Source organism: Trachemys scripta, chromosome 1 (genome assembly GCF_013100865.1).
Source record: "Trachemys scripta elegans isolate TJP31775 chromosome 1, CAS_Tse_1.0, whole genome shotgun sequence".
Lineage (NCBI taxonomy): Eukaryota > Metazoa > Chordata > Testudines > Emydidae > Trachemys > Trachemys scripta.
Genome location: NC_048298.1, coordinates 111,267,688 through 111,411,866, shown reverse-complemented (window position 1 = coordinate 111,411,866; position 144,179 = coordinate 111,267,688). Strand labels below are relative to the sequence as shown.

The 144,179-nt window shown below is 42.7% G+C and overlaps 2 protein-coding genes across 2 annotated transcripts; both read right to left on the bottom strand.

Moving 5' to 3' along the window:
* Nucleotides 1-24,207: 24,207 nt before the first annotated feature.
* On the bottom strand, nt 24,208-113,467 carry DERA (deoxyribose-phosphate aldolase). The gene is made up of 9 exons (XM_034781929.1): nt 113,304-113,467; nt 98,459-98,556; nt 83,509-83,656; nt 80,042-80,137; nt 78,666-78,800; nt 68,137-68,265; nt 29,944-30,056; nt 25,166-25,315; nt 24,208-24,312 (listed from the first exon to the last, which is right to left on the bottom strand). The coding sequence occupies exons 1-9, from the start codon at nt 113,332-113,334 to the stop codon at nt 24,256-24,258; spliced, it is 957 nt and encodes a 318-aa protein (XP_034637820.1). The 5' UTR covers nt 113,335-113,467; the 3' UTR covers nt 24,208-24,255.
* A 2,813-nt stretch (nt 113,468-116,280) lies between these two features.
* Nucleotides 116,281-129,984, bottom strand: STRAP (serine/threonine kinase receptor associated protein). Its single transcript, XM_034781916.1, has 10 exons — nt 129,589-129,984; nt 127,824-127,959; nt 123,986-124,067; nt 123,673-123,745; nt 122,600-122,696; nt 120,645-120,782; nt 119,351-119,487; nt 118,312-118,461; nt 117,597-117,662; nt 116,281-117,204 (listed from the first exon to the last, which is right to left on the bottom strand). Exons 1-10 carry the CDS (start codon nt 129,698-129,700, stop codon nt 117,143-117,145), a joined length of 1,053 nt encoding a protein of 350 aa, XP_034637807.1. The 5' UTR covers nt 129,701-129,984; the 3' UTR covers nt 116,281-117,142.
* Between the last annotated feature and the right edge of the window lie 14,195 nt (nt 129,985-144,179).

The following is a 144,179-nucleotide window of genomic DNA, read 5'->3' as shown; positions in this document are numbered from 1 at the left end:
CACACTTTGGGGGGAAAAATACACCATCTAAAATTATTCCTCTTCCTTCTTGGGTGATCACTAAGCCTGGTCAAAAATTTTCTACTGAGACTTTTTTTGATAGAAAACTGTGTATTTGACAAACAAATGTTTTCACCCAAAGCATATGCTTTTTCTCAAGTTTTAGATTTTAATCAGACAACTGAAGTTTGGAAAATTTTGGCTAAAATTTAAAATGTTCACTTTCTGTAATGAAAAATCAAAATTTTCTGCTGAAAATTACAATGAAAATGAAAAAAAACACAAACATTGATTTCAAAGAAAGGTTCCACTGGGGAAATAATCCCATTTCCTGACCAGCTCTAGTAATGACACCCTTTGAATATTTGTTAAAGGTGATCACATTTCCCCTTAGCCCCATGAGGTGGCAGTAAGTATGGCAGAGGATGCTGGAAGCCGCTCCTTTTTCCCAGTGTACATGCTCAGGAAGTAGCAGGGATACAGTAATGATTAGTGTAGATAGCAATTACACCAACAGATGCTGCTGGATTTTTATCTTAGTGCTAAATTGTAGTCTTGTTTTGATATTATGTTGTTGTATTTAAGGCAGGGTGGGAGGGTGTTGAGGAAGTTTGAAGTCCCACCTAGTGCACTGGAGTTGTTACTTGCAGTGTCCCAGTACATTTGTTGGTTTCTATATGTGACTATTCAATGCATTCCCTTCAGCTCTTAATGGTTTAGCCAGATCATGAGTCTGGTATTGCTCCTGGCCTCAAAGTGGGTGTAACCAACTAGTGTGTACATGTATTAGGGAACTACTCGTGTACACTTGCTGGCAACCAACTGAAGACAGGCATGGGGAGGCTTATGTCATTGTTCACTGTGCTAAATTAGTGGCCCCTAATGCAAGTTTTATGCATTTAGCCTGTGCTGGAATATCTGGGGCCATGTCATCTGTAAAAGCTTCAGAAAGGAATAAGGGATTGCACATATATAATTTACAAAACAGTGAAGTTATGATGTCCCTTAGGTCTGCCTGTACCTGGGAAATTGTTCTTCCTATGTTCATATGTCCATGTTGCAATGGAATTCTGAGACTTTAACAGGAGATTCAATGCCATTTTGTACACTGCAAGGTGAACCAAATGCTTTCTGTCCATTTCATTGCTGAGAGATGGATCGCTTCCATGTTCTTGCAATCACATTCTTTGCATCTGGAATGAGGTGTGGACACATGTCTTTGTAGTGATTCTTTAAGTTAACTGGAAAAAATAAATCCAGTTTGTTTTAAGGCAAGTTTATCCCACTAATTTGCATAATTTGTTTCTTAGCCACAAGAATTTAGAAGGAAATGTTCAGGATCACAACATATGGAGAAATAATTGCGTCTTATTATTTATTGTTTGTTCTGTGGTAGCACCCAGTCCTGGACAAGGACCCCATTGTGCTAGATGCTTTCCTGAACTGCTTACAGTCTAAGTATTCATACATTCTTTCCAGCAGCCAGTTCTTCTGGCTTCATCATTACTGCACTTCACTTCTCTGAATTCCCTCCAAGTTGTCTACCACCATAAGGCCTGATGCTTCATTCCTTGCACACCCAAAACTCCCACTGAATCCGATGAGAGACTGGAGTGTGCAAGGAATATAGGCTCAGGACCTTAATCTATTTATATTGAATATACTCACCCCTGAGATGGGGAGCTCCACTAGAACAGAAATAACTAACAGTATGACTACTTGAAAGCCACATAGAGGGAGGGCAGGAGGGAGGAGATTTTATTCACTTCAGCAGTACAAATAAAGCAAGAGCTTTCTTTCTAAAGGCATGTGTGGGAAGGGCAGCAACAGAGCAATTACCTGGTGGGTGGGAAAGGGGATTTTGTCACTTTGGCAGTGCTGACAGACAGAAATAAACTGCTTCCAGGGGGGAGAGCAGGATAAGAACATGCACATCAGGAGCGTAAGCAGAATTAAAATGGGCCCGTAAGGGGATTTATTGAGGGTTGTTTATTTTTTAAGTGCCAAAGGCCCCTGCCATTTCATCGTGTGCATTAAAAAGAAAGCGAGCAAGTTACATCCAAATCAGTAAGGAAAAGTGCAAGAGGCAACAAAAGGATTGTGCCCCTTATGCAGCTATCACAAACATGGGGAGGTGGAGAGCATACACTGCAAGTCCTGTGGTGGTAAGATGCATGGTTAATCAAAGCCAAAACCCTTCCTTAACCCCACTGGAAACAAGGAGTAAAGACAAAGCAATTTAAAACTTCCCAAGGCAGTAAGAAAAGGCTCTTTCCCCCTTCTATGCATGAAAATACAGACCTTGGTTGCAGTGCTGTGTCGGGCATAACTACCCCTTAGGGGACACAGCATATTGACAGGGTGAGCCAGTTTTGACAATCTGAGAGCTGTTTGAACCAGTGTGAATTTGGATGGCTGCTGTTATGTATTCAATTTTTAGTTAGTAAGTGCTAGGGCGCTGTATCTGTGATGCATTTTTCTCAGAGGGCCAGATTCTGTTACCCTTACATTGAGTAGCACCTCGCTCTGTAAATAGCTCCATTGATTCTCATGGAATAAGGTGCTACTTATTCATGAGAACGAATGGCAGAATCGGTCCCATAATGACTAATGCTGAGATTGCAATAGGGGGGTGAAATGTGGCTATTTTGTACCCACAGTTATGGATTATTGAGATTGTTCTGCTGGAAGGGATATTATTATGGGTTATATGAACTATAGATGATTGGTGTGTGGCTTCTGAATATGGAGATGGTTCTACTTCTTTCATCTGGTCCAAAATTCTGCAACTGATAGACATGAAAAATTGCAACACAATTCTATATAATTCACAGTTAGAAAGATTAGATTGCTGTATATATTTAAACCCAGGTATTGCATATGAATATTCATTGACATTATAGGGAAAGTTAGGTCTTTTCCAGCCCCGCTTGCCTCTTATGCCAGAGGCAGAGGGACACACTCAAGATATGAGTTCAGTCTCTCTCTGTCTCCATAGAGGAAGCAACCACAGCAGCTGGGAGAAAGTGCCAGGGGGTGGGCAATGGAAACCCTCAAGATTCTCCTTGTATTTCACTAACAGGTCTCACCGTAGATGCCTAGAACTAATTTTGAGTTAGTAAGTGGTTGAGTGCCAAAGACTGGGAAACTCACTACATTAGTTCAGCACAATATCACTTCTATTAACAAATGTGCTTCCATATGGTGAAAATACAGCTGAAAAGAAAGCATGCACACCTACAGCAAGACAGACAGCCTAGAGATTTTTCAGCTAATATGTGATGTCACATGAAATTGACATCTTCTCAGACAAAAGAAAAAAGCTTGACTTAATGAATTCTATGGTGGGTGTAAAAGAGAGAGATTTCTCTGTGCATTATCATTATCTGGGAAGGCAATTTTGAGTTAAATTGGCATGTCGGTAATTAAGGGCCAAGTTTATAACTCTTGGTCATTGTAACTGTTTGAATTTTCAAATTGCTTATTTTAGAATTACTTTTGGTTGAACTGCCACTGACAGTCCCATCACTTTTCATTCTTAGAAAGCTTGAGTGGCAAATTGATGAGGCTTGTATCGAAGATCCATAGTTTCATGTTGATACCAAACTTACGCCTCTAAAATAGAAATCCACCTACTAACATCAGATAAAATCCTCATTCATTGTGATTTGATATATTATTTCTTGATAAATGTAACACCATATGCTAAATTCATTCACTTAAGCACTATGATGTCACCATCTTTATTTTGCTTTCTGTAACTTATTTAATTTTAAATTCTATTTTGAGTAATAAAGCATATACATTTACAAGACTTTCTCAGCAAATTTCATTATTTCCTGAAGCAACCTTACCAGAGCTTTAAAATGATTCTTAGCCGCTCTTCATTTTATCTGCCAATTGTTTTAATTCTCTTGTTATCCCATAAAGTCAAAGAGAGTGGGAGAAAGGAACCATATTTTTATTTTAACAATTTAGGAGTGTGGCTTTTTCTGCAAGAATGAAGGAACTGGATCTCTTTAGCTTTAGTGGGTTGGCCTCTTTTTTTTTATCCCCTGTACAAATGTATTAACTTATCATGCACTTTGTACTACCAACTCAGAGACAAAAAATTTTTTTAAGTCTTTCTTCCTCTGTACTGTCACTTTTGATTCACAGTTGCTAAGCGTTGCAAGAGCTCACCAGAGGGACACTCTCCTAGTGTGATTTGCAAACTTTGAAATAACACCCACCAGCAGAAGTACCATATGCTACAAAGTTTCACAATAAACTGACAGGAGCATTTAATTTATAATTTGAAATTCAAAAAGTGTCAGGGTTTTCATACCAATAAATGCCTCTCCAGTTAGCAATGGATGATACTTCCCTCTAAGTGGACATTAAGTAATATTAATTTCCACTGTAATTCCTACAGACTTTGATGATAATGATAGCCACATTTAAAATTAGATCATTTCATTGTGGTAAGCAGTGGCATTGCTGCAAGGTAAATTTGTAAATTTTCCAAATGTGTATCTAGCTCGTTGGGTTTATCTATATATGGTTTATGGCATGTGGACTATTTCCTCTCTGTAACTTTGGTATTTCAGTGTACCCTTTTTGATAATAAAATATGGTACCAAGGAATATTTTTTCTAATAAATCAAAGGCAAACTTCACATAAAACACAAGCTGTTCCCTTTGTGATTAATTTTCATCCAGCTGCACTTAACTACAACAGAGCCAGCAGAGAAAACTACTTGGCAACACTTCCTAATTAGGGGACGTTAATTACTGCTAAATACTATACAATTTCTATGTTATAAGAGTTCATCTAAATCAATGTTATTACAGTACTAAAGGAATTAATAATGATTTCATACTTAGAAGCTGTTGCCAAACTACCCATTAGTTCAGAGTTTAAAAATGACTTTACAATGAAATCTCTAAATCTGCATTGCATAAAGTACTGGAACAGTCACAGCCAATCACACTTGGCATTTCTATTATGTATTAATAACTGCACCTGGTGGCCTCCCTTTTTCATGATCGTGCTGATGGGGTGAGTAACAGGGAGAGGAAAAAGGAGACATGCGGCAAAGTTTCTCCTCCTCCGAACTGAGACAGTGATGACTATCTCATATGAAAACTGATATTGATCTAGCTCCACTAGCAGTTTTGCCATACACTTCAATGGGTGGAGGAGCAGGACCACTGACTGAAATACAGTTAAAAGGCCATTCACCGCTCACCCCTTAGTTAAGGCACCGGTTAACCAAAGCAGGGTTATCTAGCCCTAAAGCAGGGAGCACAGCCCCATTCGTCTAAAATCTTGTTTGGCCACCCACTTCAGATGTTCCCTGAACAGTTAGGTAAAGGACTTGTATTGCCTTTGTTGCATTATAAAATACCCCTAAAGAGATTTCCCTTATATTCTTTTTAAATATATCTGTAAAGCTTAAATCATCTGGCCTCTTTGAAAATATTATTTAATACAACCTCCAGAGACTTCAAAGCACTTTACACAGGAGGACAGTGATATCACCCCCCTTTTACAAAATGAGAAACTGAGTGGGGGAGGGGGCATGAAAATCATTATCACAGTAGCCACTAACTGGCAACCTTGGTGGTGGGGGTATCATTCTATTCACCACTGGTAACAGACTTTCAAAGGGAAGAACCACGGGTGCCAAAGTCAGTTGGACCTGCTAAGGGCCTAGTCTAGGAGCAGTAGAATTGTGTGATTCCATCCCAGAAGAGATAAAGGCATGCAGCTGGACACCTCAGGGGATGCACTTGGAGACCAAACCAGAAATCCACCAGAGAAGCAGCTAGCCCCATAGCTGTGACATCTGGCATAAAGGAACCAGAGCAGACCGAAAATCTCACCCAGTCTGTCCCTGTCCATGATGAGGCATAGTGACTTGAACTGCCACTGCCTTTGGTTTTCTGTGGATAGATGGTCGACTTCAGTTTCCAGGGCTGTCAGTCTGTCATCTTTCATCACTTTCTGTTTTTAAATATGAGAAATATTTATCCTAACTATGAAGATATGCAGTCAGACTGTTGTGTTTTCTGTGTGCAGAGCAGATATCTGACTGTTGTAGGACTACTATTTTGATAAGAGTACCTTATGCTTAAGAACCAGGGTTAAGGTTATTTTTAAAGAATTATTCTAAATACACATTATAAAATGTTTATATGTGCACTTAGGAACATAGTTATGGTTTTGTTTTGTTTTTAAAAATAGTCTCTTTGCACATACTTAAGATGTCAGAAATGATTTGTGGTTCCCTCACCCTAAGGCTGTGCAAAAGAAACTCTTAGAACCTTAAGAGTGCTCCTAAAGTGCACATATAAACAAATCAATTGGCACATTTCTGCTGCTCTTGCCTCTTCTCATGTAGTCTCAGGGCATGACGAGAAACTCTGAGCAAAGTAGAGTTTTTCTGTCACCTTTAGAATGTGAGAGGAGATGCTCTTGTGACAATAAAAGCACTGCTAAGTGCACCTCCAATCATAAATCATTTTCAGAATTGCTCCTGGCTTTTTAATTTCTTTCATTTGTAGGATTTATAACGCACTGACTTGTTAAAATGTTTATTCAATGCTTTTTGCATCACATGGGCACTGTTGGCAAGATACCAGATTCTCATGTGCATTAATCTAAATCTCTGCAGCAATAACCTATGTTTTTAATAAATGACCAATAATTGTGTGCAGGGAAGGGGGATTTTTTGCTATTCCTGTACTGATTAAAGTTACCACCAGTATGGATGGTTAAACTGGATTGGTCCACTCTTCCCTAACTAATATTCACCATTCTTCCTTTGTAACATTGTGTCATTGAACCAGAAAGCTTCTTGCCTGAAAATTATTTATAGAGCGTTGCAGAGCTTTATAAGATTTTTATATGCTCCTCTGCAAGCCAGTCTCCTTTTGGAATAGAGTTTGCTTTCAATTTTAGTTCATGGAAGAGAACTATTTGATTTCTTTTCATAGTTCTCAGCTCCAGAAATGTGTATGAACATATATCATCTCTTCTGACAACTTCCTTATTTCTGCTGGCTTTTGGGGAAAGCTGTATAGAATCCTAGAAGTTAAAGAGAGATTGGATGATCTAATGGTCTCTTCTATCTTACTCCCAGTGCAAAATTGTGCCCTTACAGTACATGTCTGTCTAGTGTTTTATTCAATCTAGTCCCAAGTGATGGGAATTCTGCTATTTCCTCTGGGAGACTATTGAGCAGTCTAACATCTTACTTTCAAAAAGATTTTTTATATTCATCCTAAATTTAACCTTTGTTAGTTTAATCTTATACTCCTAGTTCTAGTCCGGTGTTTAACACTAAATCAATAGATGTTAGGCACCTGAATACTTTTGAGGATCTGGGCCAAAGTGTTTGATTCTTCAATGTATTCTGCTGTTTTATGCTGCTGCACTAATTTGACTTCAATGGGCTACATTGACACAAAACTGGAGTAACACAGTGGGGAATGTGGCCAAAAGTAGTTATACCTGTTGCATGCCATTAGTGTGAAACTCCTGAGTGAGTGCCAGGGTATTACTCCTGGGGGAATTCTGCTCCACCACGCATGCACAGAATTTATGTGCCCCTCAGATTTCTTTGCTGCCCCACAGAAAAATTACTTTCTGATGGGGAAGCAAAGGGAAGCCACAAGAGTGGTTTTGCGACCCTCCCCAGCAGTATGTTCTGGGTGCCCAGGGCAGCCGGTAGAGAGGTAAATCACTGTGGGGTAGGGGGCAGGACTGGGGAAAGCCAGGCTGGTGGCTCCTACCCTGCGCCAGTTTCAGCTGCTAGCCACAGCTGATCTGGGGAGGGTGGGACTTTCTCTTCCCCTGCACAGCATTCAGGGCCATGTTAAACCCACCCCCAAATTTCTCCCCTTGGTGTAGGAAGCTCTGTAATCTCTTCTCTCCCCACACTCCCCCCTGCACTTCCTGCACCCATCACTCCTCAGATGCGGGGGGGGGGGAGTATCAATGTACAGGGAGCTACTCCCCTATCCAGCCAACCCCTGTGCATCCAAATCCCCTCGTACCCAGACCCTCCCACCAAGTCTCACCCCCGCATACCCAGAACACCCCCCCCACAACAAGCCCCACTGCACCTGGACCATCCCAACGAGCCATCCACACCCGGATCTCCCCTACCATGCCCCAACCAGCTGCGCCTGGATTCCCAACCCACTGAGTCTCACTCCCCCAGCATCTGGACCCCCTCATTAAGCCCCCCACACCCAGACCACCCTTCTCTCTATTCCCCACACCCAGACTGCCCCCTGCTGAGCCCCAACCACCTTCATCTGGACCATCATGCAGAGTCCCATTACCATGGCACCCAGAACTCTCCCACAAGCCCCTGTGCATCCAGATCCCCCCACTCCCAGATCGCCCCACTGAGCCGCCAGCACCCAGATTGCCCCCAAACAAACCCTCTCAACTCACACCTGGATCCCATACACTAAGCCCCTCCACACTTGGATCCTGCCTTGCTGAGCCTGCCTGCCCACACCTGGCGCACCTGGCACAGAGAGGCAGGGCCCTGGGGTGTTTCTGGGGCAGGCCCAGTCCTTGCGCTGTGTCAGGGTTGGGTGCAGCCTCACTGCTGAGTCTGTGTCCTGGAGGGGGGAGCTACACAGTGATCTCCCACCTCTGTGCAGCCAGTGGCCTGTGCTCCCCAATGCCATGCTGGAGCCTCCACATTTATTTGACAAATAAAATTTGCAGAATTTTAAAATATTATGCTCAGACTTTTTAATTTTTCGGTGCAGAATGCCCTCAGGAGTAGGTACTGTTAACAAATCTATACCACTGCCCTCTAGTGAAGAAAATGTCAGACTTTCTCAAGAAAATGAAATTAAGTCACTGCTCAACAAATAAGCAGGCGAGCATGCTGTACCTAAGGTCATAACACCCGAACTTCTCAGATGCACCACAGGGCCCATAAGTGTAGCATTATACCAACTTTTTGTCCAGGCTTGGACTTCTGGAAAGATACCAGCAGAGTGGGAGGAAAGGATCATCATCCTGCTTTATAAGGGCTCAGTTCCACACTTGCAGTATCTACAGGCCAATAACTCTGCTTTCTGCTCCCAGAAATGTTTTTACAAATGTCCAACTCCAGACCCTTCTTGTGAAATGCTCTTACTCAGGGTTTCACTGCTGCATGATCTACAACAGAGACTCTACTTTTTACTCTTCATCTTTTATCTGAGCTCCATTTGACAGCAGCATATGTAGATCTAAGGGCACCTTTTGATTATGTCAACAGAGCTTCCCTATGGAAGACTCTCTGAGGCACTGGATTCAACATCCTCCTGAAGTTAATTCAAGATCTACACAATGACTCAGGGGCACAAGTGTGATGGAGGACCCATAGGCCTGATAAGATTACATTAGATCTGGGGTGAAGGAGGGATGTATCCTAGTCCCAGCCCTGTTCTTCCATGCAATGGATTGGCTGCTTGAACAGGTCTCCACAAATACTACTGTAATTGTCAGTTCAAACCTGATGACATCATCCGTGTAGTCCTCTTTGGCCAGGATGCAAAAAGCCTTAAATAAAGATTAGGGCTGTCAAGCGATTAAAAAAATTAAACGTGATTAATCACGCTGTTAAACAATAATAGAATACCATTTATTTATCTATTCTTGGATGTTTTCTACATTTTCAAATATATATTATAACACAGAATACAAAGTGTACAGTGTTCATTTTCTATTTATTTTTATTACAACTAGTTGTACTGTAAAAACAAAAGAAATAGTATTTTTCAATTCACCTAATACAAGTACTGTAGTGCAATCTCTTTATCATGAAAATTGAACTTACAAATGTAGAATTATGTACAAAAAATAACTGCATTCCAAAATAAAACAATGTAAAACTTTAGATCCTACAAGTCTACTCAGTCCTATTTCTTGTTCAGTCAATCGCTCAGACAAACAAGTTTGTTTACATTTGCAGGCGATAATGCTGCCCGCTTCTTGTCACAATGTCACCTGAAAGCGAAAACAAGCATTTGCATGGCACTGTTGTAGCCAGTGTTGCAAGACATTTACATGCCAGATATGACGCTTTAGCATATGTCCCTTCATGCTTCAACCACCATTCCACAGGACGTGTCCATGCTGATGACGGGTTCTGATCAATAACAATCCAAAGCAGTGCAGATTGACGAATGTTCATTTTCATCATCTGAGTCAGATGCCACCAGCAGAAGGTTGATTTTCTTTTTTGGTGGTTCGGATTCTGTAGTTTCCGCATCGGAGTGTTGCTCTTCTAAGACTTCTGAAAGCATGCTCCACACCTCATCCTGCTCAGATTTTAGAAGGCACATCAGATTGTTAAACCTTGGATTGAGTGCTGTAGCTATCTTTGACATCTCACATTGGTACCTTCTTTGTGTTTTGTCAAATCTGCAGTGAAAGTTTTCTTAAAATGAACGTGCGGAGTCATCATCCAAAACTGCTCTAACATGAAATATATGGCAGAATGTGGGTAAAATAGACCCAGAGACATACAGTTCTCCCCCCAAGGAGTTCAGTCACAAATTTAATTACCACATTAATTTTTTAACAAGCGTCATCAGCATGGAAGCATGTTCTGTGGAATAGTGGCTGAAGCATGAAGGGGCATACGAATGTTTAGCATATATGGCATGTACAGGTCTGTCACATCTTACGCGCATTTAACATGCGCGATTTCAGCTTTACGCGGTCGGGGGGGGAGGGGAAGTGTGGGCGATTCCACCAGTGTGAGACACGAATCTAAAATATTTTGGGGGGGGGGACTTGACAGCAACAGCATGTGTTTAAGCCTGTGATAAGGTTCTCCCCTATAATAACCCTGGAGGGTTGGCACACAAAAAAAACCAACAGTTTAAATAGTGCGTATGCCCCGGAGTGAGTGTGAGATGGGAGAAGTGAATGTGCTGTTCCCACTACAGTACTCAGTCCCCCTGTGCCTCTCATACTGTGCGCATCTCACTGCGCTGAGTGAGATTCTACTGTACCTGTACTGTTTAAAGATACAGTACGTATTTTTCGTATAACATGGCCCCTAAACACAAGCCACCTACTTCATCTGGTGCTCAACCAAAGAATCAGCGATCTGTTCCAACGCTGGAGGAAAAACTGGCTGTGTTGGACTTATTGAGAGACGGTATGTCCATAGCAAACGGGGCACGTAAATATGGCCGCATTGAATCTAGCATCCGTGCCATCAAGATTCGAGAGAGAGAAATTCGTCAAGCTGTGGCATCAAGTGCTCCAGTAACTGCTAAGGTGACAAGTCAAGTGTGTGATAAGACTTTAGTGAAGACTGAAAAGGCATTACATTTATGGCTGGAAGACATGAACTGTAAACGCATGCCTATCAATGGCAACATGTTGCGAGAAAAGGCTCTTAGCATCCACACGCTGTTCAAACCTCCTGCCGAAGATAAGAAGGAATTCAAAGCCAGCCAAGATTGGCTTAACAGTTTTAGGAACCGCTTCAACCTCAAAAATGTGCAAACTACTGGTGAAGCTGCATCTGCCAATGAGGAGGCAGCAAAAGCCTACCCCGAACAATTAAAGAAAGTCATAGAGGAAAGGGGCTATCTTCCAGAACAAGCTTTTAATGCTGACGAGACTGGGCTCTTCTGGAAAAAAATGCCCACCCGCACTTATGTTTTGAAATCAGAAAGACAAGCCCCTGGCTTCAAAGCAGCTAAAGACTGTGTGACTGTGTTGTTTTTTGGCAATGCGGCTGGGCATTTAATAAAGCCATGCTTGCTCTACAGGGCTACAAATCCCTGTGCCCTAAAAGGCAAGAACAAAAATCTCCTGCCTGTGTTCTAGCAATCAAATAAAAAGGCGTGGGTGACATCCTCCAACCTCTCGAATAAGGCGTCATTAGCCATTTCAAGGCCACGTACACGAGGCTTACATTCTCACGGATCGTTACCGCTATGGATGCTGATCCCAATGTTAATGTGATGGAGTGTTAGAAATCCTTCAGCACTGCTGATTGCATCACTTATATTAAACAGGCAATGGTTGCAATCAAGCCTGAAACAGTCAATGCATGTTGGCGAAACCTATTGGAAGACAGTGTGAATGATTTTAAGGGTTTCCCGACCATTGACAAAGAAGTGAAACTCATTATTCAGGTGGCCAGGCAAGTGGGTGGTGATGGCTTCATCGACATCCTTGAGGAAGAAATTGAGGAATTAATTGAGGGCCATAGAGAAACATTGACTAACAAAGAGTTAGAGGAACTGATAGAATCGTCTACAGAAGATGAAGATGACGACGACCAGGAAGAGCCAGCAACTTGGAATCTTTGTAAATTTTCTGAAGTGTTCCAAGCAGCGAAACACTTGAATGATTTAATTTCTGAATACGATCCTTCTATGGAATGAAGCCTCAAAATCACACATAGTATTACGGATGATTTGAGACCGTTCCAAGAAAAGTTTGAGGAGCTCAAGAGACAACAGCGACAGTTGCCAATCACCATGTTTTTAAAGAAAAAACAACCAGCAGCAGCAAAGCCTACACAATCAACTTCTTGAGCTGAACCAGAGCCAACCACTTCGTCTACGACTCGCTCTCCGTCACCCAAACCTGGCCCATCGTCTCCTGGATCGACATCAAGCCCTGACGACTCAATGATAGTGTTGTCAGGGGAAGAGGAAGACTAATCATTGGAGTATGTACAGTACAAGAATAGCAAGAATGTCCAGGATGACTGGTGACTGTTCAGGTTTACAGTACTGTACTGTACTGTTTTCATTTTTTATTCTTTCATTCTTCCGTCTCTCTGTTATATTATTAAAATACTGTAAAATTATATTTGGTATATGTAGTCTTTATTATATACTGTACTGTACATTGCTGTATACAATATATAGTACTGTACAGGGTTGTATACACAAAACTGTACTTTATGGGTGATTTAAGGGATTTTCAAGGGTCATTTTGACTATACGTGATTTTCGCTTTATGCGCTGACTGCAGAACATAACCCCAGCGTAAGATGCGACAGACCTGTAAATACCTTGCAATGCGGGCTACAAAAGTTCCATGCGAATGCCTATTCTCACTTTCTTGTGACATTATGAATAAGTGGGCAGAATGATCTCCCGTAAATGTAAACAAACTTGTTTGTCTTAGCAATTGGCTGAACAAGAAATAGGATCGAGTGGACTTCTAGGCTCTAAAGTTTTGCATTATTCTGTTTTTGAGTACAGTTATGTAACAAAAAAAAGCTACATTTGTAAGTTTCATCTTCACAATAAAGAGATTGCACTACAGTACTTGTATGAGGTGAACTGAAAAATACTATTTCTTTTGTTTATCATTTTTAAGAGCAAACATTTGTAATCCAAAATAATATAAAGTGAGCAGTGTACATTTTGTATTCTGTGTTGTAATTGAAATCAAAATATTTGAAAATGTAGAAAAATATAAAAAAAATTGAATACATTTCAATCGACATCCTATTGTTTAACAGTGCGATGAAAACTGCGATTATTTGCAATTAATTTTTTTATCACAATAATTTTTTTGAGTTAATCGCATGAGTTAACTGCGATTAATCGACAGCCTTAATAAATATGCACTAGAGAACTTCAGCACGTGGTAGTTGCTCTTGGACTAAGATTTCTTGGGCAAAAACAAAATCCAGAGTGTCAGCGCAAAGGTTGTGATACAAGACATCTGTGCCGCTGGACAAACCCTGAAAGTATTGGATGAGTTCATCTGTCTGACCAGTAAATTGTCATCAAATGGGCACAGCCAGTGAGACATCCAAAGGAGAATCAGTTTAGCAGCCCCGGCCATGAAGGACCTGCATAGTATCTGAAGCCAAAAGAAGGTGAAATTATATACAAAAGTACAGATTTATCAAACCTGCATACTTCCAGTCCTCTTATATGGATCTGAAACATGGAAGTTGCTTAACTAAGACAGGAGGTGGCTGGAGGCATTGCAAATGTATTGCCAGCAGTGACTTCTGGGCGTAATATGATTTGATTTTATCAGTAATAGGGATGTATTATTGAGGACTAGCTGGAGAGGATTGAAGTCAACTGTCACATCTTGGTCATACAGCCACCTTGGAGATAAAGCCTCTGCACATTGAGCTCTAACAATCTGACTTGAGGTCAGGAAGAGATATTGTCTGGCCACTGACTGGAGGTGGCCATGTGGTCATTCACAACTAACCTAGTTGCACCAGATCAGTAATAACCCTTTGGAGCTTTTAGACACCTGGAATAAAGCCATACAATGTGGCCAACCATGGACATTTGGAGCTATGGACCTCTGCTGTCTATACATGTTGTTCGTTGTTAACAAATGATGATGATGTTGCCCTTTAGGGGCTGACCCAGAGAGCACATGTACTATTAACAGTGAATAAAGATTTTTTTCTTTAGCTCAAGGGAAAGGGGTCTTTATTTTTTTAGCAGGAAGTCTAGGGTTTTTTACTATTGAGAACCATGAAGTTCTGGTACAGACAGATTAATGGGAAGAATGCAGGCAAGCCATACTGGGGACGTTAGCTTCACAACAGAAGCTCCATTTGTATTGATGGGAAGTGAGTTCTGCAGGGGAGCAGTCCACATCAGTGTTTCTTCCTGGTGTCATGGAGAGACAACCTTCTGATGATTATGGACAGAGGCAAGACTTGATCTCACAGTGATCTTTGACACTTCTGTGCCTAAGATGCTGTTGACTCACCCATGAGACCTTGCATGGATGGATGGAGTTGCATTAAGCTAATTCTACTCATTCTTCTCTGGCAAATACCAAAGAGTCATGATGGGCAACTGCTTCTCCTTCCTGAAGGCTCTCACCTATAGATCTCAATCCTGTCACTATTCAACATTATATGTGAGAACACTAGGGATGACTTTTGTGACAATTGGGTCCCCAATGCCCTCACTCCGCCAGTGACACCAACTCTGTTTTCCTTTCACTTCCCTCACCATCACTGTTTTCTCCCAGCTATCCCAGTGTCTGAAGCAAATTCCATCATGTGTGGAAAGGAAACGGTCTCAAGATATATTTAGGAGAGGCTGGAGCGTTGCTGGAATAAAAAAGAAAATGCCCAGAGAAGTTGCAGAAACTAGACCACATTCCCTCTCTGGGAGGGCGGGGGAGGATCTGTACCCTCACTGGAGAAGAAAGTATGCAGTGCCTGGGTGCAGCTGGATTTATCAGGTCTCCTGAACACATGTTACAACATTAGGCAGTGTCAAGACTCCTTCCCCCCTCTGAACTTTAGGGTACAGATGTGGGGGCCTGCATGAAAACTTCTAAGCTTAACTACCAGCTTAGATCTGGTCCGCTGCCACCACTCCCAATGTGCTAATTCCCTTCCCTGGGTAGCCTTGAGAGACTCTCCACCAATTCCCTGATGAATACAGACCCAAACCCCTTGGATCTTAAAACAAGGAGAAATTAACCATCCCCGCTCCTTTCTTCCACCAATTCCCTGGTGAATACAGATCCAACCCCCTTGGATCCAAAAACAAGGAAAAATCAATCAGATTCTTAAAAAGAAGGGTTTTAATTAAAGAAAAAGGTAAAAATCATCTCTGTAAAATCAGGCTGGAAAATACTTTACAGGGTAATCAAACTTTAAGAGCCCAGAGGAACCCCCTCTAGCCTTAGGTTCAAAGTTACAGCAAACAAAGATAAAACACCCTAGTAAAAGGTACATTTACAAGTTGAGAAAACAAAGATAAAACTAACACGCCTTGCCTGGCTGTTTACTTACAAGTTTGAAATATGAGAGACTTGTTCAGAAAGATTTGGAGAACCTGGATTGATGTCTGGTCCCTCTCAGTCCCAAGAGCGAACAACAACAACAACAACAGCGAGCACAAACAAAAACCTTCCCCCCACCAAGATTTGAAAGTATCTTGTCCCCTTATTGGTCCTTTGAGTCAGCTGTCAGCCAGGTTACCTGAGCTTCTTAACCCTTTACAGGTAAAAGGATTTTGGAGTCTCTGGCCAGGAGGGATTTTATAGTATTGTACACAGGAGGGCTGTTACCCTTCCCTTTATAGTTATGACAGGCAGCTTCTGTCATTTTTAACTAGCCAGGAGATTATACTCTTGTCTTTAAAATGAAGCCCAAGTCACAGTGATTTGTGCTTTTGTCACCTTTGTGCTGGCCTGGTGTAATAAACTGCCTAGGATTGAAGGGGGATATCAGGCAAAAAATTGCATCTGTTTCATCCCCTGAAAGCGTGCCATCTAAGTGGGACAGATGCACACTAGTGCTCTGGGAAGTTCAATGGCTCCCAGAATCTCTTCAAGGTGTAGGTCTTTAGCTTTAAACGGCCCCAGTCATCTCACAGACCACATAAGTGGTCAATAAGCCATTACTGACGAAAACTACAGCCACCTGACAGAACCCTGACTGAAGCTCTTGTAGGATGGGACAAGGCATTCTCAGTGGGGTTGCCTGCTTCCAAAGGTCACTATGAGTTTACGATTTGGAGGGAAACATTTTAAGGTTCCTCTCTGTGCAGGACCTCCCACAACAGCAAACAGGCCTAGCAATGCCTTTCCTCTCATTGAACAAAATAATCCCATTGATGAAGTCATCATTTAAAAAAAAAAAAGAGTAGGGAGAGGAGTAGCGTGCAGTCCTTTGTTCCTAGATCCTACAGTTACAAATGTGTCACAGCTCGGTGCTAGATACAGTGTGATCCTACCCCTTTACAGGATTTTGTTTTAAACATTAGAGAACTCATCCAAACCTGTAATTCAGGATTAAAGGATGCTTGGGAGAAAACCTCCTGGATATAGTGTACTGTAGCTTTAGAGCTCCAATTCCCCAACCTTGGCACTCTCACAGTGCATCTGTTTAACATCCTGCAGGTCCTGGAATTCACTCTGAGAATTGTTCTAACACAGCATTCCACAGAACCGTCCCCCTTGTGCTCACATTACACTTCTCTTCCAGTTCAGAGAGAAACAACACAAGTTCTCTTTTTCCTACACTTTTTCTCTTATCTGCTGCCTAATAAAGGTGGAATATGAAATATTGGAGAAAAAGTAGCTGTTTTTCCCTACAGTAGAATTTCTTTTTCAGTTATTTTTAATCTGACATCTATTTTAACATGCACTCACACTACATTTATTTAAATTTCTCCCTTCCTTTTGTTTTATTATTTACCTCCTGTTCCAAAGAGATCACAAAAGATTTTATTTCTATGAGCAAGTGGTGGTGGTGGTGGTCTTCTTTACTTTACTCCCCACCTTTCTTTTTTCCCTTTCCAATCATCATCCATCCAGGTGCTTGGCTGAAATCGTGATCAGAAAGGGTGATTTCATCCATATTTTTGGAATTGGATTAGATTTCTGCTAACCAGACAACTAAGTGCTTCTTGCTCAGAGGCTGGATCACTATGCTGTGCCTTGATTGAATTCAGTTCCTGAAATAAGTCTGAGCATGAAAGAGTGCTTTGGGTTAGACAGGAAGACCAAGGTGCAGCCATGGAAAGTGGTAATGCAGATTTTAGTTGTTCATGCTGTTAGTATCCAGACAGTACCCCACTACAGTGCTGCTGGATGCATTCTCTTCTGGAGCTGAAGAGAACATCCACAGTTACATTATGTATGATTTAAAAATATTATTTAAAAAATATAAAGCCTCATGCTTCTAGTCATAAGTCAACAACTAACTCAGGGGTGTAAGGCAGAAACTTCCTCTATCGGCAGCTAACTTCAGCATAAGGTTTTAGCACCTTCCACTGAAGCATCTGGTGATGATTGCTGCCAGAAACAATTTACTGGACTAGATAGACCACATGTTGGATCCAATTTGGCAAGTCCTACACTGGATCAGGCCAGTTGTATTCTTACCTCACAAGTAACAGGGAGGGAGAAGGAATGTGGCCAGTTAAAAGTACTGCTCTTGAGAGTATGCAGGGAATCCAAGTCCCAACACCACAGATCTCCAGGTATCCAAATGGAGTGTCAGTCCATCCATGCAGTGCTATAGACTCCTTTCCTGTGGTAGAACATAGCCAACAACAGTATAATCACACAGTAGGTTATCTGGTCTTCAGCTGTGGGCTTCTACTGCTTCAGAGAAGAAAAACTGGTTGGTCTAATGTTGCTTCTGCCAGAAGCAGCATTAATTTTCAAGGAGAAATCTGTATTTCTCCTGGAAAAACATCCAATGCAAAGTACACCTTTACCCCGATATAATGCTGTCCTCGGGAGCCAAAAAATCTTACCGCATTATAGGTGAAACCACATTATATTGGACTTGCTTTGATCCACCGGAGTGCGCAGCCCCGCCCCCCTGGAGCACTGCTTTACCGCATTATATCAGAATTCGTGTTATATCGGGTCATGTTATATTGGGGTAGAGGTGTAACTACTTTGTGGCTCTTCCACCCCTGCAATCTGGTTACATCCTCCCTGAAATCACAGTCAACCTCAGACATCATTGGGTGTAGGAGCAGCTGGTACTTCATGAGGGTAGGTCCTGCGCTATTTCATATTTAGTGCATTTGTTCCTCTCCACACTGACTGGTGAAGGGGAGCTCTTGCCCTCCCTCTTTTTTTTTTTAAACCAAGGTACCCTTGTTATCAGCATGTGAGAGCTGTTCTAGCTCAAACACATGATGCAAACCCGCTGTGGCTTGTAAAACTCTGCAAACAAATTTCACACCACTGGTGAAATGGAGAGGTGGTATTTTTATTGGTTTTGCAGAAAAAACATTGTGCTTTTGTGCCTCCAATTTTTACAACTACATTAAACAGTGCTCACTGTGCCTGCAAACTCCCTTTTCCATGCTCCCTAAATAGGGAAAGACAATTGGGCTTTTGTGCACCTACACCCTGTAAATAGAGCAGTACCAAATGATTTCTTTTGAAGCATCTGGTGTATCTACCAATGCCAAGGGCAGCCTAGTGTACACGATGGAGCAATATTTTGATCTGCTGAATAGTCATTTTGCTTTGGATAGAGACAAAGGAAAAACTGTAATGCAGGCCAGAGAATGCAGTAACTGCAATCTCCAAATAAATAAAATAGATGACTATCAGATGATCCATCCATAAACAATGTGATGAATGCATGCTGAGTCTGAGTCACTGGAACTGATGGGAGAGGATGAGAAATCAGTTTGATTTCATAATAATCTCTCTAAGGTCAAGTGAAAGATAAGGGACATAAGGATGGCCATACTGGGTCAGACCAAAGGTCCATCTAGCCCAGTATCCTGTCTTCCAAAAGTGGCCAATGCCAGGTGCTTCAGAGGGAATGAAAAGAACAGGTAATCAAGTGATCCATCCCCTGTCTCCCATTCCCAGGTTCTGGCAAACAGAGGCTAGGGACACCATCCCTGCCCACCCTGGCTAATAGCAGACATCCCCTTCCTTTAATTTTCCTCTAATACAGGTGCTAGCTGCATTAGCTATTATTAATCAGCCATTGTTTAGCATGAACATGTGATAAAACTGGGATACGCTCAGTACTCTGTCACTTTTTGCATGATCTATAGAGCCACTGGGACTTAGGTACTTGTTTGTCATGGTTGGTAAGGAGGGAATCCAAATACTATTTGCCAATATTACTTTTTAAAAAAATTTAGAACATAGAAGTTGACTGGCATGTCAATTCCAAAACCAACTCTAATAAATCCTAATAACTGTGTTTCCATGAGTTTGGTTTTCTAGTATTTCTATTTGGTAGTAAAATGTTTTGCTTTTTAGTCCATCTAAGGCAGTAATTCTACAATGTTCCCTTGAGCAAACAGGTCAACATTTTGAAAAGTGACTAGTGATTTTAGGTGCCGTACTTGAGACACCTTAAAGAGGCCTGATTTTCAGAGGATGGCAGTTCAGCAATTTCTGAGAACTGTCACCCCTAGGCTATCTCAAGCTAGGCACCCAAAACTGAGGCAGTTAAAATCACTAGACATTGGAATAACCTGACCAGCACTGGATCTCCTTGTTTCAGCTGCTAAATGTCAATAAAGCTAAAACTGGAATAAATTATTTGCAAATATTAATTTTCCAAATAAGCAGTTGCTGTAGTTCCTAATGGGAGGGGAGGTGTCTGAACAATCTGTCCATTAAGATGTGGTCTCTACTATGTAAAAGTTCTTGATTGTCTGATCTAAGGTATTTCTAGGCCACCCATCAAATGCCTGCCACAGCTTGAAAGCTGTGCTCTCTCCAACTCCCTGACAGTACTACTTTATCACTCTTAACCCAGTTTAGACTATCTGGGATTTCAATGCAAATGGTCAGTTGGCATTTTATATACTACATCTTTGTACCAAGAATAGTCTCAGTCTCATCTGCCCTATTAAGAAGTGACCAGATGGAGATTTTTCTGTCTTTCCCTCCTGGGTAACTTGTATCTAATTAAAAATTATTCCCTCCCTTCCTGCTACCCTCCTACACATTTTATATATCATCTAGAGGTTACCTCTGGTTATTTCAGCAAAGGATCATCAGGTCTTGGATAAAACTTGGGGACTTTCTTTGGGGAGGCAAGAAGCCAAAGTTCTAACTGAGCAAAACAAAATTAAAAGTAGATCAGGTTGTCCTGATATGTTTTACAATGTACAGGGTTGGTTGTTTACTTTAGAAAAGGGGATGGGTGGTAGACTTCTGTTATAAGGGCATTGCACCTATCAAAATACAATTTACACAATCTGAAATTTACACCTGGGATATAATCCCGATTGAAGTTCCTTCTTTGTTATAAAATATAACAATTGAACACCATCTCCTTTTTTCCCCATGCATGTAGGCACGTGCAGCATCTTAGAAAATGTTCTGAGCTTGGTTTGTACAGTCTTTCACTTGATTCCCTATGGCAAGAATTTTTTTCTTAATAAAGAAACTAAAATGCTTAAAGAAAGTACACTAAGATCCCAAATCAATAACAGGGCACTGAAAATGTCCTCATTTAAAAATAATGGTTTTGCACGTTAGAACTACAGCATGACTTGAAACCAACTTTGCATCATATCATCCCATGAACTCTGCGGAACTTTGTAGTTAGAGCTGAACTGCACAGTTGGCTGCTATGTCTCTAATGGGCAGAACATAACCTTGGATCTGAAGTTTCCCAAAGTTTGGAGTTCTTCAAATATGATGCCAAACTTTCCATGCAGGCTATCTCCAGTTAGTAACTGACTTCAGGCACTCAGTCTGTCCTGTGTTTCTTGGGCAGCAGCTGATACCATCACAATAACCTAGGCAGGGACTCATCTTCCTCAGGGATTTATTTGACAATAGGACTTTAATATCCTTCAAGCAGTTGACGAAAAATGGGAAATGGCTGTAGCAGTGGACAGGCTGGAGAAGGCAGTACAAACCTAGGGCCAGTCACACAACACCAGCAGACTGTTTATTATTAAAAAACAAAGCACAAAACAGTTTTAATATAATCACTTTTATTTTTATTCATTTTTCCTCCTTTCTCAGTATATCACAAATTCCAAGACAGAAGCATTTAAAATGTGAGCAGATGATGCTTTCTAGAAGTTCAGCTTTTTCAAAACATTGATTGTCCAGGAGTTGCACAATATTTTAGTTGGGTCATTTTTTTTTTAACACCTTGAAGAAAAGACATGAGGAGCAGTGGATGGCTCAGAGGAGTTGCAAAAGGCTGTGTTTAAATCTAGGTTTACCTCAGTGGCTGTATAATGGGAGTCTAAAGAAGAAGAAAAGAACAAAATAAAACAAACCTGGGACAATAGGTGTTGCGGGTCAAAAATTGGGAGTGCACTGGCAGAAATGTGTGCAATTTTGCTTGGCACCTAACTATGCTATGTGGCATATTCTGCCCCATTTATTCAGATTAAGTAATACATAATTATAGGAGTAGCCCCACTGAAATCAATGAGATTACTTGCAAAGCAAGTTACTCATGTTGAGCAGTGAAGGTGGCAGCAACTGGTCCTTTAGCCATATCAGCACCTATACAGCACTCTTCGTCTATGGATCTCAGAATGCTATTAGTCCCTATGTTGTACATAAATTCTTACAAAAATGTCTGAAATTCAGCAATTAAAAAAATAGCTTTAGGCCAAAATATTGGGATTGGAAGGTCTTAGCACAGGAGCTACATTTTTACTCCTCTGAAATGATCCTCCTCTGAAATGGTTTGGTATAAAAATACAAATATATGCTGAATACATGTTATGGTTGCTCTTCTCTGACTGTGACTTAGGCCTGGTCTACAGTGGGCGGGGGGAGGGGGAGGTCGATCTAAGCTATGCAACTTCAGCTACATGAATAGTGTAGCTGAAGTCGACATACTTAGATCTACTTACCATGGTGTCTTCACTGCGGTAAGTCAACGGCTGCCGCTCTCCCGTCGACTCCGCCTGCGCCTCTCGCCCTGGTAGAGTACCGGAGTTGATGGGAGAGCACTCGGCGGTCGATTTATCGCGTTTAAACTAGATGCGATTAAATCGACCCCCGCTGGATCGATCGTTGCCCATCGATCCAGTGGGTAATGTAGACAAGCCCTTAACAATTGCAAGGGATACTAGCCTGCCACCTATTCCTGTGAAGTGGCTGCATTGGGCCATACCTTTGCCTCCCTCCATGGCATGGGCGCTCAGGCACAGGAGCAGAATTTTGCCACAAAGTTATTCTACCCAAGAACCGGAATTTTCCTTCTTGCAACGAAGTCAGAGAGAAGCTCTGTGATAAAAAGCACCACCTTCATTTTGAAAAAGAATATATGCAAACATGGCTACACAGCTCAGTCTAAAAGGCTCATTCTTGTGTGCTGCAGGAGTAAACCAGAAAAGGTCAAAGGCACTTGGACTCTATTGCCTGCTAGGAAATCAGCTTAAAACCTATTTTCTAGTACCAAGTATTGCATATAGGATTATATTCTCTGCAAATACCGTACTCCATTTTTCCTACTGTTCAGCATATCCATTTGTCTAATAGTACAGTACGCTACTTTCAAGCACTGGAACTCTGGTAGAACTTCAATATTAAATAAACCAAATCTTGATTTTTACATGACAAGAATCTCCTTGAAACTAGCAGTTTGATATGTGGCTAAATCCCTCCCATCTTAATCACATGATTTGTCCCGTTGAAGTCAGTGGGACTAGTTACAGTAATGAGATAATCAAGATTTACCATATTTCTAGTTACCAAGAAGAATGCAGTGATGACATAGTACATTCAACTCTCTGAAGTTTGATCAGCAGATGTGTAGTGAGTTGGGTATTATTGTTACGGTGTTGTAAGTGTAAACACTACTTTACCCAATGTATAAAAGACAGGGAGCAGCCCTGTATAGGATACCTCTCAAATAACTGATCTTTTTACATATACATTTTAAAAATGTCAAAAGTAAGTTGTTTTTAGACAGACAAAGTCGAAAACTCAGCCTGTAAGTTCTTGTACAGCAGCAACATTCAGACACGGACACTCTGAACCTGTACATTAAAATGCAAAGTTCTGCATGAACGCGTTTAAAAATTAGGTTTTTGCCAAGCAAGTTAGGCTGAAATTTTCATACTTGAGTGTCTAAAGATAGGCACCTGAATGTATATTTGGGCATCGAGATACAGATTCCCTGATTTCCAGTGGTTCTGATCTCATTAACATCAGTAGCAACGGTGGCTGCTCAGCTGTTCTGGAAATCAGGGATGTAGATACTTAACTATAACTACTCAAGTTTGAAAAATTTGGCTTTAGCTACAATGACATTTTATTTAAAAAAAAAATAGCCAAGTTTCATTGTCTCCGATTACAGTGTCTGAAATATAATTAAAGTAACAATTAATAGAGCAACATGTCTATGGCTAAAGCTGCAGACTAACTGACATGGGGAAAAAAGGCAAAATCTGTAGCTCTTGAAAGTAATTAGAGATCTGTAGCATTCCACAGATACTTCATATTCGGCTCCTGGAAAGCATTACTAGGCGATTTAAAACTTTTTCCTAGTATTACAATGTTATCATTGCCACTGATATGCTTTTCAGGCTGGTCTGAGGAAGACTTTAAGTTATTAACACTGCAAATCTTTACTATTTCAGATTTACTTTCCACCCCTCCAAATCCCCCCATTTTGGCTCAAGCACCACCAACTAGACTTGAACATATTTTTAAATACAACAAAAATATGAAGACAGAGAACTGGTTCTTTTATATGCACTTTTGGACTCGGTTGCAGGAAAGACTTTAGGACACTATTTTCTTAAAATTCTCTTAATAAAAGTCATCCTGAATTTCTCATATGGCTAAGCCATTGGCAGGTCATGGTAAGCTGCATATCTGCCAGTCACATGATGGTAAATCTGCAAGGAAAAGGAGAATTTATAATGGTATCATATACAACTAAAAATTAAAAAGGTATCATTAGCCAACAAATTAATGACATGTTGAGGGGCAGTTGGGTGTTAATATATTTTAAAATGTGTGTGTGTGTGTAGAAAGATTTCTATGGACTACGATGGACTTCAGAACAGACCCATGTTGAATATAAAATGTACTTTTTATTTATGTCCCTCTCCCCCACCTATCATATGCTCCTGGTTGCTTTAGAGATTGTAAACTCTATGGGGCACTAGAAGCAGATGACTACTCTAGAATGGGTGTAACACAGCCCTCTGTCCCCTATGGCTGTTCAGTAGCAGGAGGCAAAATCTCCTACTGTATGCTGCTACTACTGCAGAGGGCTGAATCTTACATCATTGGCATGGCAGGCAGGTACCAATATCTGGCCACATCCCTCCTTTGCTAACACATTCTCACATCCTGAAGGGTGAGAAACAAACATGGCATAGCTGCAGGCTTTGGAGCTCAGCAGCAGCAGAGTGACTCTGAGTGGCTGAAAGCCAGCAGAGCAGATTCTCTCTGCTCAGCACTGTGAGCCTGGCCCAGGTAGCTGCCTAGGGAGGCAATGCAGATAGATTAGATCATGGAAGCCCCCTAATGACTCCCTGCTAGATTTAAAGAAATCCAGCATGGAAGCAAAATGGTAGTTCTTAAGTCATTAGAATCGTGCTCCATTATCCTTGAAATGGTGTGGAATACATATTTCATGAAAGCAATAAGCAAACATTTTCTATAAAAATGTTTTCTCTCAACCAAGACTGGAAGGAACCTCCCGGGGCCTCAAATCCAGTCCCCTGCTATCACAGAACTAACCTGTCTCTCGATATCGGACAGCAAAGTACTGGCACCTAGGCGAAAGAGGTCTGGTTTCAGCCACTCATCTCCTAGCTCCTCCTTCATCAATACGAGCCAGGTAAGAGCATCCTTTGCACTACGAATGCCTCCAGCAGGTTTAAATCCAACCTTAAGAAAAGTGCAATACATACAAAATACTATTTATTTTCAGTGATTTGTCTTCATTTTAGGAGAAATGAAAATCTGCATATCTCCAGCTGGGAAATGTCCACAATGTACAGCCAAGACTCTGTTCTGCATTAGGTTCTAACTTTAGGCAAAGCCTTGAACAAGCAATAGTGTGTAAGCTGCACCAACTCAGGAGTAGTCCTGGAAGGCTTTGTGCCTCAGACACCCCTGTGAAAGGTACAATTCCCTCCCTGCTTCCTCCTTGCTTCTGGAACCCCAATGAGAGAGTGGGGTAGAGGCAAGACTGTCCATTCCCAGCCACCCCCTCATCCCCCATTCACATGCTCTGGGGAAAGAGGGAGAGGGTAGGTAATGTCTCCAACTCTTACATGCCTGTTCCCAAGTTCTGGGTAGCTGACGTAGGGGGTATAAAGGATGATTCTTATTCCATTGCACAGGCACATAGTCACCATCTAGTTCTAAATGTCTAATAATAAACACACACACAAACATCTCCGCAAAGATGTGGAAGTGAAGAGGTCTGTATGGAATGGGAGTTATCTGTCAACAACTGAGAGGCTTCTATATTTTACTGAAAGCGCATGCATGATAATTATATGCTACCAGTCTGTACTTTTAAGCTATATTTAGTACACTAAAATTAATATTCAGTTAATTGCCTAGATATAATAAATCTTTCTACAGGGATGCACCAAGTTGGGTCCGTCCCTGCTAGACATATGAAATTTTGTGTTTGTTTGTTAATTTGGCAAATACTGTCATTCCAGAGAACATCCACAGAATGTGTTTTTTATCAGAACTGAAATGTAGGGCCTGCAATATACACCGCTACCTCGATATAACGCGACCCAATATAACATGAATTCAGATATAACGCGGTAAAGCAGTGCTCTGGGGAGGGCGGGGCTGTGTACTCCGGTGGATCAAAGCAAGTTCAATATAACACTGTTTCACCTATAAAGTGGTAAGATTTTTTGGCTCCCGAGGACAGCATTATATCCAGGTAGAGGTGTATGAAACAATCTGAAGTTAAACAATGCGTGTTGTGTTAAGAGAACACATTCTGGGTCCTATGTCAGCTGCATATCCATACACTTTTAGGATTGCAGTATCCGTCCACATCACAGTCCTTAAGAGCCTAGGAGTTCCTACACTAGAATGGACCATTTATCCATCAAGTTCATTATCCTGCCTTCAGCAGTGGTCTATACATATGCCCTGAAGCTTGAAAAGCAAAGAGAATAAGAAGCAGGCTTGCTGGTATTTGATGTAATGCAGGAACAATCTGGATAGTCTGCAGTGTAGTATATAGTGGTGCTTTCACAATTCCCTCCACCCCAGGAAGATTCTCCTAAGAGAGCCCTGAGACCTTCCCTGTTCCATTTTTTTTTCTTTTATTCTGCTTTCTCCTTACGCCCTCACTCCCTGAGAGGATTATCAATCTGCTAAATATTTGAAGCAGTTATAGCCTGGAAAACATGAATCCCATTTTCTAGAGGATACAGTGAGATCCGTAAGAAAATTTACTGGAATTAAAAAAAAAAAATCATTGAACTACGTATTTGGTAAAGATTATAGTAATTTAGCAAAACAAACTTGTAGAAGAAGTATGTTTCTCTCACACTGAAGCATTCTAATAACACTATTTCTAAAAGATAAAAACAGGAAAAGCAGCTGAATCTGAAATGCAGAGAGAAAGAGAGAGAGAAAAAGAGTGAATGTAATAGCTCTAGTTTTCCAAAAATAATTCAAACCACAGCAACTGGAAAAACATCTGCAATGCAAAAAATTAAAGCAAAGGGTAAATGGTGTCAGTTTTTCTTTCCCAAAGGAAAAACTAATGAAAATCTCATTAGATTATTCCTACAAGTGTCAAAGCTCTTTGAGATAATCTGTGGCTAAAACAAGTAAACTTCAGTTTTTTTAAAAAAAGGGTGGGGAGAGAAAAATTAAAAATAACACTTGCACAATTTTTCCTGTTCAACATGAGTATTCCAAAAAAAGTTTTTATTTTTGCAAAGAGCTGGCAAAGACTGGCCTATCCTCACCTTCATTGCCCAGCTTTCCAAAGAGCACATCTGACTGCCATAAAAATGGAAAAAAAAGATATTTAATTCAAGAGCTGCATAAAGTCTAGCTGCTTTTTCCCTGCTGTTTCACAGCATTTCATTATTTTGTTTAATAAGTTCATCTCCTCGAGAATTTTCTCTTCACCTTATATTATTAAAAGTAATATGTTTTTCTGGACTGGGGGTTTCCCAACAGAAAAACCAATTTATGTGTGTCCTTCAATAATGACAGGAAAAGATTATTTCCCATTATACTGCACACTTTTCATATCACTACCACAGCTTATCATTCAATAAATGTTACTCTGCAACCTGTTCCTTTCCTTGAAAAAGTTTAATTTCTGTATTAACCTGTTTTTGCCGGCTCACGCCTTGCTAGAAAGCTTCTGTACAGCAGCAGAATTAGTTTGTTAAAGAAACCATTTAGAAATCTCTTGTCACTGATAAAATTGTCTTCAGTTAATAGAAGGATATAAAGTCAGTTTACATCTAATTCTCTCTCTCTCACTCACACTCTCTCAAGCACACACACACGCGCACACACACACACACACACACACAGAGAGTCTCTTAATAGCACATTTTAAACTGTGAATGAATTGTGTTAAAATGAAAGATAAATTAAACAATTATATTAATTAAATGTAAAAATCTTATAGTAATGCAATGCGAAAGGGCAAATCCTACTCTAGTCACATGGCTGCAGGAGCCCCCATAGCCGTTTTACACACACACACACACACACACACACACACACACACACACACCCCACCCCCCTCTCTCCAGGGAAATAGTCAATGGAGTTAAAATCCTAGTCTAGCCAAGGCCAGGGTTGTGGATAAATGGACCAGATTCTCTGTTACACTAATGCCCATGGAGGCTATTCTGGCAGCCTAAATGGACATTAAAGCGAGTGGAAATGGCCTCTTGAGACTACTGCCTGTGCTGGGGGCTTCCCAGCTGACATAAGGGCAGAGGGAGAGAGGGAGGGGCAAGCCAGAGATGGAGAGGAGATGTCATGGGAGTACTGTACTATAGGTGCTTTCTGGGGACCATGGGAGGAGACGAAGCATAAGTAAGAGCAGGTCTGAGGTTGTTCCAACTTAACCTGGGGTTTGCACAGGCCCCCAACTGCCCCAGAACGCAGGAAAGGGAAAGATGGCTTAGAGCTTTCTTTGGCCACCTTCCCCTTCCATTACTGTTGCAAGTACAGGAACAGATAAATGGAAAATTGGATCTGCACCAAGTCTCCCCTCCAAGTGATATGGAAGGACAGTAGTAGTAAACATCCTGTTCTCAGAAGCCTGTTCCCCACACATACTAGTTCTGCTGCAGAACTTACACACTGTCTTTCATGGCTGGTGGGAAACCCTACATCAGGGTGGGCAAACTTTTTGGCCCTATGGCCACATCTGGGTATGGAAATTGTATGGCGGACCATCAATGCTCACGAAATTGGAGATTGGGTGCGGAAGGGGGTGAGGGCTCTGGCTGGGGGTGTGGATTCTGGGGTGGGGCTGGGGTTGAGGGTGCAGGAGGGCGGGAGGGGGATCAGGGGCAGGGGGTTAGGGCACGGGAAGGAGTTAGGGGTACAGGCTCCAGGTGGCGTTTACCTCAAGCAGCAGTGGCATGTCCCCCGCTCTGGCTCGTACACGAAGGCGCAGCCAGGTGTCTTAGTGCACTGCCCCATCCACAGGCGCTGCCCCTGCAGGTCCCATTGGCCATGGTTCCCAGCCAATGGGAGCTGTGGGGCAGCACTTGGGGCAGACGCAGCGTGCAGAGCCCCCTGGCTGCCCCTACGCATAGGAGCTGGATGGGGGATACGCTGCTGCTTCCGGGAGTCGCACAGAGCCATGGCACGCACAGAGAGGGGCAAGCCCCCGTCTGAAGCACCGGAGCAGGGCAAGCCCTGGACCCTGCTCGGCGGTGGGAGCTCAAGGGCTGGATTAAAATGTCTGAAGGGCCAGATGTGGCCCCCGGGCCGTAGTTTGCCCACCCCTGCCCTACATGACCAAGACGAAAGCAGTAGAATTTGTACTTGGGGTGAGAATATAAATTAATCAAGTCAGAAGATACAACATTTTACTTACAAGTATTGCATGTATTGGGTCAATTTTCAACTGATGTAAATCTGTGTTGCTCCATGAACTTCAATGGATCTAGGCCAATTTCCATCAGCTGAGGATCTGCCCCATTGTTTATTAAAATTCACATTTAAACAGCCTAACTAGTAAACCAAAACTCTCTATATATGCAATGGGGACTGAATGGATGCTGCACAAATTTTCCCAGGGGGAAAAAATTCCTCTTTAACTGAGATTTAACATAGGAAGTTTCAGCCAAAGAGGAACATTTTTATAAGCAATTAGAAAGAGGCAGCTATAAGGAAAGTTGAGTTGCAGCTTGATCTATATGAAAGCTAAGATATATGTTAATCAATCAACCATATGTTCTGTATTTTGCAAATATTCAGGTTTTACCTCAACTTCTCAATGACACTGTTTTTATTTACACAAAAGATTCCAATAGTAAGAATACCTTGTTGCCAGTTTTCCAGTAGAAATCTCTAACAGCTCGTACCATGACTATGCCTACTGGAAGGGTGGCATTAACTGCTTCTTTTCCTGTAGAGGTCTTAATAAAATCAGAACCTTAAAAGAAACAGAAAACTCCACGGTAGTTTTATAATAACAGTAATTCTTTGCACGTGTATATATAGCTCCTTTCATGTTTTACAATCATTATTAAGCCGTACATCATCCCTGTAATGTAGGAATTATCCCTGTTTTACAGCTGGGGAACCTCAACCACTGTGAGGTTAAAAGTCCTGTTCAAAGTTTCAGAGCAATTTAGAAGAACAACCAGGGGATAGAAGCTAGGCATTTCTACGATTGGTTCCTGTCTCTAGCCATCAGAACACAATCTGTCCTTGCTCATGTGCCAATCAGCTAATGTTATGATATACAACATTTAAATGCATGGTCAGTAATATATGTAGGCATTGAAGAAACATTCCAAAGAAGCGGACAGTTAGCCTTGGTTCCTGGCTTATTTCACTCTGCATTTTCATTTGAATACAATGTTATTCTTCACTTTGTGGCCTGAGCTCTTGTGAAGTGTTGGTTGTACCCGGCTGCATTTCAGTGTTGTCTTAAGTGAATCCTGCAACACAGTACTTAGTTCGCAAAATACTACTTTTTTTTGGAGGGGAAGGGGTGTGAGCATAGCCAGGTGTCTGATGTTGCTCCCATACAGATCAATGACATCACTCCCATGGACTTCAATGCAGCAGGCTGGAGCCCTGGGAACTGCAGGCTCTTTAACTAGCAAAAGTAGTCCGGGAGACCAATTCAACCATAGGGTAAGACTGCCGCTCCCATTTAAATCAAATTACATCTGCTTACACCTTGACATCAAATTTAGCTCAGGGTTTGTTTTATATCTCATCTGAACGGTGGCATCTTCAGCAGCACAATGCCTTCTAGCAGTAATCTGGAGCAGTTTCACTACAAGAGCAAAGCAAAGGAGGCCATCTCTTGAATCACACCACCAGGGGCGGCTCCAGGAACCAGTGCACCAAGCGCGTGCCTGGGGCAGCAAGCCTGCCGGTCGCTGTGGGGGCGGCAGTCAGGGAGCCTTCAGCGGCATGCCTGCGGGAGGTCCGCCGGTCCCGTGGCTTCAGCGGCAATTCGGCAGCGGGTACGCTGAAGCCGGAGGACCGGTGGACCTCCCGCAGGCATGCCGCCAAATCTGCGTTACCAGTGTACCTCCCGCAGGCATGCCGCCGAAAGCCGCCTGACTGCCGTGCTTGGGGCGGCAAAATACACAGATATATATAATACACAGATATATAAAATATACAAAATACACCCTGCACATCCCACAACACCATGGGTTTCCCTGTAAGTTTCCCATTCAAGTACTGAACAGACCAATCGCTGTATAAGCTGTGTCATCTGATGAAGATTACATTTTGACCAGATGGGGCAACATAGAAACTCTTCTTAACACCACGGGCATGCAATTTAAAGTAAAGGGCAATTAACAATTACTGAACTTTGCATAAAATTAAGGTGGAAAAGGTAATCTCTTTCATTGGACCAACTTCTGTTTGTTTTTTCCAACAACAGAAGTTGGTCCAATAAAAGATCTTACCTAATCCTTCTGGTCTCTCTAGTATCCTGGGAACAACATCGCTACAACAACACTGCAAACAAAGAGTTAAGGTCACCCAAACACTAAACAAGTTATATACTTTGGGGCCACTCCCATTGAAATCAGAGTTTTTCTTCTGATTTAAAAGCGAGCAGGATTGAGCCCACTGTATATACTTAATGGTCACATCCTTTTTTAAATGGAAATGAAACTTTAACATTATCAAATGATAGTTTTTACAGTTTTTCTTTTAAGTGCAGAATTTAAGTCCTTCATTACAATACTTCCTCTCCCCGCCACAGTACAAGGTAAGTCAAAGCTTTTATAAGTCTTATAATTACAAGTCTCTATGGTACAGTTTCATTAAAAACTTTCATTAAACAACAGCTGCCCTTGTATATGGTCTTCTAATCAATTTGGTCAAACAGAATGACTTCTAATCAGCTGTTGATAAAAATAGAAGATGAAATTTTAATTCTAATAGATTAACCACAAACTCAAGATAGTCTTCAAAATCCATCTAGCTCCATTCTCCAGTGGATTTAACGACTATTCAGCAACTCATTACTAAATAGAACAAGATGAACATTTTCCAGTTCATTAAAGAAATGTACTATGTATTTTTGCATTGTCCTCATGATTCGTTACAGGGAGTCTTAATTACAAGATAATGGATAATGGTTATTAAATGCAGACTCCAGTAATGAAGCTCTATTCATTTGCGAGCCTCAGAGACTGCAAAGAGGGGGAAATAAAATTACTAGCTTCAAAAGATTAACGGATCAAATTATTATTCAATTTTGAAAATTTCATTGACTTCAGAGAAACAAGAAGAGATTAAAAACTATTATTAGTACAAAAGTAATGCATTTATTTATTTATTTATTTTTAAATAATATCTTAAGGCTATTATCAGAATAATCAGCTTTTGGATGTGATTATTAGACAAACATACAGCCAATTTAGCATCATCTCCTAACAATGAAAACAATACATTTTTATTTCATGAACAAATTCTATTTATGATACAAGAGTTTGCTAGCAGGATTCCATAAAGAATCTTGCGGAACCCAGAAGATGTATGCTACCAGAGAGCACTACAGGGTAAGGTATTATTAACATTTTATATTTCGCTTATGAAAAAACGGGATTTAAAAACCAACCACTGCTTTAAGGAGCATGTCATTAAGTGGAATTCATGCCAACCTTGTAATTGGAGTTTCTGGTGACATTATTCACCAGCCCCGTGTTTTCTATACTTGTAAAAAACAAAATAAAACAAAAAACACGCTACTGACAAAAATTCAGCAAATTTTATCTGGTGATTCAGATCATTTTGAACCTATAACCATCACCCAGCCCCCCTTATATGAATGCACATACACAAAGGCAAGTTTTCAAATACATTTCTAAATAGTTTGTGAATTAGAAAGTGACTCAATGATATACTAAGACTAAGCTCTTCAAAAATGGGTGTCTAAAATTAGGCTTCTAGGTCCTGATCCTCAAACGTATGTAGGTGCCTAAATCGTTAGGCAGCTAAATATCTTTGAGGATCTGGTCCTTAGGTCCTTATACAGGCCCTGATTCCAGATCATGCAGAGCACAGGTGGAAGGCTGTGCCAATGCAGAACCATTTTGTTTAGGTTTTTCAATGGAGCTTGAAGGGAGTTAGGCACCCAATTCCCATTGCATTTCAATGGGATTTGGGTGCCCAAAATCTTTAGCTAGCTTTGAAAATCCCAGTCATTGACTTCAATGGAGTTTTGTGCATTCTCAGTAGTATGCCTGCATGCTATATTATACATAGGGCCCTACCAAATTCATGGTCCATTTTGGTCAATTTCACAGTCATAGGATTTTAAAAATTGTAAATTTCATTATTTCAGATATTTAAGTCTGAAATTTCATGGTGTTGAAACTGCAGGGGTCCTGATCCAAAAGGGGGTTGTGGGGGGGATTGCAAGGTTATTGTAGAGGAGTCACGGTACTGTCACTCCTACTTCTGCGCTGCTGCTGCTAGCGCTGCCTTTAGAGCTGGGTGGCCAAGAGCGGTGGCTGCTGGCTGGGAGCCCAGCACTGAAGGCAGTGCAACTGCCAGCAGCAGTGCAGAAGTAAAGTTGGCATAGCATGGCATTGCCACCCTTACTTCTTCATTGCTGCTGGCGGGGCACTGCCTTCAGAGCTGGGTGCCTGGACAGCAGCCGCTGCTCTCTGGCCACCCAGCTCTGAAGACAGCGCAGAAGTAAGGGTGGCAATACCACAACCCTCCTACAGTAACCTTGCAACCCTCCCACAACCCCACTTAGGTCGGGACCCCCAGTTTGAGAAATGCTGATCTTCCCTGTGAAATCTGTATAATATAGGGTAAAGTACACAAAAGACCAGATTTCATGGGCTGTGAAGCATTTTTCATGGCCGTGAATTTGGTAGGGCCCTAATTATACAGAACAAGGGACTATGGTGCTAACTAAGTGTCCTAATTTACAAAACACTGAGTACCCAGAACTTTTGAAAATCCCATTGGCTACACTGGGAGATGCTAGATCATGCCATGTATTTAGGTTCCTCCGTGTGGACTTAGGAAACTATATGTTTTTAAAAAAAAGATTGACAAAAGGGTTCAAACATCTGTTATTAGAATGGAATAATTTGCAACACTGTGGTTACAAGAGAGAGATAGCCCTGTAGGGATCTCTTTCTGCAGGATTTAATTATTTACTTTGGGGGTGTAAGGGGAGTGTGATGGGATGTCTACCCCACACAAGACTGGAAGGGGTTAAGAAGGCCAGGCAGGACAACTAACTCCACAGGCTGCATCTGGAAGGTGAGCCAAGCAGCAGGGAATTGAAAACAGGTTCATTTGGGCAGGAACAGACAGGGCCTATAAAGCCAGGAAGCTGTCAACAGACAAAGGAAGACCGAAGGAAGACTTTGGGACCCTGGAAGGGGGGAAACACAGGTAATGACCTAGACAGAGGGCTGACTCATGAGAAGGAGGCTGCTGTTTCTGGAGCGAGAGGGTCCACAGGAGGAGAGGTCGGTGAGAGAGACACCACCGGAGGAGGGCACAATGCCTGGCTAGAGCTAATCTCTAGGATGACCAACAGAAGGTGCTACCAGTGGTGAGCGGACCCTGTGACAGGGAGATACTGCTATTTAGTACAATCTGGTGCATTTCAAAAGCAAAAAAGTGTACTTTTCAGAAGAAAAGCTTTGTGAGCCAGAAATAAATGCAATACCTAGTAAGGATGGTTTAGCAGCATCTAGACATGAGGATGAGCTCTACCAGAGGTAGAGACATCTATACTGTCTATCTTAGGTACTTATGTGGCCCTATTACTGTAGTAACTTATCTTCAGAGTACTCCCGTGAGGTAGGGCAGTGCTATTACCCACATGGTAGAGATGGGAACTGAACAGAGAGTCTAACTCACTTGCCTAAGGCCAAATAGCCAATCTATGGCAGAGCAGGGAGTTGAACACCAAGACTCCCAGGTACCAGGCTAGTGGCCTAACCACTGGACCATCCTTCCATACTTCCCCAATTCACTTCACATGGCAAAGATCCCTTGTATCCAATGATGAGCTCCCAGAATGTTAATAACTGGTTCCCTGCTGGGTCTTCAGCGACACTTTGGCGGCGGGTCCTTCAGTACCGCCAAAGACCCGGAGCGAGTGAATGACCCGCTGCCGAAGTGCCGCCGCCAACCCAGTAGGGAACTGGTTATTAAGCGCCGCCCGGTGAGTACAAGCCCGAGACCCCCCACCCTAACTGTTCCCCAGGGCCCTATCCCCTACCCAACTCGCCCCGTTCCCCATCCTCTGACCGCCCCCCCAGAACCTCCGCCCCCTCCAACCACTCCCTGCCCCTTATCAAACCCCTCCTCCCAGCCCCGGCCTGGCCCCCTTACCATGCTGCTCACGGCAGCGTGTATGGATGCTGTATGGCCCGCTGGCGCTCACAGCCCCTCCCCCTCACCATACCGCTCAAAGCAGCAGGAGCTGCAGAGCTACCCAGGAGCAGTCCAGAGCACTGGCGCCGGGCTTTGCGAGAGGGGGGAAGGCGGGGGAGGGCCAGGGTAGCCTCCCCAGCCGGGAGCTTAGGCGGGCCGGACAGGACGGTCCTGAGGGCCGGATGTGGCCTGTGGGCCGGAGTTTGCCCACCTCTTTTACAACCGGTTCTAAACCAGCTTCTAAATTTAACAACCGGTTCACGCAAACCGGTGCGAACCAGCTCCAGCTCACCACTGCTTATATCATGTAAATGTAATTGAGCAGCTGATTAACACTGTCGACTGTTGTTTAGATTACAGTTTTCAGGAACAATATTATGGTTCTATAATTAAGCAATAAGAAATAATAAGGAGTATAGCAATCATGGAGTAATCACAACCTTTGGGTTGCAAAGCACCTCAAATGCCTTGGGGGCATGATTATCTCCTGATAACTGCACACTGCTTGTAGTTGCTTAGTCTTAATAAAGAACAAAGATGTGGCTGGCAGTTTAAAATAATAGGCAATTTTACTGCAATTCTCTATAACTATTAGTAAAGCACTCGTGAAGATTTCTTTGTGATTGTACCCCAGTTACAATACCATGTGGCAATATGGGGTAAATGTATGTCCTTACAAGATCCCTAGGTCACATGTAAAATGACTGGGGGCCAAGCTGTCTTAACACAGGCACACAGTGATTGTACCACATGTTGAAGAGGTAGCAGTGATTAATACATATTGTCAACAATGGATACATGTTTTATGGCCAAGTTTGTTTAAAAATGTGCCTGAAGTTAAGCTCCTGAGTCCATACTTAAACATCTAAATAAGTGGCTTGACTGTGGGAGCTGCTAGGGGCTCAGCTCTTTGAAAATCAGACTAGTTAAGTATTTCTGTGCCTACCTCTAAGTTACTATTTTTGAAAATTTTGCTCTATCAGTTTACAGTAAAGTCATTTACATTTTCAAATACTGTATAGTGCACTTCTGCTCTGAAAAGTGGCTGTAAAAAGTACATCAGGGGGCTCCACACTCTCTGTCTCTATGTAAGTCCATATCATATTTGCTCTGGTTATAAATAAAAGGCTGACCTTGCTAATTGCTAGTCCTGCCATCTCCGCTTGGGCTTCAAGAGTCAAAATGGGTTCCTCCCTTCTTGCATATCATCACCAGTAATTAAGATTCTGCCCTCAGGGACACTTGTGGGCCTTACACAAATCATGAAATCCTTTCTCCTGCAAAAGTCTCTCAAGACAATAACTCTGGTCAGAGCAGGATGCTGCCCCCGTAGATGATGGCTGGTGAGAATTATGGCATTAGAATCATTCATGGTTAGCTATTGCACTATTCTAGTGTCTACTGCAGTTTTCCATAGGATAGGACCAGTTCATTAGTACTGTGTTTCTTACATGTTCATTTTATACATGTTCTTCTTGGCGATCCAAAAGGAAGAGCTACATCAGCTTTTCTTATTCAGCAGTTTGCCCTGTGTGTTATCTCTTGAATATTTTTGAGAAGGATTCTTCCAATCCAAACTTCACCAGGCATAGTTGGAGGTAAAATAAATACTTTATAAATATAGTCATGTATAATGAAAATTTCATTTTTTCCTAGCTGAGGTTTTTATTTTTCTAATGTAAAACAATGTACATAATGCATTTCATTCAAGGATTTCAGAACACTTTATCGATATAAAAATTCAAAACACCCCGGTATGGTATTATCCCCATTTTGCAGATGGAAAAACTGAGAGGGGGTAAAGTGACTTGTGTAAGGCCACATAGTAAGACAGAGGTAGAGATCAGGAAGAGAGCCCATGAGTCTAAATACCCACACTCACTTCTACTGAAATCATTAGAAAACACTCCCTCAGCTTATCCAACAAGAATGGAAGTTTGCCTATACTATGTTTCTTTACCTAATAATTGTGTGATTACTATTCATAGTCGGCTCTGTTTTTGAGCAGGGCAGCATAAATAATGGAAACATGGTATGTGCCATTTTTCATCGTGCTTGAAAATACCATGGTGTGTCCAATTCTGAGTATTCTAGTACACGCGATTTCCCATTTTAAACATACAATTAGGTGCACTGGTTTGAAAATCTATCTTTACTTGAACTGAATTGCACTGTGTCACTCACTAGCTCATATTAGGGTAATCTAAACTAAATATCCTAGACAATAAAACTATTGTACAATATGTATAATAATATATCTACTCTAAATATTATTTATTATTTATTGACTGTCCAAGTTTTAGATCAATATTGTTTAGTAGCACAAGATATTGTCCACCACAACCTCCATTAAACCCCTGTTTTAGGCACTAAAATTTGTAACTATAGCAACATATGATCTGCCACAAGTAACACTATGATTTGGAAGAAAGTAATAGATATGTACAAATAGTTTAGAAGAATAGCAGTATATAGCATAATATGCTACATATGATTTGAGCAACTGGGTTTAATTTTGTGCTTTCTAATGCCGATAATATATTTGTTCCAAACTTGCTAACACTAAAAGTCAGGTATGCTTGAGCATTGTCTATTAACTTGTGAGAAAATTACTCAAATTGAAGAAATAGCTGCTTAAAATGGATTTAGAAATACATTGTACTGAACAAAGCAAGCTAGAAAATTAGTCTACTTCAGGATTAGAAAGTGCTATGAATTTTAAACATAACTTTTAAAAGCAGTATATAACACAACCAAAATCATGATACTTCAATGTCATCTTGAATATTTTTTCAATATTTTATGATAAAAGTACTTTAAGATGCTGTCCCTGCTCTCTAATTCAGAGAGAGAGAGAGAGAGAGAGAGAGAGAATTGATTTGGGGGGTTAGGGGTGAGGGTGAGGGGAAGGGGATTTCCATGTGTGAAGGTTATATGCCATGTCTGAAAACTTAGAAGACAGAGTCTCTCCTGTAGTCAGCTTCTGCTCAGTGAAGGAGACTATGGAGGTAGCATCATGACAGTTATGGCGCCAATCATAAGGCCCAAGTAATTTGGCTGCTTTTCTCCTGGGCCCTAGCTGTCATCCACTGCAGTTGCCCTTCCAACACCGTGTATCTCTGGCCACAGCCATCCCCAATTTGAAGCTAAGATATCTTCTAGGCCTTGTGACAGGATTCGTAGATGGGGGATTATAAAAGGGAAGATGGAGCATAGAAGGGAAATCCTTTACAAATCTTAAAGGTCTGGAAATGGAGATGAGGACAACATTTGGGTCATTTTTTTTAAATGAATGTCTGCCCCCTCTTGCTGCATGTTAGCAGACATGAATTTACCCTAGAATGCTGGGGCCTGATCTGCAACTCTTCCTTATGACTGAGTAGGCACTACTCCTGCTAGTAAGATTTGTAGGATTGGCAATTCAATGAATAAAATTCTCCATAAATTAACTTCCCTACAGGAGTGATTTGGATCCTTATGCATTTTAAAAGGCAGCTACATACAGCCTTAGCTACTGTCAAATTGTGTATTTGTATTTCACATGAATGCTTGATCAACACCCAGTTTGGTAATATTTGTAGTCTCACTGAATTTAACCACAGTGCTAAAAAACCCCAAAACAACAAAAAACCCATACTCTTGCAGGTATCTGTCAGAAGTGGCTATAATCCAGGGAATCACTAAACGCTACGTTGGGGGTTAGATTCTCTGGGTCCACTAGTCAGCAGTGTCCATTCCTGATCTGGTAACAGGCTACAAACCATCTTCTGGCTTCCAAACCAACACCTCCCTTTACAAAATTAGTAGTCTGATTTAAACAGCCATTTTTGTTTGTAAAAGACTTTCTAAAAATAATAAATATTCACACTTGCTTTGCATATTACCCTACTTTATAAACCTACATTTTTATTTTTAAATGTAGATTTTACTTTTTAAAATATTTTATATATTAATAAAAATCATTTTGAGTTTTGGCATTTAATTCCTCCCACTGAAATACAGCAGATGGAAGGAACTGAACATGAAACCTTTTTTGTGTTAGATGTATAAATCCTGCCAGGTATTTGGTGAGGAGTTATTAAATGTCAACTTTCAAAGAGCCTGTATGTGTAATGTCTTATCTTTTTTAAAAGAATCAACTAAAGATGGCAGTCTTGTGTGGGGGAAAAAAAAAATTAAGGTCCTGCTTTTGACAATATTGGCCACTTTCAGGCTACCTCTTCCACATTTGCATACACAGGAAAAGTGGCCAAGTAAAATATTGGTCTCCACTCCAAGCTTCCCAACATACAGACTTGTCAGTAGGTAGATCTTCTGCACAAGGTCTCCTGTGTCGTTATAACTGCAGAAGAGCATGATCAGATCCCTGACGTGGCTATTTTGTCCGTAGGATACTCATGTGATTCCAGTGCACACAGTGATACTGCAAAAATTTGCACTAACATCTGTCTATCTATACAGCACTATATATGCTTTGTGCAGTGTATATATTAGCAGACACTATATAAAAAACACGGCCAATCAACATAGCCTGGAGAAATAGAGGCTTGAAAAATCTGGCTCTGATCTTTTGAGCTGAGTGTATTCTTTAACTCTGTCACCATCTGCTAATATTTAAGCTGATGTATTGTACCAGACATAAGAACAATTTTCACGGCTTAGGTTTCACATTTATTATTGTCTTTAGTGATCTATGTTATCTAGTGTCGAAATAGGATCATAAAACCCACTACTATGTTTTAGGTCTTCTTCATGTAAAACCTAACATGAACATTTATACAAAAATGAACAATATAAGAGGAGTTTAAACATGATCTGTACATTTTTGAACAGCAGTTGCTTTTAATTAAGTTAACTTTCTTCACTGTTTAGAGCATGAACTAAAGATCAGGATTCCTGGGTTTCATTCCTAGATCAGCCACTGACTTGCTATGTCATCTTAAACAAGCCACTTTGGCTAAAATTTTCAAACTTAAGTGCCTGAAATTAAGCACTTAAATATAGACGTATGCACTCAAGTAAGCGGTCTGAGTTTCAGAGGTGCTGAGCACTTGCAGTGCCTACTGAAGTCAGTAGGAGCTCTGGGTGCTCAGAATCTCCCATCTAAATTAGGTGGCTAACAGGGGCTTGCATAAGGCTCTGAGTGCAAAATATTAACACGTTTGCACCTATTAGGCTGGCTACATTTTTAACTTACTGCAACTAAAATACCTACATTAAACAGAATGGCAGCTAGTAATGGGAGGCAATATTTCATCAACCTGCTAAGCTCACACTATGCAGAGTTAAAACATGCAAGATGAAATAACATACTGTCAGCTGCCCCAGGTGTGTGTTTATAACAGTGTGTTTAAATGTGACTATCAGATGCATTTGCAATAACTAAAGGGCTAGCCTCCCCCCCCCTCCCATCCCTGAGGCTACCAATAAAATCAAGGGAGGAAATCCCATTGATTTCAGTAGGAACTGGATTTGGCAACTTATTTAACAACTTTATTAAAATAGTTCACAATCACTAAAATGTAAGTGCTGAAAAAAAGTGGCACATGAAAGGTAAATATTTATAAGGTGGTTTAAAAAAAGACATTTCTTGTAAATTTTGGCAGAGGAGTAGTCTGAAAAGAATGGTAATAAAAGAAAGTTTGTTGTTTATTCCTATAACTTATTTTGGTCTAAAATGCCATTAAGAAGCCCCAACATCTGCTCAATAGCAGCTGTAAGTAACATTATGAACACTCAGACAATTTATATCTTTCCTTTTTATTAAAAAATAAACAGGTCTTTTTAAATTATTCACTAGAAAGTTAACATAAAATCAGTGTGGTAGCAGCTAGCGCTCTGCAGAAAGGCATCTACAAGCTTTGTAGGATCCCGCTGATCTAAATCTTTCTACATTTCACGGACTACTCTGCTCTTTATACGTTGTCCAACCCAATTTATCAAATGAAAACACAGAAAACCTATATGCCATATCAAAACCACATCCATAAACAATAAAGAATGGAAAATACATCACTAACGCCTCCAGTGCCCTGCTAGTTACTTTTTCCAGCTTGAAATGGCTCCATTCTCAGCTCCCCTTTGCATCAGTCAAATAATCTCAATCCCTTCTTGCATCCATGTTCCACAACTCCAGGAATTAGACATTAGCCTCAGCTCTCCAATACCTTCTGAATAACTACGTGTGGTGATAAAATATTGACACAATACTACTTTGTGTCTGTCTAGAGCGTTTTCTTATGTAGATCTCAAATCTCATTGCGTCCTATTTGCCTGCTTTGGAAGCAACACTCTCAAGCATGGTACAAAAGACAAGGGCACCTCTGTGACAGGTTAGATCACAGAAACCCCTTTGGGAACTGCCACCTGATGTGCTGAGACTACCTCTGAGCCTGTTTTCCCTGGCAGCTTAGGACTTCAGAACCCTGCCTGGTTGTGCCAGACATGCTAGCCTGTTACAAACACAGACCCAGGTCCCCCACAAGCTGCAGGCTTAACTCAAAACAGCTTAACAAGTGCTCCTGTCTCCAACACCCAGTTCCCATGGGGTCCAAACCCCAAATAAATCCGTTTTACCCTGTATAAAGCGTATACAGGGTAAACTCCTAAATTGTTCACCCTCTATAACACTGATAGAGAGAGATGCACAGCTGTTTCCCCCCGCCCCCTCCCCCCCCCCCCCCCGGTATTAATACATACTCTGGGTTAATTAATAAGTAAAAAGTGATTTTATTAAATACAAAAAGTAGGATTTAAGTGGCTCCAAGTAACAGACAGAACAAAGTGAATTACCAAGCAAAATAAAACAAGCAAGTCTAAGCCTAATACAGTAAGAAAGTGATTACAGATGAAATCTCACCCTTAGAGATGTTCCAATAAGCTTCTTTTACAGACTAGCCTCCTTCTAGTCTGGGTCCAGCAAACACTCACACCCCTGTGGTTACTGTCTTTTGTTCCAGTTTCTTTCAGGTATCCTTTGGGGGTGGAGAGGCTCTCTCTTGAGCCAGCTGAAGACAAAATGGAGGGGTTTCCAGGAGCTTAAATAGACTCTCTCTTGTGGGTGGAAACCGCTCCCTCCCGCTGTATAGAATCCCCTCTACAAGATGGAGTTTGAGTCACCTGAGCAAGTCACATGTCCATGCATGACTTCGTTCTGCACAGGAATGTTCCCAGGAAAGCTCAGCTGTGGATTGGAGTCTATCAAAGTCTATTGTCAGATTAAATGTTTCTTGATTGGGCACTTACTGAGAATAGTCTTTTCTCAAGAAGCTGACCAAATGCTTCACTGAGGCTACTTAAAATCAAACAAGTACACAGCCAATATTCATAACTTCGAATACAAAAATGATACATGCATACAAATAGGATGAATATATTCAGTAGATCGTAACCTTTGCAAAGATATGTTACACAGCATATGTAGCATAAAACATATTCCAGTCATGTCATACTTACATTCATAAGCATATTTCTAGAAAGCATTATGGGATGCAACATCACAACCTCTTAAGACCATACAGAGCAGGTGCTTGCCTTTAAGTCACCCTCTTTTGTCTCTGTTTCTCTACGTTTTGACTGAATGGTTCATGCAAAATAACCCCCCAAAACAATTACTAACCTTTTGTAACTGTTGTTCTTTGAGATGTGTTGCTCATGTTCATTCCAGACTAGGTGTGTGCCCAGTTTCCGGAGATTTTTCCCTTAGTGATAGCCAAAGGACCGGCTCCAGTGCCCTCTGGAGCTGTTCATGTATGTGTTGGTATAAGGGGTCCTGCTGGCTCAGCACCCTCTCAGTTTCTTCTTTCCGATAACTCCAACAGAGAAGTAGGAGGGTGGGTCCATGGAATGGACATGAGCAATACATCTCGAAGAACAACAGTTACAAAAGGCTAGAATAGAATATGAATATATGGAGATATACCTATCTCATAGAACTGGAAGGGACCTTGAAAGGTCATTGAGTCCAGTCCCCTGCCTTCACTAGCAGGACCAAGTACTGTCCCTGACAGGTCTGTCCCTGACAGGGTTTTTTTTTTTTTTTTGCCCCACATCCCTAAATGGCCCCCTCAAGGATTGAACTCACAACCCAGGCTCACAGGACTTGGGCTCCAGTGTTATTTAAATGCAGCATAGACATTTGGGCTCAGGCTGGAGTCTGGGCTCTGCAACCTGAGCCCAAATGTGTACCCTGAAATTAAACAGCCCCACAGCCTGAACCCTGCAAGCCCTAGTCATCTGATGGGCCAGCCATGGATGTTTAATTGCAGTGTAGACATATCCTTAGGGTCTGATGAAAGGGTCCATGAAAGTCAATGGGAGTCATTCAGCAGGTTTTAGATCAAACCCTTATTGATTAACAAAATCTCCTTATGACTAACTTGGTTCTTTATACTGGAATATTTTCACTTGCAGTAGCTTTCTGTCTCTTTCTTCTATCTTATTTTGCCATTTGTGTATCCTTTTGTATACTTCCTGTTTTGTATTTGTATGTTTTATGAATCACTCAGATTTCTTCTGCTGTTTATCACAAACCAGTTTTATTTGAATGAATGCAGACAATGTTTCATGCTTTTCTACCGAAGATGTTCTAGACAACAAATTCCTAATCAATTTTCTCATTCAGCATGTTTTCTTTCAAGTCAATTTCATATTCCGCTACCTTAGGCACACACCTTCAAGATAATCTAAAATCAGATAAGCATGATCTCTACGCTGAGCCCATTTAAAGAAAAAAAAAAAAACAACCCTAAAGTCATGCCTCTTTTATTTCCACAACTGTATGAAATTTCTTTTAATGGTGCTAAGTTTTCCAACTATTGTTCCTCCCAGCAATCTCTTAAAATTACTTTAATATTTCATAAGTCAATTTTGTATTTCTATAATTTCTAGATACAGTAAGTTAAATATTTATTTCTATTTATCGCTTGTTTTGTTAAATTTAACTGCTGCTCAAGTAATAAAAAACAACCTGAAATAACACAAAGATACAGTACCCTGTACATCTATTGATTTTCATAATATCTACATGTTTTAAAATTATCACCACCCATTACCTTCAATAGAGAGTCTTCACAGATGCTAAGTTTATGCTATGAAGCCATATTATTTTGATGGCATGTCTGACTAGAACTATCTACTCTGCAATCATTTCTAAGTCTGATGCGGTATGAAACTTCAGAAGTTTTAGCACAAACGCTAACAAATTATTTAATAGGAAAGCAAACTTTCATTCATGAGGACAATTAACACAATAGGGGTGCATTCTCACCTCTATGCGTTGGTGGTTATAAATTGAAAATATATCATTTACTTAATGTTTGCTGCAAAGAGCTTTAAGATGATCAAATGAAAAATGCTATGCAAGTATTAGCACTAGAATATGAATGGAATGTTGACCCTTCACAACACTAGCAATAAACCTTATCATAATGTTACTCCGTGAACCCACTGTTCAGCGTATCTTATGCGTCCTGCTCCAGTGGGTGATTCAGTGAACCACTTGCTCTTTTTTTCCCTCAAGTGGTAGAGATCTGTGCTGAAGGTCCTGGGTTTAAACCTTGCTGATAAACCATGTGTGAGGGTTATTACGCCTACGTAAGATTGCAAAGGCTGTCAACCCTTTGGCTAGTGTAAAACAAAGCACAGTTTTACTGTCTGACTGTGGTGGTGGTTTCATTATTACAAAGACAAGTCTCTAAGCTACATTTAGCAAATTAGAGAATGGTAGGCAAGATATAAATGGAGTGATCTCATTGACTACTCATGCTTTACGACCGTACTACTGAAGACTTATAAAAAGGTCTCCCTTTGGGTCAGATCCAAGCCTAGTGAACTCACTGGAAACACTACTATTGCCTTCAATGGGTTTTGGCTATTCATCCATACCTATACTAGACAGTATCATTTCAACAGAGCGGAGATTGCACCAAGCCCTGGGGTATCCTGTGCTGTCAGCAAAGTGTTGCTACTCCATCCCGCATGCAGGTCTCTCTGTTCTGACTCCTCAAGGCAGAGGGTACACTGGGGACATGGCCATAGGGAAGAAATGGGATACCGCTGCTAGGCATCCTCAGACAGTATGCTGCATTCCTCCTTACATTGAGCTCCTCAAGGAATGTACCATGCAGCTTGCTGAATCTCTCCCATTGCATAAGAGAATGAACCGGGGTATATTTTAGTTGGATTTCCATGTGTGCAGTATATGGGGTGGGAGCTTTAGCTGCTAAAGAAAGGCATCCTTTCCTGCTCCAGACCCAGCACTACACCACCTGCCTGGCTCTCCGCTGCAACCTGCAGCAGCACCCTTCTTCCCAGCTGCTGCCTCCCCTGTTTCTACCACAGACTGTGCCAGATGGTCAGACCCAGCTACTCCCACCCAAAAACTTCAGGTCTCCCCTTGCTGCATATTTGGACAGCCCCTTTGGAGGCTTAGCTGTACTCCTACTTCTTCCTCACCAGCAGACCTGGGCAAATGAAAGACCGTTATCTTTTCTGTAACTGGTGGTAACTGTGTTGCTCATTCCCATTCCGTAATAGGTGTGTGTGCTCGCCACATGTGCCAGATGTTTTTCCCTTAGCAGTATCCGTAGGGGACAGGCTCTGGTGCCCTCTGGAGTGGTGCCTGCATCACACGGTATAAGGGGCGCCGCTGGCTCCCCCCACCCTCAGTTCCTTCTTGCCGGAAACTCCAACAGAGGGGAAGGAGGGCGGGTTGTGGAATGGACATGAGCAACACATCTCGAAGAACAGCAGTTACGGAAAAGGTAACTGTCTTTTCTTCTTCGAGTGCTTGCTCATGTCCATTCCATATTCGATGACCCATAAGCAGTACCCCTGGAGATGGGTAGGAGTTCACGGACGTGTAGATTGCAACTCAGCTCTGCCGAACCCAGAGTCATCCCTGGGCTACTGAGTGATGGCATAATGAGCGGTAAATGTGTGGACAGAGGACCACATTGCGGCTCTACAGATGTTCTGGATAGGGATGTGCGCCAGGAAGGCTGCCAAAGATGCCTGCGAGTAGGCTCTGACAATCAGGTTGTAGCAGGTCCTTATGGATGAGGTTATCCAATTGGAAATCCTCTGCAAGGACTCCGGGTGACCCTTCATCCTATCCGCTGTAGCGATGAAGAGTTGAGTCGATTTTCAGAAAGGCTTGGTACATTCTAAGTAAAAAGCTAAGGCCCTCTGAACATCCAGGGATGAAGAAGCCTCACTTCACTGGTCTTGTGTGGTTTGGGACAGAACACTGGGAGGAAGATGTCCTGATTCATATGGAAGGTGGAGACCAACTTTGGCAGGAAGGCCGGGTGGGGCCGCAGCAGAACTTTATCTTTGTAGAAGACTGTGTACAGAGGTTCTGGGGTTAAGGCTTTAATTTCAGAGACCCGTCTCGCTGATGTCACTGCCACCAGGAATGCGACCTTCCACGACAGGTGGGAAAGGGAGCAGGAACCCAGTGGCTCAAAGGGTGGGCCGGTGAGCCTAGAGAGGACCAAATTAAGATCCCACTGCGGGACAGAGGTCCGTACCTGCGGGACGAGTCTCTCGAACCCTCTCAAGAATCTGACTGCGATGTCATGGGAAAACAGTCTGTGCTTGGATCGGTGGCTGAAAAGCAGAGATGGCCACAAGATGCACTCAAATGGAAGAGTGTGCCAGGCCCTGGCTCCTCAGATGAAGCAGGTAGTCTAAGATAGACTGTACGGAAGAGTGCAAGGGAGAGATGCCACATCCGAGCAGGTCCGCTCCTCTGGGTTCAGCCACGCAGCATCCACACCGAGAGATGGAGGAACATGAGGTTGGGGTGCAGGAGCCGAGTGTGGGCCTGTGACTGCAGGTCTGGTCGGTTGGGCAGGGGCCAGGGAGGGGCCACTGTCAGGTTCATGAGTGTGCTGAACCAGTGCTGGCAAGGTCACACCGGGACAATCATGATAACCTGTGCCCTGCCTTTCTTGATCTTTGCAAGGACCTGCTGATGAAAGGAATTGAAGGGAATGCGTATATCAGGTTCCCTGACCACAACAGGAGGAAGGCAGTGGGCAGGGAGTCCTTGCCCAGACCTTGCCACAAATGAAACCGGTGGCATTTCATGTTTAGCCTGATGGTGAACAGGTCCACTTGGGGAGTTCCCTACCTCTGGACGATCATTCAGGCTACCTCTGGGTGGAGCGACCACTTGTGGTGAGAGGAGAAGGCCCTGCTGGGGTGATCCGCTAACATGTTCTTGACACCAGGGAGTTGACAAGCTTCCAGATGGATTTCGTGGCTGATGCAGAAGTCCCAAAGATGGAGTGCTTCTCGGCAGACAGTCGATGAACGTGCACCCCCCTTGCCTGTTGATGTAGAAGATCGAGGCTGTGTTGTCCATCAGGACTCTCACCACCTTGCCCGACAGGTGAGGTAGGAAGACTCCGCATGCCAAGTGGAGTCTTTGACGTTTATGTGTAACGTCATCTCTCCGGGACCACATACCCTGAGTCTGGAGGCCGCCGAGGGGCATGCTCCAGCCAAAGTCTAAGGCATCCGACATCAACTTGATTGCGTGATGAGGGGGTGTCAAATGGAACCCCCTGTAGGATGGTCATGCGATCGGTCCACCATCGCAGTGAGGCGAATACTGTTGGGGGAATGGTAATGACCTTGTCCAGATGATCTCTGGACTGGGAATAGACCATCGCCAACCATTGCTGCAGGGGCCGCTTTCGGAGCCTGGCATGGTGGACAATGTATGTGCAAGCTGCCATGTGACCCAGAAGGCACAGGCAAAGCCTGGCCGTAATCAGGGGGAACGTGGAAACCTCCGCGATGAGGTCTGTCAACATCTGGAACCTTTTTAGTGGCAGGAACGCTCTGGTGCGGGTCGAGTCGAGCAGCATTCCGATGAACTCTATCCTTTGCACGGGGACTAACGCAGACTTTTTGTCGTTCATCAGTAGGCCCAGGGAGCAGCACGTGGCTTGCAGCACCGTGACATCCTCTTGAACCTGAGACCTGGAGTTGCTCTTGACTAGCCAGTCTTTGAGGTACGGGTAGATCTGGATACCCTGACGCCTGAGGTAAGTAGCCACCACCAACATGCACTTGGTAATACTCTGGGTGCTGTCACCAGGACAAATGGGAGGACCGCAAACAGGTAGTGGTGGGGCCCCACCATAAACTGGAGGAAGCATCTGTGACCTTGAAAGATCGCTATGTGGAAGTATGCATCCTTCAAGTCAATGGCAGCATACCTGTCTCCCGGTTCCAGGGAGGGGATGATAGAAGCCAAGGAGACCATGTGGAACTTTCACTTCTTTAGCTACTTGCTGAGGTCCCTCAAGTCCAGGATGGGCCACAGACCGCCTTTGGCCTTTGGGATTAAGTAGTACCAGGAATAGAACCCCTTGTTCCTGTACTCGAGAGGAACTTCTTCCACCGCACCCAATTGTAGCAACCCCTTTACCTCCTGCGTGAGGAGACTCTTATGAGAAGGGTCCCTGAAGAGGGACGGGGAAGAGAGATGGGAGGGGGGAAAGTAAACTGTAGGGTATTACCCTTTGCCACAGTACTGAGGACCCAACGGTATAAAGTTATAGCTGTCCATGTGGGGAGGAAAAAAGAAAGGCGGCTGGAGAACAGTGGGACAGATGGATCCAGGGTAAAGCCTGGTAGATTGCCATTGAGCGCACCCTCAAAACGCTTGCTTACCCCCCTGCTTATTGCGGGTCAAGTCCGACTGGGCAGAGGGAGGAGGTGGGTGGCTTAGACGGTGCTTTTAACCCCTACTCTTCTTATGGGGTGGCTCCTGGTGGGTTGACTCCCTTGACCGTGAGATTGCTGCAGTTTGAACTGCTTACGGGCTGGACCTCGAATGTACAGCCCCAGAGTTTTCAGGGTAGTGCGGGAGTCCTTAAGGCCATACAGCTTACCGTCCGTCTGTTCTGCAAACAGGGCCTTGCTGTTGAAGGGGAGGTCATGCATAGATTGCTGAGCCTCCATTGACAGACCAGAGAGGAGCAGCCAGGACGCATGGAGATGGCCGAGGCCATGGTGCGAGCCACGGAGTCTGCTGTGTCTGAGGCTGCTTGGAGGGCCGCTCTTGCTGCAGCAGTGCCCTCTTCAAGGATCGCCCGGAATTCCTTCTTGGACCCTTCGGACAGCGAGACCTCGAACTTGGCCATGGCTTGCCACATATTGTAGTCATAGCAGCCAAGGAGGGCTTGGTGGTTGGTCTCTCTCAAGTGAAGGCTGGAAGACTACTAAATTTTTCGCCCAAACAGATCCAGTATCTTCGAGTCTTTATTTTTGGGCATAGCCCCGGGTTGACCCTGCCTCTCCCTCTGGTTAATGGCCTCAACTATGAGGGAGTTTGGGGCCGGGTGAGTATAGAAATACTCATGGCCTTTAGCTGGCACAAAATATTTCCACTCAGCCCTTTTTGAGATGGGTGGCAGGGAGAAGGGGGTTTGCCAAGGGCATTAATTATTTTCGATACCCCCTCGTGTAGGGGTAACGCCACTCTAGTGGTTGCTGTGGACCAAAGGATGTTGAACAGGGAGTCAGATGGCTCCTCTAGCTCCTCTGCCTAAAGCCCCAGGTTGGAAGTGACCCTCTTCAAAAGCTCCTGATGAGGCTTAGCATCATCTTGTGGAACTGGGTGTGGGGGACCTGTAATTGCTTCATCTGGCAATTATGAGGATGAATCCAGCACCAAGGGATCCACCACATCCCCTGGCGGTCCATCTGGCTGCTCCCCTAGGTCCTCATGAGCCTGAGGGGTCTTTCCCTGTGGGGCCTCCACTTCTGGAGGAAGGCAGGATGCGGCGGCAGACAGCCTATCTGAAGCCCCCACCACTGATCGGGCAGCCTGGGAAGGCTGGGTGAAGCCCCATGGATTCCAGGGGTACCACGCTGCTGGCCATTGGCTCAGAGGCCCAGGGTCAGTTGCAGTGCTGATGAGGTCAACGGTACCTCTGGTGCTGTGGCCTGTCCTGCTACCAGGGACTCCTGATCAGCACCAGAGTCGTAAGCAGAACAGATGTTGCAGAGAGACCACACCGTAGTGCCAGCCGCTGTGCCTCGATGCCGACCTGTCCAATCGGGACTAGCACCTCCCATGGGACCCCAGGGATCTTTGATGGATCTGCGTCGGTAGACCGGCAATCTACGCCTCACGCTGCTTGACCTGTACTGGGGATCTAGAGTGGAACCAGGAGTCGAAGCGGGCCAGGCATCAATAGAATCTCCCTGCAGGGCCTTGGGCCTCGAGGGGAATTCGAGTTGACGGAAGCCCTCGTCACTGTCCGGTATGGCAGGCATAGTGCAGGAGGGGCTCGACCGCTTGACATGAGCTGGGGCCCAACTCCCAGATGGAGGTGTCAAGCCGCCCAGCATGGGTCTTGGCTCTCCTCTAGCCCTCTCCCTTCCCTTACGGGAAGTGGGAGATCTTCCCCTCGCGGACCCCTGGGGCTTCTTGGCCAGGGCAGGCTGGCTCGAAGACAGCAGTGGTGGGGAGCTCCGTACCGACGCTGCGGTGCTCGGGGCTGAGTCAGACCTCTGCTCCGGTGCTGGGATCAGCGCCGACTCCATCAGGAGTGCCCTGAAACGGATGTGTCTCTGCTTTTTTGTTTTGGGTTTGAACGACTTACAGATGTGACACCTTAAACAGCTAACGTGTGGGTCACTGATGGGCCTGGGCCGCTTACAACGATCACATGGTTAAAAGCCTGGGGATCGGGGCATGCCACATCCCTAGGCTGAGTCCTGTCCGGGACCAACTAACTATATACAACTATTTTACAAAGAAATGTGAGACACACTGAACTAAGCGAAAGCTAGCTGAAGCAGCAGATGTTCCAGCACCGTCACTGGCGGCAAGAAGGAACTGAAGGTGGGCGGAGTCGGCAGCGCCCTTATACCACGTCATGCGGGCGCCACTCTAGAGGATGCCAGAGCCAATCCCCTACAGATACTGCTAAGGGAAAAACTTCCGGCACCAGTACACGTGGTGAGCACACACACCTAATATGAAATGGACGTGAGCAAACACTCAAAGAAGATCTGTGTTTTACGACAGAAGAATGTGTGGAGAGAAATGCATCTCCACTCCACAAACTGATCTTCTCTGAGGAGCATTTGGCCTTCATTCCTTACTCAGGCAAAATGCCCAGTTCATCGTGTGCCTTTAAGCAGAGTAATATTTTGTCATCGAGAAAATTCTCCCCCCCTCCATTTATTTGGTACCTTTCATTCAAAATGTTCTACAAACTTTATAAACATTCATTAATTAATCTGACAAAAGGTCTGGTGAAAGGTCTTACATCCATATTACTGATGGCTAAGCAGAAGCCCAAGGAGGTTGAGTGACATGTCTAATGTCAACAGCAGGCTGGCAGTCAGGAGTCCTAATCCTCGGTCTCCTGAGTATACTACCTCCTTTAGTTGTTCTCCCTCCCTGACCCGTTTGTCTGTCTGTACATGTGTCCCTGAGAGCTCCTTGGGGAAAGCACAGTCCTGCTTGTAGGTCCGGAAATCACCTTGTATATCATGGCCACTACCAAATGAAACTGTAATAATTCATAAATAGTAGGCCAGATTATCTGGTTTAAATTGGCATGGCTGCTTTGATTTATGGGAGCAGAGAATTTGGCCCAGTGTGTTTGTATATGTGCAAATAAGCCTCACTGCTAATTATGATCGTTTGCAATTTCTTGTCAATTTTGTTTTCTAATTACCACTTTCTACATATGCAAATATTATGAATCAGCAAGTGTCATCATTTGAGAAGTAGGGAGTGCCCCAGCACACACTCTGATCTCCCCTCCAACACTGCTATAGAAGCCAGCTAGTACACTTTTTGGTAAGTAGAAGACCTAAAATTAGGCAATAAAAGTGTGGTGCTGTACAAATATTTGGGTTTGCAGCTTATTGAAGTGTAAACTAAGGAAATTCTAGTATTCTCACTTTATTTCTATAACGCTCAGACCCTCCCTTGCAGGTGCTTTCTATTTTTTTCAAGGCCTCTGTTTGTTTCTGGTATTACTTTAGCTCTCAACTTAACCACACTCTCTTCTGTTCCTCATTTGATTTCACTGGAAGAATTTTTATAAGATCCCCTACTGTTTCTTAACTACTTTCCACTCCTTCACTTTTGATTCCCCATACATAAATTATTGAATTCCAGCCAGATTTTTAAAATCTCATTTTGCATTCCTTCAAGGTCTGCTTTACCCACGTCCAATATTTTTTGTGTCACCACCCTTTTTATGGACTGTCATCAGCAATTCAAATCTGAGGATTATGTGATTGGATCTTTAGAGCTTTTCAACTTCAAACTTCTCTCTCATGCCTACATTATTTCCAAAGATTAGTTGTAGAATAACTCTAAGCTTGTTGGCAATTGCACCATTTCAGGGGGCAGTCCTGTACTGCCTTATTGAACATGCATCGTCCTTCATTTCTCTATTACTGCTTTTTCACTCAGAATCAGGATAATTGAAGTCCCTTTTATTGCTATACTAGCCCTTTTCAGAGAGAGAGAGAGAGAGACCTATTTCTGCGCAAACATTTCTTTCTCTACTTTGCCATCCAAAAACATTTTTATTCCATAATCTAATTTAAATGTTTATTCAAAACCCTCCTCTCTGTCCTGCACTGTGTTACACTCTTCCATACAGCAGATCTCCAGTGCACAGAATCTGTACTGAACTTCTGGTGATGTCAGCTGAAGTTCTGAATGTGCAACAAATGCAGACTATGCAGGATGCAAGACATCTGCTGTGCAGAATGGAGAGAGTTATACAAAGATAATGTGATTTCTTTCTGTTGATTATGGGCCTGATTCTCCTCTCATGAAGGACCAGATTGTGACCTGCTGTACACACCCAGTCAGGGAAGGAAGGAAGTGTAAAGTGTCTCCTTGCTCCGACTATCAGTACGTATCCTGTGTCATCACACAAGTGACGGAGCAGTCTGAGAGACTGCTACATCCTCTTCAACGACGAAACAGCAGGGATTGGGTCAAATATTAACTCCATTCCTCCCCTGTCCCAACACGCCAGTCAGTGCAGTGAACTGCTGTGGAAGGGAAGCAATTCATGCCCGCTATGGGACTCACACAGATTACTTCCCTCTGGAAGGATGAAAGGAACTAGGCACCAGATTGTGCCTCAGGCTAACAGTTTGGACCTGTATGCTCTTGGAGCAATTATGCACTGCCCCTTACTCAGGACTTATGGTAAGGACACAAGCTACCCTTTACCACTGTGTAAAGCAGAAGTAAATTAGTGAACTCAATGATATTGCAATTCTGTAATAAAAAGCAAAGAATAGGGCTCAACATTGTTACATCTCTTGCCACACCTTCTCTTGCTTTGGTTTGCTTCTTGCTTTCAGTTTCATAATTAACTAGATCTCTGCAGTTTTAGTTACAAATCACAACTTTCCTTAAACACAATATGCTGTGAACTCTGAGTGATATCTCAACTTCTGGACGGAGCACAGGATTTAAAGTCAGGAACTCCGGAGTTCTAATCCCAGCTCCTGACTTGCTCTGCCAGTTGGGTTCTCCTTTAAAAAATCAAAAAGCGAATCCTTTTACATCTTAGTGGGGTGTGGTAAAGGTTACTCTGCTAATGTGTGTAGAGTGCTTTGAAGATGTACATAGTTATCTTTAAGTGCTACGTATTATTATTTATTCAGCAGTCTTGTTTCCTACACTTTCTTACCCTGCAGGCAGTATGCCTAGTTTTTCACTCAGATTTTGCCAGCTTGCTCGCCTCCCTTGTTCATTTCTCATAAAACATTTGCTTGGAAGAATTTTTCTCCTTTGGAGCAGGATAGTCCACATATCACAGCAGGAATATGTTCCCAGCACCCAGACAGCTACCAGTATGTTTACTGCCCTTCATAGAACAGGACATAGTGCTTAAAATGCCAATAATTGCCAGCTCCTTTCTGCCCATGCTTCCAGTATTCACAGCATAAGCGGAGCTGCACCAGCATTAGGAACAGAGGAACTTTTGTGGGGGAGCAAGTAAGACAAGACTCTTTTCTAGTGCCCATCCTCTAAACACTTTGGATTGTCCTGTCTCTTCTTTTAAGCTATTAGCCTGTCACATCCCCTCTTGCCAGGGGCGGCTCTAGGCACCAGCAAAGCAAGCACATGCTTGGGGCAGCCCATTTGCAGGGGTGGCAGGGATCCAGCATGGGAGCTGAGAACCAACAGGGGGCCCTGGGAGCTGTAGTTCCTTGGTTATCTCCTTGCCTATAGAGCCAGCCCTGGAGCAGAGAAAGAACTACATTTCCCAGCATTCCCTTGGCCACTACCAACAGGAAAGAGGGGGAGGGAGCGAGGAAGCTGAGACCTCATGCTGCAGCCTGCTTTGAATGGAGAGCTGCACTGTGAGTAGGGATTCCATGTTTTAACATTCAAAAATCGGACACTCCACTGGGAGGGAGGGTAGCCCCACCCTGCCCCCATCCACTCCCTCCGACTGCCCCCCACAGAAACCCCAACCCATCCAACCCCCCCTGCTCCCTGTCCCCTGATCACCCCCTCCCGGGACCCCTGCCCCCACTGCCCCCCAGGATCCCACCCCATCTAAGCCCCACTGGTCCTTGTCCCCTGATTGCCCCCTTCCGGGACCCCACCCCCTATCTAAGCCTCCCTTCTCCTTGTCCCCTACCTGCTCCCCTGGAACCCCCTTCCCCAACCCCCCAGCCCCCTTACCGTGCCACTCAGACCAGTGTGTCTGGCTTCGCGCAGCACCAGACACGCTGCTGCATACATGCTGCCGTGCTCCCCTGCGGAGCCACAGCTCCCCCCAGCACCTGCCTTCCAAATTTGAACACCTCAAAATTCAGGAGTGCTCAAGCTCAGTTTGGGCGGCTGTTACTTCATTTCTCCCAAATCAAATATACTGATCCACTGTAACTTGCTGTAGAAAAAGTAGGATAAAATTGAGCAAGAAATGCTTCCCAGTAGTTATTAGGACTGGAATTGCTATTTTCAACAGCCATTGCCTTTTGTTTGTTTGTTTGTTTGTTTAAAAGGAAGACAGTGATATTGGATTGGCAAATTCCCCATAGAAAGGAAGAGTGGAACAAAAGAATAAAGGCACCTCAACTTTTCCTCATTTATGTAGGACAGTCTTATAATATGCATCCAGATATCCTCCAATCACACAAGCTGAAAATTGTTCCACTTTACTGCAGTTCTGTAACCATATGGGAACCAATCCTGTCTGTGTTCTGTGCACACCCAAAATTCCTGCTGAATGACCCGCCCTGGGAGCGAGTTACCAGGGGCCCAGGGCTGCAGCGGAAGGAGGGTGCAGGGTGGGGGTGGGGGCAAGAGCCCAGGGCTGGGGCGGCAGGAGGGTGCGGGTCGGGGTGGAGGGGGAGAGCCCAGGGCAGGGGGTGTGGGTGGTTGAGGGAAAGCCCAGGGTTGGGATGGCAGGGGGGTGCGGCGAGGAGCCCAGGGCTAGGACGGGGGGGAAGCCAAAATTTTTTTTGCTTGGGGCGGCAAAAAACCTAGAGCCAGCCCTGCCTCTTGCAAGCTGGCGCCTGTGCAAGGTGGTGTACTGGCCCTTTAAGAATCGGGCCAGTACTACCATGTCCCAGCACAGGAAACAATATCATTGAGGGAGAGGAACTCATCTAGGGTTTGTGAAGAAGCCCAACCTATTGCCTGTGGCTTCAGGGCCCTAGGCTGGGAGTTCCATGAACAGGGAAGGCTAGAACTCCCCCATTCCCTCAGTAGTCAGAGACAAGGCTGGCTTATTGTAAGAAAGCCAATCCTTTCTGAGATCCAGAACAGCAAGTTTGCTGGGAAATGTCTTTCCTAACAGTCCTAGTTTCTGGCAAGGCCTGCTGGGAAATTTGGAGGGGTATATAAACAGCACCATTCTGGCCAAAGAGCCAGACTGTGCTAGTGGGCTTTTCTCAAAGCAGTGGGTAAGAGAGACCATTTGCTTCAATTTTGGGCTGGTTGTAAAAGTTTAATTGATTTTTGTAATGAGCTGTGGCAGATACTTCTGAAGGGTGACTAGGAAACTGGGAATTTTTTCCTTTTCCTGTTTGAGCAGACTGAAATAAAGTCTCCGTCAGGAAATGTTTTTGGTTTATAAATTCCATCTGCCTTTTTTCTTTTGTCTGGCCTGCCAGTGTAGCCCTTTCACACAGCAGTTTTCCTCGCCCTTTTATATTTTTTTGCAGTTGTTATAATACATAGAGATCACAAGTGTTAGCTTGTTCAGACATTTGCCTCATCCTCTTTTTAAACTCAATTATTCTAGGATTGTATTTCCAAATGTATTTGACTAAATCCATTATGCTTTGATATGCAATCATTTAATTTCCTTATGCATATTTAGTCATTTCAAAGAGCACCTTTGCTAAGGAGTATGGGTTACACCTTCATGACCTTTCTGGGGGTAGTTGCATACTTGTGTGAACACCTCTAATATTCTAATAAACCCAAACATCTATAACAGCCTCATAATCTCTTCCCCCAACACTTCCCAGGGGTGAGACAGAGGAGGGTCTAAGTGATATCAGACCAGCTTTCATGTGGGGGAAAAAATGACACACACAGAAAACTAGCTCCTAAAATGGGTACATTTACCTATCAGTCCCCCCATCTCAATCCCCCACCTGCATCCCTTTCTTGCTCCATACAAGTCTTCGCGTGCTAATGGGATATTTTTGAAAATTGAACAATACGGCTAAAACCCATTTTCCAAAACCAAACAAACTTTCTCCATGGCATGTGCCCTTGCTTAATTCATATAGAAAAGTGTTTTCTGAAGCTACAGCTGCCTTCCCCATTCTTGTACAGCTGGCTTGCCAATTTTTTGATATCTTTGTCAAAAACACACAGGCCTTCTTGTCATAAGCAAAGCTGTGTACACAGGCTAAGATAGAAGCAACGATACATATAAAAACAATTTCGAAGAGGAGAAAAACTTAGCACAGCGCCTACTGGCTTGGAGAAAATGTGCTCTTATTTGGCCCCTTTAGTCTTGGTACTGCCAATAGGTTAAAAGGATTGAATATCTGCTGTAGGAATGGGCACGACTTGCACAGCGAGTGCAGCCACCAGCAAAGGAACGCCACTGATTGGTTCAATCTCCTCAGTGTTTGGCAATCAGCTGATAGAATCACAGGTGTAATCAGTGTCCCTTAAGAAGCTGATCTCCCTTAGCCCGCCTCTAAGGGCATGTCTTCACTAGCAACATTAAAGCTGTAACGTGGCTGTGTAGTCGTGGCACCAGCTCTCCCAGCGCTGTAAAAATACACCTCCATGAGGGGAGTAGCTCCCAGCGCTGGTGCACTGTCTACACTGCCACTTTACAGCGCTGAAACTTGCAGCGCTCAGGGGGGTGTTTTTTCACATCCTTGAGCGAGACAGTTGTAGTGCTGTAAAGTGCCAGTGTAGACAAGGCCTAAGTGTATGTCTACATTGCAATTAAAAACCTGTGACTGGCCTGTGTCAGCTGGCTTGGGCTCGCACTTAGGGACTGTTTAACTATGGTGTAGAAGTTTGGGCTCAGACTGGAGCCCAGGCATTAGGATCCTGCAAAGTGGGTAGGTCCCAGAGCTCAGGCTGAACAGCTACAACCCTGAACAGCTACACTACAATTAAACAGCCCCTTAGCACAAGCCAAAGTCAACTGGCATGGGCCAGGCATGAGTGTCTAATTGCACCATAGCCATAACCTAAGACTTCAAAGACCTCAAGAAACGAGAGCATGGCAGATTAAACAGCCAGTGATGTAAGATTCATGATTCATATTGAATTGCGGTCTGCTTCCTCGAAAATAATGTACTTCCTTAGCCACTTATGTGCACTCACTCCCAGGTGCCACTATTTTTTCCCCTAACACTGCAAGAATTGCACCTCTCAGCTAACTTATTATCCTTAGAGGGATGTCAAGATCTTTGTAGCGGTTTAGCACAGGGTTAAATAAAGAGCAATGTATAATGTTAAATATTCCAGAAGAATTAATACTGTCAGTCAAATCTCAAAGACTTCATCTGGGCTTTCCAAAAGAGCTTAAAGGAGGCAGGTGTCCAACTCCATTGAATTTCAATGGAATTTAAGCACATATTTCTCACTCCTTTAAAAATCACAGCCTTCAACTAGGCACACGTTTTGCCAGATCAGATGAATGGTACATGTAGTCTAGTATCCTGCTTCTGGCTGCTGTCAACACCTTATGTTTCAGAGGACAATGAAATGCTTGAATAATGTGGCTACAATGCACTGTGCAATGCTGAACATTCAGAATGTGGGTGGACTGGGGATAACGTAATGGGGATGTTAAGAAATTGAATATAAAGAAGCACCTTCTTTAAAAAAAAATCTGACTAGTGTTGACATGTGCCTCATGTTCTCTAAATAGTAATATAATCCAACAATATGACTGCATGCAATAAAGTCACATGGGCTGATCCACTAACTTCTTTTTCTGGGTTTGTTGGACAGCTGAAACTGTCCAAGCACTGGCTCCCCAACCTTCTGTAGGCCTAATGCTAAAACTGTTAGGCCAATGGGAGTCTTTCCATTAATTTCAATGGGTATTGGATCAGGTGAAGAGCGCTTGCTAAATATGTTGCCTAGCAAAGTCTAAAGAACAGGTAGGAATCCTAGGCCGAAGATGGACTTTTGTCCTCTGCCATAAGGAAACAGAATTGGGATGTGAAATAACATAGGACCGGTCTACCTGGGGACATAGGAATACCTCACCACTGCAATTAAGACCATCCTTCATTATAATCTTGAGAGGACAGAAAGGTGATAGCGCCTTCCCTGTCACAGGAACTCTCACCCTCTGAATACTTACCGAAGTACATCCTTGGCCTGCTCCACAAATTCCTGTTGTTTAAGGGGCAAAGAGTTTGTTACCATTGGGAGGCGGGTTAGTTTGCTGACCTGGATTTAAAGTAACGACACAGAAAATGTTCTTTTGATGCAATTCTGGGATTAATTTGGGATTGCTGTAGTGCCTACAGACCTTTTGAAATTTGCAAGACTTAATGAATTAATATTAGCACTGCAGCAGCCAGTTGTTTCTCCAGTTATGTTTAGATATCACTGGCAACATAAAATCGAATGTAACCCATTATTTCCTGGTTTTCGGAGGTGCTGGGCACCAATAGCTACTACTAAAGTCAAACTGCCATGAGTGTACAACACCACTGAAAATCAGGCAATATCCATACAGAAATGCTTAGACAAAATAAACACTTGACAAATTATCCAGGGAGTCAGCCAGAAGACTACTCTTACTTACTGCCAGTTTTTAAGGTGTACACAAGGTTTGGAGCAACAGATGAGAGAAGATCAAAGATCCTATATGTTAGATATAGCATTTTTCAGGAGTGAAATTAAGTCACAGAGAGGAGTTGCACAGTTAGTACCCCATTGAGCTGGAAGGAGGAAATTTCACCTCTCTTAGGGGCAAATCCCACCCACTCCCCAATGGCTACAGATGGCCCTCCTGTAGCAGAACCAGTTCTAGTATGCAAATGGAATGTAGCAGCACTTGGAGTGGCTATGCAGAGCAAGTGGTACAGAAGCTTCTCCAGCCATGAGGCTGTAAGGGCAACAGAACTTCTCTGCTGCCAGTGATTGCTCAAGGGCAGAAGGATTCCTCCCACTCCGGCCCTGGAGGAAGTTGTCAGCGCACAACCTGACTGCTCAGGCTGTTTGCTAGTCCTAGATTTGGATCTCAGGGGCCTGTCTGTTTCAGATTAGTGGTCTGTAAATTCAAGATGGCAGCACTGAATCGGCATATGTTCAGAAGGGTTCCTTCACCAGACAAGGGTGAGTAATTTATTTTAGATTAAAGCTTATTCTACAGAAACTTCTGGCTAAGATCCCACCAACTTGTCCCAGAAAACTCCCTACATGCCTTGGCAACTGGATTACTTAGATTGTAACCACTTTGGGGCAGGGATGGTCTTTTTGTTCTGTGTTTGTAAAGTACCTAGCACAATGCAGTTCTGGTCCATGACTGGGGCTGGTAGGCATTATTCAAATACTACTACTAATAGTAATAGTTAAACCACAGAAAGGCATATCTGTCCATTTGAATTTCTGGTGTCCTTACTGTTTACACTCTTGGGGCCCTTCCCAATCTAGGAACCAGATTCAGCATCACTGTAACCTTTTTAAAGTTAACAGGATTGACAGCATGCTTCTTGCTAGTATAATTGTAGCCGTTTCCATGAGTCATTTAACGAGGGTGAGAATTTAAAAAAAAACAAAAACAAAGCCCACAGCTGTATTGCTTTTTAAATTATCTGATTCTTCTGTGGTGAAAAACATATTATGGTCGCAAGAATTAAGCACACTGAAATCAATGGGAGTGGCTTGATCTGCACCTGTTTTGCAAATCAGGTGACTTCTTACCATGCCTAAATATGGACTTAAGAGCCTAACGAGGCACTCAATTTTGAAAACCTGAGCCCAAGTTCACAATTTTGGCTTGATGTGATGCTATCAGCTTCAGGCAGTAACAGATATTTAACAGCAAAATAATCAGATCACAACAGTGCAAATGTTTACTTTAAAAAAAAAATCCTCATCTCTGTTAGGCATGATAGCAAAAAGTATGCTGTCAAGCCCAGTTTTCTCAGGATCATGCAATGGCAACTTTTCTTTTTTTCTTTTTGCATCCATGCATGCAAAATGATAGTTTCTAGCATGGTCCAAGACATAGTGTCAAATTCATCCTTCATGCAACTACCTAGTTCAATGGGTCTGCTTGATGATCAGCACATATGAAAATCAGATCATGTATTCAGGATCTGAAATAAAGATTTAGAAGCTGAAAATTAGGCACAGCTTTTAAAAAAGAAATAGTATTGGTTGCAAAGAAGTTAGGTGCCTGAAAATAGAGATTTAGGAACCTAACTTTAGGTGCACAGGCTCAGATTCTCCAAGGTATTTAGATGCCTAACTCCTATTGATTTTAATGGGAGATAGGCGTCTAACCACCTGTGAAGATCTAGGCAACAGCACCTTATTTTTCAGAGGTGCTAAGCACCTGCAGCTCACACGGACTTCAACCGGAGTTTTGGGTTCTCTGTCTATGTGAAAGTCAAGCTCCCGTGTTTCCAAATTTGACCCAGACCACTTGGATACAGCTCTCCAATCGTTCAGATTCCCACACCCACTCTCAAACAGAAGGCAAGAGATCAAAATAAAGAAGCTACTATACATATTCACAAGAGTACTTACAAAATGAATCATGATGCAAGGAAAATCATTAACAATAGAGCCACCTGCTGTATTGCAAGAAAACTACACCAGTAAAAAAAAAAAAAAAAAAAAAAAAAAACGGGGGGGAGATAATGTATAGAATAAACCAAAATAATTTGCAGTTTTCAACTATTATGTACTACAAAAGAGGTGAAAATGATCAGCAGATCAAATTAAACTACAGTGTAATTGTTATATGGCTCACCCCTTGTCACAAATTATTTTGATGTATGGATAAAAAAAACATATTTACTGGCATAGTCCTCATCGCTGTACTATCTGAACATCTCAAAAACACTAAGGAATTGAGCCTCTCAACACCTTTTAGGTAGAAAAGTATTATCTCTATATTACATAGGGAGAAACTGAGGCACAGAGAGAGGTTAACTTGTACACGGTTACAGAAGAAAGCTGTGGCAGAGCTGGAAATTTTTATTAGAGTAGTATTTGTTCAATGTCGATAATGTGCTTGGCGATTTATCCTACACAAAAATAAAGATATTCTCGGTCTCAGAGAGCTAACTGTAATAAAGATGGGCACAAGAAAGACAGGATACTCCAGAGATGGGGATAACTTAGGTGATTCTAATTTAAACTTCCCTCCATCTAATTCAATTATTAAAGTCTCTTCTTAACGAGCACTGTGAAATAAGCGGGTTTGTAGAAGGGGTTTTGAGAATAGAACCCTTGTCAGCTAACTCCTGAGTCTTAATTATGAGACCACCTTATGTCCCTAAAAGCTTGCGTAGACTAAAGGAATTTGCACCAGGCTAATATACATACATTGCACTGGTACAAAACAGTGCTTGAACTGTTGTCATGCACCTACCTGGGGGCTGCACTGTCACAGCTATACCAGTGCAAAACAAACAAACAAAGTATGAGGACACCCTAAATCACTTCCAAAAAAAATCACTTCCTGTTTATGCTGAGGTGTTTGTCTCCCACTTACTTTGCAGCTTTCGGCTGAGGCATAAGGATCAGATTAAAAGTAATTGTCTTTGATGTTTTCAACAAAGAGGAAATATTTTGCAATTTTGGAGTGCCTCTTAGCTGCAGATAGAGAACATTGCTGTTTCTCGGTGTCCCAATTATAACCTGACTAACCATTTTACCACTAAAATACCTAGTTGATGTGTGCTGTTCTTACACGTTGGAGATTTTGCATGTAGAGTATCAACATATGTGATTTGGGAAGCTAACAGTTTCATGGAGCTGTCATTCTCTACACAACAATGGATGTGAAGATGGAAATGGGGGTTGTCCAAATCAATCTTTCTAGGCGGTTTTCACTGTATTTAAAATATTAAAGTGACAGAATCCAAGTTGGATATCTATCTGTAGGCATTTTGGAATTGCTTGGACCAGGCCTGGCCTTACCATGAGGTGAACTGAGGTGGCCGCCTCAGGTGCCAGGCTGTGGGGTGGGAGGGTGGGGGGGGGAGCGCCACTAAGTCCCAGAGTGTAGAAAATTGTGTCTGCTGCTGGTGCATATGTATTCTCTCTGCTCTAGCTGCACAGAGATGGTGGAGTGCTGTGCTGGAGGAAGGAGGGCACAAGAGACATAACAGGCCAGCAGGAGAAAAGGTGAGAGGGAATAACAGAAAGCAGCAGGAGCTGCAGGGAGAGAGAGGAGGAGGAGCCTCTGATGTACCTCTCTAGCACCTCCAGGAGCCTGGACTGATTAACACCAGCTTCTCAGGGAGCTTCCTGTTTCCTGCTGCTTCCCTGAACCCACTTGAGGAGAACAGGCAGTCAACTGAAGTAGTAGGAGCCAGTTAGGCCCTTAAGATGCTGATATCTTCCCTCACTCAGGCCCTGCTACAAGCCTGCTTGTTTGTCCCCTTCAATTGAGTGTTGAGAGCCACCATAGCTGGCACAGAACAGCAGTCGTGAGTGAAAGAAGAAAACGCCCCTCTGGGGCAGCATTCAGACAAAGCAAGCAAGCAAAGGAAGCTTTTCTATCTAAGCAGGAAGGAGTTCTCCTGACCTGAGATACATAGACACAAATGTTCACGGTGAGCCTTCCAGCCCCAGTGAGGAGATGCCTGATCTTCCAGTGAGTCAGAGTGCAGGTGACCTGGCAGCTACTGCAGCATCCATATCTCCATCTCAAATGGATGTAACCATGCACATTCCTGAAGAAAAGTGTAGATCAGAGAAGAGTGTGGTGGAGGCGCAAGAAACAGCTGCTGCTGAGTTTAGTTCCTGAAAGTCTAAATGATCCAGGACTGTGAACCCACTTGAGCAGTAGCCTGAGGGACTTCCTTGTACTGCATGGGCCACAGCAAGTGAAAAACTTCATGTTCCCCAAAGAAAATGAAAATAGAAGTTTCCATCCAACACATTACTGGCATGAAATCCCCAATGGTGACAAAGTGGAGAAGCCATGGCTTATGTACTCAAAAACCCAGAATACTTCATACTGTTTTTGTTGCAAACTCTTCCAGTCTAATGTTCCAGCTACATTGGGTTCTACAGGAACAAAGGACTGGAAAAATCTGGCTAGAAATCTGGCATGCCATGAGAAGGCAGTAAATCACCAGAGAGCATTCCATAGGTGGAAAGAGCTTGAGATGAGACTAAGATTAAAAGGCCACCATAGATGATCAGCATCAAGAGAAGATTGCATCAGAGATTCTTTACTGGCAAAATGTTCTGAAAAGGCTCACTGCCATTGTGAGAATGCTTGCTACCCAAAACCTAGCACTGCGTGACACTTCAGATCAGCTGTATGTGCCAAACAATGGAAATGTCCTTAAAATTGTGGTGCTGATGGCTGAGTTTGATGCTGTGCTCCAGGAGCATCTAAGAAGAGTCACCACCCAAGAATGTACACACACCACTACCTTGGAAAAATAATTCAAAATGAGATCATACAGTTACTGGCAACAAGAGTCAAACAGAAGATTGTGGTAGATCTGAAGTCAGCAAGATATTATTCTGTTATTCTGGACTGCACACCTGACATCAGCCATATGGAACAAATTACTTTAATGGGCATTTTGTAACAACAACAGAACCTAGTGAAAATGTCCCTGAAATGGTGACTATCAGAGAGCATTTTCTAGAATTTATTGACATTGATGATACTACAGGAGCTGGTATGACAAATGTGCTTCTGAAAAAGCTGGAAGATACGGGAGTTGCGATAGCTGACAGGAGAGGTTAGGGCTACGATAATGATGCCAACATCAGAGGAAAGAACAGGAGTGCAGACATGGATCTGAGAGTTAAACCCTCGAGCTTTTTTTGTCCCATGCAGTTCTCATTCATTGAACTTGATGGTCAGTGATGCAGCCTCAGCTTCTAGTGAGGCTGCTGAATTTTTTAATGTAATTCAAAAGCATCTATGTATTTTTCTCTGCATCAACGGCAAATTTTGAAGCAACATCTGGGAACATCCTCTCTGATACTGAAACCACTGAGTGCCGCACGAGGGGAAAATCGAGTGTAGGTGATAAAGCCTATCAAACACCCAATTGGGAAGATAGATGATGCCATAGTTGCCATTATGGAAGATAATGCTATGACAGGAACTGTTTGTGGGAGAACAGTGGCAGAGGGAAATGGAATCACCAGAAACATACATAACTTCAAATTTCTGTGTGGCTTAGTGTTGTGGCATGACATACTGTTTGAAATAAATGTTGTAAGCAAGAGACTCCAAGGTGTTGACCTTGATATATCTGGAGGAATGGAACAACTGGACAAAGCAAAGTCATACCTACAGTCTTACCGGTCATATGAAGGATTTCAAAATGTTCTGAAGAGTGCACAAAAATTAGCAGAGGAACTTCACACTGAAGCTATTTTCCCACCCATTCAAGAGTCTCCGAAAAAGACGACATTTTGATTACGAGGTATGTGATAATCCCGTAAGAGACTCCAAACAACAATTCAAAGTTGAATTCTTTAACCAGGTGCTAGATTGTGCAATGCAGTCAGTTGAAGAACGTTTCATGCAATTTCAAGGAACACAGCAGTATATTTGGGATGTTGTATGATATTCCAAAACTCCTCACTATACCTGAAGAAGACCTACACCAGCAATGCAGGGCACTAGAGACAGTGTTGACACATGATGACATGCGCGATATTGATGCGAGTGATTTAGGTGATGAACTGAAAGACCTTTCAAGATACATTTCAGCAGGATCAACTCCAAAGGCTGTTCTGGAATATATGTGCACAAATAAGATGACCACCATCTTTCCAAATGCTTTTGTTGCTCTGCGCATACTACTAACACTTCCTGTAACAGTTGCCAATGGAGAACGCAGCTTCTCCAAGCTGAAATTAATAAAAACACATCTACGCTCCACAATGACACGGGAGAGGCTGGTCGGCCTTGCAACCATCTCAATAGATCATGAGCTGGCCCAGACTGTGGACCTTCAGCAGGAAGCAGTTCAAATCTTTGCAACCAAGAAGGCACAGAAAGCACCACTTTGATTATTCAAACAGATAAAAATGCTAGTGTTTACTATGCAAACAAGAAAAGTTACATTTACTGTTCAGGTGTTTGAAAGTTAAGTGTTACTTAAATTTTTTGAACAAGTTGTTAGTTCTCCTTTATTGGGGTAGGTAGCAGAGCAGTACCATGAGAGGAGTAGAACAGGAAGAAGGCAGAATTGAGACTTTTCAAAGTTTAGGCCCAAGTGAGGGGGCATGGGGGCGTCATTTGAGCTCCCCGCCTCAGGTGCCAAAATGTTGTGGGCCGGCCCTGGCTTGGACAAGGATCCACCCTCCCTCCCCCCAAAATTGTATATATCCCTGTTCAGATGCACTGAGGATGGGATGCTTTAGCAGACACCATTTGCTCCCTGAAAATGCAGAGGGTCTTGTCATTTTGAAGCTATCTGCACACAAATACTAATGAATGTTATCTGTAATTCCTATAACAGCCACAGTATAATAGTCTTATTTATAAAATAAATCAAAGCAATGTTTTACTATCAGTGTATAAAAGAATTCTCTAAAAGAATGATCAAATGAATAAAATCCATTAAGCACATACTGGATATGTTTTCAGTTTTCATTGATCTGACTGTATTCTAGTACTGAGCAGTACTTTTCCACTGCAAATTTCTATTATACATTCTTACAAGGGCTTTTCCAGACAGGATGTTAATGCACAACAAGCCAGGGTGTGAATATATAGCATGCTGGCTTGCCACACAACAACATCCCGTATGCACACTGCTACAGTACACTAAAAGTTCCACTGTCAGAGTGCATTATGGAACTTTTAGTTCACCGTAGCAGTGCCCACACAGAATGTTACTGCATGGCAAGTTGGTGCACTGTAGATTCACACGATGGCTTGCCACGCACTAACATCCTGAGTACATAAGCCCTAACATCGGGTGATATTCATACCTGTGCAGAGGCCCAGCCCAAGGCATATGCACCACTTAAACCCTGAGAACACCAGACTTCAAGGGCTCAAAGGTGAATTTCATCCTCAATACACAGATCTAAATTTGCACTTATATAGGGATAGACAGGGCTCATCAACATGAGCTTACAGCAGCAGTCCCAACAATACTGGAGCAATATGGCCTACTGGATAGAACACAGGACTTGGATTCAAGAGTCTCTGGTTCTACTTCCATCTCTTCCACTGACCTACTGGGTAACCTTATGTAAGTCACTTTACCTCTCTTTGTCTCAGTTTCCCATCTGGAAACTGGATATACTAATCTGGACCTCCTTTGTAAAGTACTTTGAGATCTAATGAGAAGTGCTATTTAAGAATATATAAGGTGGTAGAATTATTATATGGGACTTACTCGTGTAAGTGGTCATTGGTATGAGTAAGGGTTGCACAATGTAGCCCAAGGTAAATGGAAACAGTTCTCCCATATGTACTATTTGGCAAATTAATAATGTTTACAAATCAGATTTTTTTGTCCATATTACAACTGGTCCAAATGTTCTGAATTCTGAAATTTTGATGAAAAGCTTTGTTGACATTCTGAATTTAGATGAACTTACTACTTTATTGTAAGTGCTTCAGAGGAAGAAGTGTCTCTTACTATGGGTTTGTACTGTGAGTAGTAGAATGGGGCCCAGTCTCAACGGGGGCCTTTAGGATCTACCATAAATACAAATAAATAAAAATTTTTACTAAACTTTTGCAAATTATTCTTCCCATTTTATGACCAGCTCCAGTAAATATCATAGTTTTATACAAAACAAGTGACATATCTTATTACCTGCAATATTAATAGTTACTAGCTGGGGTGTTAGATCACAGTTTTGTCTAGTCTAAGTATTTAACATCCAATTGTCAAGCCCCTAATTTAAAACTAAAGATTTTCGTAACTGCATTATCTACAGAATGTTTAAAAATGCATATATTTACCTGCCATCATCGCTACCATGCTGGCTTTGTAGACATTGGTAAGTGATCCCAACTCTCCTGTTGCCAAGATTGTTTTCATGTGAGCATCTCCACAGGCCTGACGAAACTGACGGATCTCTTCATAGAGGCCTACAGGAAAGTCATTTTAAAACTATAAAAGCTGGTCAAGAAACATTCTGAAGTACGGTGTTTATTTCCAATTCTGGGTGAATGCAAACAGGTCTAAGAACTAGTTATAAAGCAAAATGTTAAAGGTTCAATGAATCATATTGCTGTGTAGGTAGTTAGCACTGCTATACAGTTTCAAATTCATTTTAATAGCTGTTAACTTCATTTCATTCAGAACCAAGAAAATATTCAAATATGAGAACAATACAGCAGTATAAACAGGACAAAGACTTAAAAATCTCACAGACTAGCCCTAAATATACCAATAAAACATTATCAATACTTCTAAAGTCTCTCCTGTTTGCTTGTTAATAGCTTTCCTGTACATTCATTGTGTCATTTTTCTCCTTCTCACTCCAGCCTTCTGATGTTCTCGGCCTTGTCATCAACTTTCTGGAATGTGTTTTTCAGCCTGTCCCACTCTGTCTTGTCTTCCACTCCTCTTCTATCCCACCATTTCTAATTCTGCCCTTAGATGACATACACAGTTCCCAATGGAGTTGCATACATGCATCCAAGGGCAGAATTTGGCCCTTATCCTTTTCCATAATTGATAAGATGAGCTGGTTAGAATTCAGGAAGGAGCTCTTGTGTGAACCTGTAGCTATGAAACAAACAAACCAAAAAAACTCTGCTTTTGAATCTGAAACGATAGTCATAGCCACAGGAACGCCACACCCCCAAGTGCCCTTCCCTTGCAACTTGACAGACTCTTATTTCAGTATGGACTAGAATAAATTTGAAAACATTAAGAGACTTCTAATTTATATTGTTTTAAAAAATGATTAAACCCCTTTGACCTAATCAGATAATGAGGGGTGAGTGTGGAAGCACTGGGAAATCCACCATATTTTGGTGGAGACTGAAGTATTCTAAAAACACAAAGCATGGGAAATAGCCACTAGATAAATCCAACATGAATATTAATACACAGTCATGCTTTTCTACTAAAATATAACTACAGACATTTTGAAAAAGGGCAGATACCCCAACATTAGCGACCTGGAGAAATCAAGTATGGGAAGCCCTTTCAGTGGAAACAATGACAGACAGCTTTATATCAGAATCAAGTAGTTTCTCTAATATAATGTTCCCATTTTTGGAATTTTAACAAAATAAAGATACAGATAAAAGGATGACCAACCAAACTGGGTCCTTTAAAGGTAACAAATTCAGATTATGAGTAAGATTTGTTAATACATGAATGGAAGTCAATGTATATTAATAATGATAAAATAAAGTTAAAATATATTTAAATACATCTTTGCTGTGCAATGACCACGATAATTGTGGAAACTACAGAGCAAAGGCATGTTTAGTGATAAACTAGCAATCCTCTCTCCACCCCCAAGAGACTCTCCAAACCATTCAGTGGACTTATCAAACTGCTTCACTGCTGGTCCTCCACTCCACCTGCTGTGCTTCTGCATTCTATTGATGTCAGGATGTAGCTGCTATGTTTGATAGCACTGCAGTGTTCCGCTGCGACATACTATGCATATTAGCAGACAACTGGCTAATGCACTTAGTGAGTCCCTTTATAGACACCTGGCTTACCTCACATCTCACTATGTACCCAAAGTGTGAATTAATCAGTGCTACCATACAGTCGAACATGTATTATTGATACTCCAGAAGCCTCCTAGATCAAATCAACACTCAGAAAGGAAACACAAAGAACCTGTGTTATTTGCTTGAGTAGAGGATTTGATAAGTGATAACATGACTGGTTGAGGCTCATATTAGATCATAATACAGTCTCTTTTTGTGGAGTGACTATTTCCTGAAGCCTTTAGAAAACCAAGGAAAGCAGCTTTCATGTTCTACTAGTTTCAGTAGCAATAAGAAAAGATTCAAGTTTTCTCTAGTTCTAAGACATGCTGCCAAAATTTTCAAAACAAATTAATAGAATGTAAATTTAGGTTGGATGCCATGAAAGAAAATTATCTTGTTCTCTGAAGGTAGTGCTGTAGTTATAGTATTATCCCCCCCACACACACACTTTTGATATGTGCTTCTATATGAAATTAGTGCAGGAATGAGTTAACTGCCTCACTAGCCAATGGGATGTGTGGTACCCAATGAAGAGGAATAACTGAGGCTCCTCAACCATCAGTATCTTTTCTGCCACATTCTTCAAGATAATGGTGAAAATGGATATGTACTTTTCCCCTCTGACTCTAGCAGTGGGGACACAATAACATGTCTGTAATAATTACCATATATTCAGAGAACAATTCTTACAGATTATATCTTGTTTTGATATGGTGCCTTTGATCCTAAAGTATCCCAACACACTTTTCAGTTTTACAGCACCTGGGGGGAAGGTACCTTACTGGCACAAGGCATATTGCAATATAGTAAAGAGAAAGGAAGTTTTGATCACGGCTGTTGGGACAAACCCCTAACCCTATAAAAAAAGGCTTCAGTATTCACACAGAGCAGACGGGAGGCCATTTTAAGGTTGCATCCAAATTACTTGCACAAGCTTCGTGATACTCAAGTTGCATGCTTCCTAAAGAAACCGGGCTGCGTAGATCATACCAATCCTGAACTCATGATTTCCTGGAGTCCTGGCTTTGTATGTGGTAGGGTTTGCTGCCAAAAATGTGTGTCTATTGTTCAGCTCCACCAGTCCCATCACTGGGAAAGTGCATACAGGATGCTAGCAGCCCCTGGTATTTTAACCACTATGTTGTTCAGATTTCCTGAAGAGGGCTAGATGACAAAGTGGTTAAAATGCCAGTGACTGCCTCATGCCTTGTCTACACCAATGCTCCTTTTGCTACAACTGGTGGCACTGAACCAATTAGTAGAAATGGTGGAAAACTTCTTTTATGTCAAAAATGACTAGTGTAGAAACAGCCTTCTTGTTTCAGATGTGAAACTTAGACCATTACACTACTCCACTATCATTGGAAAGGCTGTGAGAGCGCCAACTTCTGGCTGTTGTAAAAAAAAAAAAAAAAAAAAAAAAAAACAGCCAACCAATCCTCAACACTCCAGGGAAAATTGTTAATAGTAGCAAACACAGAGCAATATCTGTATTAAAAATTGTCACTTTCAACTCAGCAAAGACTCAAAGGGGAGAAAGAGAATCATAGCCTGTCTTTTAGCCTTTAGATTTGGGTAAGATCCTCAGCTGATATGTAAATCAGCATATCCCCATTGACTGTTGTAAATTGGTACCACTAAAGTCAACAGAACTGTGTCAGTTTACACCAGCTGAGGAGCTGACTGAGGTACAGTCTGTGCTGATGGGGATGCAGAGTGGCATGAGGCAACAGCAGCTTTGTTAAAAGACTGAGCCCCTCAGTGACTCTGCTCAATCTTAAAATTTTCCATGGCCTGCCAAAGAATTTTAGTGGATTTGTGGCCCTCTATTATCTTAAAGTTGCTCAACCCTGTTTTAAGGAATTTCTCCTTTTCTGGTTTGACCTTCACTCGCTCTTTTGTTGGTTGGAAGGTTTTTTAATCTTCCTTTCCTTTCTCTTCTCATAGTTCTCTCCCCTCCGTTTCCATTCCTCACCCATCTTCTTGCAATGAGAATCAGAAACAAGGTCCCCCACCAAATCCAGGCAAGTTTTGGAAAGTGAGAAGATAGTGAAGTGATTTTGTTGATGTCACTCTCCAAATACAGGTCTATCAATAGCCCCGTTAACAATGAAACTTCCTGTTACCAAAGTCCAGTGGGCCAATGGAGATGGAGACAAATTCTGAAGTGGCCTTTTGAAAAGGTGACAGATCCTTCAATTCCTTAGTGGCATCCAAGAAGGAAGCCTTACTGGAACCAGTATTGGGGAGGGATTTGGTATACAGTTCCCCTATGGAGTTCGGCCTTCAGAAGACATTGGTGCTTCAACTATAATAGAGCAGCTGATGGTGAGCTCATAATTACCTAGAAGGGATTGGCGGAGATCGAGCAACATGATCATGACATCTCAGCAGGCTTTGGGACCATAGTACCCAATCCCACACACCTATTGATGTCAATAGAGAGATTCCCATTAACTTCAATGGGCCATGGAGCAAGCCCATATTTTTTGACACATGGCCTATACTGTTGTATAGTGTTCCATTTCCATTTCTGCAGCCTATTGCTCTCCCAAACAAAAATGTCATTTGCCTTTCATTCATAATATACCAGTGGAAAAAATCAGATAGTTAAATACACAATACTTTCAGAAAAGTACTACTGTACTAAATCTGCTTTTTAACAATTTTTAACATGCTTTCTAATGGTGCACGTTAAAAAATTGTTAAAGAGCAGATTTAGACTATTATATTTCAAGTGCAATAAATATATTCAACAATATGTAAGAATAGCTTTAAAGTAACTCTTAGTATAATTGGATGTTCACTAAAATACTTAATATAACATTGTCCAGCAACTTTTTAAACAAAGTCACAAAAAACTTAGAAAATGCAGTTTTCATCTATCAAGGTGACTCCAATTATCCCACAGTCTAGGGGGAAAAAGCTGAAAAAAAATACATAAAAACAGAAAGATCTAGTTTGCAAAATAAAAAACTTAATATAAACCACACATATTTTTGTCAAGAACACCTGAAGTTTTGAAGAATCACAGCATGAGAAAACAACCATAAAAATACACTGGGGCTACAAGTATATGCAAAGGTTCTGTCATTATTATAAAGCACATGAGCAAAGCAGTTGTGGTTTATGAAGTCACTGGAACAAAGATGTATTTACTGCCCTCGCCACCACTTTTCAATTTTATATAACACATGGGTCCTGCTTGGAAAGACTTCCTTAGTCCTTTCTCTGGCTTCCTCAAATAAATTGTAGAATGCAAAAAGATTTATCATTTCTAGACATTAGATATAGCCAGAGTTTGCGCTATATTATAAATCATATATATGTCTGTAGAATGTTAATCCTATATACTGAACATCAGCCTTGCAACAAAATTTCCCCTCATCCACTAGAGTTGCTTTCCTTGATGGGCGAGTTAAATATCAGGGTTTTTTTTCCCCGTTAATGTCATCGTCAGTGTTGTAAGGGTGGGTGAGTAAATTTTGTTCCTTGGATAGTTCTCTTTTCATGACAAATATGATAGGCTACAGTACACACAGATGTACATTCCTACATAAACTCTCAGAAATCTATCAGTGATAAACTCAGTGACCCCCTTGTGGAAATAAATCACAACTATTTATTTAAAAAAAAAACAAAAAAAAAACCTGCTTTCAAGTTTGCCACACACTTTCTGTGGATAAAAGAAATGAAGAAAATGAAGAAAAGTCAAAATCTGATTTGTCTATTTTTAATCTACTCCATTCACCCTGTCACATCTGAGTGCTCCTCCCCAGTTACTTCTGTTCATACGTAACTGTCACCACATGCAGAAAAAGCGGATACAGTTCAAGTGAAAACATCCACACCACAGTTGCAGTGGTGCCGGTTCATCCTGTTTCATGGGGCAAAGCCTAAGACCTGCAACTTCCAATTAACTTCAATCGGAGTTAATTCATTTTAAGGCCAGGAGGGCCCATTGCGATCACCTAGTCTGACCTCCTGCATAACACAGGTCACAATTTCACACAGTAATTTCTGCACTGTGCCCAATAACTTGTGATTGAGTTCCAGGTGCTCAGGATCTGTCCCTGTGACGGGGCAGATCGGCCCCGCACTGGTATGGAGGGGATTAATCCTTCCTCCTAGCAAAGGAAACCCACTGCTGAGGTGCTGCTGGGCATGCTCCACCTGGAAGTCAGGTGTAAAAGCCTGCAGAGCTGCTCAGTCAGGGCTGACTGCCGAGGAGGGACACTTGGCAGGGGCTCCAGCCCAGGAGCCGTTACAGCCCTTACCTACGAGAGCTGAAGCGCCAGAAACCTGGACTAGAGGCTTGCTGGTATCGGAACCCCAGGGAGTGTCTGGTGCTGAGGAGCCTGGAGACCCCGATACCATATGGACCACTGCTGCAGGAGAGCCAGTAGGAAGTGACCCAGAGAAGGCGAGGGAGTGGTACCTCCCACCCTTATGAGGTCAGCGTGTTTCAGTAGGATTCCCCGCTGACCCCGTGGTGGACCGTTCTGCCGCTGGCAGGGCCCTGGGTTGGGGCATGGTGGAGTTGGGTGGGCCCGGGGCCCCCTACGGGGGCCACCACTCCCTTGTGATGGCTCCCAGGCACCAGCCACTACACCCCCTGTTTTGCCTCCAAAGGTGGCAGTATTGACTCTGGCTGCTAGGCCGCGCTACCCCACTAGCGGAGGGGGAATTAGGCGGACTCTGGCCATTGGACCACACTGCCCTAGGGGCACACTGAATGGACTCCGGATGCTAGGCTGCACTACCCCATTAGGGAAAGCGGTATTAGGCGGGCTCTGGCCATTAGGCTGCACTGCCCCAGGGGCACATTGAACGGACTCTGGCCACTAGGCCGTATTACCCCACTCGGGAACAGACAGTAGACGGACCCTGGCCATTGGGCCACACTGTGCTGACTATTGGGGCGGGGGGGCGGTTAGAAAACGGACGTAGGCATAGAGAGGCGGGTTTACCTCCCGCCCCCCTGACTTAAGGGGTCGACGAGGTACAAAGCCCGCCACAGTCCCTCTATTATTTCTTCTTTGACATCCCTTTTCATAATCATGTACAATATACTTTAAGTTCCATTTTCTGATGATTAAATGGGGTAACTTAGTGACCCCTGTTCTAAGAAGTTTGTGTCTAAAGCCTGCCCATGCTGTGACCTCTGAAGCATGGTAACTGCAGGCATGTTCAGAAACAGCTATTTAGCACTGTTCTGCACATTAAGCAGAACAATTCTTGACAACTTTTTCAGGCACCAATTGTCGCTACTCTAGGGCAGATTGGTGTTCTCTTGTGGATAGGGCTCTCTTGCAGTCAACTGGGTTAGCTGGAACTGTGCTCAAGACTAGTCCTCACTCCCGTTCCTGGATATGCAGTGATAATATGCTTTGTAACTCTGATTGTGAACAAAAGTAAAGCTATGAGAATGTGGTAGGGCTGGACGGAATATCTGAACTATATGGGAATTCAGTGTAATTGTCAGATGTCTGTCTGAACACTAAAGAAGGAAAAAATGCAAATATTGCATTTGTTTATAACATGGCCACCACTGAGCAGCAGTGGCCACTTCAAATCTGCTGTCGGGGTGCAAACCCGGCTCAAGCAATAATGTGGAGATAGTCACGTAGAGGCACCCGTTTCATATGTGGTTCTCTCCTTGCCCATACAAAAAAAAAAGGGGGGGGGGAATGGGGGAGGAAATCACAAACGCTCTCTATTTTATATCAAGTCTTGCAATATTTGATGTTTCCCTTACAGTCCCAGCTCCCAGAGACAAGCGATTATACAAGAACTTTAGTTTTCAGTTACAAAGTTTATAGCTCTCACAGGTCGTGGAGAAAAGTTTGTGAGCCAAGTGAACCCTAAAAACTCTAAAGCAAGAAGGCAAATCAAAAGAACTAATTTTTTTGTTTTTGGGGGGTGGGGGGTTGTTTTAAATCTCATGATTTTTGCATACTTGGGTTTGGCAATACTTTCTGTCCAGCTATCCATAGGCTTAGAGATCCCTGTGTGGGCAAGTGGAAGGTGCTGTGCCTTTTTTTCCCCCTCTTTGGCATTCGGCTGATCTTAATACCGTCCGAGTTTGTATACTCCCACTGCAATGTGGAGCTCCCTTAGGAGCATTGTTGGTGGGTCAGAGAGCCTTTGGCTGTGGCTGAAAGGGGTAGAGGAAAGCAAATAAACTCAGAGCAAATGTGGAGACAAAGGGGCCTGTTGTGCAGATGGCTCTGGCCTACAGTAGAATTTAGAGGATGGGGAAGTCTGAGTTGAACCTTTTCTTTGCTCCTTAGGTGGATGGGACAAACCCTGCCTCGATGACAGAACTATCTATTGGAAACACCATGAGGGAACTTTTTGAATATCCCCCTCACTGATCCCAGTCAGTGGGTTTTTCCACAGAAGGGCACAACCTGCACTTTTAAAAATTAATTTGTTCATATCTGATAACTAATTAGCCACTTTTTAAAAATTTAAACATTTTGATTTTTGCAGCTCTCAAGAATGTTTATTAGTGGAACTATATAAGTTGCCTTATCATTTAATTTATTTGGATCTATATTAGGATCCTACACAAAAAACTATTATTCAGAATTTGGTCAGATAGTTAAAAAAAAAAAAGTGGGGGGGGATTAATGCTATTGATATTTTGCATAGTGTAACCCATTAAAATGCTAAATATGTTTATGAGAAGATTATTTCTGAATAGTTCCATTTGTATACACCCTATAAAAAAGTACTAGAAGACTGTGCCTCCATTAATGTCTCTATTACTACTTCATTTTGTGTCTACACTAAGCAGTTTCTGAACCATGCAGGAAAGGTGCTACAGAATCACATTTGAACCCAACTAGTGCGCACACTGTTCCAACTAGAAGTCTAATATTTTTAGTCTGGTCACTCAAAGGGTATGTCTACACTCATAAAATGCTTTGTTTTAGAAAATGTGTTAACACGCACATTTTAACTAGCATGATACTAAACACAATTTGGAGCCTACTGTAAACAGGCACTTTTGTGTTTAAAAAAATGTGTTAGCGGATTATGGGAGCGGGACATATTATTAACCACAATCAATTAATATATTTTTTAAAAACCCACACAATGGTACTAGTCCATTCTAGAAGATAAGTCATGTTTAACTAAGTTAAAATGGTGCTAGCTCATTTTCTAATGTGATACATTTCCACAGTACAGAAAAGGCCTAAACTGGCTTCTAAAATGGTTTCACTTACCACTGTTCAAATTGTACCAAACTCTTTTCAAAACCAGTTTAGCTTCATAACAACATGGATAGGGCATAAGTATCTCCCATGTCACTGAATTAGACTAATTTTTGCAACACAAAAATCAACACAACGAATTAGCTTTAAAATGGCATTTGAATGATAATGATTATTTATATCTCCATTTAGGTCCTTAGAAGAAATATATTGTGGACAGCAGCTGTTTGAGTTTTCTGCTTACTTCCCAGTTAGTATCTTTCAATCTTTTACTGGAGGAATGACCTCTAGTGGAGGAAAAGAGGATCATCCACTTACCATGGCAATTTCACTCCTGTTATTATTTATTATTTGTGTTCTGGTAGCACCTAAGAGCCCCAATCATGGACCAGGACTCCATTGTCCTAGGCACTCTACAAACACAGAACAAAAGGACTGTCTATGCCCCAAAGAGCTAACAATCTAAGTAAGATAGTTCAACCTTCATTGGCAATGATGGCTTTTGTGATACAGATGTCAGTCCACACTGATCTGGACGGAGATCACCAACTTATTTACTGCATCTGAAATCAAAATAGCCATTTTGAAAGATAGCCAAGCTGATGCCAGCGACCTGCGTTGCTGCATATATTTGAGTACAAGCTGGTGTAAGTGAAGAATATTGTGAAAAAGATCAAGATACATGAACAAGTTAGCACTACGATAAAACTCATGAAGATACAAATATTGGCATGTTGCAATTGATGTAATTTTAGTCCAATGCTAATTGAAGGAAGATAGATCAGAAAATATGGTACGTTACTATGATGATTACATTTCCTTAACTAAACTTAGTTATATATTCCTTTCTGAAGAGTTCTCACTGAAGGCTATTAGTGCTTGTTTACCTTTACATGGAGATTAGTTATAGGACCATTGTCAGCACTTAAGGCAAACCATTCACGGTACATTAAGGGAGAACCAATTAGAGTGAAACCATCTCCAGTATTATTACATTAACTAATTAGAGAGAGAGAGAGAGAGAGACAGGGAGAGAACACCAGTAACAATATGAACTGTAAATTTGTACTCTCAACTTCGAAGAAAAGCAATTAGAAGACACATCCATTTTTGTCAAGAACCAAAACACACATTTTAACGACATACCATCTACACTGACAACCCGTTTGGATATTTTTTAACCATTCTGTTTGTGGGTAATTAGACCATCAGCATTCACTTTTCTGCTGTCTCATTTGAACTAAGCAGAAGTTGGGAAATTATTTTTCAAATATCTCTTTATATAAACACTTTCAAGACTAAATCTAAAAGTCAGGATTTTCCAAAGTGAGCAAGTGATTCTTGCTGTCTAACATGACATCCCTTAAAGTAGCCTGAATTTTCAGAAAGTGGTAAGCACGCCCACCATCTGAAAATCAGGCTCTTTCAGAGTGCCTTGGTTCAGCACCCAAAAAATAGAGGTACCCAAATCACTAGTCATTTCTGAAAATCTTGGCCCACAGTGGGCAACCAAAAGTCAAATTCTGCCATCACCGACATGGGCAGAGGATAAAAGTTGGCTCTTTAGCTTTAGCAAGTGCTTACCTTCCCACTGGCCAGTCAGCACAAGGGTTCTGTTAATTACAATGTCAATCTCTCTGGCACCATCTTCCACTGCTATCCTAATCTCTTCTAATCGGTTTTTCAGTGAAGTCTGTGCAGCTGGAAACCCAGTTGCCACTATGAAGAATGGGAAAAATAAAGTTGTGAAGTAAGCAAAGACTTTTATATAAATATAATTGTTATTAAGGCAGATTGGGGGTATAAAAAGTTAAGGTTTTTTTTTCTTTTTTTCCCCTGAAAGGGAAGTTACTCTAGAGCGACAGTAAAGCCTCAAAGACCTAGAAGGCACCTAATTCATCCCCCACCTCATTTACAAGAACATTAATTCTTCCCTTGAGTTCCTTAATCAGTGCTTTACTCAGTTTTAAATGTCTCCTGCAAATTGATTTCTCCCACTTTCCTTACAGCTATTTCCAGTTCAGCCTGGCTAATACATATAAGTCCATTGCCTTCAATAGAATTCTGCCTGCATACACAAGCTCTGAATTTGTCCTAATGTGTGAAATCATCTTCGATGTGTATGTTCTTTAGTCCTCCCAAATTCTTGTAAAAGGTATTTGAAAATAAGTGCAACTAATATGGGCAAGTAATAGTCACAATATAGGTAAAGTTGAATGCAATCATACCCTATTCAACAGTCATTTGAATTTTTGTACTTAAACAACATAAAGATAACTTGGAAAGGAAAAAAATTATCCTTGTCCCACTGCCTCTCACTCTCTCCCCTTCTGATGTATAAAGAGAATCTGGAAAAGTTCTCTTTCCCCCCTGCAAACACAAACATGTTTTTGTGGTGCTTTTCAATCCTAAATTCCATATTGTCTCCCTTCTGTGGTGCCTGAAGAATTAGAGAGATGATGACATCACAAAGAGTCGAGACGAAGGTATTTTTACAGGGATGGACTCTTGCACCTGCACAGAGCTATGCTGACTTCAATGGGGTGGAAGGATCCACCTGCATGCAACCTAAAAGTTGAGCTATTAAGCAAGGAAGGGTTTTGATTTGTTGATGTTAACAGCTATTCAGCTTTAATGACTAATTCCCCTTAGGAGAAAAAATGTCTGTGTAAAGATTCATTATCCCTACCCCTTCAGTTCAGGTATGAGATCAACATACACACCTCAAAGACCCCCCCAGGAGATCCTCCTCCAGCAAAACTTAGACTTGACAACTAAAATCTTGACAGTCCAGATACTTTTTAGTGAAAAACAAGGAGGATCCTCCCCCCAGGCTGCTGGCAAAAAAAACAACCACCACCTTTTCAGGTATTCTTCACCCATTCTATAAAAGCAAAAAGGGCACAAGCCCACCAGGAAAATAATCTTTTAAATAATACTTGTAAAGAAAAGAAACTTACCTGAAGCTACTGGTATGTTACAACCAGCAGCCTTGAGTGCTTTAACAGCATCAGCTACTCTAGCTGGATACACACAGACAGCTGCTGTAGTAATACCTGCAAAAAGTACAATCCACTGTTTCACCTATTTATTTCTATGTAATGTGCATTGTCTTCTAGTCCACACTATGGCCTTGTGTGCACTAGATTTTTTTTTTAAATCTCCTACTCTTGCACAACCACCAACTGCTCTCCGCTGGCTGTAGCAACCGTGGGAGTTTTAATGGCAGCAGGGCTCAGGTGGCCACTGGTAGAGCTGCCACCATGTCCATTAGCCCTGCCCTGAGAACACTAAGGCTGCATCAATCGTAGCTCAATCGCAGACACAGTTTAAGGCTGGAGTTCTTTATACGCCAGTTTCAGACCAGTTTGCTCTGGGATTTATGATGTAAGAAACTATGCTATCAGAGTATTGTACCTAGGGGCCTATAGCGCAGTTTGACTAGCATGGAATACCGTTTGTGTTAGCACAGTTTCACTGTGTTTCTATTTCAAATTTTATTCTCACAGATTAAGGAACTTGGACTGATATTTAATAGTTTTTTTTAAAAAAAAAATGTATAAAGGTTTAGAAAGAATTCATAAATCAGAGTTTAAAAAGGGATTGGGTCTTTCTTATTTCATGACTATGGCTAACAATCCAGGGCCTGATTTACCACTATGTTACTCTAGTTTTACACCACACACCTCTGTTGAAAACAATGAGGTTATGTCTGTGTAAAACTTACCATTGCAATTTGTCAATCAGGCTCCAAGAGTTTATACAATATTGGTGGGTTTGATTTTTGTTTGAATGTTGTAGTTCAAACAAAGCACCAAAATCATGTGGCATTTTAAAACAGTCTCCTGCATCTGACACATCAATGACAACTCCCACCTGTTTATGCTCTCTGTATGTGTGTATATATATCTCCTCAATATATGTTCCATTCTATATGCATCCGAAGAAGTGGGCTGTAGTCCACGAAAGCTTATGCTCTAATAAATTTGTTAGTCTCTAAGGTGCCACAAGTACTCCTGTTCTTTTTGCGGATACAGACTAACACGGCTGCTACTCTGAAATCAGTGATATTAATACTTCTGAAGTTACGTTGTGCAGTGCTGAATATTGTATGAAAATATGCCATTTTACGGCTATCATTTAATAGAAACTCTGTAGGGCCACATCAATGCCTTAACAATTCCATTCCAATCAGTATTGGGTGTAACATTTAGACTTGTATTGAGGGCCCAGTTCTGCAAGATACTTTGGAAATGCCTATGCTACAGCAGGGAGGTGTGATTCCCAGTGCAGGTAGACAGACTTGTGCTAGCTCTGCTCAAGCTAGTGTGCTATAAAGAGTAGCATGGAAGTTGTTGCAAGGGTGGTGGCTCAGCTAGCTGCCTAAGCTTGGACCCAAGGAGTCAGGTGGACTTGGACTTGGGCAGATAGCCTGAGAGACTGCCCAGGCAGTAATGTCCGCACTACTATTTTTAACGCACTATCTCTACTCGAGCTAGAGCAAGTCTGTCTGCCCACACTGGGAATCAGGTCTCCCAGCTGCAGTGTAGACACCCCCTTATGGTCAAATCCTGACCCCAATGAAGTCTCTATTAGTAAACAGAACTAGTTGCTATTTTGATCCCTTTCTTAGTTACTGACAGTAACTGGGTGGCAAAGACAATTCTGAGGAGAGATTAAAAAGCCAATTTTTTCAACACACAGCACGTGTCTGTATCTAATTGTCTGCACAAAGGCACAGAGCCAGATCCTGGAGCTACACAGAAAAACCTCAGCCAGGATTATGACCCAAAATATTTACAGATACTAAAAAAAAAGCCCAAAGGTTTATTGGGGGTATCATGTACATTTAATGCAAATAGATTTAGTGGCACCTTACCGTCCAGTTATTAAAAGAGAGAGGTGGGGTTTTTTTTAAATATATTTCATAGTTTTATTCTCTTAATGGTTTCCATGTCAAATACTGTAGTGTATTCTATAAGTGCCCTGTGACGTTACAGCCTATATGATTTTATAAAAATATGCTAATGAGTGAATATAATATAACTGGAATATGCTTCATGCAAAAGGTCTCTTGTAAGGTATCATTACAAAGCTTATTGTCTACTGAGTGTGGTCATCCTATTTGTATAAAGGTATCACTCTTGTATCTGAAACTAGAAATATGAAATATAACTCTGAGGGCCTATTGTAATTATGCAAAGTGCGGGCCATTAATGGTGGTTTGGAATCTTAATGGCTCCCATCAACCGGGACAATTGACTAGATGGCTCTGTTTGCAGGCAAGCCTTCCTGTGAGTCAGGCTGGGAGAAATGAAGGCTTGGGGTCTTACAGTGACATGTGATCATGTCACATGAACTGGAATCCATCTTTAACCTGGTGCTTTTCCAGTGAAGGGGGAGGGGGTGTGAAAACCCAGAGAGAGACAAAGGATTCCCGCCTTATGCAAAAGATATATAAAGGGGTGGAACAGAACAAAGGAAAAAGGAATCATCATGAAGAATCCCCTAGCTACCACCTGAGCTGGAACAAGAGCTGTACCAGGGGAAAGAATTGTGCCCAGGCCTGCAAGGTGTCCAGCCTGAGGAAAAAACTTACTGAAGCATCTCTGAGGGTGAGATTATCTGTATTCAGTTTGATTAGACATAGATTTGCGCATTTTATTTTATTTTGCTTGGTGACTTACTTTGTTCTGTCTGTCACTATTTGGAACCACTTAAAATTCTACTTTCTGTATTTAATAAAATCACTTTTTACTTATTAATTAACCCAGAGTATGTATTAATATCTGGGGGAGCAAACAACTATGCATCTCTCTCTATCAGTGTTATAGAGGGCGAACAATTTATAAGTTGTTGTAAAACGAATTTATTTGGGTTTACACCCCATTGGGAGTTGGGCATCTGAATGCTAAAGACAAGCACACTTCTGTTAGCTGCTTTCAGGTAAACCTGCAGCTTTGGGGCAAGTAATTCAGACCCTGGGTCTTTGTTGGAGCAGACAGGAGTGTCCGGCTCAGCATGACAGGGTGCTGGGGTCCCGAGCTGGCAGGGAAAGCAGGGCTAGAAGTAGTCTTGGCACATCGGGTGGCAGCTCCCAAGGGGGTTTCTGTGATCCAACCCGTCACATGCCCCTATTGCAATCTCGATCTGGGATCTGTAAATTAAGATGAGGCTTTTTCCTGCACATCTTACATCATAACTAGGGATAAAGATTTTGCAATCAGAACTTATTACCATTTCTTTGAATGAGACTGTCTAGGATCCAGTTTAGTCTTCCAGGGCTGCTTACCTGTGCAATACTAGCTCTAACATCAGTAATGTTCAGGCAGTAGAAGTTGAAAAAGAAGACGTCAAGTTTACGTTCTGCCCATAACCAGTTTTATAAAGCCAAAGCTTGTAAATAATGTAACCAAAACCATCATACCTTTATCATGCATATTCATGGCTCTCAAAAGATCCTCTCTGATTGGATGTTTGGCTTTGTAACAAAGCCTGTGAATGTTTGAAGGGGTGTCATCACCTGAGAGGGTGGTGAGGTCTATGCAGGTGACAGCTCTCAGTAGCCAAGCAGCCTTTATTAGGGAAAAAAGTAATACATTAAAAAATGGATTAAATTTTTTAATATGGCCCAACCCAGATGATTTAGGAGACTAAGCCCATCTCAAAAGCGAGTCACTTAGGCACCTAAGTTTCATTGACAATCAATGGTGCTTTTGAAAATGTTACCCAATGTCTAAAAATCAGCTATTATATAGTCAAAGGACCAAGTTCCGATTTATGGCACATGGATCAAAGGCTGAATAATGAGCAGGAATCCTGACATATTATTCCAACAGGATCCTAAAACAATGATGCTTGTATCTGGGCAACCCACTGGAGGAAGGATGCAACCTCTCCCCAACAGAGTTGTCCACGTTCCTGTAACATGCTAAATTTGCCTCATGCAGAGCTAGTCTGCATAGAAAGCATACAATTCATATGCCTGCTGAAGAGTGTGTAAGTGCAAGTCACCTGAACGCACACAAGTCAGGAATATGCATGCTGCCATTACATTTTACAACCCTAATCTGTGCATATGCATCAGGGTGAAATCCTAGTTCCACTGAAGTAAATGGACATTTTTCCAGTTACTTCAATGGAGCCAGGATTTCACCCTAGGTGTCTTACATATGTTTTAATATTTGGGTCCAAAACTCTAGGTGTCTCAGTTTAACTGTCTGTAAAATGGGAACAATAATATTTACCCATCTTCCTGCAAAAAAAGTTGAGAGAATTGACTAACATTGCTAAAGCATTTCAGTATCCTTGGACGAAAGATGCTACAGAACTTCAAAAATTATTTTTAACTGTGATTGGGTTGGTTTTTCTTTTTCCTTCAGAAAGTTAGCTTTTTACATCAACTAGGTTTTTTTATAACCCGGTTTAAATTAAAACAAAAATTGTTTTCCAAAAAGAAGGGAATATTTAATCAGCTGCTAAGAAAGGGATTCTAGTCTCATCCCTTAGGAAATGAGTTGTGAAGACAGATGTAGTAAACTGCTTCCAAGAAATGGTGTGAACTTTATTTGTTTTAAAATAGGATTTTGGCTTTATATATCATACACACACACACACACATACTTGGATATGGACTTGAGCCACAAAGTTTGGATGTGGAATATTATCTACATCTGAACTTTCCCCAAAGTTCAGGGTTTTAAGAGTTAAGGATCACATTCAGGCCGATCTCTATTTGTTAGGCAGCACATGGATATTCTGCTACATCTGCACTTGGGTAGATGAAAAAAGATGTTTATGAAAACAACCCTTTGGTGTTCTTTAAAGAAACACTCAATTATTTAGCTCAACAGTCATGTTATTACATAAATACAGAGCTGAAAGGTACCAGGGGCAACAATGCCTCTGTCCTGCAGACACATTAAGGGGACATCAACACCAGAGTAAATCACCACCCCAAGTGATTATATCTATGCAATCCAAGGAGCTGATTCTTCACTTCATTGCACCTTATGTGAATATGTGGTAATTTACAGCAAATCATAATGCTCCTCATAGACTTTAAGGCCAGAAGGGACCATCCTGATCATCTAGTCTGACCTCTTGCACATTGCAGACCACAGAACCTCACCCAGCCACTCCTATAATAGACCCATAACCTCTGTCTGAGTTACTGATGTCCTCAAATCATTATTTAAAGAGTTCAAATTACAGAGTATTCACCATTTACACTAGTTAAAACATGCAAGTGACCCGTGCACCATGCTGCAGAAGAAGACAAAAAATCCCATGGTCTCTTGCCAATCTGACCCAGGGGGAAATTCCTTCCCGACCCAAAATATGGTAATCAGTTAGATCCTGAGCATGTGGGCAAGACCCACCAGCCAGACACCTGGGAAAGAATTCTCTGTAGTAACTCAGAACCCTCCCCATCTAGTGTCCCACCGCCAGCCGTTGGAGATATTTGCTGCTTGCAGCCGCAGATCAGCTACATGCTATTGTAGGCAGTCTCCTCGTACTATCCCCTCCATAAACTTATCAAGCTCAGTCTTGAAGTTAGTTAGGTATTTTTTTGTCTCCACTGCTCCCCTTGGGACGCTGTTCCAGAACTTCACTCCTCTGATGGTTCGAAACCTTACTCCAATTTCGAGCCTAAACTTGCTGATGGCCAACTTATATCCATTTATTCTTCTGACAACTTTGGTGCTTAACTTAAATAACTCCTCTCCCTCCCTGGTATTTTGCTCTCTATAAACATATGAGAGGGATATATTTCCCCTCAGCCTTCTTTTGGTTAGGCTAAACAAGTCAAGATTTTTGAGTGTCCTCTCATAAGGTAGGTTTTTCATTCCTCAGATCATCCTAGTAGCCCTTTTTTGCACCTGTTCCAGTCTGAATTAATCTTTCTTAAAGATGGGAGGCCAGAACTGGACACAGTATTCCAGAAGAGGCCTCACCAATGCTTTGTATAATGTTACTAACACTTCTCTATCTCTACTGGAAATACTTTACCTGATGCATACTAAGACTGCATTAGCTTTTTTTCTTGGCTGCATCACATTGGCAGCTCATAGTCATCCTGTGGTCAACCAATCCACCCAGGTCTTTCTCCTCCTCAGTCTCTTCCAACTGACAAGTCCCCAGCTCATAGCAAAAATTCTTGTTAGTCAATCCCTAAGCGCATAACCTTCCATGTTGCTCTATTAAAATTTCATCCCATTTCTATTGTGACATTGCACCCCATATTCTTCATAGCTGTATGATTATGATATAATTATGATGCATTTTGGACAAGATGGGTCATGTAAGGGGTCATTGGAAAAGTTATGATTTGCTTAATATGATTATCTTATTTGTATGCATGTATCATTTTTGTATCTGAAGTTATGAATATTGGTTATGTATCTGTATTTCATGGGTAGTCACACCTGGGTGACACACCCACTAGGCAAAATGCTTCCAAGTCTAGATAGCTGAGTGTGAAGGGCCTATTCAAGGTAATGGGCCATTAGGAAAAACAATAGGCCTTAGGAGATGCTTATCCCCCACCTGATCAGCCTTCCTGAGAATGCTGCAGACAGCTTGTAAGTCATGGCTGCTATGACACAGCAAGGGCATGTGGCCAGGCCACATGACACGGAACTCCATCTTGGATACCAGTGTTTTACCACAAACTGAGTTTGGTACAAAGGGTTCCCGCCCTGTGCTAAAGCTATATAAGTCAGGGAGTGACATCTGTTGTTCTTCACTCCCCCACAACTGAACACCTAAGAGACACGCCTAAAGAAAAGGACTTGGAACAGGGGTGGGGATCCCAAGCTGCAAAGCAAATGCAGTTGTCCCTTAAGAATCAGAAAGCTTGTTATCATCAGCCAGGGTGAGAAACTGCTAATTCATATCCAGTCTATCTAGTATGTTAAGCGTAGTTTGTGGTTTTGTTTATTTGCTAGGTAATCTGCTTTGATCTGTTTGCTATCCCTTATAATCACTTAAAATCTATCTTTCTGTAGTTAAACTTATTTTATGTTTTAATCTAAACCAGTAAATTTGGCGTGAAGTGCTTGGGAATCTTAGCTCAAGGGGCAGGGGCTGTTGCATTGCCTCTCCACATTGAGGGAGACGCAAACTCTATGAGCTTATGCTGTACAGTTCCCTGTGCAGTGCAAGATGGCATAATTTTGTGTTTATACTCCAGTGCAGGTATGTGTGCCTGGGGAGCTGGAGGTTATCTTGACTGTAGCCTCTCTATTGTTGGTTCATGCAGTGGCTGGTCAGAGAGCCTGCATGTAACTGCAGCTGGATGTGTCCCTGCCTGTGTGAATGCTGGTGGAAGTGTACGACCGGGAGCACGTCTGCAGCTTGTCACGGCAGCACAGTGTGAAAGGGAGCCCAGACTGGTGAGTCAGAGGGCTCAGTGGTACCCCAGTTCCAGGTGGCACCTTGGGGGGGAACCTGTCACATCTATTACTCCAGTTTTCAAAGTCATCCAGATCTTTATATATGATATTCCAGTCCTCCTCCAGATTGGCAATACTGTACCTCCCAACTTTGTGTCATCTGCAAATTTTATTAGCACACTCCCCCTTTTTGTGCCAAGGTCTTTAGTAAAAATGTTAAATAAGATGGGACCAATACTGATCCCTACGGAACTCCACTAATAACCTTCCTCCAGCCTGACAGATCACTATTCAATATGACCTGTTGCAGTCTCCCCTTTAACCAGTTCCTTATCCATTTTTCAATTCTCATATTAATCCCCATCTTCTCCAATTTAACTAATAATTTCCCACGTGAAATTGTATCAGATGCCTTACTGAAATCCAGTCATCAAGGTACGGGTAGATTTGGATACCCCGGCGACTGAGGTAAGCCACTACCACCAACATGCATTTAGTAATCCCCCTCGGTGCTGTCGCCAGGCCGAATGGGAGGATCGTAAACTGGTAGTGGTGGGGCCCCACTGTAAACCAGAGGAAGTGTCTGTGTCCTTGAAAAATCACTATGTGGAAGTATGCGTCCTTCAAGTTGAGGACGGCATACTAGTTTCACGGATCCAGGAAGCCAGAGAGACCACGCGGAACTTTACTTGTTGAGGTCTCGCAGGTCCAGGATGGGCCGTATACCATCCTTGGCCTTTGGGATTAAAAAGTACCAGGAATAACCCAGGAACACCCCCCCCCCCCCCCCCCGTTCCTGTACTCTAGAGGAACTTTTTCCACCACATCCAGCTGTAGTAACCTCCTGCACGAGGAGAGACTCTCATGAGAGGGGTCCCTGAAGAGGAACGGGGAAGGGGGGCGGGAAGAGGGGGGAAGAGTATAAAGGCACTGGAGGGTATAACCCCTTTTCACTGTGCTGAGGACCCAGAGGTCCGAAGTTATAGCGGTCCAAGCCAGGAGGAAAGGGGAAAGGTGGTCAGATAACACTGGGAAAGATGGATCCAGGGAATAGTCTGGTAGGTCGCTCTCGGGCGCGCCCTCAAAACGACTGTTTGGCCCCCTGCTTACAGGTTGAGCCCAACTGGGCAGAGGGTGGAGGCGGGTGGCTCGGGCGGTGCTTGTAACCCTTGGCTCGTTTATGGGGCTGGTCTTTCCGAGGCTGGCTCCCCTGGCCCTGAGGCTGCTGTGGTTTGAACCGTTCATGTGCCAGGGCTGGGACGTAGAGACCCACGGTTTTCAGGGTGGTGCGGGAGTCCTTGAGGCCATGCAACTTGCTGTCTGTTTGCTCTGCAAATAGGACCGTCGAAGGGCAGATCCTGCAATGACTGCTAGGCCTCGGTGGACAACCCAGAGAGGAGCAGCCAAGAGACTCACCATATGGAGATAGCGGAAGCCATGGTGCAGGCAGCAGCAGCAGCAGCAGCATCTGACACTGCCTGGAGGGCCGCCTTGGCCGCAGTCATGCCCTCATCGAGGATCGCTTGGAAACTCTTCTTGGAAGCCTCAGGGAGCCATCCTTTGAACTTGGCTTGCCACATATTGAAGGTATATCGGCCAAGGAGGGCTTGATGGTTGGCTACTCTCAGCTGAAGGCTGGAAGACGAATAAACTTTACGTCTGAAAAAATCCAGCCTCCGCGAGTCCTTATTTTTGGGGGTGGTCCCGGGTTGTAACCCCCTCAACCACAAGGGAACTGGGGGCTGCGTCAGAGTATAGGTTTTCGTGCCCTTTGGTTGGCACAAGTACTTACGCTCAGCTCTTTTAGAGATAGGCGCCAGGGAAGAGGGGGTCTGCCACAGGGCATTAGTGATTTGGAGACCCCTTCATGAAGGGGTAGGGCCACCCTGGTGGGAACCGAGGACCAGAGGACATCAAACAGAGAGTCCAAGGGCTCTTCCAATTCCTCTGCCTGAAGCCCCAGGTTAGAAGCAACCCTCTTCAAAAGTTCCTGGTGCACCTTGGTGTCATCCTGAGGAACTGGGTGAGGGGGGCCCCCCGTGATAGCCTTGTCTGGCAATGACGAGGAGGATGCCGGTGCCACCTCCACGTCCATTGGTGGTCCAGCAGCTTGCTCCCCCGGGTCCTCCTGGATCTGCAGGGTCTTATCCCCTGAAGCCTCGAGCACTGGAGGGGGACTGGATACCGAGTCCCTGGCCACTCCGAGGCTCCAGACACCAATTGGGCAGCCTGGGAAGGTTGGGTGAACCCCCAGGGGTTCCACAGGTACCATGGTGCCAGCCACTGCACTTGGGGCCATGGAACAGGTTTCGTTGCTGATAATGTAGTTGGCACCACCGGTACCGGGGCTTGTCCCGCAGTCAGGGAACCTCACTCAGAGCCGGAGCTACCAACAGAGTGGTCGGTACCGGGCGACCAGGATCGGGCTGAGCAGTGGCTCTTGTTTGACCGGTGCCGGTCTCAGCGTCCCAAAGCCGATCTGTCCGAGTGAGATTGTCTTGGTCAGGCTCTCAGGGACCGACGGCATTTGGTGGATCTGCATCGGATACCTGGCAATCCACGCCTCATGCTTCTCAACCAGTACCGGGACGTCAAACGGGACCAGAAGCTACTACAGGCCGGTTGCCGGGAGGATCACCTTGAGTAGGGTGATCTCCTTCTTGGAGATGGGCAATGACGGCCCAGCGATCAGCGGTCTCTGGTGTCCATACGGTCCCGGCATCGGTACCAGGCCCTTGGAGTCGGTCGGGGCTGGTCCCGGAGTTCCTGCCAAGTGGCACATGCCCCAGAGGGTCTGCACCAATCCACCAGCGAAGTATGCCTCGAGTCCCTCGATCGGTGACCCTAGTGCAGGAACTGAAGCGGGCTTAGCTGAGCCTGCCTCTAGTCCTGAGGTGTGACGGCTTCGGGCGGGCGAGCGATGGCAAGACATCCCTCTCTTTGGGGAATGGTGCCGCTGAGGCAGGGACACACATATAGGTCCCAACACGGATTTTCCCTGAGACCGGGATACCACTGGAGCCAGTGTGGGCGGCACTGGGAGGGTCAGGATCTTCTGAGCCATCTGAAGGGCTTCGGGCGTCGAGGGCACCTGAAACTGACCTAGGCCAACACCGCTATCCGGGGTCGCAGGCAAAGTATGGGATGGGCTGCACCTCTCGACCTGAGCTGGGGCCCAAGTTCCCAATCAGGGTGTTGAGCTGCCTGGCACAGGTCATGGCTCATCCCCAGCCCTCCCCTTTCCCTTGCGGGAGGTAGGAGATCTTCCCCTCACAGTCTTTTTCGGCTTCTTGACCAGAGCTGTGGAGGGGGACCGGTGCTGGCTTGTGGATGGTGCCAGCAGAGCACTGCGCACGGAGGCTGCGGCGCTCGGTGAAGAGTCAGACCATTGCTCCAGTGCTGGAGTGAGTGCCGACTCCATCAGGAGCGCTTTCAGACGGGTATCACATTCCTTCTTTGTCCTAGGTGTGAAGGACTTGCAGATATGGCACTTATCACTTATGTGCCATTCACCCAAGCACCTTAGGCAGCTGGTATGTGGATCACTGACGGGCATAGGCCATCTGCATCAATCACAGGGCTTAAAGCATGCCCCATCCCCTGGCTGAGTCCCGTTTGGGACTAACGAAGAGTTGAGAACTACTACTAAGGGTAACTAAGAACTACTAACTATATACAACCATATTACAGGTTTTCAAAGTTCTCAAGAACTGAGAACGAAACAACACTAGACGAAGCAGCAGAAGTTCCAGCACCATCACTGGCAGCACGAAGGAACTGAGGTGAGGGCAGCCAGCGGTGCCCCTTATATCACACCATGCGGGTGCCACTCCAGAGGGTGCCAGAGCCAGTCCCCTACGAATACTGCTAAGGGAAAAATTTCTGGCACCGGTGCATGTGGCGAGCACACACACCTAATATGGAATGGACATGAGCAAGCACTCAAAGAAGAACTTTTGGACATACAAGAGACTTATTGCAAACTAGCAGATTAAACATCACTGCTATTACCCTGATCTACAGATTCTGAAATCAACTGTAATGTATATGATTCATTTTAACCATTTAGTAACTCTTTTCTCTTTTATTTCAACCTTTAGTTTAGTTTACTAAAGGACTGGCTATCAGCTTGGTTTTTGGGTGAGATCCAGAAATACATATTGATCTAGAGTGAGTTTCTGGTTCTTTGGAAATGGAAGAACCTAATATATGTGATTTCTGGTTTTAATAATGATTTATCACAGAAGTCATGAAGGGCTAAAGGGCCTGAAGGGGACTGTCAGTGACTCCATGATAACTAGTACAGTATTTTGGAAGAACACATTTGTTACTGGCTTGGTGAAGTATTATGGTAGACTACACCACCAGTCTGGATAGACTGGCAATGTGACCCGAGAGTGATTTTAGCTGAGTCCCAAACCAAGTGTCATGACAATTGGCATAGTCTTGGCAGGATACACATAGGTCAATTGGGCTTTGGATCAGAACCCAGTGCTGTTAACATTAAAAGTTGATATTGAGAGTTTTAAGAGTTAAAAGTTAGTGACCATGAGTCAGTCACAATCTTATGAGGTTATGAACTTAAAAAGTATGTAAAGATAGAAGAATAGGTCTTACGGGGGACATCTCCAATCAGGAGATGAGAGATTTGCTCATGGAATGTGACCAAAAGGCAGCAGCAGAGGCAATCCAGATGCAGACCTTGGCGAACAAGCAACAGTTTGAGCATGAAGAAAAAATGGCAGAACTTCAAATGAAGGAGAAGGAGGCTGAGGATGCAGAGGAAAGAGCATACCAAAGATGCCTAGCAGAGGCTGAAATTGAAAAGGAGGCTCATAAAACGCACATGGAACAGATACAAGCCGAGAGAGAAGCACATCAAAAACAGGTAGAGGCTCACAAGCTGCAACTCCATGTCCTGAACAGGCAAAGAGAACACCCTGTGGATACTTCTTTCAACAACAGAGACTGAGATAAAACCTGCCCAATTTATAAAGAATCTAAGTAGCTTGAAGAATTTTTATCTACTTTGTGGTGTTCATAACATTCCAGAAGAAAACTGGATGCTGATTCTCCTGACCAAATTGACTGGTAAAGGGAGGCAAGTGTTTAGTGAAATGGGGGTGAAGGAAGCTTTGGATTATAAAAAGATTAAAAGCAACTGTACTGAAAAGGTTAAAATGACTCCTGAGCCCTATAGGTTGAAATTTAGAAATCTTAAGATGTCCAATTATGTGTGCATTCCACATAAGTAACATTAACTGCTTGGTTATGTTAAGAAGTGGGTCATGGGAGCAGGAGCATATATGACAACGTTGGTAAACTGTTGAATTTAACTACTCTAGAGCAGTTGCTTAGGCTGACGCCTGAAGATGTTAAGGCTACAGTATGTGATAGAAAGCCTGACTCAGTTTTAAAAGCAGCAGAAATTGATGACAAATGTATAGCAAACAAGGCTCCTGAGGGGTATAAGCCCCAGAGGAAAGGTAATCCCTCTGCACCCCAATTTAAAAGGGTTCAAAGGCTTAAGAATAAACCTAACCCTAATTTTGTTAAATAACCTCAGAAAAGTCCAGAACATAAAACCTCTCACTCTAAGAGGAAACAGGTGATCTGTAATCACAATGGAATCCCATGACAGATAAAACCAAATTGCCCAAACCTTAAAAACACTCCACAGTCTGCACCCACAAAACCCGCTTTGAGTGCTAATGCTGTTACCTTAAATACAGAGGCTAACCATGTAAGCACTAACACTGCCACCTTGAGTGCAAATGCTGTCACTTAGCCTGAAAGGAGATGGAAAAGGAAGGGAATGACCCCACGAATTATATTAATGCTGATTCTCTGGATGGTAGCAAATAATTAACAGTGCAAAAGTTAATAATGTTAGCTGTGTAGGATGGCACCGTTAAGCATCTGATATTACTTTAGTTAAAGGAAATCTTGTCAGAGCAGGAGATTTGTTGCCAGATAGGTGTGTGAATATTTTGGCTCTCTGAGTTGTCTGTGAAAGTACTTTTGGCCAAAATCCACCTGGAGTGGGAAAATTTTAAAGGTGATATTGTGGTTGGTATTCGCGATTTGCTACCCACTGATATCTTGATTGTTAATGATATCATAATTATGTTTCATCAGGTTAATATCATAACCAGGTCACAGAGAAGTTATGGCTCTGATGCAGGTACCCTGCCTGGTGTCAGTAAGGAAAACTGCGAGCAGGTAGAGAGCGTCTCCCAGCTTATGCCAGTTAAGAACTTGTCTGATACGATTCTGAGGTGATTCTGGACTTAAATTAAACACAGGAAGAATTTGTTGCTGCTCAGAGTAGAGCCTCAACTGAAGAAGGAAGGGGAGGATTTTTGTTTAGGAAGGCTCCTTCAGGGAAAGAGAGACTTCCTAGTGAACTTGGAAACAGATAATTAATTGTGCCTGAAGAGTGCAGGAGAGAATTGCTCCCAATAGCTCGAGAAGAGCCATTGTCTGTGGAGAATAGCAGTGTACCCACTGAAAAAGCTGTCCCCATTGCTAAATGCCAGAGTTTTCCAGCTGAGCATAGCTCTACTGACTTAACTCTACAGAGTACCAGGAAAGGTGGCTTTGCAAAGGTTTCAGAAGGGGAAAATGGAAAAAGAATTTTGGGGGAATATAAAGACGCCCTGTAACCAGTTGGCTTTGCCTAACCAGCATTTTAGAGTAGTAGAGTGGTTGGCATATCCTATGCTGATTCCTTAATGGAAAATGCCCAGGACAGAGAGGCTGATGCAGCACCTGTCCATCTAGCTTCTGTGTCAGATCCTGCTTGGGTAACTGACTTTTCAGAGCAGAGCAGCTGTGCAGACAAACCCTCAGGAACACAAAAGGTGGTGGTAGACAGACTCTCTCCTCTAGACCCTTTGAATATGTCCTAGTGAGCTCAGGCACATCTGATTCCATGTGGAAGCACAATTTAATAGTTGAAAGTCACCAGGACACTGATTCTGACATGTGGGTGGAAACTGACTGTATCTTCCTAGAGACGGTGGCCAGTCTTTGAACTTGTAACGGCTGTGGATTCAAAATCAAGCAGTCAGCAGTGTCTGTAAACATCCAAATTAACTGGCTGGGAGGGGGAAGGGAGCTTTGCTCATAGCCACTTACCCAAAGAAAGCTGCTGAGAGGATGCTGCTAGAAACAGATATTCCTAGTCAGCAAGTAGAGTCTTTTAAACAAGAAGGCTCAGATTACAAATTGTCCAGGAATGGGAGGCGGAGAAGGGCTGGATCCTGAAGGTGAGGGTCTGCTAGTATACAAGATTCTCCTACACCCTTACCTCACTGAACCCTAAAGATATGATTGAATTAAAGGCATATGTCAAGTGAAACACTAAGGTAAAGGAAACGCTAATGACTAGTTATGGTGCTAATGATAAATCTTGTTTTTCATTACACGGTTTACCATAAGCACCATAATTTTCATTACAAATGAGTGTTCACAAGTATTTTTGTTACACCATGCTTTCTGCTTAGACAGTTTGTCTCTGAGGTCAGTTTGTTCAATACCCTTCTTGAACCTTTGCACAGTGAATCTTCATGTAAACATGGTCATCTTTTTTTTATATACAGCGTCACACTCCAAACACAAAGTTGATGTAGGAATGGGTGTCCCAGACACTGCTGAATACATCCTAAGAATTTCCCATTCTTTGTAAGGACTGTTATGGGGGTCACAACGTTACCGAACCCCTTTACAAACCTATTGTAACAATTAGCCAGACCAATAATGGATTGGACCTGCTTCTTTGGTCTAGGGGCAGGCCAGCTTTTGATGGCCTCTACTTGTAAGAGATCAGAGCATACCAACCCATTGTTCATCCTGTGTCCTATATATAGGATACTTTTGCAAACCCTATTCTGCATTTGGAGACCTTGGCAGTGAGGTGGAGTTCCTTCAGCTTTTGTAACACAATTCTTACATGATTTATGTGATCTTGCCAGGAGTTACTGAAAACAGCTAAATTATTTATACAAGCTCTGGCAAATGTTTGTAATCCATTCAACACTTTGTGAACCAGTATAGTGATTTTATGGACTAACAACTATGTCACCTTATGATAGACTACACCACCAGTCTGAGGTATATGCCCTGTATTCTAGCAGTCTGACCTGAGATTGGCGCTTGTGTCCCATACCAGATGGTGTGACACCTAGATTATCTTTAATCTCTACCCCATCCTCAGCGCTTAGCGGTCCCACTTCTTCTTTACTCATTATGTTCTTATTTATATGGCTATAGAAACTAATGGTTTTAATTCTCTTTGCAAGGTCCAACTCTGCTTGGCTTTTGGTAGTTCTCACTTTATTCCTACACTTTCTGACCTCCAAGAAGTAGCTTTCCTTGCTGATACATCCCATCTTCCATTCCTTGTAGGCTTTCTGCTTTCTCTTAATCACCTGTTTGAGATGCTTGCTCATCCAGCTTCGTGTCAAACACTTCCCTACAAGGCTTTTCCCCTTGCTTGGGATGCAGGCTTCAGATAATTTCTGCAACTTTGACCTAAAGTTATTCCAAGCCTCCTCCACATTTAGATCCTTGAGTTCTTCAGTCCAGTCCACTTCCCTAACTAATTCCCTTAATTTTTTTAAGTTTACCCTTTTGAAATCAAGGACCCTAGTTGCAGATCTATGTTTTGTTTATTCTTCCATTTAGTTTAAACTGAATTAGCTCACAATCACGTGAACCAAGGTTGTCCCCTACAACCAGTTCATCTAGGAGGTCCTCACTACTCACCAGAACTAGATCTACAATGACATCACCTCTTGGTGGTCAGCAACTATTTGGTGAAGAAATCAGTCAGCTATCACATCTAGGAAAATCTGGACCCTACTATTATTAGTAGAACTTGTCCTCCAATCTATATCAGAGAACTTAAAGTCTCCCATAATCACTCAATTCCCAGTAATATTTATTTCATTAAAAACATTAGAGGTCTCTATCCATATCCAAACTGGATCCTGGTGGTCTGTAGCATACCCCATCTGCTGATCAAGCACTATCCCAGGAGAACCACTACTAGCTTTCTTCCCCAAAGTGCTTTTAGCCCAAACAGACTCTGTCTTATCCATTCCATCACTTCTAATTTCTTTCCAGTCTACCTCATCATTACATACAATACTACCTTTACCTTTATTTCTGTCTTTTCTGAACAGCACATGCCCTTCAATTCCTGTACTCTAGTCATGACTACTATTCCACCATGTTTCTGTTATTCCGAGAATATCTGGTTTCACTTTCAGCACCAGTAGTTCTAGTTCCTACATTGTAGTTCCCATGCTTCTTGCATTGCTGAACATCATAGTTGTTTCTGCTTGTGTTTCACACTGTCTCCGAACAGTGTCTGAAAACTGAACAGGAAAAAAAAAAAAAAAAAAAAAAAACAACCCCCTCCCCCGCCCACAAAACAGAAAAAACACACACAAAACTCACTCACTGCCTCTAAGGTACAGGGGCTTGCCTCCTCTCTTCTCCTCCAACAGAACTCCCACTCAAACTCCCGTTTACAGCTCTGTTTGCTGGCTCTTGTGCTCCTGTTCCTGTTTTATACCCACTTCACACAGGTACAAATGAATGCCCAGGGAGTAGAGAATCAGGCCCCAAGCATCTAAATGTTCTCTAGGTTAAGAAGCACTCCAAGATTTTTTTTTATCACTATTGGTATTTCTCAACCTAGCACTGGGGGAAGACCATATAGCTACAATGTGACCCTAAACAGTGCAGGACACTCATAGGAGAGACTGTAAACCAGCTTCCAACCTGCCTTAAACTTGCTGTAACAGACTGGGGAGGAAATGATGTTTAAAAGTGTGTTTTTGAACCATTAATGTTATGATTGTTGAACAGTTCTTATACCAAGGTAGAAAGCGGTCTTACAGATTCTTCCACTGGGTTTTCACATTGATAGCATCAAATGCATGCCGATGTAAACAGAGAACTTTCACTGTAGTCCATGGGAACTATGCCCATTTACACCAGGGTTGAATTTGGCCTCTAGTATCACAAGTTTTGACAAGAGGGCTGCCTCCAGCCATAAGCTTAGAAATGCCAATTATAATGTAACAATTTCCTAATTCAGTGTTTAAAGTTTTCAGTTTATTCCTGGAGATAAGCCATTTTTACCTATTCTATGATTTTTTTTTTATACAGCTGAACAGGTGTAGTTTTTCTTTAAGACACTACCACAACTTCCTATGGGTCAAGTTCTGCCCTCCAATAGGGCTCCCACTGGAAACTCTGAAAGCTGTGCGTGTATTTGAAGGCAAAATTTGGCCAAGTCTTGGGACACTCTTGCACCTTGCTAGGATTTCTATCACAGGGTCCAGTTCCATACCTTTTATGTATGTTAAACATTTATTAATGCAAGTCGCCCCTCTGAAGCCAGTGGGACTCCTGGCAAAATACTGCTCAACATGCGTAAGGGTTGCAGAATCAACTCCCTTAACATGCATGACGTACCAATTTCTTTACCAAGAGTTCCACAGTAAATTGCGTATTCTGAATTGTACATAACTGGTTAAGCAAAAATCACACATTCGGCATCATTAAGGAAAAAAACAGTTAGGTAGGTCAAACTTGACAGGGACCACAATCATATCATACAGCTTTAAAAATTAAAAAATTAGACTTTGTAGAGAGATCTGTCTGGGAAACAGAATAAATATGCTTGGATAGTAATATACAATTTAATCCACTCATGAATAAAGATGCCTGAAATTCATTTGTAGTTTGGCCACTCATGAGTTATCAGGTTTTTAACTTTTTTGGATAAATGCATCATCTTAGTCCAACTCATCATCATCAAATACAAATTATTAAAATAAGACATGGACAACTGCAATCTTTTAGGTTTACATGCATCTTGAATGAAATCCAATACTACAGTCTAGAGAGGGGAAATGACTGCTTTAAATATACAGAAACAGAATGCTTAAAAAGAGCACTTACTTGCCAATCCTTTTTCACAGTTCTTCGTGCCTGAATTTGTTCTGCATGCCTTATAACTGCAGGTTGATTCACTTGCACTCTTGAGATCGAGCCAAGGTCTAGGAAGAAGACTCCCATTAATTTTAGTGTATTTTTAATATATTTTAATGGTATTTTAAAAGGAAAGGTCCTTATAATTCAAGTCCTTTGAAGGTAGCTTTGGACTCGTGTGCCCCTTTGAGGACGTAAAGGTCTTTCACCTATGCAAAATATTAAAAACCCCTTTAGCGTGACACCTTGTCAACACTTATTCAAGGGAAGGGTCTGTGAATCAGATGTATATATTGGCTTTTTGTTTCCCTTTAAAACTTCTGAGTTAATTTAATGGTGTTGAAGGATGACAGATTGCTAGTCCTGGACTCTGAAATCTTCTATGCCTATAAGACGTACAGCACAGAAAATGGCAATTCAGTTTCCTCACACTGCCCACCAGTGTGCTTCACTAACCTCTGACTTGTCCCTTGAGGGGCAAGATTGTGCCCGTTCAACCTTTGGCTGCTCTGCTCAGGCTGCCAGTTATAACCAATTGTGATGTGGCCACTTGTCTCCTGGGATCTATGCTCATGCCATCACTTTTCACCAAAGCTACCACCCAGTGCCTGTGATGGTAAGGAGTTTGGGTCACTATTGTCCCAGGCGAATTTCAACTAGCAGCCTACAGATCAGGCCCTGTGTTTACCAGTTTCTAGAATCATCCATTCTTTGAAAAACACACACACGCACACACACACACACACACCCACACACACACACCTCTCAAAACCTATGAGATGCTGCATACTCCCTAAGAGGTGCTAAGCACTCTCAGTCTTTAAGGAAATTGATGGCAGAACATTCAAAAGTGGGTAATGATTTGGATGTTGGGTGCTGGGCATCCACAAACTGCAAGTGAAGTCAACAGGCGCTCTGGCTTCTCCCCAACTCGGATAGTCAGGCCTAAGTTGTTCCATGCTGAGCACCAAAAATTGGAGGCACCCAAATGAACATCCACTTTTGAAAACAGGCTAAATAGCAAATGAGAGCGGAGGGCACTCAGCACATTCCAGGATTAGGCTTTCTACATCTTCAACTTTGAAACTTTCATTGGCATGACAATGCAAATGTTTTAATTTGAACTAACGTTCACTTGTGTACATATCCTCTTGATCAAATAACGAGTCAATGATGAAACTAAAGGCAGATGGATATAAGCAAAGAAAAATATTCTATAAATCTATGGTCAGTTAAACTCCAACTAGTTCTTCCTAAATATCTCTTGACCCGGGAATTAAGCCATGTGGTCACTCTGAAGACAACTTACCTATGGATATGCAAAGCTTCAAAGGTAAGATTTCCAAAAGTGACTAGTGATTCCGAGTGCCTCCATTTTTTAAAACCAAAATGGAGGTACCTTAAAAAGGGCTTAATTTTTCAGGAGGTAGGTGCTCTGCACTTTCTGAAAAATCAGGTCCCTTTGAAGAGTCTTAAGTTGAACACCCAACAGCTGAGGCAACCAAAAATCACTAAGCACCTTTGGAAACCTTGGCCCAAGTCTTTTTCCTCATTGGACTCTAGGATTGACGATGACCAGCTAACACATTTTTAAAGTTGTTAAACCTTGTCTATGTTTGTGTTTAAAATTGTGTTAGTTCAAATATATTAGACAATACATTTTTAAGCACAGCCCATTTTCCTAATTTATATATGACCTGGGACTTTCTGGAAGCTCAAGGAGGAAACAAGTGCGACTGGGAGGTTAAGGGGAGATGTGGTGGGAACGCAGAACAAAGGCAAGAAACCAAGGCCTGGTCTATGCTAAAAAGTTAGGTCGACTCAGTTATGTTGCTCAGGGGTGTGAAAAATCCATACCCCTGAGTTATGAAGTTAAGGCAACCTAATCCCCGGTAGAGACAGCACTAGGTCAGTAAAAGAATTCTTCCATCCATCTAGAAACTGTCTCTCGAGGAGGCGGATTATCTAAACCAATGGGAGAACCCCTCCCGTCAGTGTAGGTAGTGTCTACACTGAAGCGCTACAGCAGGGCAGCTGCAGCTGTGCCACTGTAGCGTTTTAACTGCGTTTATCAGCAGATTAACTGGAGACATCTGTACAAAGCTAATAGCATGCAAAATGTTAACATCCCACCAATCCAACATTTTCTTACTACCATGTATTTATTTACAGATAATTAAACAAGCAACAAAGACATAGAGAAAACACTGGCTGCAAGCAGAGAAATCAAAATGAACCAAGTGTGTCAGATGTAATTATAGAGAACAAATGATCATTTACAAATTTGTAATGTTTCCATCAAGACTGTAGCAGCATTCACCATACACATCCACTTATGCTTTAAAATCAGAGAGGAAGGAATTTATGTAATTGCGAACACATTTTATAACAGAACCACCTCAATGATTCTGCATTGGCTAAGTCAAAAACCTGCACATTCAAAGGAACAGCACTCTGGTCTCGCCCCACATCTCTGAAAACATCAGAAAGTGCTATAGTTATATGTTCTTATAGCCTGGGGTTGGTGGTAGAATTTTCATCCCTTTAGGAATTTTTGACAAATGAAATGCAACTGGAAGACCTTTGAACATGCACATATAAACAGTTTAACTATAAGGTAGCTGATCCCTTAGGGCTTGTACACACTAGCACTTCGGTATAACTTTAAGTCTCTCAGGGGTGTGGAAAAGCCACCCCCCTGAGCAATATAAGTTACACTGACCTAAGTGCCGGTGTGGACAGTGCTATGTCAACAGGAGAAGCTCTCCCGCCGACTGGAGCACCCACGGGAAAAAAATAGTGGGTTCTCAGCACTCACCAGCCACAGCGGATCAGCAGTGCTCCCAAACAGCTGATCAGCGGCTGGAGGAGGGCAGAGAGCAGTGAGCAGGTAGGGGCATCAGGGGGCAGGAAGAGGCAGAGCGAGAGCAAGGCGTTGCGGGAGAGGATGGAGTGGGGGCAGGGCCTCGGGGCAAAGCAGGGGTGGAGCACCCCCGGGGAAAAGAAAAACTCAGTGCCTATGGATAGGAGAGCTCTCTGTACTAGCAGTGCTACAAGGGCGCAGCTACATCAGTACAGCTGTGCTGCTGCTGTAGCAGTACTAGTGATGTTGAGACCCTGAAGTGATCAGTGTTCCCAGAAGCCATTATATACAATGTTTGACTTAGTCTACAGAGAGGAATTAAAACATGGATCTGTGTCAGCTGTGATTCTCCTCCTGTGTGCCTAGTGTACAGGCAGAATCATTAGACCTTGCTGCAATTTATCAAGACTCCTGATAACTTTAGTACCTACTGGGGGCAGCACGACCTTTCAATCCCTTTGGAAGATTTGATCAATTCTTTTAGAAGCTCAGTACCTCGTCTGAAATGCTTTACCTCTTCTCTAATAAGACCTACTGTCCAGTTACTCTGGCACTGGACGGCAAACAGTGAAGAGTCCCCTTTGTTCATAATGTCCTGATTCTTTCCAGACTCACTCACTCACTGAAAGACAATTGAGTTGATCTGTCAGAAAATTAACTTTGCATCACTTCTTCATGGAGCTAAAAAGTCTGTCGTAACACATGACTGCTTGTACAGAATATGGAAAGAATGCAGAAGAGGAAGGATTGGAATGTTAAATCCAATTTGTTACAAATCGGTAATTCTTTCCTTTTGTGCTATCTTATGCCATAAACCTAAATCTGACTGAGCGTGAGTCTACACAGCCAAAGCTGTGCACAGGTTAGCCTACCAAAGTGACAACAGCAGTGAGCACAGCGCAGCACGGACCTCAGAGTTGGCTAATGAGCCGAGTACGTACCCAGGGACCATGCAAGGCTTGTACTTGGTCCCTGCATGGTCACACTGCATGGTCTTCACTACTACCGTTATCTACACTAGCTGGATTCAAGCACGCTTGTGTCAGCTAGCCTGCACACCACTTTTGCTGTGTAGACAATCCTTCGGGGGGAGGGATAGCTCAGTGGTTTGAGCATTGGCCTGCTAAACCCAGGGTTGTCAGTTCAATCCTTGAGGGGGCCACTTAGGGATCTGGGGCAAAATCAGTACTTGGTCCTGCTAGTGAAGGCAGGGGGCTGGACTCGATGACCTTTCAAGGTCCCTTCCAGTTCTAGGAGATGGGATATCTCCATTATTTTTTTTTCCCCCGTGGGCAAGTTATTCCATTATTATCCACTTTGGAGTCTTTAGCAACTTTCTCTGATGCATCTGATACTGGGCATTCTTAGGGACATGATACTGTACTAGATGATCTAATCTGGTTATGGCAGTTCATATGGTGCTAGTTAATCCATTGGTCAAAGCTACTGAGGAACTCTGGGTAATTTTCTCTGGGAGGGAGAATCACAGACATATATTTGAGGAAGTAACAAGCATGTTAACAGATATATTTGTTTTAAACAAAAGACACAACTGAGTCTGTGCCATTCGAGAGATGGCTGGACAACTGAGGAAAACCAACCATCCCATTAAGGGATTCTTCTGTTAACTCAACTTATGTTTTCACTTTTCCCATTCAATACCCCCTTAAAAAGTCATCTGCTCAATATTAATTATCATTACTAGTACAACACCGAAAAAGCATGCCGGGTTCTTACCAGAATAAAACAAGAGTCCAGATTTTTACAGATTACAATGCTGAGCAGAGCAATGCCTAAATACCTTTAAAAATCTGGACCAAAATCCTTGCCAAGAAGAATTTACAATGTAATATTAGACATGTGAGGCAAAGTGTGAGGGTAACAAAAAATTGTAAGGGATGTGGTGTAGAAGGACAAAGGTTATGGTAATAAGCAGGAGCAGATGGAGTCTCCAATGCAGCACAGATCCTTTCTTCAAGCACACATCTCTATTAATTAAGAAGGGTATAGGGAAGAGAAAAATAAATAAATATGTATCAGCATAATCATCTTTAAATAGATTTTCAAAGTTTCCCATGTGAGATCTTACCAGACCTTTAAACATAAATGTCTTTATTCAGAAAAAAGAAAATCAGTCTCAATCTTAACTTTTGTCTATTAAAATTCAGAACATAACCATTATTTTAAACAGAACTGTTTGCCTTGGATTTCCCCCCCACACTTTATGATTTAGAGAGTCTGGCTAGGGAAAACTATATTTAATTAGGCTCATTAACCTTGCAGTGTGAACACTCCTTTTTTTAAAAAAAATAAGTCATCTGCTAGTCATCTGCATAGTCATGTGGCTTCAGGGATAAAAGCAATTAAAGCAGCTACATTACAGCTAATTAGCCAATATTCTGTAATCACTCTCTTAAAGTTTACTTTTTCCTCTGAAGACATCTGAAAACCTTCAAAACTGTAGTTAAAGTTTTAACAGGAAAACCATTCCCTTTTGAATTGGCAACACAAATCCAATAATACTAAGCTTTTCCATCAGTAACAAATAAATAAAAAAATCTGCTTCAATACATAACCTTATAAATACCCAATCTACATAACCCACTCTTTTTTTAATGCAGATTTGCTCCTGTCCAGAAGTTGGACTTCTATTTAATCCCTTTGAACAGCTAAACTGAATGCTTAAAAATAAAAAATATTTTTTTTTAAAGATAGTGTTTGCATTTTTAGTGGTAAAGTGAGAAATTCAACTAAACATAGTCCAAATCCAGCCTCCCACACTCATTTACATAGGCCTAATGAGTTCAACAGAACTACAAATATAAGTAACAGCTCAAGGATCAAATCTCATAATGGAATGTGTTAAATTGCTTACCACGTAAAGTGGGTTTTGAGGTTTGATTTTTTGAGTTCGAAACTATAATCACGTGTGACATTTTGGGTATCACCCAAACCAGTAAGGGGCTCTGTCACTGCATACATTGCAACTCTGGGGGCCTTTGTGCTGTGCAGCGGTTGTTCAAATTTCTGAAACCAGCGTTACTTTTGACACTAACAACTAACTCTTCCAATCCCAGGTCTCCCCAAATATGTCCATTGCAAGTTCTTAATTACCAAACACTCAAACAGTCACCCTTTGGTTCGTCATCCCTGAAAGCATGAAGTCAGCCCCTCAGTTACCAGCTCACTTTGGCACACACACTATACTCATTTGCACAATTGAGACCCGCTTGGGATAAAAATAAACAAAGTCCATTTAATAGAAAAACTACAGATCCGAAGGTGAAATAGCAAAGGAAAGCAAACATATACAAGTTACACAGAAAACTAACATAAAGATGCAACCTTTCTGATTAGATACAATTCCCCTTTCTAAGAAGTGTTACCTATTACCTTAAAACAGTTTCTTAGCCTACCCCCTAGCTATACAAAGGACTCAGGGTTTGTCTACACTGGCACTTTACAGCGCTGCAACTTTCACGCTCGGGGGTGTGAAAAAACACACCCCCTGAGCGCTTCAAGTTTCAGCGCTGTAACGTGCCAGTATAGACAGTGCACCAGCGCTGGGAGCCGCACCCCGAGCGCTGGTACCTACACCCCTCGTAGACTACACAAGCCACGTTAAAACACTGCTGCGGCAGCGCTTTAGCGTTGCCAGTGTAGACAAGCCCTCAGCATTCACGGACAGCCTGGAAACTAACCCCTAAGTTCTGGATACTCTTCAGTTCAAACCCCTTCATTTTAAAAGGGGTTTGAATTTTGTTTCCACCTCAGTCACTAAAGATATTTAAAGTGGGGACAACTCCTTCCTTTCTTAGTTCCTGAAGATTGGGGTTTTCTTTTCAATTTCAAGCTGTTCCCATTTGCTCTGGTGGTTCCTTACTGTTTTTTCCTGGCCTAGCCTATATAGATAGGTAAGATAGATATACACCACACACATATACACACACCCTTCATAACCATATCCTATCTCATGATTAAGTTTTATGTATTACAAGCTTTCATACAAGATCTTACTCTATATATTGTCACAGTAAAATAATATAGTATGCAATCAGTTGGTTTAACTGCTTATTTTGGGAGGGTTAAACCTTCTGTTCTCTTGTTCGGGTGGCTGGACCCTGCTTGTCACATCATGGTAATACAGTGGTCCTTGCTCCTCATGCTAGGCTTCAGCAGGGCTGCAGTCATCTCTGTCCTTCCATGGCCGCAGTCTAACTGGATCCATGCAGGTGACCCTCGCACGCATAGACAACCCCATTGACCTCAAGGGGACTCTGCATAGTTACAAAGATCCACCTACTCAAATCCAATTATTATCAGGCATGTTAGGAATCTGCAAGAGCTCCTGTATTACACACAATCACACAAATTACTTTCCACGGGTCAAATCGATCCATTCTAAAATTAGAGCTGGTCAAAAACATTTTAAACAACTCACAATAAAATTTTAAGTTGTCAGTTTTGCAAAGTTCAAAACAGACCTATTTTTCATGGAGGGGGGACGGGACATTTATCAGATTTTTTTTCACATTACCTAAAAACCTAGTTGCGGGGGGGGGGTAAACAGAAAAATTTTGATAATGGTTTTTACAAAAATGTCATAAGAAACGTGCACAGAGTCAGAACTACATGAAATTTTTCACAACGCTTTCAGCTAATCCACGGTTGAAACTGTTTTTTTTCCAGAAAGGCCATTTTTCAACAAAAACACTAGTTAAAAATTGTCCACCAACTCAACCTAAGAGTATTTTTACAAATATTTTCATTCTTTATCCTAGAGGTGGGGAGAGCAGTGCTAGGTGGAGGAATAACCCTGGGCAATGTGGAGTCCCCCACTTCTCCCAAGGCATAGAGAAGCATGAGTTACTATAAAGGCACACACACGTAAAGAATGCAATCAGGAAACAGGTATGAAAACCTAAATAAAATTACATTAAACAAATGTCAAGGTTGCAAAGTCGAGCACCTAAAAGTTATGAAATGACAAAATTAAGATTGCCTGTGCTCTGAACTCCCCTTCTCCCCGCCCCAGCTCCTTTCCCATCCTCTCTCAAGCTCCTTCCCTTGTCCCCATCCCTGCAGCTTCTCATCCTCCCCCATCTGCATTCCAGTTAGGTTGCAGCCTCCTACTCTACCATGCTGCCTTGATGCCAACAGAAGGCACACTGAGAGCACAAGAGACAGTACTGTGAATCTCAAGAAATCAAAAGTCATGAGTTGGCCCTCAAAAGTTTGGCCAAAAAAATTACAATTTTAAACAAAAAAATTTTGTGCGCAGTCTGTCCTTTGACTTTGGAACTCCCCCGCCCCTCCCCAGTGTGGCAGGCAATCAGTGGTGCCCACTCTTCCAACTCATCCCCACATCTGCCCATCCATCTGCCCAGCATTAATCCTGTCCCTCAATGCCCCCCCCCCCCATTCTATCCCTCCCCTCCGTTCAGCCTCCCTACTCCATCGGACCTCAACACCCTCAGTTCAGCTCCGCCCCCGGCAACCTCCACCATCAGTTCAGCAGCTCCCACCCCACTCAGTTCAGCCCCCTCAGGTAACCTCAATAGGCAGTGCTACCAGCCCATCTTATAATAATAAAATGGGGCATCCAGTCTTAAGCAATGGTTAATGTTTAATGCTTCAAAGGAAGACAAAGAAATAAGTCCTGAATGAGAAACTGTAAGCCAGTTTCAACCTTGCTCTAATATTAGTTTAATAAGCACAAGAAATGTTTAATATTTAAATCAAATGGCCAATCACAAAAAATCTTCAATTTAAAAATTAAGCCAATATAATGATATTTACATCCTCTGTAAAGCACTTTCACATGCACTAATGAAAATCACTATATAAAAGCTAGGTATTAATAATACATAAATAATAATAATAATATGCTCTCTCAAACAAGGATGCCACACTGCATTATATAAATGCCACTTTCCAACAGGCTAGATTGCACATGTAAATGGCTCAGAAATGCCAACTATACAAATATATACCTTTCAAATAAACTAGATTATATTCCTGGTGGAAAAATCCCTCCATCTACTCTCAAATTTCTGGGTTAAGGAAAATGGGAAGGATTTTATTTGTTTGTTTGTTTGTTTAATATCCAAGAATGAACTTTGTCCTCAGAATAGGGTGACCAGACAGCAAGTGTGAAAAATTGGGATGGGGGTGGTGGGGTAATAGGAGCTTGTATGAGAAAAAGACCCAAAAATCGAGACTGTCCCTATAAAATCGGGACATCTGGTCACCCTACCTGTCTGCCCTGGCCCTGTGCCGCTCCCGGAAGCGGCCAGCATCACGTCCCTGCGGCCCCTGAGGGGCTGGGGTGGATGGCAGAGGCCTCCGCATGCTGCCCTCACCTATGGGTACCTCCCCCAAAGCTCTCATTGGCCACGGTTTCCTGTTCCTGGCCAACAGGAACTGCAGGGGGCGGTGCCTACAGGTGAGGGCAGCGTGTGGAGCCCTCTGACTCCCTCCCCCAGGAGCCACAGGGATGTGGTGCCGGCCGCTTCCGGGAGAAGCACAGTGCCTGCAGGGCCATGGGGGTGGCAATCCCATGGGCCGGACTAAAGCCCTGATGGGCCAGATCCAACCTGCGGGCTGTAGTTTGACCACCCCTGCTCTACACAGACTAGCTGCATCTCTGGTTTTAAGCATCCTTCTTTTTATCTTCCGTCTGTAACCTCTGTTACAGGGCGTCCCTTCTTCCTCTGATGAGGCTACCTCACATGAAAATCCCTCTGGGAGAATTATGATAAACTTCCTGGTGGAAAGTCTGTATATCAGTTTGCTAACCCCACAGTGAACCCAAATGAGGCAAGGGGAGAATGCTAGAGGCATGTATTACAAAAGTCACTCCTCTGGGGAGAATGCTTTCCAGCAAAAGTCTATTTTATTCATCTGATATAGACGTAGCCTGTGCCCCACCAAAGCAGACCAATGGTCTATCAAATCCACTATCCTGTTTCCAGTAGTCTATACCTGGTGCTTGAGAGGAAAGTGGTAAAATACACAGATTAAGCACCTGGTCAGGGCATCTTTGGAAGCAGTGTGGGAGGGGAGAGGGCAGATTCCTTCCTCCCTGGATGCCTGTGACAATCAGTTTATACATAAATACGAGAGATTTATTCCCCAATCTCAGCATGTATAACTAAAAATGTTGGATTGTAAAATCCTCTAGCCCTTTTCAGAATCTGCCTTCAGTCCGTGACTGTCTTGTGGCAAGCAAATTTCACTGGCTGACTGTATTCTGTACAAAGTGGTATTTCCTTTTATCTGTTCTAACTGCACCTGCCCTTAGTTTTAATCAAGTAACTTTCTTTTTCTGATATTATGGGACAGTGGGAGAGGGTGCAAGAAGATGGAATTGATGATTTTTTTTATACTTTATTTTACAGAAAATAAGGAATGTAAAATTGCAGTAAACAAAGAGTGATTATATCATATGGCATGAGTTGAGGACAACAGTCTCACTTTCATTTATGGAAAAGATAGGCATTTATGGAAAAGATCCTGGCACCTTATAAGACATTTTAGATGTACAAGTGACATGTTTTTGCAATAGAATAGAAGAGAAAGGAAGAAATCAAATGGAATAATCTTTTAAAAGTCTTTGTAAATATATTTGACCACTAGGTGTCTACTAGAAAACTTGAATCACCATCCAACGATTGTGTGCAGCAAGCATTGCCAGGTAGGCATGAGGCAAATGCTTTGCACTGCCATTGAAAAGATTAGTACAAGCTAGCTAAGTCCTGAGAATACCTGCTGAGCCCTCCCATGTTGCATAGGTCTAGGAGAAAAGGTTTGGACAGTTGCCATCAAAGCAAAGCCATGAAAATGGCAGAAATGTAAATGTTCAAAGTGTCTTTATTTTATGCTTCTGACTCTGATATGAAAAACTTTCAGGTGATCCGACCAAATTCATTCTCTGCATTCCCCAGTGTAAATATGTAATTGACAGTTAAATCACTACCTCTTGAGAATCCATTGGTGTCCTCAGCTGCTTGTCTGCATGCTCTGTCCACACAATGCACTTTATTTTAAATGACTCTTTCTGCTTGAAGTTTATTTTACATCTAAAGAATTAATACATACAGGACCTAAGCAATCCAAAAATATTTAAAACAGCAGCACTGCAAAGTTTTCGAAAAGAGCATTTGATTTTTTTTTATTATTTTATTTGTGCCCATTTTGGAACACCTTAGGCCTGTTTTTTTTAGAAATGCTGAGCACCCATAAGTCCAACAGAAGAAAATCTGGCCCTAGGTGTCTCAGATTTGATTCCCAAACACTAAAGCACCTTAACATTTGGGACACAGTCTATGTCACTGCATAAGGAAGGTTTTACTTAACTAAAAAAAAAAGACCTGAAATATTAATATCCTTTAAGAAATGGATTTAAAACATTCTTCCAATATGCAGGCAGGAAAACCTCTAACATTATTTTACATTTTAAATGACACCATTAATCCTGATGGATCCCACAGTGGTTTCCATACTATAATCTTGCACTCAAAATAAGTCAAGGAGGAGAGCTGTTTTGGAGAGGGGAAAACAATTAATTTCAGAAGGGAATACTTGCTATAGAAGTGTTTTGAACATACTTGAATGTGAATTACAGAGAATAAGTGGTAATAATAAATTTATGTAGTACTTTTCTGTTGTAGATTTCAAAGTACTTTACAAATCATTATTTTGGAGTTTTGTTGTAGAAGGTAGAAACCAAGGTATAGAACGGTTAAGTGACTTGGCCAAGGTCATGCAGCAACTCATGAACTCAGCCAGAAATAAAAACCAGGTGCCCCTGAGTTAGTCCCATAACCTATCCACCAGACAATACTACCTCCATTATGTATGTGGATCTATTTGAGGACAATTTACTAAGAGGGATACAATCTGCTTTGCCTGGTAATATTATAGGATTCTACATAAACACTTCACAGTGAACCACATATATAGTGATCACCTAAGATGTGAATATTAAAGTAAGTGTTTACATGTGTTTTTTTTTTTTTTTTAAATCTGCATGAATAAGGTTTGCACATATCCTCCAGTATGATGGTGTGAGTCAAACACTGAATATTATCATACATATGCCAGCAAAAAGATGCCTTTCAGATAGAGACACTTAAGAGTCATTCTCCTGTCACTTCAAGTTACCCCAGATCATACACTAGATCAGTGGTTCTCAACCAGGGATACGCGTACTCCTGTGAGTACACAGAGATCTTCCAGGGGGCAGAGGCAGCAGGTTTGTATAATTTTTGGTGGTGCCCAGAATGGGTCCAAGTCCTGCCCCCGCCTAAGGCTCTGGGAGGGAGTTTGGGTGCGGGCTCTGGGCTAGGGCATGGGATTGGGGTGCGAGAGAGGGTGAGGGGTGCGGTGGTTACCTCAGGCAGCTCCCAAAAGTGACCTCTGGCAGCAGCTCCTAGGCAGGGGGGCGGGGGATCTCTGCGTGCCACTGCCCGCAGGCACTGCCCCTGCAGCTGCCTTTGGCCTCATTTCCCTGCCAATGGGACATGTGGAGTTGGCGCTTGGGGCAGGGGCAGCACACGGAGACAAACCCCCCCTCCCAGGGCCGCAGGGATGTGCCGGCTGCTTCCGGGAGTGGTGCGGAGCGAGAGTGGGCAGGAAGCCGCCTCAGCCTCACTGTGCTGCCAGTGGTGGTGGCCAGGGGCCCCCGGGCCCTTTTAAATTGCCTGGGGACAGCAGGCAGGGCCAGGAGACGTTCCAGAGGAGGCGCGTGGGGGTGGCAGGCAGGGATGGGGGAGAGACTTGGCCCCAAACATTGGTGAAGCCATGCCCCTGAATATTCCTGGAGCACGGGCACCATGGGCCCATATAACTTGCCGGCCCTGCCAGAGGGTACATCAACTCATCTAGATATTTGCCTAGTTTTGCAATAGGCTACATAAAATGCACTAGCAAATTCAGTACAAACTAAAATTTCATACAATGACTTTTTTATACTGCTTTATATACTATGCACTGAAGAGTAAGTACAAAAGTTTATATTCCAACTGATTTATTTTATAATTATGTGGTAAAAATGAGAAAGCAAGCAATTTTTCAGTAATAGTGTGCTGTGACACTTTTATATGTTTAGGTCTGACTTTGTAAGCAAGTAGTTTTTAAGTGAGGTGCAACTTGTGGGTACGCAAGACAAATCAGACTCCTGAAAGGGGTACAGTAGTCTGGAAAGGTTGAGAGCTGCTGCACTAGATCACTGTAATTCAGCAGCTTGCTTGTAGGAAATGCAACATTTCAAAGAGATGGAAATAAAAGATGTCCTTTTGGTTAAAGATAATGTAATGGAGGGCAACAATTTTTTTTTTTTTTTTTTAAACCAGTAATCTTGTGGGAAACTCAGAATCAGTCCAGGTGGGGAAAATAATTGCTTTCACTCCAGGAAAGAAAAAGGAATGTACAGAGAAAGGTGAATCCCTTGATTCACACGAGGATGCAATGAGTAGAAAAACATCCCATTCTCTCACCACCCAATAAGGTTGGTGAAAGGAACAGAGAAAACATTGATTCAGTCAGAACCTTAGAGTCACAAAACAATCAGGGCAGGGAGTCCTACCTTGTTCTTGTGGCACTGTCTGCATTTGTCTAAAGCTGCTTGGAACAGCAGTGGTGACAACTCCTGAAATGTTTTTCTAAATCTTGCCCTACTGGGGTATTACTTAAAGCCTCGGGTTCCGGAGATAGATGATTACAAGCGAATCATAGCATTCATTTAACAACAAAATATATTTCCAGTCCTCATGGTTATGGAGAAGAGCTTGACAATGTGACCCACGATTAGCCTAAAGGCTAAAGAACAAGGAAAATAATTTTTATGGCTTATGATTTTTTAAGCCAATCTCATGATGTTGGGGGCCCTGACTCAGGATATTTGACTTTTGGGGTGTTCACTACTGAAATAGTGTGAAAATCTGTTTTATAAACACATCCCGGGATTATAAACCAGGATTGGAATCAGCCTCTTCATACTGCTTTGTGAGCAGTTGCACCCTTGGACTTTTGTTCTCACAAATGTTTATGGACAGCAAATTGTGGGCCAAGACCCCACATTTGTTTAACCAAGAAAATAATCCGTTTGAGAAGAAAGCAGTTCATAAAAGTAAGGTCAACCATTGTGAAAACAGAAAAATACCGTGTGGCACAGATGACTAATCACTAAGTTCAAAGAGCAAATTCCAAATATTTAATCATCAAAACCTTGAATGATGCCATAGGCTGAAATATGCTCATAAAAGCTACTCAACAATTTTACATAAAACAAAAACTCCTTTAAAACTGTGATCTCCTCTCAGACAGTGCACCAGCAGGATAATTCATCATATAAAAAGTTAGCAAGTAATAGTTCAAACAGATAGAGACAACCCCAAGATGATAATTCCATAGCACAACAACTTTCAAGCTTTGGAACAAAAAGAAAAACTTTCAAACGGTTTCACAGAAGTGAAACTGTGTAAGACATACCCCAGCCCAGTACCCTAGCCACCCAGCTAGAGAGAGCCTCTCTTTCTCTGTCCTTCCTGATGAAAGTTTTGTGGAAATTGACATGTTCCCATCTTGATACTAACTGTTCTGGAGGGGTCCATATGTCATGTTGTTGGGTCACAGCTAGCCCATGCTAACCTCTCTGCTGTCCAGGAGGCACAGATCTACCAGCAACAACAAAACGTGGGAGTCCCATTATTACTTCTGCACACACATCCCTTCCCTGAAGGCTCAGGCAGGGTTTGGGGTGGGTAAGATCCTTAGCGCCCCAGTGGGCTGTTGACAGCTTCACCTCCGCTGGGGAGGAGTCAGTGCTGTCCCCTAGACACCTGAACGCTGGACAATGTTTTGACTCTCTCCGTGTGTCTGCTGCACGCTCCCACCCCTCCATTACACGTGCAGGCTGCTCAGTGGGGAAGATCAGCTGCTGTCTCTTACCCAGCTCCATGCCCGGGTTTCTAGCCGACATGATCAGCACCAGCAGCAGGCCCCCCCGCTCACGCCCCGCGCTGCCCTCGGGCCAAAGCAGCAGGGTTGAGTGCGGTACTTCCTGGGTACGCCCCTGCTGAGCCCTTCGCTTCCTCCCCTCACGCGGCGGGCAGGAAACACGGATCCCGGGCTAGGCTGGTCATTCGTTCCCCCACCCAGGCTGGGAGGGGCTTGGTGCGCTAGCTCCGCGCTGGCCAGCTGCGCCTTCCCACCAAACTCAAATCTGGCCCTTCTGCTGGGGAGGAGAAAGTCTGGGGAACTCGCGCTCCCCAGTAATAACCCACCCCCTTACATTGCTGTCTGCAGGCAGGGACAGCCCGTCATTAGCTCCTTCCCTTCCTCCGTTATGGACTTGTGCGTTGCTGTCGGCATTGAAGGCAACCACTGCATCTTCCCCACGTGCACAATCATACTTTGCTGTGTATGCCTCTGGGGACATAAGCCACTGCCCCGGCACAATTATACCTCGCACTCTCCATCCAGGGGATGCTGACCAGCTCCCTCAACGAATTTGTTAATCTCTAAGGTGCCACAAGTACTCCTGTTCTTTTTGCAGCTACAGACTAACACAGCTGCTACTCTGAAACCATGAATTGTTATCAGCTGGTAGGGAATGTTGGCTGGTGCCCGTTTAAAGTGGTTCAAGTGTTTTGGTAAGGGCAACACCATCCTACACTTCTTTTGGAAAAAAAGGTAGTGTATAGGGCTTGGGTAGTTTTAGTTAAACCACTAGAGCTATAACAAAAAATTTTTACATAAAAATAGTGTGTGGCCTTTCTTTTCACAGCTATGAAATATTTTTTATTTAGAGCCGTGAATAAAAGAAAAATAAGCCATCACTCACAGCTAACCCAGCTCCTGGAATTCTCCAGACTTTAGTCTTCAGTATAAACAACCCGCAAAAAAATCTAGCTTCAGCAACATACTTTCTCTTCCTCATAATAAATCACAGCTAATTGTTTCCCTTTCTGATAAAATCTATGTTCAGTTTGTGTATGTGGTGCTTTGTACCACAGGGGAACACCCAGCACCCCCATGTCCATCCTTGTAAAATAATTGGGTGGTATCCAATGCAGTTTGTCATGTCAGGTGTCTCCGGAAGGCTCATGATGCACTGAGCATTGTTGTCACAGTAATGTTATAGTATAGGTTATAATTTCATGTACATAGTTATAAGCCTTAAAATAAGCCCAAGCAAAAACTCTCCAAGAGCAGAGAGATAGTTCACACCTCATCAGGGCAGGTAAGGGACAAACCCAGTCTCACAGGAACAAAGGACGCTGGCCTTGGCAGCAACAAAAGGATCTGTTGGACTCTCCAGTAAGTCACCCCCCCTTCCTTTGGCCAGTTTGGGACTGCGATGAGGTAATGCTCACCTGACTCTGAAGGGGGGGGCAGGGAGCAAAGCCAAGAGGGAAGAAAGAACATGATAAAAGGAAGAGACATTTGCCAGGCTCGCTCTCTTCCACCTACATCTACAGCCACCACACCAAGCGACTGATGTGCTGATCAAAGGGGAGAGCCTGGCTAAAGGACAATCAGCCAGCCCATGATGAGAAGCATCTAAGTTTGTAAGGACACTGAAAGTGTTAAGAGAAGCTTAGAATGCATTTTGCTTTTATTTCATTTGACCAAATCTGACTTAGATTTTAAATGACTACAAGTCAAAACATATCTTCCATAGTTAGTAAGTCTGTTTATTCTACCTAAAGCAGTACATTTGGTTGAAAGCGTGTCAGAGACCTCCCTTGGGATAAAAAACCTAGTACATATTAATTTCTTTGTTAAATTGACAAACTCATAAAAGCTTGCAGCATCCAGTGAGCATAACTGAACACTGCAAGAGGGAGGTTCCTAGGGTTGTGTCTGGGACTGAAGATATTGGCTTATTTATGTTGGCTGTTTTGGCCCCCATCCTTCGTTCCAGCACTAGAAACTGCAAAATCTCACTTCGATAGGCCACTGCAAGAGAGCAGGGGTCAGGGCTACAAGATTTTGATACATCATATAGAATTTGGATAGTATTTTAAGCTATTAGGTAAAGACCAATTTAAAAATTAGATTAAAAAGCAACTATGTACTTTTCAACACAAACTTCAAGATGTGATAGTTTGAAAAGCTAAATTCCAACTAACTGGAATGGTACCTGATTTTTTCAGAAATGTTGAGAACACAATAGCTCCAATTGATGCTAGAGGAAGCCAGCAGGCAGTTGCCTGATTTTTGAAAAAAGGTGAACACCTAAGTAGCTTCCAATGAACTAATGGATGCTCAACTGTTCTGAAAATTAGGAAGGTGCTTAAATATGGATTTAGGAGTCTAATTTTAGACTATTAATTTAAAATCTTGGCATTGTCTATTTCCAGTCCTCCACTGCAATGAAGTATTACTTTTGTAAAGTCTATTTTAAAGTAGTGTCAGACAGTTTTACTATAAATTACATTTGACAGTTACTACTACTTTAAAATATGGAAAGAAAACAAGGAATCATACTATGTTTGACTTATTTTAACTTTTATAAATCCACTTGAACGCTTAACTGCACTCACAGAGGTCGCTTTTTAAATTTCCTTTCAATCTTAACAAGTATGATAAAGCTACAATATCAATATTTCTTTTCAAGGAGCCATTCTGGTATTTTAAGGGCAGCAAGTCTGAACACCAGAAGTACAGAAAACATTTTAAAATCCTCATCCCCAGACCATGAAATTCATGTTTTGGTTCACTTAGAATTTATTTGGCAGATTATAACAGCAAGAAGACTGTTTTGTCAAAAGCTATTTCTTTTGAAGCCACATTATTTGATAAATAATGCCTTTATTACCGCTCAGAAAGGAAGAAAGTTGTGGCTATCAGGCTGCTGCACACATGCACTACACAAATGAAAAGTTATACAATATTAAATAAGTGACATTACAAATTTAAGTATGGTAATAACATGGCTTTAATGAAGAAAAATATGGTTTATACTGAAGGAAAAGAGAAACCTATTTTGTAAGCCAGTTCTGATGACTAAAAGCATGCTCTGTACAAATCCACTGTAAAGGAATATGGTCAGCTTCTGAAACAATTCTGATGTACAACCAAAATATTTTGCAGCATATACTTCAGGTGTTTCAAAAATTGATCTTTTAGAGATTTTAACTAAGTTTAAAGAATAAAAGATACAACACTTGTGAAGCAGGGTACCTGTCACCCACTATTCCAGAGACTTTAAATATGAAAAAATGCTCTTGTTCCCTTTTTCTCTTTGCAGAATACTAAAAAAAAAAAATGAATATGAACCCAATGTTAACAACAATAAAATATGAGTCTGTTGTCAAGGCATTTTATTTAGACAACTGAAAACAGTTAGATGTTCAGAAGCGGTGTACAATGAAACAGAAAAACCGAACCAAATACTTGAGCACATAATCCCTTCTTTACAACTAAAGCCACATCTTTCAGCTTTCAGAAAAAATACTGGTAAAAGCCATTACATTTTTTCCTCCATAATAAAGAAAACACACTACAGTAAGTTTAATTGAAATTGGAGAGACTGGATCTTGGCTTGCACACTTCATTCAAAAAGACAGTAGGCAGGTGCGCTAAAATATAGCAAAACTCTACTACTTGTCTTTTTCGATACTCCGTTCTCTTATAGATACCACCTAGCCAGTTCCAACACATTCTCATCAATTACTGCCCATCTTTGCCTTATGTAGAGAGCGCACTCTGGAAGGCTGCTGCTTATCACCGTTTGCTTGATTTAGTCTCTATGTCCATTTGTTGCATAACAGCTGTGATGGTCAAGCCTTAACTTCAGGAGTTGAGCTGTAGATGGAATCTGAATTTTCAGAGGTAAGGTCTTCTGTGGTTAAAATAGGAAAATTATTTTCAAAATTCACCTTAGATACAGAAAATAAAATAACCACCATAGCAGGACCTGAAACCATCTTTAAAATTAAACTTTTCACAAATGTTTCACCATATCCCTTTAAAACAGTTTACAAGATTATACATAGTTCTACTCACTGGTCTATAATTTTCTCATTAGCTTCTTGATTTTTTTTTTAAATGTTTGGCTATTTCCACATATTCTCAGGAAACTAGTTTTAGGGATCTTGTAAATTTTGAAAAGCATCAGTAAAGAGTTGACACCGTATCCACAAACACAAAAGGGAATGTTATGCAGATTAATCCCTGTGGATTAGTTTTGACACTGTTAGGTGTATTTGAAGTAGATAGTTATCAATACATTACCTAGTTCCTCTTCTGCCGTTCCTGGAAGGCTGACCCTTGCTTTTGCCAGCTCTCCACCCTCCTCTTCTGTGAAAAAAAACAAAACATTTATTATAATTTTGCTAATCCTAATCCCCATTCACCTCAGACTCCGATAGAATATCCCCAGTTATTTTTAAGTGAAAAAAAAAAAAAGTTTATTTTAAAACTTTGTCTAGTGGTGAGAGGAGCGGGAGGGTTGGCAAACACTTCCCATTACTGGAGAGCTGTTCTGCATGGGGCTAGGCATTTTATTGCTGGTTTTAACAAATTTATTTTTTAAAATTCCCTCCATTTTACAATACCACTCTTTGCTTCTCTACTTATACACACTTGTTTCTACTGTCTTGCCCTTGCTTAAATTACTGAAAAAAAATACAGTGTTTCATGTGTTGTTTGAGTCTTATTTTACATTTTTATAACACCAAAGGAAAAAAACTCTATATGAGACTATTTTGCTTAGAATATTCACCAAGTGTCTATTAAATTAGCTTATTGGTTTTAAAGGTTAATTTTGTAGCTGCAAAAAAGAAACAGCAAGTATTTATGTAATTAAATTGAATAGGTATGATACAGAGATTGTTAAAGGAAAGAAGTTACTCTGGCAGGTCTGACTTTTAACCGGCAACTAGTTCTACAAGATTTTGACAAGTTCGGATGCAACTGAGTTTTACAAAAATACAAACAAAGTTCTTACCAGGAACTACACATTTCCAAAGACCGTATGTTTTCCCTACTGTCGTCTGCCACAGTCTTAACGTTCCATCCTCAGAGCCACTAGCATACAACTCTCCATCTGGGCTAAATCTCACACAGTGAATGGGACCAAAGTGTCCTTTGTAAGATTCTATAAGAAACAGTGTTGGCACAGTGTTAAATTTCAAATCTTAGGCAACAAATAAATAGAACTAATGAATTACTGGTGAAGAGGGGAAGGGAAGGAAGAAGGAAGTTGTTGTTTTGTTTTAATTTTTAAAATACAGCAGTTTCTCAAAAGGTTGCACGTGTATCTTCTCAGACCAAGGAGTACAAGCTACAGTTACACCCCGGCGAACTTGAATTTTGGTGCCTATCAAAATGTGCTATTGAATTAAAAACTGACAAGTTAATAATCTGTTCCAGGGAAATAACCATTTCCCTTCTTGTATAAAGCAAGAATGCCAACAAATAAGACACAGGTATCACGAGTGCACATCAGACTCTTCCATCCATCCTCCCAACTATATCCATTATTCTAAACTAGTATGGGACTTGAATTGGCAAGATTCTCGTGTGCTTCAAAAACAAGAATATTGCTAAATTCATTTGGCTGGCAAAAAACGGATAAAGAATGTGGAGAAACAAACATGTGCATTGTCCATACAAGCAAACGAAATGTTTAAGTAACTTATTTTTTTGCGCAACCAGTGAATGCCACACTACTTTACACACGATATGCAATTTACACTACCATTTACATCAACACTGAATCTGACTCATGGATTTCTATTGGAGTGGATGCCTGCTTATTCCAGGCTGCTCTAAAAATGTTTTGTTAGGTTTGTTGGTGCAGGAGGCTGTGGGCTATATTTTTTAGACTAGTTAAAGTTAACAGCATGCCTTTAAATATGTAACAAATGTGTTCTGAAATAATGAGAGAGCCAAATAAACTTTCAAATTTAATCTGAGTACAAGTTATCACAAGATACTGTGAAATAAAATTACAATCTTTACCACATGAAAACTGGAAAACTTACCTAGCTCTTCTCCTGTATTATAGTCATATTTATAAAGTTTAAAGTCTTCACCACCTGCAACAAGAAATTCTTTCTCAGGGTGAAGGGATGCAGAGTTCACTGTAGCAGGAGCGTCAAACGATTTAATCTGCTCCAGACTAGGGAAAAAGTTTTGTTAATGCTATACACATTTTTAAAAAACACTTTAAAAACAGCACTTTAAGCCTGTCAGTCTAGGAAAATGTGATGCTGTTCCTACAAATCACAGCTTTCTTAAAAATACTGTTTCCAGTATAAATCTTAAGATGGAAAATTTGCATTTCACTAAGCTAAAGACAAGCTATTACACTTTAACGTTTTGTGACCGATGCCTCACTTATTGTACGCACATAACAGTTCTCTTGTATGGACTACTTGTGTTGCACTACAACCTCAGATTTTTACTTTAAGTAAATCATATTAAACCAAAATTAGTTTTGTATAAATTATACATGCAAAAACATTTGCTGCCTGATGATACATGCATAACCAAACAAAGTCGTAATATTCTTGTCTGCTGCCCTTGTTCTTCCCTTAATCTCTTCTTTTTCCTTGTCTTCAAATTGTTTTATCTAATTTTATATTGTCAACTCTTGGGCACTGGTACCTTGTTACTTATTCGCTAGTACAAGAGTCTTAACAGTGAGTTAATGAATAATTTGTTGGAAAGTTGTCCTTTAACAAAAAGACTTCTTAGACTGTAAGCTCTGCAGGGAGTTTGTCCACAACTGGGCCCTGATCCTGATTGAGATATTATATAGAGAAGCCAATACAAATAATAATTCTCAACAAGAGCATTTATTATAAACACTATACCCATGTATAGCTGTGGCAAATTTATATGTCCATTAGTTTAGATGTGTCTGCTAGTAAGTTTGATTCTAGGGCTGATTGAGTAGTTCAGTCCCCAACCTCAGTCAGAGCTTTGCCTCTCTACCACCATTCCAAACAAAGATGCTAATCACTACAAAATGAGGTGGTTTAGTGATACACCCTTTGTGCAATAAGACCTGCAAACAACTGTTAGCTGCTAATGATTTTCAAGTACTATTTCAGCTAGATTTTTATAGTTAAACTAAAGATGAGGGTCTATGCCCCTTTATTTTGGGGGAAACAAGGGCAGAAAAAAGAAGAAAGGGATGGAAAGAGAAATTTTAGTTTCATTAGTGTGGCAGATCAAGATCCTTTTCCCACAACCATACTGGCTCAGTGTCACCTCTCCCATATGCCTTCTACTCCTCTTTATACTTCTGAAGATTTCAAGTTTGAAACTTACGTCTCTGCACTATGAAAAGCAATAGTCCTCCCATAGGTTATCACCAGTATCTCCCCCTCGGGAACATACTCCATACTGCTCACAGACATTGCAACATTTATTGCTTTTACTTCAGTCATGGTATTCCGGTCCCAGAGGCTGTTGGAAAAAAAAAAAAACACTTAAAATTACTTGAGTAAACCACATTACTTTCATTCCCATCAATGCGAGGCTTTGGTTTACAAATGCTACCTAAACAAAAACTCCAAAATTGGTTCTAGTCATTCTAGATTGTTAACGTATGCTGATCTTAATCACTAAATCACTAGCCACATCACGCTCTTAAAATACAGCTCTCTCTGGAGCAGAACGCAGCAACGGTTCTGCTACAGCAACACTAAGTGATACTTACACTGTTAAACTGGTCTGGTGTTTCAGTCAGTCACCCAGGGATGATGAGCTCTGAACACAATCACCCATGCCCTGAGCAATCCAGCTTCCTAGTGATAACACTTATGATCAAGACTTCAAAACCCTGGCTGGTAAGCAGGAAGATTTTTCTGGTGCAGATGCAGGAGGGACTAATGCTAATACATATATAGTATCTCAGGTTTCATTTACAGCAAGATGTAGTTGTACTAACAGTCTAAATATAAGCCACCATATGCAATTCTGTCTTCCTATGACTGCAAACTGTCAGCTTTAGGATAACTAGGATAATCAGGATATTTCCAGTTTTAATTACTATTACACCTCTACCTCGATATAACGCGACCCGATATAACATGAATTCGGATATAACACGGTAAAGCAGTGCTCCGGGGAGGGGACGGGGCTGCGCACTCCGGTGGATCAAAGCAAGTTCAATATAATGTGGTTTCACCTATAACGCAGTCAGATTTTTTGGCTTCCAAGGACAGCGTTATATCGAGATAGAGGTGTATTTCAAACCCTGTGAACAACTGTGAACCCGTCAGTTACTGATGGAGATAAAATGGAGACTGAGGAGGGGGGACTGAATGGCAGAGTTAACCCCACCCCATTCCACAGACCTCTACTACTCTGCACTCAACATCACATCAGACAGAAGTATAGGGGATGGGGAGAGGAGATAACACCCTGGTCACAGCAGCAGTAGTAGTATAGATTCCACCAAGCTTGCTCAGGAGGTTCTAGGCTATGGGGAAAAAAAAAACAAAAAAGAATTCCTCTCCAGTCAGAGGGGCTGTGGGGGCTTCAAGTTTATCAGACCCCTACTAGTCAGACTTGAGCCAAAGATACAGTGAATGGGGTAGGACACTTCTAAGAATCCCAGCGCCCTCCCCTCTCTCACTAGTGGGGCAAGGTGGGGAAGAGGACTGAGCTGGTCACCAGAGCACTGCCTCCAGACAGCAGAACACTTCCCCATCTTTTATACCAGCCTCTGACTAGTGAATGTCTGGTACATTTTTCAAGCTGGACTATGATGGACATGTTACTAAAGGTCAAGTCATTTGTTTGCCACTCTCTCTTCACAGGCAATAAGAGTTCCCTCCCAATGCCTCAATGACAGAACTCATCCCAGTTATGAATTCATCCTCTCGGGGGTTTTGCCATGAAAAAGGCAGAGGGCAGTGACTTAACAATATGAAATTAATCAACTGGTATATTGGGACTTAGTGACAGAAAGCATATTTGATAAGATCACATGATTAACAATTCTTATCTCAGCTATATACCCTCATACATTAGGACATTAAGAAAGGTCAATATAAGACCACCCTACCTGGTATATAATAATTAGGAATCACACATACCACAAATCAGACACGACTATTGAAGTTTATATACTTAAGTTTCATTTATTTCTGTATCTGAGTTCTAAATATAGCTATGTTTTTGGTATTATAAACCCAAAAGCCAACTGTACACACATACAATTATATGGAGAGATAACAGCATTTAAAAAAAAAAAATGGAAAGTTAGCGTTTCTTACCGGACAGTTTTATCATCAGCTGAAAGGATCTGTTTGTCATCACTGCTCCATAAAGCCTTTTTAATACCCGAAGTATGTCCACTGACCACCTGAGGTTCTTAAGATTAAAGCAAACATCTTAGTACATGAAATAACAGGGAGATTTTTAAAAAAAAATCTTACCGCTTAAAATCAATGAACAAACTATTTCACCTTGTTTATAAGTCACTATAAATAATTACCAGTTGTCATAAATCAGTAAATGGCATCAGGATGACAATGCTGTCAAGTGGATAGAGTTGTATTTTATTTTTTACCTGAAGTAATTCCAGGAGTGAGTGACACAGGCCAAATTGATACCTGCTTCTTAGTGCTTGTCTACACACGAAAGTTGCACCAATTTAACTTCATGTATGAATTTAAACTAATGAAGTTAAATTAATGCTAACTCTCTTTCTTCAGTTAAGTCTCAGTTGAGAACAAGTAAATTAGGAACAGGTATAAACTAAACTGAAATGAGACACTCAAACCAAAATGAGTGTCCACACAGGATTTTGCACAGGCTCAAACTAACGGTTTAAAAATCCATTTAAATTAAACCAGCGCAACTTTATTGTGTAGATGAGCCCCTAGTCTAGAAATACTGGGAACATTACAAAGTAGCTGGTATTAAACAAGTTTACATGTCCCTGCAGGTAAATGCAAGATGTGAGCACACGGAGCCTGGCAAATACTGAGAGGCAGGTACCTTGTGTGCATGAATCCATGCTTCATACTGATGAGACATCAAACAGTTGAAATGATTTGAAGTTTTCTATTTTAAAAATGTGCAATCAAGCTAGTGTTGACAGTAAAATAAATAAGAGGTAATACAACCTGAAGGATGCTAGAGATTTTCAGCACATCCTACAACAGTAATTTAGATCTCAAATCCTATCAACACCAACCATTAAGAACAGAATTTCAAATCTTGATCTTTTAAGTATAATTCATAAAATAGAACAGATTTGAATATTTTCAAAAGGAACAGTCAACTGAATTGTGTGCAACTCTACAAAATGAATGCGTCAGTAGGATAAGAAAAATGGACTAACCTGCTTCTGGCTTGCTCAAGTCATAAATACGCAACAATTTATCTTGTCCACCTGTCAACAGGTAATTGCTGTCCTGAAATAGTTAGAAGTCATGGCGAGTCAGCTTTTTTATTAAAAACTAAAATGTTACTATGAATATTACAATAGCACTTTTCTAGTAACCCGCTAAAACACCTATTACATTTAGTTCATCCCTCAGAAATGAAAAGTTCACCTGAACCTCTCCCTGACAAAGCATAAAGCACGTGAAAACAAGGGCAGCAGTTACATTCAATTGTTTGATTCCCTGACAAATAAGACAAATTTTTCATACCTCAGTAAAATCCACACTTTTGACAATATGCTTGTGAGCCAGTGTGATCAGTTCATCCCCTGAAACAGCATCCCATACTTTACTGAAAGACAAGAAAGTACAAGTGAGGTTTCATTAGCCAGTACTGACTTTATTACAAGCTAATTTGGCTGTTCTGGTTACAGGGACATTTCCGAGATAATTACCATTATTTCTAACACAGTAGACTTTTTTATACATAATTACTATGTTCTGATCGTTACTACACACCAAGGATCACCATTCTGGATAAAGGTGAGTTTCTCAAACAGTTAAAACCCAATACTGGAAATGATTAGTTTGTGAGAATACTTTTTCCCCCCTAAAAGCCAGTTCCTTAATTCTTTTGTACTACCAGCCCATTGCTCCTACCTCTCTTCTCTCTGGAGCAGTTCAGGATTAACAGCACTTGTAGCTTTAGAGATAGACTGGTACAGAATTCCTACTTAGATCTACATAGACTAAGTGCTCATGAGTGGAATTCACATTTTCACGCAGACTTGCACACATACTTAACTTTCAACACTGCGAGTATTCCCAGTGACATCAAAGTGACTGCTCACAGTGCATAAAGTTAAGCTTGTGCTTAAGTCTTTGTAAGACTGAGGCTCAAGAATATCCAATATTCATCAATTTCACTTAACAGCAGGTACTTTGAGTTACATGCCTCTATGCAAAATCTTGGTAGGAAAGTTGTATGGATTACTACCTGACCCCTGAGCAATGGAAAAACAGGGTGTTAAAAGTAGGGAATTAGCAGTGGTGGAACAAAATCATTAACTCTGGTATCCCACATAATTGCAACATAATTAAGAATTATGAAGGATACCTGAATTGTCTGCGTAGGCCACTATATGCTATTAATCAAGCTGTTCATCCATAAAATAGGGCAGTTATCCAACTTGACAGTATTAACTACCATTCCTCTCCTTGGATCGTTATCCTGTTGTGGTGGAGAGGCTTGTGTGTCCCAATGACCCTCAGAACTACGTCATCCGGAGTTGTGTACTCCTGGTAGGGCCACCCTTGGTGAACAGTTCTGAGGGGAGGTTCCAGACAAAGCATGCAGAACAGGTGTATTTCGAAGACCTGTCAGTTCTCTGCAGCTGTGAAGGTAGGTAAGGGTTGCAGCAGGACTAACACCTCCAGTTGTCTCAAACTTCCCTGCCACCAGCTCCAGGGCTCCTTCCTGTCAAGTTTTGTGAGGTTACCACTTGTGCACTGGCTCACGTTAAAAGATTTCACATGTATGCCTCTGCCAATGGTGTTAACATCTCCCACTAACAAATTTCCGCGGCAATGGATGAGTAGTGGTGTGGACGAGCAATGATCTCTGGGAGTCCCTAGTCACTAATCTGCATGCAAGCAGCGGCCGTGTGTTGGTCATCTTGCGCTTGGACTTGTGAGACAAGCACAATTCGACAGCTGCGGCCACTACTGAGCAGTCCTTTTCAGAATTCCTTCTGCTCACCATGAATGGCGAATGTTGACTCATATCCAGCTTCTCATCCACTGTAACCTCATGAGAGGCTCTCTGACCTACCCAACATCAATGATATCCAAACACACTGGGAGGAGTTCAAGACCATTATTCACAAGTTGCTGAAGAGATTGCATACTCCACTCGCCGCCATCAAAATTAGTTTAATGAGAATGAGGAAATCTTAGCACTTATTCATCAGAAGAAAGGTGTAGAGAAAGCCATTTTACACTTGGCAAAATGAACCTGCAAAAACGAGAGTCTTAATATAGGCTTAAAGCTGTAGTTCAAAGGAGGCTGTGAGACATCAAGAATCAGTGGCAACAGGCAAATGTCAGCAAGATCCGTAGTTTCACTGATCAACATGATATGAGAAGCTTTTTTCAAGCAAATCTCAGGACAGCTCCACTCTCCTTAAGGACAATGCAGCCCATAAGCAATGTCGGAAGGAGCACAAACTATTGAACCGCAAATCTGAAGTCTCAGCTCCCACCATCAAGTCCATTCCTTAGCATCCAGTAACAGAACCACTTGCAGACCCTCCCACCCCATCTTCTGAGCAAGACTGGGGTGCCGTTATTCAGACTAGACACAACAAGGCGCCATGCCCAAATAGCATCCCCGTGAAGGTCTTCAAAACTGGTGGAATAGCACTCATGTAAAAACTTCATCAACTTCTTGTTAGAATTTGAGTTAATGAGGAAATTCCACCCGACCTAAAGAACGCTAATATTATGACCACTTTAAGAAAGGAGACAAGTCAATGTGCAGGAATTACCGAGGCATTGACCTCATCTCTATTGCCGGGAAGACCCTTGCTTGCATCCTTTTGAACCATTTCCTCCCTCTTGCCGAAGACACCCTTTTGGAATCCCACTGTTGTTTCAGACCATCTCAGGGCACCACCAACATGATTTTTGTAGCAAAGCACCACCAGCCATTATTTATGGCATTTACTGACCTAAGTAAGGCCTCTGATCCCATCAATTGTGGAGCATTATGGAAGGTGCTATCTAGGTTCAGTTGTCCATTGAAGATCATTTGCATTCTCAGGCTACTTCACGATGGTATGACCGCCACCATCTTCTCTATTGGGCTGGAGACAGACCCATTCATCACCTGTACTGGTGTTAAGCAGGGCTGTGTTACTGCCCCAAATCCTTTTTCCATCTATTTTGCCATGATCTTATTGTTCTTTGTGACTGCTTTTCTTCTGGAACTGGGATTATTGCATCGCATGGAAGGCCAGCTCTTCAACTTGCGACGTCTTCATTCTAAAACTAAGGTCAGCGGGACTGTTATTACTGATCTTCAGTATGCTGATGACAGTGCTATCCTCACGCACACCAAAGCTGACTTGCAATCCACTCTAGATCTTTTCTCAGGCACCTGTGACTTTTCCTCCACATTGAGAAAACTAAGGTGGCTTCACCAGCCTGCCCCAGCACAAGTTGCCCCCTTCTCTGACAAACTGTCATCAGTGGTGAACTCCTGGAACATGTTGACTATTTCCCTTACCTTGGTAGCCACCTCTCCCAAACAGCTAATTTCAATGTGGAGTTTGAACACAGGATCTGTTGTGCCATGGCATCCTTTGGAAAGTTGCTTCATCATGTCTTTATTGACAGAGATCTGCAGATGGAAACTAAGATCCTGGTCTACAAAGCAGTAGTCATCCCCACTCTTCTTTATGTGTATGAGACGTGGATGACATACCAAAGCCATTTGGAGTGATACCGCCAGCAGTGCCTTAGGAAGATTCTCCATATCAGATGGGAAGATCATTGCACCAAATGCCAGCGTTCTCTCTGCAGCTACCACCACCAGTGTTGAGTTGAATATTATGAAAAATCAACTTCACTGGGCTAGCCATTGTGTGTGGAAGGCTGATACTTGTCTTCTGAAGCAAGTCCTCTTTTCTCAATTTAGACACGGTAACATAACTTGCAGACGCACAGAGGAAATGCTACAATAACACCCTGAAAGCATATCTTGAGAGTCACTGACCCCATGAATTGAGAAGAGTTGGCTGGCACTAGATTGCAATGATGTTACATCATACATCAAGCCTCAGCCTGTTTTGAGCAAGGTGATTCTCTTCAAGAGGCTGAGGAACAGCGGAGAAGGAAGGAAAGTGTACCGTACCCCAGCCAGCAGTTGTACTCTCTCCAAGCAACTACCTGTCATATATGTGGAAAAACCTGTTGAGCATGGATTGGACTCCTCAGCCATCTTAAGTCTCATAAAACAGTAATTTCTTTAACACCACAATTCAGAAAAATATAGTATCCCAAGATGAAATCACAACACAATGAAATTTCAGTATTAATCATTACTTACGCTGTAAAATCTGCAGCTGCTGTAGCTGCTTTAGTGGCATCCCTATTCAGGGTAGCACCCCAGACGGCACCTTTATGACCTAGAAATGTTCCAATCCAGTCGCCCGTGTCACCCTGGCGTAGCATAGGTTTACCATCTAGGCAAAAACAAAGATTAATTTTCAGATAAAACAGCTTTATTTTACTTAATAGCAAGCATAGTTCTAATGAAACAGTTCCACTTACACTACTGTGTGACAAAAAAGAAACCAGAGCTCTTTGTCAATGGAAATGTGACATACCTTTGAAACAATATATTTTGTTACCAATTTAATGAGAAATGGTGCTTTAATTTTTTATCTGTTCATATAGGGACTGACTCTTGCTATGTGTATCTACCAAAATGGTGCCACAATTTTGGTTGGGGCCTTTACACACTTCTGCAATATAAATAATAATACCGTTTGTTTGTGTTCTGGTTCATTTACTAATCAGTAGTTTTCTGTCACCCTGTTAACAGCACTGCACTTGTTTTAGTTTCAACATATTAGCACCTGCTTTTGATGCCAACACTGCTTACAAAAAGTTTCATTTTTAAATTGTCTGATATATAGATTACTTTTCAGATACATATACAGTTATAAAAATAAAACAGAATTAGAAAGTGGCATTGTAGACAGACAAATACAACCCAGACTCAGTAAATGGTCCAAAAGGGTTTTTTATAGAAGGGGATATGTAGAGAAATAAAATGTGTGTGCATGTATTTGGTGGGAGGGTGGAAGCTTTATGAGGTTTGGAAGAAAGCCCTGCTGGAAAGGGATATGAGCATGAAGAAAAGTCAATTCGGTGCTGCTAATGTACTGTAATACACTAGCACTCTAAGTCAAATTATGAGCCAGTTAATTTATTTGAAAAACATCTCATTTTATAATCAGCTACCACCTAGAAAGTGCAGGAGTTGAAGGGGGCTGCGCTCACAGCAACTTGTAGAACTGCTATTTTCACCAGGTAGTGGTGCCTAATTTCAGAATTTAAAAAAATCCACTAACAGAATTTTTAATTCTCTACCCCTTTAAGATTATGACAAGAACTGTTAAGACGTGAGCTGAACATAACTCAGCTAGGTAATGGAGTAATGACTCTCTGAGTATGCAGAGTCTGAAATAAGTACGAACTGTCAATATTCTTTTCAATTTGCTAACACCCTAAGGCTGTTTCCACAAATATCAGCACTGGTAGGTATTTCACTGCTGCCCAAAGCATGCAAGAAATAGCAGTTACAACTACATAACGAACAGCTGTGCAATCTGAGATGTCAAGCTGAGATCATGCTCACTGTGGGTGGAATGGGACACAATCCCACCCACTACCTTCCCCCCAGACCGACCCCTGGGGCTGCCTCTATCCCAGATGGGTAACTCAGCCTGGGTACAGGGCAAGGCATCAGCAGGTTTTTGTCTCCCACGCTAGGGTTAGGACTTAAGGTGTGTTTGGGTGTCTCCCACGTCACCTGCCCGCCCGTGTCCACAGCGCAGGGTAACGCAACTAGAACCGGGGGGGGGGGGGGAAGTCTCATCCACCAGCGTCGGGGCTCAGGTACCCCGGTGGAGGCCGCCCACAGACCTGAGAGCAGAACAGGGGAAACCAGCCCCGCCCCCTCGCGTCTCTCCCCAGCCCCTCCCCAGAGAGGCAACGCTGCCGAGCCGAGCCAGGCCGGGGATCCCCCCGCCCCCAGCTCATTCATGGCAGGAGCGCGCTAGGCCCCCCTCACGCCCCGCGCTCACCCTTGCAGGCGCTGATGAGGAAGTAGCCGTAGGGGGTGATGTCGCTGAAGGCCAAGTCCACCACGGGCCGCGTGTGCCCGGAGCACGTCAGCGGGGTCTGTCTCATCGCCATGGCGGCGGCGGCTCCGGGGAGGCGGAGGGCGGGAGGAACGCGCGGCGCGTGTGGCGAGGCCGGGGGGAGGGGGGAGCGAGCGGGCGGCGGGAAAGGGGAGAGGGAGGCGCGCGACGGGCGCACACACGGGACAGCACAGGACGGGAACACGAGCTAGGCCGACCTGGGCTAGGCAGGAACAGGAAGCGGCGGCGGAGGAAGTGACGACGAGCCGGAGCAGTTAGTGTCGCCGGAAGTTACGTTAACCGAGGGGGCGGGGGGAAGAATGGAGCTCAGTGTCTGTTTGTCTCCGCGCGGAAATTACGCGTGTCCTCGCTCTCGCAAGCGGCGGTTCCGTCCGTTCCCCCCCCTGCCAGCTGCGGGGCGGGGTCTCGCGGGGGCGGGGCTGTGAGGTCACACAGAGGGGGCGGGGAAGACGAGCAGGGAATCCCCGTCTCTATTCACCGCGCGCCGCGGGCTCCTTGGCGGTTCCGAGCAGGCGCAGCCCGCCGGGGGCTCTGGGACGTTTCGCTCTGTTCAGGGGCGGGGGCGTCTCGCGGTTACCGTAATACACAGAGTAGAGGACAAAGGGGTTTGTCCAGAGCGGGCGGCCCCGCGGCATTGCGCTGGGCCTGCTCCCCCGGCACCTGCCCCCGCGGCCGCTCCTGGTTGGAAGTGGTTGGCGGCCGCGGCAGCACCAGGCTCCTGTGAGCCCCCACCGGGTCCTGCCTCCACCGCTGCCTGTCGCGAGCCTGGGGGCGGGATGTGGGGTCAGATGCATCGGGGGTGGGAGCACGTGCCGGGGCTGAGCTGGGAGGGAGGCGCAGCCTGCGGGAGTTCAGCGCTCGCTGAGCCGGGAGGTCGCTGGGTTGTAAATGCACCACTGGGGTTGGGAGCAGCTCAGCTGGCTGGAGGCGTGGCGAGGTCCCAGCTCTCAAGCCCCATTAGCCCGGGTCTGGCTCCCCGGGCTGGGGGAGGCTCGCTCCCAGCTACAGTGTAGACACAGCGGTCCCTTGCTCTTTGGCACAGGCCTCTAGTTTAATGAGGCAAATCCCGCACCCTGGGCTGTTTACGTTGAGATTTCAAACGTCTCAGTAAAACCTGGGGCAAGACTGAAATGAATCCCCAAGCTAAGTGGGTCTTGAGTAGGGCAGTCCCTAGACATTTTGGTGCCCTATGCAGGTACCCCGTGGGGGGGGGGGGGGGGCTGGCTGTCCCCAGGCCTCCATGGGAGGAGGCTGGCTCCAGGCCTCTGCGGGGGGCAGGGGGGTGGAGCAGGTTTGGGGGCAAAAAGGAACTGCTCCCCAGCACAAGTTGGTGGAGCAGGTTGGGGCTGGGTCACCCCACTTCCTGCAACCTGGTGATTGCAGGGCAGGCCCCACCCTGCACTCAGGGGGTGGTGCAAAGTGGAGTCACCCGGCCACAGCCCGCTCTGCTCCCCTGGCTCCCAGCCTTGGGGGGGGCAGAGAGGATTCGCACCCCAGCATTTGCTGGGAGCTGGCGGAGCATAGCGGGCTGGGTCTGGGTCGCTCCACTTCCCACTGTCCGGTGAGTCCAGGGCACGCCCGACCCCTGCCTCAGTCCCGGAGTGGTGGTGGGGCTGAGGTGGGAGCTTTGGGGAAGGGATGGAGTGGTGGCGGGGTTGGGGTGGAGCAGGGATGGGAAGAGGTGGAGTGGGGACAGAGCAGGGGTGGGGGCTTTGGGGAAGAGGTTCAGCTGGCCGAGAAATTGGGCTGCTCGCTGGAGCAGCATGCAGCTGTGTAGGGCACCAGGAAATTTGGGGCAATTTGGTGCCCCAAATTTCCTGGTGCCTTATGCAGCTGCGTAGTTTGCATATGGGTAAGAATGGCCCTGGTCTTGAGTCTGACTGTAATTCTGTGACTATCTGAGGAAGATTCCAGTGTCCTCCTCCTATCCCATTGTTCGGCTCTAGAGCAGTGGTTCTCAACTCAGGGGCCAATTGTGACCCAATCAGCACATGGCTGCAGCTCATGTGACGTCCTCATCAGAGCCATACAGGTAACATATATATTGTGTGGCTGCATCCCACATGACACATAGAGAGCTGCATGTGGGGTTCACAATGGTAAATAGGTTGAGAACCACTGATCTAGAGAGGCAACAGCAGTGAGAGGGAAGTGACATATTTCACTGGCATAACACTCAGTTTATATAATCTTTCTATTGACTAAGGTGACAAGATTTTAAAATCCAATACACAAATACTTTGTATAATCCTGTCACAGAGAGTACAGGAAAGGTGTTTAAAGGAAGGGCTATATGTTTGATGCTTTTCTTGGGAAGAGTTTTTGGATTGGGGAACATTTATTGCTTGCTTTCTTTATGGGACTCTAAACCTTTTCCTATCCAGCTCTGTCCTTTGTCCCTCCTTTTCTCTCTCCCACACGCCCCTTAAAAATTAAGCTAGGTTCATGTAATGTGTTGGGTCTCAGAACAGCACTTCCCCACTGAAATGTACACTCATGGGAATGTGAGAGGGACTAGGATGGAAACTAATTAGAAAGAGGAGCTATCTAACTGATTATACTTAAAACAGGACAAAACATCTTTTGCTTTGATGAGTGAAACATTCTGTGCTGGCACCTGTGCTCTTCATGGCCTTAAATTCAGTATTAAAAATTAAGTCCTCCATATTCTACATATTGTGGGCTGCCTACAGTCTGTGGGCTACACTTTGACTATCCCAATTTAATTTAAATTTATTCCGTTATTTTGTTTAGGTAGAAAAACGCTTACACATCACTCATGCCTCTTTAGCAGCTTAATCGTTACTTGTTAATTAAGATACAGAGTTACCAGACTTGACAAAATAAGTTACATTAAAAATCTGGCTGTTAATTTATTTTTTTTAATTTAGTTTAAAAAGCACTTTTGTAACTGTCACAGAAGATTGATATAAACTGAGGGGGGGAAAAAAATCCAAGGTCAGCAAAGCTGAAACTTTAAAGAAACTTGGAACACTTAAAGCTCAAGCACCGATGACGTTACAGACAAGCTGTGCACAGGAAAGTATGGCTTTAATGGTTCCACAGCTTTGATTAATTTTCTTTAATCTTGGACTGCATTTTACCCTTTGCACAAAGCAGCAATATGATCTCTAGTTGGGGAGATATAAAACTATTAAGACAGAGAAAGGCATAAATATCTCAAACATGATGAAATGCAGATGAAAACTGTTGAGATGTCAAGCCTATTACATTCAGACTATATTAAAATCTCACCAGGCCAGACAAAACCCTATAGCTGCTTGTCTCAAAAACAGAAAATAGGGCCATAAAAAATACGGCTGATGATGCATCATTTTATATAGATCCTACCATTAATTCTATAATCCAGGGGTTTCCATGTGCTGCAGAAACATGAAATATTAAATAACATGATTGCTGTTGCTAAGAGCCTGCTCTCCAAGCACTTACTACCAACGGCTTCTTGCCATGAGTAAACCCATTTACTGCAGTGGGCTGCACTTGGTGGTAAGAATTTTCAGGACTGGACTTTATATCTTCAGATAAACCAAATAGTTACAAACAACTGCATATATGGATTCAAGCTACATGGTTCCTAAATTATGGTGAGGATTACTTTAATGAGGCCTAGATAAAGTAGTTAGACTAGCTTCCAAAAAACTAGCTGACTTTTGTCTATCCCACTGAAGTTGTTTATATTTCTGGCCACTGAAACTTTTACAGTGGTAGTACAGCTTAGGTTGATATAGCACTGTTCACCCAAGCAGATTTCAGATTGTTTTATGTGACTGAGAAATAGATAGTAATATACAAACCATACATGGGAATAACTTGATACACCCCTGAAACAAGCTACATCAGGGTGAAATGCAGTAGCTGTTTAACAGCATAGCAACACTGCTGACTGTTTAGAACAGCAAGTGAGCAATACTGTATTAAAATACAGGAGGATTTTAGGCAGACATAAAATTATCCTAGGTTGGGACACCACATTTAATACTGAAAGAATTCTTACAGAAATCACCACAAGATCTTTAATGGCCACACAGCTAGCCAGGCCCTCAGGTTGAGGGTATGTCTACTACAAGTGCTACAGCAATGAAAGGTATTTTTCCATTGCTATAATAAATCAACTCTCTCAACAGGCGGTAGCTAGGTTGATGGAGGAATTTTTCCTTTAACCTGGTAGTATCTACTCTAGGATTTAGGTTGCCTTAACTTCAGGGGTGTGTGTACTTTTCACACCCCTGAGCAACATAACTAGGTTGGCCTAAATTTTAGGTGTAGATCAGACCGTATATCTCACCCGAACTATGGCAGCACCAGCAGTACAGTGCCTCTTCATGTTGCATTGATTTAGTACTGATGTAAAGAGTAGTAGGTGTCCTATCTGTTTAGGCTCTGATTCAGGAAAGCACCTCTATCATCTTCAGGAAAACATTCAAAACACGTACTTTAAGCACATGCCTAAATACTGAGACAAATGGGATTTAAGCTGGTGATAACTGATTTCCTGAATCAGTGCCTTAATGACTAAAACCACTTCCTGGGTTTGCTTGGGACTTAGAGGACTCCCCTCAAAATACTGCCTGGCCTAACTTAAGCTAGTCACAGAAAAAAATGGAGGCAGCATGGGGAAGGAGGAGGAAGGTTAGAAAAAGTAGGGTAAGCAAGGTTACTTATGCAGACTATTAATCTAAGCATAGTAAGATAAAACTGGGTAATTAAAAAAAATAGGGGCTGTCATCTCAAATTCTGATGATTGAATAAATCAGAAACTTAATGGTAGCATAGCCTTATAATTCATAGTTAACTGTTTATTCTTTTTTCCAGTGATTATCAAAGTAATTTCTTGTTGCTTTGACTGATATAAACAGCCCTTCACCAACCACTCATGTCAGGAAACTCTCAGCATCTTGTAGTATCTGGACCAATATGATCACCAGGATGCATATAACAGTTTACAAAGCACATTGTAGGGCTCTTCCTTGTGGAAGATTCAAAATTCAGATCTGCCTCCTTTATTAAATGGTATCTTTATACAGCCAGTGATTAAATTTTCTCAAAAATAGCTGCCAAAAATGATCAGTGTTATCAAAATGAAGGGTGGAAGTTGTGCTATTTTTAATTTTAAAAATTGGATTCCTGTTGTTTTGATAAAAATTAAACAATGACTGAATTAGCCATAGGGCAGTGCAATATACAAGTTTTCGGTCCCCGAAGGTCCTTTTCATATGCTATCATATGCAATTTAAAATACCTACCATACATTATACTCCTTCTGTCACTAGATGGAGCCCTTTCCATATCCACTGCTATTAGATTATATTATGGGTAAGGCCTTCATTTCTGAGTTTTGTTTTAATTTCCTGGGAATTTATCAATGTTTATTTCAATAAATAAAAACTGGTGAAAGTCAGCGTAAAAAATTAACTTCACAGTTTTTCTTATGAATATCAGAGTTAATAATGAGGGATAGGAGGACAGAAAAAAAAAGCAAAAAATAGAGAAAAGAAAAAGTTTGTTTATGAAAACCCATTACAAAAATAAAATTTATTTTAAAAACAAAAGCAGTTTACTGTTGGTGACTTACACAGTTATGGTTGATGTAAGGGGCTTCTGTATGAATTTCACATCTCACTGTCTTCTGGTTGTTTTTAAAAGTTTCAAAATCCTTATGTTCTGAAATGTAGTCAGATGCAGTTTTTTGTTTTCAACCCATTTAGCATGAAATAATGTCTTTGCTGCACAAAACTGAAGTATTGCAGTATTTCTGTGACTTAGAAAAGGCTTCCAAAGTGGGTTGCTATCACCTGAAGGACACCAGAGAGAATAGACAAAGAACAGTACTTGAACAGAACCACCATCCCAATATCATCATCATCTGTGTCACAGAGGTTAGGACTAGGGATGTAAAATACTAAGCAGTTAGCATTGGTCTTACCAGTTAACCGACCCTAACCGTTAACCCCCAGCTCCAGGGCCAGCCGGAGCAGCCCAGCTCCAGGCTGACCCACCGACCCCAGCCCCATGCCGGCCTGCTGGAGCAGCCCCAGCCCCGTGCTGACCTCCTTACCCCAGCCCTGCACTGGCCAGCCGACCCCAGCCCTGTGCTCTCCCCCCCCCAGCCTCTCTCCCTTTAATTGGTTAACCGATTAAATGACAGCCGTTTAAACTATTAACTTTTTTAATGGATTTGAATTGTTTAAACAGTTAACTTTTTAAATGGATATTTACATCCCTAGTTAGGACACGGGCTGGGAGCCAGGAGAGAGCAGATCCCAGTCACTGAGACACAGACCTGCCAGCAGCTGGTGGGCTGCCAGTACTCTTGTCCCCACACCATTTGCTCCTCAACTCTGTGCCCCTGGGGCCTGCAGGGGGATTGAAGTGACTTGTTCCTGACCTGCCAGCAAGAGGTGGTGCTGGGGATGAAGGAGACTGTGCTCTTTCCTCTGGGGCTCATGTCTGAGCAGTGACACATCCCTGGGCCCAGCTACTCACAGGAGAGCAGGGGGCAAGTGGGGTGCCTAGCACTTATGGTGTCAATTGGGAGGAAGAGAAGAGGTGCCTGATAGATAGGTGTCCGGTACTCATGGGGGAGCGAGCAGTGGGAGAAGAGTTTGCCCGGTGGTGGAGAGGGGGACAGAGGAAGTGAATCGGGCTCTATGGCCCAGGGCTGTGCTGAAGGCCAGGAGCCAGCAGGGGGTCAATACTCATGAGGGCAGCTTCCCTTTCCCTGCAGTCTGTCACTGCAATAGTCCGACACCTTGGCAGGCTCCCTGCCCATCTTGCCTCCCCCCATCAACCAATAGTTGCCCTGTGCGCAACAATACTGAAGAGACCAGTGGGGAGTCTGCAAATGAGAGACCGGGTCCAGGGAGTTCAAGCAGGTGCAAAAATCCAGGTAGCTTCTTCATCAAGTGGACCCCGTGTCTTCCCAGCAGTCCTCCTTCATGGAACACACAGCATTCCGTGGTCAAGGAAGCCAAAGCCCTCCCATTGACACCATCATGAGGATGCTGAGCAGTGTTAGGGGTCCAAATCTGGGGTCATTTGAGAAAGGGGTTCCTAGGCTAAAGACCCCTCCCCAGCATTTTACAAAACGAGTAGGTTCTATAACAGGTTTTGCACACACCTGTGGCTCGTACTTTGAGCCCTGCGCAGATACAAAACTGTGTATCCTCATCTGATCTGCAAAAATTCCACGGATTTGCAGGGCTTTACACCGCTGTTGGGCTGAGGCTCCAAGGCACACACCCCCAGCCCACCGGAGCCCAGTCGGGAAGAGCCGCACAGGCAGCTGTGGGGAGTCCGCACAGAGTCGAAGACCCTCCATCTGCCCTCGGCCAGACAGGGAGTCTGGAGGCGTGGACACGGCGAGGGCTGCTCTCGTCCCCCCCACACACACACCGCGGGCAGGTGGAGGATCCACCACGGATCCCCATGGCTCCCCGGCTGGGCTCCACACTAGCTGGGGAGTGGGGTAACCTGTGGAGTTGCCCAGGGGCTGTTCGGGCTCCCCCCGCACAGTGCAGGTGGAGGGACCCAGACTCCCCACAGTTGCCAGCACATCTCTCTCCTACCCGGCTCTGGCTGGGCAGGGCGGCTCTTGGAGCCGCGGCCCAGCCATGGTAAGAGCTGGGTCGGCAGCTGCGGGAAGCCGCGGAGGACCCTCCACCTGCCCTGGATGGGAGGCCCGAGCAGCTCCCTGCTCCCAAGGTGCCCTGCCCAGTGTTACTGCCCCCCAAGCCTCCTGCCCAGGGCAGATGGAGGGTCCGCGCCGCGGTTCCTCACAGCTGCCTGCCTGGCTCTTACCGTCAGAGCTCTGCATGGGTACAAAATTTGTATCCGCATCCACGCTACCCACAAATATGGTCCGCGGATTCGGATATCCACGGATATAAAGTGGATACCTGCAGATTTGCAGGGCTTTACTCAAACTATTGTTCTGAATGTCCCCCAACTGATTTCGGATGCTTGACATTTATATCAACTGGTGCCTGGCACTCACTGCCCTTTGGGGAAGTAGTATTGAAAAACAGATAACAGAACATATAATAGAAAGGTCAAAACTTAAGAATTTACCTCTCTGGAATGGCATGTGCTAAACACTTGTGCAAAAAAGATTGAAATATTCATGTGCAGCAAGACTAGGTAAGAGGGTTTACAGGCAGTGCGTTGCTATAGCAATTTGGTGGCCCAAGAGAGCATGCTGTGGTCATTGAACTAAGTTACATTCATACCCTGTAAATTCAAACCCTACCCTTGGTAGCAATCTGAGAATGATCTGTAGGCATGTTGCTTCTATCTGTTTCTGTTAAGGGTTTTTTGTTTTGCTTTGCTTTTTTTTTTTTTTTTTTTTTTACTATTGGGGAAATATGCGCTGCTAATTTGTTCAGCTAATTTACAAGGGATTCTAACTTTTCTGAAGGATAATAAATGACATACTTTACACAGATAAGTGAGAGTGATTGCTGGCCATGTTGCTACTTTTTCCACCTGGGGGATTATTATGACAGCACCAGCACTGATTAACTAGTGAGAGGCTGAAAGGCAGAATAATGTAGTCATTTTTCCTGAACAGTGGAATTGTTTGTGCTTAAAGATAAGGGGTCCCTGATATCCAGTCCCCTAACATGAGGTGCTCATAACGTTTTTATATTTTTATAACTTTTTGGTGCACTGCTGGGAATATTGGGGTTAGAGCAGTTGGGAGAAATGTAGGTGTGTATGGGAGCAGTGGTAGGGACGTATGGGCTGTGAAAGAGCAGGAATGGAGGATTACCATGTGGAGGAGTAGGGAGAGGGGGATTGAGGCGGAGGGTTAAATGGTGATGGGTGGTAGGAGAAGGGTTGGGGGATTCAGGGGATGTGGGACACAGAGGGAGGACATGGGGGTGCATGGCCTGGGGAGTGGGTGGGCCTGTCAGTCCCACATTATCCCATCCCATCCCATCCGTGTGCTAGGATCTGGGATTTTGGAACATTGAATTTGTCTGTGATTTCTCTCCCTACCTTGTCAGCAAATCTACCCTCAAATGTTCAAAGCACCACTATTATCATTCCATCACAACAAAGTTTACAAGAGTGGAGAGGACTACTTAGGAATTACATAGCCTCCTTTTCCTTTAGTTAGCTCCCTCAACCTCAAACCTACATGATCATTACACCTGCCTAAAAGAACATTAACATGTACTAAAAATAAATCTTTTTCTGTTAAAAAAAAAAACCTAGTACATTCATGGACAAAAAACTCAGTTAACAAAAAGGTAAGGTGATATCTCATGCCCTTCCAAAACATTGAGTTCAGCAAAATTCAGACCTCTGAAAACCAGGAAATAGTTAAGGTTCATGCCAATGCAACTTAACTCTTCCCTTTTTGTGATGCCTCATTATACCTATAACACATATACACACACTCAGTCTTTGCTCAGGGAATAGGGTCCATGACCATTATCGGATCCAGTCTAACATCTTCTCATTGCTAAGGTAAAACTTGTGTTTAGGTGTACTGAACATGAACCTACTCCACAAAAAGAACACCAGACCTGCTAAATTTTACAACCCTTAAGCACAGGATTCCATCTAACACTATATTTATACTTACCCATTATTTAACCCACATACCGATCAGATATCCTACCTCATGGATGATAATCCCCATGTCAAGAAGACATTTGTGCACTGCTGCTGAGACTCCCTTCAGAACTCATCACCAAATTGGATCCCTCAAGGTACATATGCAACTTGTATTTTTGATCATACTTCAGGGATGGGGGGAAAGGCTTAACACCACCCAGAGAGATGCCTCCCCCACCCCCATCACTTTATATCACAATGGCAGCTCTGTCAAGCCGCTCTAGCTGATCCCTCTGCCATTCAGAATAGCCACACCTAACAAAGTGATCACAACTCTCCTTGGGGCAGAGTGAAGGTTGCATTGGCATGTAGTTTGATTCCATATGTCCTAGTTTTCAGAAGGTCAAGGTTGAATTACCATAACTCTTTATTTCCTGGTTTTCAGAGATTTGAGTTTTTCTGAACTTGATGTTCTGGAAAAGCACAAGGTATCATGAAGCAACTGTAACTCTGCATTAATCAATTTTTTTGTCAGTGAATTTTTACTAGAGACTTCTTTTAATCTAGCAGATTTTCCTCATTCAATTACATTTAGTTACATTCCCTTAGGGCCTGATCCTTATACGCTGATTTTAGTGGTACAAGAGCAGCTCCAAGATACTTAATCTGTACTTATCAGAGGTTATGTTTGTATTAATCTAAATTGTAAGACCTCTTACCACCCTCTAATATGCTATCAGCTGATTTGTTGCAGGAAACCCGTCACTGCAAAGAAGTAGGGCTGTAGATATATCAATGACTTTCCTACTGTGCTTTCCAGGGCAAATTCTGTGATACCATAAAGGGCAGAACAACTTTTCAATTTAAAATGTTATGTACTAGACTCTCCTTTTCTTCTCGGTCATACCAACTGGACACTAGATGTGGAGGGCTCTGAGTTACTACACAGAATTCTTTCCCAGATATCTGCCTGGTGGGTCTTGCCCACATGCTCAGGGTCTAGCTGATCACCATATTTGGGATCAGGAAGAAATTTTCTCCTGGGTCAGATTGGCTGAACCCCGAGGGGGGTGGGGATTGCCTTCTTCTGCAGCATGGGGCACAAATCACTTACAGGTTTCAACTAGTGTAAATGGTGAATTCTCTGTAACTAGAAGTATTTAAACCATGATCTGAGGACTTCAGTAACTCAATGAGAGGTTAGGGGTCAGGAGTGGATGGGTGAGGTTCTGTGGCCTGCAATGTGCAGGAGGTGAGACCAGATGATCACAATGGTCCCTTCTGACCTTAAAGTCTATGAGTCTATGAGTCAAGTTAGGTGAACTTGAGACCAATATAAAAATAGAGTGTATCCAGAAAACAGGTAATACAGGCTTAAAATACCTGTGATAATCAAAGAAATACTAGTGATATAATTTCTATTGTACATACAACTAATTCATACTATTATTTCAATCCTTAGGGCGTAAAGGGCCTTCTAAATGAATATTTATTATTTCTGTTCTGTAATTGAAAATGTGTTCAATTTAAAAGCAAAATAGGCAATAGTCATCCCTGGTGTGAATCCACTAATGTCAACAGAGTTAGACTAGGGATCAGTTTGGCTCATTGTGTACAAATTTTGAGCGGTTTCATTTGGTTTGTTTTTTTGCCAGTCTCAAACCTGATAGAACGCATTGATGAAGTTTAACTGATTGTATGAGCCCATGGTGGTGGGTGTGATACTAGGTGGGTGTGATATTCACAATCTACACACTATTCTAATAATTACAAAATATGCCTTCTAACTCTTTCTAACTGTTTCTCTCATACTTGAATTCACTTTAAATTCTATTTTCTTCTGGTAATAATCTTGTTTTACTACTAATCTAAACCAACAGTTTAGAATTGATGTTTGAATTAAAGTGAATGTTAACTCCAGTTACTATGGCAAGCTAGTAGGTTTTGTGTCTTTAGAGGAACAAACAAACCTTATTATTTCTCTGAACTGTCCAGGAGAGGGATGGACTTTACAGATCACACCGTTTGGGGAATATTTTGGACTGGGAATATGCTGGGGTTACCCTGCTAGTAACCAAGGCTGATGGAAGCCAGACTGTAGCTGTAGACAGGCTGCTGGGGTCAGAGCTACTGAACCTGGGCCGTCTAAGCACACACACACTCATGGTGTGAGCTGCATGCTTGTAGGGTGGTTGTGAGCATCCCAGTTTGGAAGCTACAACAGCAAAGCATTATGAGGCACCCAGAGTTACAGGGTAGGCAGTGACAAAACCCCTCACGGATCTCGATTAAACCCCTGGCCCCATCACAGTGGTTGGGCTGCTCAGGTTTCTATTCTATTCCCATAAACGTGAAGCTTACCCATGAAGAGAAGAGCTGCATGCCCTGAGAACAGGCAGTTGCAAAATAGTTCCAGATAAGGGAAAGTACGTAACAGCTAGGGTAGGTTAAAAGATAGTGAATTAAATGGAATGATGACGCTTGACTTGAACTTTATTCATGAGACTTATTCATAGACTTTGAACTTTACTTGTGCAGTGGGAACTCTTGCCAGCTGCATTTCTGTGTAATCTCTAGGACTAATATTGCATGTGATTTGATTGTATCACAAGAGTTTAAGGCTTGAATTCAAGCAGTGTGATCATACAAACTTTCTTGTTTTCTTTGCTTTTTTCTTGTAATTGTCTATGAATGACTATAGATATAAAACCAAATCACTCAAGTAGCTCTATTTGCCTCTTTGAGCATCTTTGTGTGAGTAATAATAAAATAATAATTGATACTTAGTGCATATCAAGCACTTCAGATTTTAAAAATGTTGTACACATAATTAGTCATCAACACATCTATGAGGTAAGTAAGTAAGGTGAGCTGAAGTTGGAGTCTGGTAACAGGTCACCTACAGGAGTGCCATTGTTGTGCTAATTTACTTTTTTCCATAGTAGTGGTCATTCCAAACATTGTTTCCATGTCTAGTAGAGGCATAGAGACAGGGAATTGAATGGCATGTGGAATTGGTAATAGCTACATAGCATCTTATTTGTAGATCATCTATCAAATCTGTGCCAACTCAAAAAAACAAGAATTGTTATGATATTGATCATTTCTATTGGTCAGTTCAGTCATATTTTTAAAAAAAAAAATCCACATGATCATAATTGACCCCCTTCTTGGTAGCATCAGTAAAGAGGCTGAGGATTGAATGAGTCTGTAAACTGAACTAGTTCTCACCTCCAGGTTAGAGTTGAAATACATTGGCAAGGAAGTGATACTGTGATGCATTCATGTGTCCACTTGTCTCTGCTAAGTAATGGACAACTTATTTCACATTGCCAGATGACAACAACTTTCAGTTATTGCCGATCTTGGCTGGATATGAATTGCTGACAGGCTCTGTTTCCCATAATCACCTGAATCAGTCAGTCCCCTTCACAAGTTTTCTTCATCCACCTGCCTTCTTCATCCACATGAACTGTAGCTTCTAAGCAGGGCCTGCCACTTTCCTTTTACTTTTCTGTTTGTCTTCTCTTCACTCCCCTATTTAAAGCTGCAATTAATTTGCTTGGCATCAAATCCCTCTATTGGTTCATAAAGGGGCTGCAAACTTCACTTACCCTCTCACTCCCTTCCTCATCCACTCTTCAACACAGCACTTAAGAGCAATGCAAAGGATTCCAGGTAATGATTTTTGCTTTTGTGGTTTCACATCAGAGCTGTCAGTTCACTGCATATTAGACTTTCTCTGTTCCCTTGAATGCCAACTGCTGACCCTATTCTGCTTTGAGAAAGGCACCTTGAAGTGGAACATTTATTGCATTAAGGTATGCAGACATGAGAGGAGATTCAGTTATAATACATGAATTCAATGCTACCTTATGAACAAAAGAAAAAAACCTTTTATATATAGTCTATTGGTTGGCTTCAAATAGCATGGGGATGGATGATGAGTAGCATTCAAGCATCAGAAAGAAAAAATATTATTATATTCTTGCATGCCCACATAGTTTCAACTTGAGTTGGGGCCAAATCCCGGCTCCAAACACCCCCTAAATTTGAGGCCATTCAGTTCTGGATCTGAACTTCATGACTGGCTCATGGCTAAATAATGACCTCAACCAAAAGCCTGGATCCAAACTACCACCCTTAAGCTTGATTTATACTTAATAGTTAGGTCAACGTAGCTATGTCAGTCCAGGGTGTGACAAAAACATCCTGACTACCATAGCTATGCATCCTACCCCTCTATGTAGATGCAGCTGTGTTGATGGAAGAATGCTTCCATCAATGTAGCTAACTTCATTTGGGAAGGCAGTGTTACTACACCACTAGTAAAACCCCTCCTGTCAGCGTAAGCTGCCTACACTGTTATGCTAGCATAGCTAGCCAATGTAGGGGCTCATCTTCAACAGGAAAACTAGGCGAGACTAAACTTTCAAATGAATTTTGCTTCGAGATTTTGGGTTTGTTCAAACCTCCATCCTGCCCAAACTCATAACAAATACATATGTGTGAGGTAAAAATCCATAAAGAAAACGTTCACACAAACTCCTGTGAACCAAAGCAGCTGATTTTGGCAAAGCTCATCATGTTTTCTAGACTCACTTCAGCTTCTATTATGAGATAATCCAAGCAATATCAACGCATTCTTTCCACAAAGGTCTTTTCTGCTTCTCCCAGGACAAAATGGTAACACGGGGGTCAAAGGTTTGCAGCATCAGAGAGCCGTGGACCAAGATGATTTCCTTGTAGCAACAGAGCTGCAGGACAACAGAGGCTTGTTTTCCAGTATGAGGAACAGTGGTGGGAAGTAGTAGAAATCCTAGTGTTTCTTAGTTAGATTCAATAATTTTGAGAAGGCTTGCTTGCCCTTTCACTAATATAAATGTACATTTAACATACACCTCTTAATATATTTTGTTTCCATAACAATC

Coding starts and splice junctions, on each gene's coding strand:
- DERA (XM_034781929.1), bottom strand. CDS start 113,334: ATGTCGGCTAGAAACCCGGGCATGGAGCTGG. Junction 98,557..113,303: donor AAACCCGGGCATGGAGCTGG/GTAAGAGACAGC, acceptor TCTTCTTCCTAG/ACCTTGGCTCGATCTCAAGA. Junction 78,801..80,041: donor TAACATACCAGTAGCTTCAG/GTAAGTTTCTTT, acceptor CATTCTTCATAG/TGGCAACTGGGTTTCCAGCT.
- STRAP (XM_034781916.1), bottom strand. CDS start 129,700: ATGGCGATGAGACAGACCCCGCTGACGTGCTCCGGGCACACGCGGCCC. Junction 122,697..123,672: donor CTTGAGCAAGCCAGAAGCAG/GTTAGTCCATTT, acceptor TTTAATCTTAAG/AACCTCAGGTGGTCAGTGGA. Junction 117,663..118,311: donor TTGGAAATGTGTAGTTCCTG/GTAAGAACTTTG, acceptor TTTTTTTCACAG/AAGAGGAGGGTGGAGAGCTG.